The sequence below is a fragment of the Parasteatoda tepidariorum genome, chromosome 9 (genome assembly GCF_982258835.1).
Source record: "Parasteatoda tepidariorum strain Cologne lab strain chromosome 9, Ptep-v5.0, whole genome shotgun sequence".
Classification (NCBI taxonomy): domain Eukaryota; kingdom Metazoa; phylum Arthropoda; class Arachnida; order Araneae; family Theridiidae; genus Parasteatoda; species Parasteatoda tepidariorum.
In genome coordinates, this window is record NC_141763.1 from 78596306 (window position 1) to 78718201 (window position 121896).

At 30.1% G+C, this 121896-nt stretch overlaps 2 protein-coding genes across 4 annotated transcripts; both read right to left on the bottom strand.

Annotated features, from left to right (window-relative positions):
- Positions 1–2661: 2661 nt before the first annotated feature.
- On the bottom strand, positions 2662–94452 carry LOC107446216 (A.superbus venom factor 1). 3 transcript variants are annotated; one of them, XM_087152209.1, is made up of 41 exons: positions 94239–94452; positions 91439–91599; positions 87103–87309; positions 83697–83767; positions 81321–81464; positions 79306–79348; positions 79051–79135; positions 74569–74674; positions 70865–71107; positions 66466–66654; positions 65685–65807; positions 61988–62053; positions 60215–60409; positions 58385–58534; positions 56860–56986; positions 55012–55062; positions 52491–52685; positions 49987–50134; positions 48181–48409; positions 45993–46202; positions 43430–43529; positions 41995–42096; positions 37550–37738; positions 34981–35056; positions 32726–32882; positions 27514–27588; positions 26100–26268; positions 24272–24438; positions 22826–22984; positions 21641–21751; positions 20313–20442; positions 19007–19090; positions 17965–18046; positions 16519–16606; positions 15232–15306; positions 11127–11232; positions 10042–10131; positions 8019–8123; positions 5135–5221; positions 4864–5011; positions 2662–2873 (listed from the first exon to the last, which is right to left on the bottom strand). In XM_087152209.1, exons 1-41 carry the CDS (start codon positions 94298–94300, stop codon positions 2741–2743), a joined length of 5238 nt encoding a protein of 1745 aa, XP_087008335.1. In that variant the 5' UTR covers positions 94301–94452; the 3' UTR covers positions 2662–2740. The 3 variants fall into 3 exon arrangements, with proteins under 3 accessions (XP_087008335.1, XP_087008337.1, XP_087008336.1); XM_087152211.1 differs by lacking the exons at positions 2662–2873; positions 4864–5011; positions 5135–5221; ... (1 more) ...; positions 10042–10131; positions 11127–11232 and adding an exon at positions 11819–12083; XM_087152210.1 differs by lacking the exons at positions 2662–2873; positions 4864–5011; positions 5135–5221; ... (1 more) ...; positions 10042–10131; positions 11127–11232 and adding an exon at positions 12502–12690.
- A 4812-nt stretch (positions 94453–99264) lies between these two features.
- On the bottom strand, positions 99265–120719 carry Arf4 (ADP-ribosylation factor 2). The gene is made up of 6 exons (XM_016060814.4): positions 120327–120719; positions 119698–119778; positions 118381–118490; positions 116156–116227; positions 106463–106588; positions 99265–101790 (listed from the first exon to the last, which is right to left on the bottom strand). Exons 1-6 carry the CDS (start codon positions 120391–120393, stop codon positions 101701–101703), a joined length of 546 nt encoding a protein of 181 aa, XP_015916300.1. The 5' UTR covers positions 120394–120719; the 3' UTR covers positions 99265–101700.
- Between the last annotated feature and the right edge of the window lie 1177 nt (positions 120720–121896).

Consider the following 121896-nt stretch of genomic DNA (forward strand, 5'->3'; position numbering starts at 1 on the left):
TAACCAATATTTCTGGTAATCCATGCCTCACAAATATAGATTTCATATAATAAATAACAGCGAAAATGAATATAATATTCACTTGAAGTTACATATATATTCTGAATAGTAGTTTCACTTCTTTATTTCCTGATATAGGGAAGTGTTCAAAAAATAAATTTCACAACAAGGGGCCCAAACTTAGAACCGCTCTACTATCTAAATTATTAGAGGGACCGGAAAGTAATGCCGTTTCGGAGCATTAAATATTCGTTAGTTCATTTCAACTCAATACATTTTTTTCGATCCATTTCGATTCATTTTCGATCCGGCATTGAGTGGTTGTTTCTAAGGAGGGTGAATATCTTATTGATTAAAAATAAAATCTTGACAACAATTATCAAATGCACCAAAACGACATTACTTTCCGGTCCCCCTAATATTTGAAACACATTTTCCAGAGTGCCTCTATCTAGTCAAGAATCGTTATCCATCGAAAAAAAGGTATTTTTATTCAGAGGTAGTACGTTTTGTGTCTAATTTCGTAACCTTATATATCGCTTGCCCAAATTAACTATAATATTTCAGGTTTGGCCCCCCGAACCATTAAGATTGAGTCCTAGAACGGGAAAATTCGATAATTAGAGAAAAAGTTATTCAGAATGTTCACTTTTATTTTGCGCACTGTATGCATCATAAGAATAAAAAAATAAAATCATTTTCCTACTTTTACTCCTTGATGAAGACAAATTTAGTACTTTGCATTTACCACTTCACATGTAGATTATAATATCACAACTGCGATGAGATATTCACTCTTTATCTATAAATATATAGACAGGTAGTGAAAATAAGCATACTAATGTTGTTGCTATTTTCTGTTTATTTTGACAACGTTTAAAAAAATAAAATGTAACTCTTTTGTTATCTTACATTGGCGCCATTTGATACCAGTTCTATTTAAAAAGGCGTCGTATGGTGATGGCTTAAAAGGAAAGAATATCTAAGATCCTGTTTTCCTAAATAACATTTAAAAAATAGAGTTTTATTCCCCCTGACAATTCAACAATTTGTTCAATTTCAGTCGTGGTGGATAAGGGGATAGAGCGTTCGCCTTCTAATGAGGTGCACCGGGTTCAAATCCCAGTCATGGATTCTCAATATGAATTCAGCAACCGGCTCGCACTGACCGCAGTGCTGACGCAAAATATCATTAGGGGTAATTGGATCATGGGATAGAACCCTTTTACCTGAAAACCTGATCTTACCTGAAAATGCGTGGTATTCAAATTGAATAACTGAAAGTGTCTGACACAAGAATTTTTGAATTTAAATGCTGAAATTTTAAATTTACATGTATGTGTTCATTCACTGATAGTATAACACTTTTTGTTCTCTTAGAATTGACTTTATTTAAAATTTTATAATTTTGAGATAATAAATTTTAAATATAACATATTGTTAGCGTTCACTTTATCTGTTTTCCTTATTCATTTATTTATTTGATCTCAGCATTTTAATCTTTATATTGAATCTATTTTCTTATATTATTTCAGTTTTTTTTTGTATTTAATTAGTTTTAGAGTGCTGTAAAGGGCAATTAATGATTTTTGATGTGTACCATAACGTGAATTATGTAATTGTAAATTTCGATTTTTTTTTTCTCAAGTTTGTTTGGTACTGTAGAGAGAGTTGTAATCGATAATGCCAATCTTCATCTGTCAAAGGGTACCACAAAATAGAATCGAGTCGAGCGATCAAGTCTTAGTGAATTGATTTTTAATAATCATAGTGGGAGTTACGCTACAATACTTCCCCACCAGAATTTCCTCTGGGATTGAATTCAATGAACGCATACCACTAGTTGATTTAATGCAGTTTTTGCGAAAGACAGGGAAAGCTGTAATAAGTTCACCGGATTTTAATGCTTGTGGTGAGAGTTGTATTAAGTTCACAGGATTTTAAGAGGTAGTGGTGAGAGCTGCATTAAGCTCACCACGCTTTTGAGCGTTTGTCGTGAGAGCTGTATTAAGTTCACGGTTGTGCGTGTGCCCTCTCCTGCGTTGTTATTAGCAGTCGAGTGTGTGCAGAATTCCGGTTGTGTGTAAATGAGATGCAACAATGTGAGGAGGAAGATAAAGCAGTCACTAACAACAAGTAAACTTATCATTGTGTACCATCCATCGAATTAGGCGTGTTCATATCACGTCCGGGTCACCAATGCCATCCTTCATCTATCCAATGGTACCTCAATATAGAATCGAGTTAGCATGTTTTAGATACTAGTTAATTGTGGTTTAATAATCGTAGTGGTAGTTACACCACAATGCAATAAGTCAAACCATCGTTAGCAAGCGAATTGTGAAAATAAATTTTAGAAAAAGGAATATATTGACTTTTAGCATGTTAACATATAAACATAGCAAATTCACCTTTGTCGTTTATACGTTAATTACACTGGCAAAGGAGAACTTGCAACAACAAGAAATTTCTTTTCTGATGGAAAATTATTTCACATATGTGATTTCCTTTTGACAGTCAGAAACAACGTGTGATTCTAATTCAATCTTGTGCTCAGCAGTTTAGTAAATATTTAAGTGGTAAAAATTTTAATCTCCTATATTGTTTCCTGTACTGTATTGAATTCAACTGTACTACAGAATGTCAAAGACTGAGCAGATAAAAGTTTTAGATAACATTTATTTCTTAAAAGAACATGTTTACAAAAATGGATTAAAAGTAGCACAAAACTGTAAAAAATTCACTGAGCACATCCTTCGGATTTTAATTTCCTCACAACATGGTTCAACGCGCGCTGCAAAGGCTTATCTTTGGCTTCTTTAATTAATGTCCACAAATGAATGGCACTTTTCTTGTCCAATAAGTACCTATGCCTGCACGAAAAGAAAATAATATTTCTTAATATACTTTACAGGAAACTAAAAAAATCTAAGCTAATTTTAAATCACAGTGTAAAATTTAACTTTCTGAAATAAGATTTACAATAGGCCCAATGTAAATAAAACCCAAATAGCAGTGTAAGATTGATTTCAATGTCAACAACAGCTTTTGTCGTAAAGCTCAACAATGTTTATAAATGATTACTAAATAAGCAATGCAAGCTTGAGATAATGTGCTAGTTTACGCACCATTAGGTTCGCATTAGGCTTGCTGAAACAACCCGTTTATATCGATGTTGAATCAGCCTTTACTAAACAAGGCTAGAAAAAACTGAAATCGTGGAGAAATAATTATTCGCATATTAAGAGTAGAAAGTGTTCTCAAACCGAAGATAAATTAACCTTCTCAAGGTTTATTTTAGATTTTATGATTATCATTGAAACAAGGTTTATTTTCGCAGACTTTTGCATACTTTCTGTTACACCTTAAAGGTGAATTTATCTCTGATTGGTGATTAAAGATGAATTTATCTTGTATTTAATAAGTTTTCAATTCAAACAAAATGTTGCACTACTTTTTATTCCAGCTTGGGCAAAGCTAGAATGAAAAACAAGGCAAAATCAAGGTTTACTGTTGAGGCTAAAATGTGACATCTTTTGTAAATTTTTTTGCTTGCCTTTTTCAAGCTTCAAGGAAACAAGCTTGGCATACTAATATTTCTACTAAGTTCAAAAATGAAGACACGTTTGCCGTTAAGTTACCGGTTGTCTGAAAATTTATTAAAAATATAAAGTTTCACGAAAAGGATGGTTCAAATGAAAAAAAGTCCCGCAGTGGACTGATCGATAAGACACGGTTCCCAGCAGATCACCGAAGTCAAGCATCACTGGCTGCGGTCAGTGTGCGGGTGGGTGACCACTTGGTTCAGTCTGCGTAGGGACCGAGGGTGGGCTGTATTGGTCCTCGTTAAACTGTGCTACCGTAAAGTGCTCGACTTCGCGCGAAGGTCGTCGGGCTACCGAAGCGGGGGTGCCATCCCCTCCGCAGAGGATCAAAATTGTGATGGCATGTCTTCGGATCATCCTCCGGGATGCTTCCCAGACCGTCGCCAATAGCCCATTGTGCAGCTCCAGTGCGACGTAAATTAACAACAACAACAAAGTGAAAAATTTGCTTTTTTTTAATTTTATAAATAGTTAATATTATGAAAAAATATTTAAAAAATTATAAAAATAAATTATAATAAACAATATATTATAAAAAAGCAATATATTATGAAAAAAAAATATATTATTAAAAAAAATATTGCATAATTTATCAAGTAGAGAATCAAAAATGAGCATAATTAAACAATTGGTGATTTAAGAGTGACTATAATTAAACAAATTAAAAATAAATAATAGGCATAATTAATTAATTAATGAGCATTATTAGATTTAGATTTCGGATGATTAAAAATAACGTGTTCAAAATAGAAGTGTACTGTCAAAACTGTTGTATGCTATGTTTAATGCAGTTACGTTACAAGAAAAGTTTATAGAACCTCAGTTTCTCAGTTTTCAGCAAAATGGATTTTAAAAAATAACCTCTAAGGAATATGGGTTTACAAACGTTATTTGAAGAAGCTTGAGAGGTTGACAAATTATGTAAAATAGAAGAATACTAAACAAAAATCAGTAAAGATCATTTTACTTATGCTCTATTTATACGTATGTGAACACAATTTTAAACATTGCTTTTACAGGAGAGTCAAGCAGGTCTCAAACACGCCTATCAAAACGCGATACGTTGACACCACAAGCGTCCTCTAGCGGTTCCGGAAAGCATTAGTCTTTCCATGTTCATATGTGATTTTTTATTCCTTTTGTATGCTTGTTCTAAGTTTTCTCTTTGACTACGTTATTTTGTGTTATTTCAATAAAAATATGATTATATATTTTTGAAATATGGTTATGCTGAGAAATAAAAATAAATCTTTCGAACCAAATTTGTCCATGTTCATTTTTATATTTCTGCCCATCCATTCCCATTATTAAATATGTCTGTTGAGGGAAAAGTTTAGCAGAATCACACACATCCCTAGACAAGAAAGATCGAATGTCTCCTTCAATCAACTCAGCTTTTTCAATCCCTATAAGTAAAGTAAACAAAAAATAGGTACCATGGAAGAAAACAGTATACAAATTTAAAATTCTTCTATAAAAATACGATACGTTAATGATATGAAGTTTTTCATTACTTAAATAATACCCACCTTCTTTAATTACTTCTTCGACAACAAAAGATATGTTTAGAAAGCCATTTTCTTTCTTGATTTCGCCATCTAACTTTCCCTTCCACACTAAAAAATAAATTAAGCATTACAAATATACACTAATAACTTTTAAACGCATTTTAATTTTACATAAAAAAACATAACACATTTACGTAAGAAATACGAATACCCATATTTATTTAGTTTACAAAAAATAATTATCCCTCTTGTTCTCAAGTTTAGTTTTCTGGCTCGCATGGAAACATAAATTTTGACTACAACAATAATTAATAACTACAGTCAAGACGGATTTATCGCTTATTTGGTGAAACAATGGCGTAACTGATATATTATAGAAACTATCAGTAACGTCATTGTTTCACCAAATGAGCGATATATACAGTAAAAAAAGTATGTTTAGAAGTGGTAGAATGTAGTAAAATTTACCGCGTTTCTCTCTCTATAAGAGGAACACCGAAAAACTCGGCAATTTTTAGCGAAACGCTTTGGTAATGATTTTTGCAAAATTAATGATAACACATGGTTTCAAAATGTGGGATAAAATTTGGTAGATGTAGCAAAATTTAGTTATTTCATCATGATGCCTTAGAGCATAGCATTAAAAACCATTTATTCGGTTAATTTATTTTTTGTATCTTTTACTAAATGTGTGGTAATAAGAACTACAAGTTTGAAGACCAGATTTCCCGGTAGTCATTGCCATATGAACGGAAAAAATTACTTAGGTAATGGTTTAATTGCCCTATATTTTGGTTTTATTCAATTAATCATTTTTTTTCTTCTTTTTTTTACCAAAGTGTTATTACCATATAATAAAGTAATTTTATCAGATTTTTTTTTCGTGTAATAATTTGAATCCATGGCTGATACAACTCTGCGAATCACAAATAAATAAATAAAGTAAATATGTGCAATGTGTTCTGTAAAGAACTTATTTGTTTGTAATTCGAAACTTGAAAATTTTATGCTTTTTGTTTTCCTTCATTTGAAAGAAGGATTTTAAAAATGTATATTAGCAGAGGTATTTACGGAACATCCTGTAAAACTCTTCAAATAATAAATTAAGGGGTCCAAACCTTTGACCTCTCTCCTGAAGGAATTATTGGGATCATATTTCACTGATTTCGGCTATCCCCCATATTTTGGAAGTCAGAATTCCAAATTTGTCGAAAAAAGGTATGCTTATTCAAAGAAAGGACGTTTTTGTGTCTGATTTCGCAGCTTAAAATTTCGTCTGCTCTAATTAATTAGCATATTTGAAGTTACTCTTTTGAACCATTGAGATTGAGTTCTAGAACGTGAAGATCCGATCATTAAATTAAAAGTTATTTAGGGTGGATCGTTTCTTTTTTTTTTCTTTTCTTTGCACCCAGTACCTCTAGTGAAAATTCTGGAAATTTTTCAGTCTCTCTCTAAAAACAGCAATAATGAACAGTTTGATTTAAAAATCTCACCTTTTCAAGAAAAAAAAAATTGGTTTAGCCCTGTTGCTTAGCTTCATTAGTCTATAAAGTTTTTGAAACACAGCAGCGATTATTTTTAAAGTTAAGCGAAATAATAAGATATCAGCTTACGTAATTTGCGAAAAAAAACAATATGGTACTAAAATCATACTTCTATTTAAATTAAATAATTAGTTATAAATTATTTAGTCATTTTAATTTAAAAGTTAACTGCTTTAATCATTTATACAATTAAATTTTGAAAGACTAGATGTAATTATAAGTTTTTTTCCATCATATTTATGTTTTAAACAGACTAATTTAAAATAATAGATAAAAATCTAAATCAGTGAGAAAATATTTGTTACCATACTTATATTTTTATTAAATTAAATAACCATCTAAAATTATAGCAAAAATTTAAACGAAAATTTATGTAAGCGCGGAAAAAAAACGGACCACCCTGAATAACTTTTGATCTAATTATCGTATTTTCACGTTCTTGGACTCAAATCTTAATGGTTTGAGGGGGTGATTTGAAAAAGGCAAATTAATAAGTGTAGACGATATCTAGGTTATGATATCAGAGACAAATACGTACTTTCTCGGAGTAAACATACCTTTTTTCGACGAAATCGATTTTTGACTCTCAAAATATAGGGGGTAGTCGCAATCTGGAAAATGAGCTCCCAAAATTTAAGTCAGGAGAGCGCTCCAAAGTTTGTACCCCTTGATGTTAATTTTACTTTTTGCGTATTTTGCTATATCTCGAAAACTTTTTAAGCAAACTTAAATTGTTTTTTCGAACTGAGATGATGCATTTATAAAATTCACTCATCCAAAGATAATTCCATGCAAAAATTGATTTTTGGTAAACATTTATTATTTTTTATTATTTTATTTAATAATGGTCGAAAAAGTTTTGAATTGTAAGGTATACAGTTTTTTGCATCAGTTAAAAGAATGTAATTTTACACTGCAAATACAAAATTTGAGCAAAATCGGTCGAATAGTTCCTGAAAAATCGAATTTTAACATCTGATTTTTTTTAAAATTTAATAATTAATTGAAAAATGGGAGATGTTTTCAGGGATAGTACGTTTTTGTGTCTGATTTCATTGCTTAAAATATCGTTTACGCTTATTACTTAGTATATTTGAGGTCACCCCCTTAAACAATTAAGATTGAGTCCTAGAACGTGAAGATCCGATCATTAAATCAAAAGTTATTCAGGGTAGTCCGTTTTCTTTTTTGCACACTGTACTTAAGTATTAAAAATGAAGTGTACTTATAAAATATGTACATCTATTAAAAACACTGAAACAGTCCTTTGAAGAAAAAAAACAATACAAAATCAATGCAAAAAAAATAAGTAAACATTAATAATTTTAGACGAAATAATTAGTGGTAACATATCTCACCATAATCGTAATTATCACAAGCTATATCCCTTAACTTATCCCGTATTTCAGATGGATCATTATATTTTTTTACCTCTTCAAATGGATGTTGAGGAGGACAACCACCTATAAATATTATTTACAAAACAAAATTTAATTAGTTTTTCTACGCCCTTAAAAACTACAAACATCATTCCACAACGGTATAATTTAGCAAAAACACAATAAAAAATGTTCAAATAATTTATTAAATTTTATTTAAAACATACAAATTAAATACTGAATCTTCTTTAAATAATAGAATTTAAACAAAAGTTATAAGTTTATCTTATTTATTTTTATTAAATATCCTACGACATGATTTCTTCAAAAAAAATTTATGTTTTTCATCAACTAGATAAAATCGTTCCGATATTTAAAAAAAAACTCATTTATGGAGGTGTCTGAAATTCAAAAAATTTATAACATTTATGTCTCATAAATTTAATTGTGGCGGAAATAAAATTTTCGAATCATACAAAAATCTATATCTATATATATCTGCAACAGCTCACATGAACTATACTTTTCTCGAAATGGCACTGATTGCTCGACTCTTCCTCACAGGCTCACCGTTTTGTGGCTCCCCAATTATTAATTTCATATAAATAGGTGCGGTGGCTTAGGGAATTGGGCATTTGCCTCCCAATGAGATGACCTAAGCTCAAATCTTACCGGCGGGTGATTTATATTAATTTCTCTCCCGGCTCGCATCAGCCACAGTGCTGATATAAAATATCCTTATTGGTAGAAGGATCATGAGTTAGAATCCTCTTGCCTTCGAAATAACCTTAAGATATTTCCGTGGTTTTCTTCTCCCTCTAACGAAAAAGCAGGTTAGTCCCCAAAAGTCTTCAACGAAAGCTAATTTGTCCCAATGCTTGATCCAGGAATTATCTTGTCTTTTGGGTTGGGTTCAAAATTACAAAGGTTCGAAAGTTGAGCATTGATAGGCGTGAACTCATAAATGGGTTGACTGTTCAACACTGATTATAAATCTAATACGAAACAAATGCATTATTTCAAAAAATAAGATGTTGTGTATTTACAGAACAAATCAGAGAGAACGATAACCGTGTTTAAACTTACCAATAGGATTAGCTAAAAATTAAATTAATCGATAAAATGGCGATAGAATATATTTACATCGATAAGAAAGACGATCAAAATTTGTATTTTATCCAAAGTACAGTTCCATTTACAATTAGAGTCAAAATTGGTAATATTTTAGATTGGGAATAAAATGACAATAAGTTCTACAGGTAGCAGTAAGAGAAACGATTAAAATTCAATTTTCATCTGGTACAGAATTCCAGCTAAAATTTAATAATTTAAGATGGTCGGAAAAGGGCGAACTATTAGATCTATTTGGAAATACATCAAGCTTTCAGCTGCTAAAAAAAAATAATATTTTGCATTGTTATCAGGCGTAGAGATCCAGTATAAATCTGAACTAACCAGATGGTCGGAAAATGGTCAAAATTTCGATTACAAACGAAAACTTTGTACTTCTTTACGAATTATCTCTTTGGTATATATATATTGAACAGCCCATGCAATTTTCAGTTTAGGCTACAAATGTTCAACTCCATAGCCTTGTATTTTAAACCCAATCCAGACGACTAGGGAACTCCTGGATGTATTGAGAGAAATTTTACTTCCACGGAGGACTTTTTTGGTGGAACTAACCCACATTTGCATTATATGGAGTGAAAAATCACGAAAACCTCCCACGATTAGCCTGACGGCAAGAGTAATTTAACCCTTGATCCGTTTACCACTGAGGACATTTTTCGTCAGCACTGTCGTCAGTGCAAGTCGGGTGCGAAATTCGTATCGATCAGCCATCACTAAGGTTCGAACCCGGGTCATCTGATTGGGAGACGAGCTCTTTATCCCCTAAGCCACCATGGCTCTAGCTTTTGCGTTTTTAAACAATTCTGAAAGAAACATCGAAAGCATTGAGAAAGTTGCTTGAAAATGAAAAACAAACAAAAAAAATTACCTTCAGCGCACTGGCAGACTCCACCATCACAAAGAGTATGTAACAAAGGACTGTTATTACCAGGACCATAAAACGCACTGCATGCTTCATCTGTTTAAAATAAACGGTTATAAACGGTAATCTTATAGTTTTCAAAACACAGAATAAATTATTAAATTAAAAACGAAAACCGTTAAATATCAGTATGCATTGAATTTCTCATAATACACTCCAAATAAGTCTGGATCAAATTACGGTAAGATCCATTTATACCATTAAGTTTTATGGAACAAAAAATCTGATATAACCTAATTTTTGCTGTAATATTTAAAGAAAATCACTGCAGTTAAACAAATATTACTGTGAAAACTACGGTCTGAAATATTATGGTAAAAATAGATTTTACGGTTAAATGTGTTTACGGATGCTGCCCTTAAAATGCCAGTATTTTTATCGTAATTTTATCCAGATTTTTTTACAGCGTTCTTTAAAAATACACTTAACACCGTTTATCATCATTTTTACCATTATTGTTACATCTATTTCTGGCAGAACTTTTAAAATTCACCAACATTCAAATTTAATGCAATATTTTGTTTTTCTGATATGACTTAAATATTAAATACTGAGTTGGCATTATTTTGATATCATGCACTAAACAAATATATAGAGAGTTTGTTAGCCACTTAAACGAATTAAAATATATAAATAAAAAATTCCTAAAATCGTTAAGCTTAGCAATTTTATAGTTTCATGCTAGTAAATGCAATTATTTTTTTCCATTCAACGCATATTTAGATGCTGACGTTAATATTATGAAATGTTAAGCTAATATTAAAAAAAATTTCTATAGGCCCACTGAAAGAAACAGGTCTTCTTCAGTGGACATCTTAAATTTTCTTCAGTCATTAATTTTAAGAACTGGAAAAAGTTTCTTTAAATGCTTTCGTGACAACAAATATTTCAACAGGAAGATATAAGTTACGGATCTCAGATCAATTGCACTGCGTTCTGTTTGAAGTCAATTTCGAAAGAAAAATAATTCAGATGCATGCATAGCTAAACAGTTAGCTTCTAATGTATATTTATGATAATTATTCACTCACCTGGATTATAATAATCATATACTTTTACAATGCTTGCTTGAGTTTTTCCAACCATATATTCTCTAGTCACATGAAAATCAAAGCAATAATTCTCTCTAGAAGGAACCTATGCAAAATAATTCTTGGATTATAATAATCATATACTTTTACAATGCTTGCTTGAGTTTTTCCAACAATATATTCTCTAGTCACATGAAAATCAAAGCAATAATTCTCTCTAGAGAGAACCTATTCAAAATAATTCCTAGATTATAATAATCATATACTTTTACAAGGTTGATTAAATTTTCATAACAATTAACTCTCTAAGTCACATGAAAATCAAAGCAATAATTATCCCTCGAAGGATCCCATGCAAAATAATTTCAGAAATATAATAATCGTATACTCTTACAACGTTGATTGAGTTTTTATAACAATTAACTCCCTAGGGGCATGAAAATCAAAGCAATAATTATCCTTCGAAGGAACCTATTCATAATAATTCTTGGATTATAATAATCATACACTTTTACAATGCTTGCTTGAGTTTTTCCAACAATTTTTTCCCTAGTCACATGAAAATCAAAGCAATAATTCTCCCTATAGAGAACCTATTCAAAATAATTCCTAGATTATAATAATCATATACTTTTACAAGGTTGATTGAGTTTTCATAACAATTAGCTCTCTAGTCACATGAAAATCAAAGCAATAATTATCCCTCGGAGGAATCTATGCAAAATAATTCCTGAATTATAATAATCGTATACTCTTGCAACGTTGATTGAATTTTCATAACAATTAACTCCCTAGGCACATGAAAATCAAAGCAATAATTATCCTTCGAAGGAACCTATTCATAATAATTCTTGGATTATAATAATCATATACTTTTACAATGCTTGCTTGAGTTTTTCCAACAATATATCCTCTAGTCACATGAAAATCAAAGCAATAATTCTCCCTAGAGAGAACCTATTCAAAATAATTCCTAGATTATAATAATCATATACTTTTACAAGGTTGATTGAGTTTTCATAACAATTAACTCCCTAGGCACATGAAAATCAAAGCAATAATTATCCCTCGAAGGAACCTATGCAAAATAATTCCTGAATTATAATAATCGTATACTCTTACAACGTTGATTGAATTTTCATAACAATTAACTCCCTAGGCGCATGAAAATCAAAGCAATAATTATCCTTCGAAGGAACCTATTAATAATAATTCTTGGATTATAATAATCATATACTTCTACAATGCTTGCTTGAGTTTTTCCAACAATTTTTTCCCTAGTCACATGAAAATCAAAGCAACAATTCTCCCTAGAGAGAACCTATTCAAAATAATTCCTAGATTATAATAATCATATACTTTTGCAAGGTTGATTGAGTTTTCATAACAATTAACTCCCTAGGCACATGAAAATCAAAGCAATAATTATCCTTCGAAGGAACCTATTCATAATAATTCTTGGATTATAATAATCATATACTTTTACAATGCTTGCTTGAGTTTTTCCAACAATTTTTTCCCTAGTCACATGAAAATCAAAGCAATAATTCTCCCAAGAAGGAACCTATTCAAAATAACTCCTAGATTATAATAATCATATACTTTTACAAGGTTGATTGAATTTTCATAACAATTAACTCTCTAGTCACATGAAAATCAAAGCAATAATTATTCCTCGAAGGAACCTATTCAAAATAATTTCTGAATTATAATAAGCATATACTTTTACGATGCTTGATTGAGTTTTCCCAACTTTTGTCCAGTCACATGACAACAACTCATGTGACTAGACACAACAACAACTGTCTAGTCACATGAAAATCAAAGTATTAATTCTCCCTCGAATTAACTTATTCAAAATGGTATTGCTTAAAAAAACTATTCATCAAATACTGAAATTAAATTTATAAGAATAGACTAATAAATAATTTTTAGACTTGTAAATTCTCACATACAAGTTTATACCTCATACTGTTAAAACTTAACCAGTTCTCGATCTTCTTGACGTAAAATTAGCAATTATTTTTGTTGTTAACTAGGAAACTCCGCTTATCAACCCCGAACTGTGGTAGCTTCTCATTTATCATTGCGTTTTTTTCTTAACAATAAATGTGAAAATTATAATTTTATCTAAGCACATTTTGTTAATATGTCAGTTATAATGAAATAAACGGATGCCTAGATTTAAAAAATAAACAACTGTACTTGAAAAAAAACATTTAAATTTAGAAATAAAGAATGTGCGATACAATACAAAGCACTAAATGAAAAGTAATTTTACTTGTTAACGAAATATAATGATAAACGATAGCCTTATATTACGTAACATTCAAATTGAAAACAGTTTTTACTTTTATTGAGTTATAAATTATAGATTCTATATTCGATACAAATTATAAGGTTCTATATTCGATACAACGTATCGAGTGTTAAAAACTGACAAAATCTAATCACTTTTGCTTGAGTTATTTTTCACTTCAACTTAGAATTATTTTACAACCAGGGAAATACTTCATTTTTTAAATTCAGTAGCAGAGTTTTCTGGCGTTAAAAAATACCACTAGCAAAATCAAGGTTCATACAAGCATTTTTTAAACTGTTACCGCAATACATTATGTGATTTAGAGAATTCAATACAATCATTGCTGTGTGACTTATTGAAATAAAACGATCGCTGAATGGCAAATATTAAATATTTATACTTGTATAAAAAGTGAAATACTCAAATGCGCGATTATGAATGCATCGATTATGATGTCTTATTTAAAATAAGAAGAAATTGCTGGGCAGGAAGTAAGGCAACTAGCTGTAACAACTGCCAAGAAAGCGATTAGAAAATGATGTTGATTTTCAACGGGATTATCGCGACATGAGCTGGTCAAAAAATGATTAGTCAAATTTGCAATTCCTGTATCGTAATAACATAATATTAAAATTGTCGTTATAAAAAAAAACATGAAAAAAGATCGTAAAATAGTCGGAAATTGAAGAAGATAAACGATCTAATGGTCGCGACTAAAGCATGGCAAAAAGTGATTACTCAAATTCGAACTTGGAGTGCCACAGTATCTTGATATTAAAAATACCGATATTTGACGAAACATGTAGATATCGTCGAAAAAATGATTAATAAATATCTAAAAACAATGGGGATTTACGTTGGAATCGTCGTTAATCGAAAGCGTCACGAAGTGATAACTCTAATTTAAAATTCGCGTGTCATGATAACACCGTATTAAAAATATCAGGATTCAAAAAATCACATGAAAAGAGACGGATAAACGATCGAAAATCCAGATCACAAGAAAATAGTATCAATTTTTGCTACTGTTTTTTTTCTGTTACTGGCAATTGACTTTTTAACCAGCAATTTGCTACTTGCTAGTAGACGAAATCGCAACTAAGCTTTACATATAACTGTACATCATAAAGATGAAAGGATTAAATAATTTAAAGCTGTTTTCGACTCTTAACAAAATTTTATAATTTATTAATTACAAAATGTACTCCCTCACAAATTTATTAACACCAAAAATTGATAAAATATATTTACGACCGTTTTAAGCTAAGAAAATTTAAATATAGAGAGAGTTACAAACCATTTGTTTTATTTTGTGAGAAAGGTTTTTAAATTATTGTGATTAATTACAATCAATTATTAAAATACTATAATCATTAAAATTAATTACGCATAATTGAATTAATTACTCATAATTATAATTAATTACAATCAATTATAATTAATGACAATTAATTATGAATTATTACAATTATTTACAATTAATTATGAATTATTACAATTATTTACAATTAATTATAATTAATTATATTTAATTATAACTAATTACAGTTAATTAAAATTAATTATAATTAATTATGAATTATTACAATTAATTATTATAAATTGCAATTGCTTATAATTAATTATAATTATTATGAATTATTACAATTAGTTATTATTAATTGCAATTGATTATAATTAATAATAATTTATTATAATCAAATATAATTAATTATTATTAATTAGATTAATAACAATTATTTTGACAAAAACAAACATAAAAACAAAATTTATCAATTAAGAAAATTAAAAACAATACTTAACCGTTTTCAAATAGAACACGACTCCTTTACTTGAAATTTCATATCTTTCAATCAAGTGATTAGGATCTTCTTGCAACTGAGAATGAATGATAAAAAAAAATGAATCACAAAATCAGAGATTAAAAAAAAAACAGTTGTCGTCATAATTTATGTGGGGAGAAGGATACATTTAATAATTATCGAATTGGAAAAAAATCCTTAAAAAGAATGTTACATAATAACCAACCTTAAAATATAGATTAAAAACTTCTTGTCATGGATGATATCACAAAATTATCTATATTAGGAGTCATGAATTAGTATTAAGGTGAGGAAGAAACAAAAACACTAACGAAATTGAACAAATCCTGTTTGCCATTGAAAACTGAGAGATATTGAAAGGCAATTATTAGAAACACCTATACGTTTCATCAGATAATCAAACTGGATTTGATGTTTCCCTGAGAAAAAGAGTATGGTGAAAAGTACCAGAATGTGGTAAAATATATAGAGTTTCTAGCTCTATGGGAGCAACAAAAAGCACGGTACTCTTTACCAAAGTGCTTTGATAATGATTTTGATAAAATTAATAATAAAATACGGCTTAATAAAATCTGATAAAATTTAGTAAATGTGGTAAAATTTGGTAATTTTATCATGATACTTTACTACGAGGTATAAAAATCATTTATTCGGTTAAATTTACCTTTTATTTATTTATTTTTTCCTGCATAAGTGGTAACAAGAACTATTATTTTAAAACCATAATTTCTAGTAAGCCACACCATGTGGACGGAAAAACTACCAAATGAATAGCTCAAATACCGTATATTTTTGTTTTATTAACCAGAATTACGGAGGTTCTTTCCTTTTTTTTTACCAAAACTGTCATTATCACACAACACGGTAATTTTACCGGAATTTTGTTTCTCTGTGTCTGTTCTCGAGAAATTCGACAGATAGCGTTTTTGTTCCTACAAAGCATAGCTATTATTTTACAAACCTTGATGTGCATACATTTTTTATTTATTCTTTGACAAAGATTCTCAAAATGTATATTAAGAGCAGTGATTACGGAACACTCTGTTTATAAAATATGAAGTTTAAAAGCACCATAAACGTTTTTTTTTGTTCCTAAATGTGATACTTTTGTTGCTTCTAATAAGATGTAACGTCTTGTAACAATGATGCAACGAACTTCAACAATGTAAATAATCACTGCTTATTTGTACCGTTATCACCTTTTGTGCTATTTTTAGATAACTACCCATCTTTATTATACCAAAAAATTCGTTAAAAGACAATTTACCTCTATCAAATCATCTCTGTTTGGTTGAAATCCAGAAAATATTCCAACATCAACGATACTCATCCCAACTGGATTTGATCCTAAATATCTGAAACATATATCATTGCTATAAAATAGGCTAATAATTTACCATGATGTGATTTAATGCTTAAAATTATGTTATTTACAGAAACATCTTTGATTTATTATACATACACACTCTTACACTGCAAAAATACTGTAAAAAAAAGTTCTCATTCCGTAAGCAAAAACAAATGAAATATCAGGCAAATGAGCTGTTGTCATAAGCAGGAAAGCTTAACCTAACAGTTTTCAAATTTCTGATTGAAAAATCTTTTTTCAGATGGACAACGAAAAATTGAAACGAACTGAGCTATAAGTTGGGAAGAATTGAAAGGTCAGAATCTTATTTTTCAGCTTGTTTCGTTAATTCTTGATTTAGCATTCATTTCATTATAAATAAATTAAAATTGCAATGAATGAAGTTGTTCATTTCATTATAAAATAAATGAAAAGTTTATTGTTGAGTATAAGCTATTTTATATTTGAAGCATATGTTATTGACTTAAATTTGAAATGCATTCATTGTTTTGATAAGGGTACTTTTTTTTCGGAAATTTTTCATAATAATTAAGAAATTCACTCTTGAATGGGAAAACTTATTAGTTTCAAAAATTATCAAAGTGAAATAATTGACATGCTTCGAGTGCTCAAAACAAAGCACTCATTCTCAAGACCCAGTATACCAGATATGAGAAAATGAAAAAAGAAACAAAGCAGTTTTGAAAGAAAAAAACGTAAAATTGCCAAAAAAATTAAATAAAAGTGAAAGAAGGAAAGAGGAACAAGAAATCGAACATTTTTTTCCACTTTTATTTCATTTTCTACTTTTTTGTTAGTAATTTTACGTTTTCTTTTTTCATATCTGTTTTCTTTTCCTTTTTTAATGATTTCAGGATCTTGTGAATGGGCGTCTAGTTTTGAGCACTCGAAACAAGTGGATTTTTTTCCCGCTTAATAATTTTTGAGACTTCTGAAGCTTTTATATTATCAATACTTTGTTTTAGTTTCTTGGAATTATCATTTCGACAAAAATTGTTATTCGAATTTCGTTATTTTTTTCTAATTTGTTCTTAAAAAAATGTTTGTTTTGTAAGTGAATAATGGTTTTTAACTAAATACATGAATATCGATTCCTTAAATTTTCTTTGATTGAGAAATCCAGTTGCGTGTAAAAAAACTTAATTCGGAATGGCATTTAAAGTAATAGTTTATTCTGTAATTATAAAAAAATTCCATCTGAATAATTCTCTTTAACTATCTTCGTATAAGTTTTTAAAATTAAATTAAAATTAAAAATTTATTTGTGAATTTTTTTTAAATTGTTTAATTTCTTTTTACTTTATAAAACATATTTTGCGAATTACTGATAAACATGAAACAAACCTGACGCAAATTAAAACTTTTAACATCAACTTGCTATTTTGAAGTTTATCCATCTGATTTTCTCTTTTATTTCTTACTTTTTCTGGAAAAAAAATAAATTTTGTAAGAATAACCAGTATACAAATCAACAATAATAACATGTGCCTCTTTAAGTCCGTAATCAATCTCTTAACTTTCGAACAGCTACAGTTGCAGTTAAAAAATGTCTGGGTGTAGTGAAATAATTTTTCGTTGCAAGATAGTTAAGAGGACGTCATATCACGGGTAAAACTTTTCGTCGCCAATTCTCCTTCTCCTTTTTGACCAATTTAAAATTTAAAGTGTAGAAAAAGTGAGTTCAGACAAACCTAGAGAAGGCCGTGAAATTTCATACACTGAAACAATTTTTTAAACTAAATTATGAAAATAAATTATAAGATGATAACTTATTAAGCAACAGAGAAGTTTTCCTCTAATAATTTGTTTGCATTTTAATATTTTAAAGTATTTTTTTCAGCATGACAAACTCTAGGTTTGCCTGAACTTACTTTTTTTTTCTTTTAAATTTCAAATTTTTCATAGATGTGAAAGAGAATTTGCAACGAAAATTTTCTTCCACGGTATGGCGTCCTTTTAAGACCGCTTTATCACGTGTTTATGAGGAACATCATGAACAAGCAAATGATGTTTTTTTCAGCGTTCTCTTCTTAGCATTAATGTCAACTCCGTGGTTATTCTGCATGAAATTGATGATATTCTACAATCTTTTAAATCCTTCTTTTTTACGAGTATAATACCACTTTTGAAACTAAAGCCTTAACTCTGCCCTTTTACACTAGGTTGCGCTATATGCAGTTCCATGTAGTCCGGTGCCTTGCTCCTTTACTACACTTCCACCACTTTTATCACAATAACTGCAAACATTTGAATGTTTAAAGAACGGTTACAGACTTGAGTGGACAATTTTTACTTAATCATAATTGTGTGAGCAAGAAATTAATAATCAGGTTTATTTTAATTAATTTAAAAAAATTATGAATTTGAGGAAGAAAAGAGTATTTACCTATCAAAGCTTCACGATCTCCAACTAAAGGTTGTTTTCTGTTTCTTGGATCAACGGCTATAACCGGTACGTCATCTTTGAGATCTGAAAAAATTAAGCAGTTGACAAAATTCAAAGCGTCAATCGTGTTTATAGTTTTCAATTCATATTATTTTAAATATTTTTATCACCATATCATTTTTTTTAAAAATTTATTCCCGGCTTTTTACTATAAATAAAATACACGCGGTTCTTAATTTTTAAATGATTATCAACAGAACGCATCAATTCTTATTACTTTAAATACGATTTTTTTTTCACCAATTAAATTTTTTCACCATTTCAACTTCAGTCTTTTAATGTAAAAATATACATGCGTTACTCATTCTTTGTAACAATTATCAACAAAATGCCCCATTGGTTTGATTTCCAATGCTAAACCATCATTATTAAAAATTCAAAATTTAGTAAGTTCTAAAAAAGACTTGCATGCCATGATATAAATATTGAATTTTGCTAAAAATTTGCTAAAAATTTAAATTATTTATCAATTTGAATGAGATACAGAGACAAACAATTTTGAGAATCTATTACAGGATATAAATACAGGGTATGCTGTATTCACTATCCTAAATATATATATTTTTAGAATCCAAGACAAATGTAATGTCAAAAAAGTATAAGGCTTCAATGGTTAGGTCTCTAATAGTTAAACCAATATTATTGAACATTTAAAGCTCTGTATATTTTAAAAATTACTTGCATGGTGCTACATAAATTTTGAATAGGCAAAAAATTCATTAGAACAATTTAAATTAATTTATCAATTGTCATGAATTACAGAAGCAATTAATCTTGAGAATTTATTACTGTATGTAGGATGTGCTGTCATCACTACCCTAAATATATATTTTTAGAATCCTAGACAAATGTGATATCAAAAAAAGTATGCACGGAAGAAAGCAAATATTTAATCGATGAAAAATCGAAAACGCTATCAACAGCTAAGAAATCACATGGGAGGAAAACAGATAAATCTATTTAGAATTTTTAATGAAATTTCGATGTTTTTCAAATAATCGTCATTTAAAGTACAAAAATTTCAAGAAATTTAAAAAAAACAAAAACGTTATCAAATGAAGTGATGCGTTAAAGTAATATTTTGTCCCTCATGCTAAGAAAAATTTTCTAAACTGTGAATATGTTTTAAAATCCCTTTCAGTAACAATAAATTATTCCTTTTTCTCCAAATGGAAATTTTTAGAACATTCTACTGGATTAATGCTTCGCCATTTTCAGTTGTAAAAAGGAAGAATAATATTCTTACCCAAAGCTTCTTGAACTCCTCTAATGAGATCAGGAGGAAAACGTTCAAACAAATCTTTTCCTTTAGGATTTAAAACTAATGGAACTCTCTTTTCTTTCTTAATTTCTGTAGCATTGACTGACACGTCAAACTGCAAATATAAATGATTTGATAGATTTTTATTATTTATTAAGATTATAGATAAATAGTTTGGTGAAGCAACAAAATTATATGAAATAACAAAGAAATGCTGTTTTAAAAGTTAGTAAAATGCACACAGGTTGCGTTCTGAAACTAGCTTGTGCACTGTTAATAGGTTTGAAGTGTGTTGAAAGTTAATATCATTTAAACTGTCCACAATCTTAACGAGATGCACCACTTTATTGTATTTCTTAACCTTGAATACAGTTCAATTTAAATAAATACATGGTTCAGCGCATTGTCTTATCAATGATGCTGTAAATTTGCACCATAATAAAGTTCAAAGTACTTAAATTATATTATGTATTAATGATCAATCGAATGTACAATCATGGGGAGATTACAGGTCTGGTATGGCCTTCGACCCAAAAGTTATATGAATTTCAATTTTTCAGGTAATTGAAGGATGCAAAGTTGTGCTTAACACTTGTGAGCAAAACCCATAAATTTTTGGTTTGGTCAGAAAAATTAGTTCAATATTAAATCACAATGTTTCATTGCCATGATCCAATACAGAAATCCACTGCAAACTTTTATATAATCTACGAGTACACAGACAAAAAAAGCCTGCTAAAATTACCGTAATGATATTTCTAGTAAAAAAAGCGTAACTTTGAGGATAATATGAACCAAAATATACGGTATTTAAACCATTCATTTGATAATTTTTTCTTTCATACTGAAAAATTTAAAGGAAATTCTGGTTTTCATAATTATGGCTCTTATTACCCCACATTTAGTGAAAATACCAGACTGAAAGGTCACCGAATATGTGTTTTTCATGTTACGCTGCAAAGGATTAGATCTGCCCAAAGGATTATATCTTTCTAAAGAGGTAACCAACAGGACGACCAAGAAATGCTCGTCAATGAGGAATCTCAAAAGCAGATTTCAAGAATGCATTCGTAAAGGAGGACGGCCTCTAAAGGACGTAATTTTTAAAAAATGATTAATTCCATCAATAATTTTAAAATGGTAAATTTTAAACTTCTAATTACTTTGAATAAAAGGTTTTACTTCCATCACTCTTGGTTTTACAGGATGGTTAAAAAGTTTCCGTTTTTTTTTGTGTGACCCTGTATTTAATTAAATAGCTTTATTTTTAGAAATTACGAACTACTGTGTATTAATGTATTAAGTATACTTGCTTTGCACATTTTTTCGGCAGAATGAAGAACATTATATCGTAATTTCACAGATAGTGATCCGATTCCATGTCCACCAGTATTTACAAACAGCATTCCTCCGATTTTATTAACCTAAAAAGTAACAAAATTAAATGTGTATAAATATCGGGATTAAATGGAAAAGTAAAAAACTAAATGAGCAAAACATGTATGGAAAAGTAACAAAATTGAATCTGAATAAATATTCAAAAAATAATAATAACAATAATAATAATAATAGTAATAATGAAAAAATTAGATAAGTTGCGTATTTTTTTTTCTTCAAAAGTTACTGTTAATATTATGCAGCCAATACTATATATTTTAATCTGACAAGATAATAAACATGGCTAAAGATTAATAAAAAAAAATATGAGTAAATATTATTTGGTTTAAAACAAAATACCAGATGCTTGTAAATTTTATTGAAAATCAGCTTTGCGCAATCGATAGCATTAAGTAATAAACACAATAAACAAAAAAGTAAAAATGTTAAGCAATAAAAAAAAACAATGAACCCTTTTTTACTCTTTAAAAGAAAGCTAAAGCACAAGATTAGCTTTTCTGAAGAAATTAGCTAATAGCGAAATCTAATAGTAAAAAAATAGCTTCTTTCTAAATTCCTCTGCCACCTTATGTGGGTGCATTCATAGTCAACTGTGGCTTAGACCGGAGTTCAATCCTCCATATTAAATAATGGGTCTCATCAAATTGAACTTCCTCAGATTGTGTATCAGTGGTACGAAATATACTCTAAAGTAAAGTCCACAGCGGTTTCATTACAGGAAAAGTTAACAATTGACTGGATGGGGAGCTTGGAGTAGAGGTCAGGTGATTACCACCACCATTTGTGCTCTTGTCGAAATTGCAGCATTGTGGAGTGCCTATGCACCAGTGTTGTCGTTGAACCATCATTAGCGATGAATCGTAAACCATCGCTAATAGTTCATTATTGAAGCTCTGGTGTGACATGCAAACCATACCTTAATTTTAATATTATAGCTTAACGAGAAACTATAAAAATCAGCAATGAATAAATAAAAAATGTAACTTTATACAATTATCAATCAAATTTACTGAAAGCTATGTTTGGAATAAAATTAAAAAATATAGTTTGATAAAGCCACAAAATTGAACAAGTTAAAAAAATATTGTTTTCAAACTTACTTTGATATCTTGCAAAATGTGCGCATTTTGTTCCGTAAAACTAAGAACTTTATGAAAGTTTCTGTCATTACTCGATGAAATGTTCGCTACAAGGTTGACTGATGGCAGTTGAGCTCTCATGGCATATTCTGATAAAGCTTGTAAGGCTACCACGGTATCCTAGCATTCAGGATAAGAAAAATATGTAAACAATATATAGTTACAATTTGCGAAATTGAAAAAGTATTGTGAATTTTGAATTAAATGTGGAAATAAATAAATAATTTGGTAGAATTTGTAAGTTATTTATATTCTAACAAAAAGTTTAAACAATCTAACGAAGATCAAGGGGAAAGAACAGTTTATGTTAGTTTTTGACAAATTACGATTGGATTGCTGCCAGTTGCGTTTCGATGATTACTTAGTTTTGACAAATCAATAACGTGGAAAATCGGTTCTCCCTGAGAGTTATTACGCAGTAAAGATGAGCCATGCTAAAGAAATGCGGTTCTTGTTCACGAGTACAAAAGACGAACAAATAAAAGTGTAGTGAAAAAGATGACGGAATACTAGTGAAGAAGAATTGATTGGATAGGAATTTTGGTGAAATAATGACTCTTTTCCAACTTTTCAAACTATATATTTTTTTCAGCATCAAAACTCTTAAATTTTGTTTGAAAATTCTAAAGTGGTGTAAATAAATGTTTGTGACATCCGTATTTGTTTTATTTTTACGATTTAAATCGAATGCTTACCCCTGAAAATTCTTAAACCTTGAAAATCGAGCTGTCTGCATTGGGAATAAAACATGTAACACTCGCACGATCACATAGCAAAACTTTTTACAATGAGATTGGATTGCACTTTCTTCAATCATGTTTTAGAGGATTGAATTTAGTGAAAAATTTGACATGATACTGACTCTTATTAAATCCCGTCGAGTCGATTTCAAAGTAAATATTTTTATAATGTGATCGGATTGCACTTTCTCCAAGCGTGTTTTAGAGTTTTAAATTTAGTGAAAAAATTTGCTTGACACTCTTAATAAATCACTTCGAATATTGTAAAACTTTTTAAAGTGCGATTGGATTGCACTTTCTCTGATCATGTTTCAGAAGATTAAATTTAGTGTAAATTTTTACATGAGACTCTTAATAAATCACTTAGACTATTGTAAAACTTTTTAAAGTGCGATCGGATTGCATTTTCTCCTATAGTATTTTTAGTGGCTTAAATTTAGTGAAACTATTTTACACGAGGCATCTGATATATGATTTGCAGTATATCCATATAAAAAATTTGCAGTGTAACTCTTTTAATGATGAACTTGATTACGTGCGTTTTTAAAAGAGCTAACAGAAGAACTCGTGTTTCTGGACTTATATATAAATTTACACAGTGCATGAATATTTATTATTATAGCAAGAAAACAAGTAACATAAAAAAGTAAGGAGTTGTTTTTCTTACTTGAGTTGATTTGAAAGATCCAGATTGTAACCGTTGAGTATTAAGCCAATTAACAATAGAATTGCCGCGAGTAAGATCATCAAAAAGTAGTAGATTCAGCAATGCATATGCAGTAGCTTCAATATTTTCAGCTGTTTCACCCGATCCCAGGTGCATCTCATTTTTATCTATTCAAAAATAGATAAATAAACACATGAAAAATGTTCAAAAATCTTCAAGCATTTTGACTTATATAATTGCAAAGTATTTACTAAACAATGTACCAATTGTGTTTTCTGTTTTGTTTCGAAATAATGATTAAATAAAGTTTTGAAATCTTTGTCAAAACATGCAATTTATGTTTCGACAGTGAGGAATATTTTCGTTTTTGGAGTCAACTCTATAACATTTACAAATCTTTGTATTTTTTAATAATCTTTAAAAATCCTTAAAAATTTTTGTGAAGAATATTTTTAAAATTTTATTTTACAATTCTTTGTAAAAGATGAAGCCTTACGATAGATATTAAGGGTCGAAAATTGATATTCAAGCAAGAAAAAAATACGTGTTTTAAATATCTTGAAACTAATTATTTAGTTAAGAAAAAAAGGGAGTTATTAAATAATCAAAACAAATATCAGTCTATTTCAATTGCGAAGTGGTTCACTCAATCATTAGAAAACAGCTTTTAGCTTAACTTTGAAGGAGCGGATTTAAGATTATTTTAATCCCTCTGTTGCATTTATTGATTTCACAATTTGGAAACGTTTTTTTTCTACCATACAGCAACATAATCTGTACCCTTAAAGTGCATAATTTTTTGGACAACATTCTATGCATAAACTGTAAAACTCTACAGGATGTTCAAAAAATATGAAAATGTTCAAATATCTCGAAAATATGCTACGGGAAAAAACTCTGAATACGTGTCATATATTTCAAACGATTCAATCAATGATACCTTCTTCAAATCCCCTAACATCAAACCTGGGAAATCATGGAGCAATTTCAAATTATTAAATAAGGCCAATTTGGCCAATAAGGCCAATTTTTGGCCAATTGCGATTTTTCAGAGAAAAAAAATCTCCAGTTTTAGTTACAGCTTGTTGCATTTTGGTTTGCAAACCTCGCAGTAATAGCAAAATAAGAACGATGTGCAAATTGTTTCAAATGAAAATATCTCGAGAAATGTAATAACACTAAACTTGATCTACCTAATGTACCTATCTAAATAAACTAAACTTGAACATTACTCCAAAACTCGCCATCTTAGCCACAGATGATCAAATACGCATATTTTTATTTATTTATTACTTTATTGTATTTAGCGCGTATTTCATTCGATTTATTCAATTTAAACAATTTGTAACCCATTTTAATTCTCGAACAACATAGTCTGCAAACCGAATTGCAGGCAATTTGTAAATCAAATTGGAGAGCTTTTTCAGGTAAATCCAAATTTGTCTTTAAGAATGGAGACTCCAATGAAAATTTTTGAAATTTTCCTCATGACCAGAAGAAAGTGGTTCGAATCAAATTTGGTTTCATTTTTTAAAAATATTTTTAGATTTTTCTGGTGATGTGCATTTTTCGGAACATTTGATTATTTCCATACTTTTTGGATAAATTTTAAATTATGTTTGGTCATTAAACCCACACCTAATACTTACTAGTAATAGTGTTATAAATTTATGCTCTGATATTGTGATAAATGAAAACTTTAGTAGTAATGTAATGGTTATAATAATTAATGCTTTAACCTATTGCTTTTTTTCCCTATTTCTTAAAGCCTGACAAGTTCATTAACATTCCTTTCTTCATGTTAAAATATAAAAATATTACAAGATACCTTCATTGTAGTTTGCTATGGATACCACTCTATCATAAGCAGCTTGTTTTAATGCACTTTCACCCAGTGTTAAGGCATAGGCAACTACAGCAATTGGAAGTGGATCGTTTACTTCTCCTAAATGATCTTCAAGATAAGCCACGGCTCTCTTCTTTGTTATAAGAAGATTCTAAATTGAAATTATATTTACACGTAAGAATGTCTAACTCATAATAAATGAACTACAAACATATTATGCTTCAAAATACACTATCTTGCCAAAAATACCCGAACACCATGTTGTTAAAGTGGTGGAAGTATAATGGAGTGGGGGTGTTTCTCGTGGTTTAGTCTATAGTTTGTCTAATTTAAGAACTCCTCCCGCCACAAAGTCCAAGGCCGTCTGGTGCTATAGAAGCAAGAATGGCGCATTTTAGGGAGAGTAGCTTCAATATAGGGCTAGCACAATAGACCGAAGAGATTCCCTTTCTCTCGCACACCCGAGCCAAAAACAGTGACCCCGCACCCCTACTTAAAATAATCATACCTCGTTACCATGGTCACCGCCACAGGTCCAGACGAATGTCTGGAGAAGTTCTTATTTTGGACAAACTATACATCCGTTAGTTCCTGTGGTTGGAAATATGAACTATGAGAAGTATGTGGACATTCTGGGCAATACCGAACTCCCAACAATATTTCGGGGAAGGCCCATTCCAGCAGGCTAACTGCTCCAATCACACATCGAGACTTTCAGAGACATAGTTTGACGAAATGGGGGTTCAAAAACTGGACTGGCCTTCTTAGAGCTCCGATATAAATCCCATAGAACACCTTTGAGACGAATTAGAGCGTAGATTAGGTAGCCAGATTACGTCAGCTGCGATGAAAGTCTAGAAGTCAATTCTTACGGCCACCTATCAAAAACTGGTGAAAAGTCTTCCCAGACGTGTACAGGCTGTCATCGAGATGCAAAAGGGAGACCAACATCATATTAATATGTGTCTCAGGACGCTCTAAGTTCATACCACTGGGTGTCCGGCTACATATGGCCAGATAGTGTATAAAGGCAGCATTTTCAAAAACTATGAAATCTTTAAATGCTTAACACATCCTCAATTCACCTCTTTTATTTTTTTGTAAATAAGAAAACTTTAAAAGATATAATGCTTAACATCAAAATAATTATTACATACATATCTTAAACAATAAGTTACATATTTTCAAGTATGTCAGTATGTCAGTGTATGTCAGTGTATGTCAAGTATGTCAGTGTATTACATTTATAAGGGTAGAATTCCTTTAATAACTAAGAAAACTCTAATTGTTTAACACATGCTCAAGTGCTCAATTGACCTCTGTTCTCTAAATATGCAAAATCTAAGAGGTATAATACTTAACATAAACAAAATGTTAAAATTTCAAGAACACTTACTCCAATATCACATTCGCATTCTTCGAGAGCAATGAGAACGAAAGCGGTCATCGGAATACTTCCTTGTACACCACCCTAAAAAGTAAAGTGGATTCGAAATGAAAATAAAAATAAGGTTTATGCATAATTTCACTATTAGCATTTCTTACTACAAGGCGAAACAATTCTGGTAAAACTACCACACTGTATGGTAATGACATTTCTGGTGAAGCATAAGAAAAAACATAATTCTGGTATTAAAAATCAAATTGTATTTAAGCCATTCATGTGGTAATTTTTTCATTCATTTGGTAATGGTTTACCGGAAATTCTGGTTTTCAAAATTTTAGCTCTTATTACCACATATTTAGTAAAAAATACAAAACTGAAAATCAAGTTTAAAATAATAAATGGTTTTTGCACCATACTCTAAACTATCATGAAAAATTGCTAAATTTTACCACATTTGTCAAATTTTGTCACATGTTACAAAAATAGTTAATTTTACCAAAATCATTAGCAAAGCAATTCGGTAAAAGTTTTCGAGTTTTTTCGTATTCTCATAGAGCTGGAAACACTGTAAGCTTTACCATATTCTGATAGTTTTGACCCTACTTTTTTTTTCTCAGTGTAATACAACTAATTTAGTTAACAATAATCAACTATTAAAAATCAACACTCCAACAATTTTAAAAATGTTAGTTATTTATGTAAGTTGGAAATATTAAAGTGCAAAATATTTCCTCAAACTTTCAAAATTGAAATTTTATTGAAGTTTAAAAAAAGATTAAGCTGTTCATTTTTTTAATTTCAAAATGAATATGTTTTTAAAGCAACCCCCTAGTTTTTAATATTACTACTTTTAACATTACTAAGCATATAATCGGAATAACTATAAATAAGTTTTTTTACATTTAAAATGCTACATTTGAAATCAAATCATAGCAGAGGCGTTGTAAGAACTGTTTTTGGGATTGATTGGATTGCCGAACTGCGTAAATTTGAATCACGTGGAGAAAACGATTCTGGTAAAAATACCGTACTGTATGGTTATGATATTGCACGCCAAAAAAAACATATTTCCGGTTAATAAAAACAAATTATACGGTATTTAAAGCATTCCCTCTATAATTTTACCGTTCATATGGTAAAGGCTTACCGGAACTTCTGGTTTTCAAAAATTATAGTTCATATTTTCAAACAATTAGTTAAAAAATACGAAACTGAAAGGTAAATTTAGCTGAATAAATAGTTTTTTCTGCCATACTCTAAGATCAGATTATCTTACCAAATTTCATCACAGGTTTTAAAGCCATACTTTATTATTGATTTTACCAAAATCATTGCCAAAGTGGTTCGGTAAAAATTATCGATCGTTGTGGTGTTCTCATGCAGCCAGAAACACTTAAGGCTTTGCCATATTTTGGAAGTTTTAAAAATGCTTTTTTACCAGTGTATATTTCTGTTCAATTTGAACCACAATATTGCGTAATAAAGTTTAAGAATTTGCGATACCACTGTTAATTTAACACCATAATAAGATTGCAATACATTTGAACGATAATATGGACAGCACGGTTTTACAGTTTATAACTTTCTGTGAAGGGCATAAAACCAGATTAATGAAAGAAGGACAAAAATAGTTTGAGAACGTCCAACCGAATAAAATGTTTTCATGCCATGCTCTAAAGGTATCATGATAAAATTACCAAATTTGTCGTATTTACCAAATTTTATCGTATATTTTAAAACCATATTTAATTGTTATTAACCGTATTTTATTTTATTGTTTCCAAAATCTATACCAAAGCGCTTTTTAAAAATCACGGCCCCATTTTTTGTTAGCAAACCTAAAATTTCTAGCTTGCTTGAAAGGCGCAGTAATTTTATCAAGCAACCGCTCCTGCAATAAAAAAATGTGTTTGGCAACTTATAAGATTTATAACATGTTTCTGAAAACTCTTTTTTTCTGGAAATATTATAATTTCGTTTAGTTTAAACAAATATTAATGCAATAAATTTATAGTTTATTCAGTAATTTTAATATCATAGCAATGACGCTAAAAACAATTTATCGTGTGAGATTTCGTTATTAGTGTATCCTTCCCCTAAATGGACAACTTTCGTAAACTGACATTTTTTTTTTAGTCTTAAGAAAGTCCGCTTAACCGAGGTTTCACTGTATATGTATCATTGACCTAAATATTTTACATGCAAAATATACACCACAAAATTTCTTTCTACTATTTGATATTAACTATAACAGTGTTTTTAAAATCTATGAAGTATGGTTTACCCTCCAAAAGAATCGAAGATAAGTCTGTAACTTGATAAAAGACTAGGGGGCTAAGCCCCCTGTTCACTACCCCTCTCCAATCCCGACGATTGATTCGTAATAATTATTGTTCCTTTGCATAAAACATTTTTTTAAGAAAGTAGAACTTTTTTACTCAAGAAATATGTATTAAAAATAATTCTATTTGCTTACCCTTGCGCCCCCACTTCCCAAGCCAAAATATTTATCTTCTGATTTTATTAAGATCTATTAATGAGCGTAAGTAATTTTTTAGGTATTTTTTTTAATAGCATTTAAAATTCAAAAATATATTGATGTAACAAATTTGGTAAATTCACAACTGTAATTTAATATTTTGACTAACCCAACTGACGTATAAATACAATTGGTGCATGCATCATATTGTACACGAAAGTGATTGTTAAGTTCTTAATTGTTTAACAAATCTTTTAACTTCAATTTTTATTAGTATATTAATGCACTGTTAGAAATTTCTCGGAAAAAACGATTAAATAACAATTTATTGAATGGTTATTTTACCATATTTAATCAAAATAGTAAAATAAACATAAATAAAATGGAAATCAAACTGTTAAGTTTGAGAAAAACTGTTTATTAACTGCTTTCACCTAATACGGTTAAACAACCAGAATTTTATCGCACCAACTAGAACCACCTAATGAAGCTACTTAGTTTTTTACAACTGAGTACATATCATAGCCGAATGGGCTTATCTGTCACTCTCATGTCCGGCAGAACTGGAATTCGAGTCCAAGTGTTGACACCACAATATTTCCACCACTCCTGAACACATAAAGAATTTCTAGTATCCGGCATTCTTCAATGCCCATTACATTACGAAAAGCCGAGCTCCTATGTCTAGTTAAATAATTAATTTTTTTTTATCGTTTTTGAAAAATACTAGCTGTAAATGGTTAGAAAACCGTTTAGTTTTGCATTCATGGTTTTAAAACCATACTTTTTGTAAATGGCTTCAAAACCATAAAAGAAAGAAAATGGTCTTTACCGTAAACTTTACGGTTAATCGGATGGGCAGACAGCTGCCAGTTATTTTACCATAATTTTAGAATGAAACTTTTAACAGTGTGTAATTTGCACAAAAAATTGCAAAACGGTTAATAAAATTAGACACCGATTTAAACTACTTGTCTTGAAATGTAGCGAGAATAACGTTATAATAATAATAATATAAAAAAACAAAACAAATCTCTTAATTATAAAATCGTAATTAAGAAAACAATCAAAATCAAAAACGTAATAATAATGGTACCGGTGCTTTTAGTTGAGGTACACAAAAATATTTGTAGGAATACGACACCTTATGACTTTTATTAGTTTTATGCTGATGACAACCAAAACAATATGAAAAATAATATGAGAAAACTGGATCCAACCATGTGATCCAGCCAATTTAAATACGACGACAACAATTAAAAGCTGTGTTAGACCATTATGTTTTTACTACGTTTATATTAACTTGGGTTCGTGTATGTCTGTTCGGGTGGAATTTTGTAATCGATTTTAAACTAACTTCCCGACTAGCTACAGACTTCAAATTTGGCACATAGTTCAGAATTCGATTGCAATGCATGAAAATGAAGAGAAAGAAGACATACAAAGTAAAATAAAATTAAAATAAAGAAAAAATAGTATTTTCGCGATTGCCTTTTGTTGTCGATTCGATTATTTCAAATTAGTGTCACATGTCATTTGAAAAGTTTTGTGTGCAGTCAGTTAAGAAATTGAGATTTTGGAAGTGAGTACAAAAAAGAAAAATAATAATAATAATATTTTTAAAAACCACGTTTTTGTAGTGGAGAATAATGATTAAAAAATAAAAACTTGGAAAACGAAAAACGTGGGGCGCATGAAATACATAACAGTACACATGCACATACATATACCCATTTTCTTACATTTTCTTACACATGCACAGTCACATACACATCCACATATGCATCTATATACACATGCATATACGCGAACATATTCCACATACACATCCACATTCAGATACAATTACAATTACACATGTACATACACATATTCTCATGAGCACACATACACACACTAATAAAACATTACTGTTATGAATTTTATGCGCCCCACATTTTTCGTTTTTCAAATTTTTATTGAAGTTATACTTCTTATGCGACTTCCAACAACGCTGCGTTAAACGTTTAACGCTACATTTTTATTGGCCGGGAAATCACGTGGTAGGATCCAGTTTTCTCTCATTCATTTCCATATTGTTTTGGTTCTCACTAGCATAAAAATAATAAAAGTCATGAAAGTATTGTTTTTCTATAAATATTTTTTTAGTACATACACATATAATTCAAAAGGATAGTATTTTTTATTTTCAAATTTAATGGACAACAATTGTAAAAAATGAGTGAAAGCAATCCCACGGACAATGCGACGGATTTAAGGTTATGTCAAGGTACGTCTCTTGTGAGTATCAATTGATTGTTAGGTTTTCTCTTTTGAAATTACATTATGACGCATTCAATTACATTATTAATACAAATACATTTTCCATGGCGAGACGATGAGGCAACCACAAGCGCTTCCACTGGTACAAGAGGTCCACGAGGTAAAAATGCACAATATTACCGTTATTACAGAGCACGGAAGCGAGCGGAGCAGGAAAAAGAGTCGTTGAATAGAACTAGTGATCCTTCTACGACTACTGATTCTTCTACTATTAACGTCGCAGGTTGCGAAGTTTAACTTATTCTGTGAGGAGGGACTCCACGCACTATTTTTTTTTAATTATTATTCTCCACTACAGAAACGTGGTTTTTAGAAATATTATTTTTTATTTTGATTTTCATGTTATACAGAAATACTATTTGTTATTTTGATTAGAATATGAGAAAAAAATTTAAATAATAACAAAAACTGTCAACTTACAGTCATTTCAATGTGATAGACAGGATTATTTTCTACAAATGAACCATCTGGTTGTTGCTGGTTTACCAACCATTTCACGCCACTGCATATAACATCTTCATCGATATGAACCATTTTATTAGCCTGACAGAAAACTTTCATAACAAAAGCTGTTAACCTGATAAAACAGTTTTTTTTAAAAAAAATTTCGTAACACGTCATAAAATGTTGGTCATTTCAATATTTTTCATGGTTTGTTTAGAAACGGTGCATTGTATTAAAAAAAAACAATGTTTTTTTTTAATGCGATGCAATCTGAGCCTCTCTTAGTTCATATTTTTGAAATCCTTGTCAAAAATGAATTTAGAAGAGTGTAAGCTATAGAAATAGCCAATTATTGTTTAAGCGAGAGAGAAAGAAATATATCGGAATTTAAGGAATCACTATTTAGAAAGGCATAACTCAAAGCATAAGAACCGGTGAAAATAGAGAAGTTGAAAAGCGATTATCAGAAGCACATCCAAGTTTCGTTAGGTTATCAAACTGGTTTCGGTTTGACGGTGAATGCGGAACATCCTATATTATTTGTAACCAAAATTAAAACGAATGATGCTAAACTGAACGATGATTGCTAAACTAAACGATTAAAAGAAAGCGCAAAGGTTTCAAAAACATATTATTGGGTTTCAAAACATATTATTAGGAACATATTATTGGGTTTTAAAACATATTATTGGGAACATATTATTGGGTTTAAGAACATATTAAATTTCAAAAACATAATATTGGGAGGCAAGCAAACAACAAGTAATGAAAAATCAGATGTAAGCCAATGCAAACATTTGTTCACTAAAACCTCCAAATTTAAAATAAAGCATTTTTAAAAAATTTTCGCTCGGAGAAAAAAAAAAATTCTGGTAAAATTACTGTACGCTATGATAATGACATTTCTTGTTTGGAAAAAAAACAACATATTTCTGGTAACACCCGTTAATATCACTGCACAGTCTACAACGACGTAAAAGCAATGCCAGGTGTTGTTTATGTCTGCTGAATCGGCGACAATGCTCCACATTTCCTCTCTTCCACACTGTAAAAAAATTCGATTCAAATTACGATATAAAATACCGGACTTCAGGTGCATCATCCGTAAAATCAATTTTACCGTAAAATTCATTTTTACCGTAAAATATTATACCGTGCTATTTACATTAAACTAAAACTAAACTCAGCGTCGCGACAGCCCATAGAGGACCAAGGTCTACTGTGCCCATCTCAGTTTTCTTGACCTTGGGCTCTGGGGTGCAGGAGCAGATGTTCCGATCAGGTGGTCAGCCGAACGCGGAACCCCCAGTGTTTAGTTCCCAAGCATGCTTGGTACTCATTTATCGACCCACTGAAGGGATGAAAGGCTGACTATTTACATTAATATTTATTAAATTGGATTGATTCAGCGATTTTTAGGTAATTATAACTGATAATTATGGTACGTCAGATTTTTTGTTCCGCAACATGTTCCGGTAAAAATTGATCTTTTCAGTAAATAATTCTGGCTCTTTGATTGAAGGTACTTTTACCGCAGCAGGATCAGGAATTTTTTTTTTTAAATGTAGATTCAGAGTCTGCATACGTTTTTTGCGCTTTTCACCTACTCAACGTGGTTTGCATCCCTTGTTCTAAGCTATGTTTTTATCCTTTTAATGCCTTTTATCTTTCTAATGCCTTTTATCTTTTTAATGCCTTTTCTCACCTATTAATTCCTATAGCTTAACACAATATTTTACAATACGGAGAAAACAAATCTGGGAACGGTTTGTCGAAAATTTTGGTTTCTAAAATTATAACTCGTATTACCACACATTTAATAAAAGATACAAAACTAAAAGTAAAACCGAATAAATGGTTTTTATGCCAGTAATCTTGGTAAAATTATCAAGTTTCACCATATTTACCAAATTTAATCACCTATTATAAAACCATATTATATTGTTAAGCTTACCATACTCATTATCAAAGCGCTTGAGTAAAAAATTATTGAGCTTTTTGGTATTCCCTTAAAACCAGGAACTCAGTAGATTTTACCATATTCTGATTGTTTTGTCCATGCTTTTTTCTCAGTGAATAACTAATAGTTTGTAAGTTTCAAAAGCATAAATTTATGCATATTGTTTAATCGATATTAAATGATCTGAAAAAAGGAATTTATTCAGAAATTTAAATTTTTAAGAATTAAATGGATAAATAAATTGGTAAATGAGAAGATTTAAATAAATTACCATGTACTTGTAGGTTTGCCATTCCAAGCTGAATAAGAGCCATCATCTTTCCTATACGATAACTGATTACCGTAACCTAGAAATAACACATAAATTATATAATTAATTAATTAAAAACTCATAATTAATGATTTTAAGATTAAAAACATCAAAAATATGGCTTAAGAAAACTGAATTTTCCGTGAACCGAAAATGCCAGTAAATTTCATGAAAAATATTGTTAAGTTTCTTTAAAATTTGAATTATTTTTTTCCTAGTTTCAGAACCAGAAAAACTTCAGCTAGTTACCTGAAATCTCAAAAATATAAATATATTTCCCAAATTAGCAATAAGTATCTTCGAAATTATCAGTAAGATAAATAAATAATCCCAAGACAACAAATGTTCTTTACAAACTTCATTAGCTACGCTACAAAAACATACAAATCTGAAATAACAGTCGACATGTTTCAAGCGCTCAAAAATAGACAGCTATTTTCAAGACTTGCCAGAGGTTAATGAAAAGAAACATTCATTCTTCATTATTGAAAATGGGCATTCTTGAACTGTTTCTTCTCATTGACGTCTAGCAAGTCTAGAAAAAAGGCACCTATTTTTGATCGCTTGAAGCTTGTCGATTGTTATTTCCGATTTGCATGTTTTTGAAGCAAATGATGTTTTTAAGCAAGTAAAATCAGAAAGTTACTTTAAAATTTCGGAATAAATAAAATTATTAAATTGATACAGAAATGAAACCTATGTTCTATACATAGTAACAGGGAATCGAACCCCGCTCTTCAGAACATGACAACGCTGTTCAGACAAAATATTGCACAGTTTTCAATTTCCACTTTCTTGCGATTTTTTGTAACATTGTACTAAAAGTGAGGAAATTTAATACAAATGTTCCTTTATCTTTTTAAGACAAATGTTCCTTTATCTTTTACTCACCATGTTTCTTTCAGCTTAACTGCTTATTTTTTTCCCACTTAAAAAAGCAGTATTTTTATAGTTCACAAAATTTAAGGTTATAAAACGTTAGAAACGAAATGTTTCTTAAGACGGTGTCATTATTATTATTCCTTTTTTCAGAAATCACTATGAAAGTGTTTCATTTATTTTTCTAAAACATCACATTATATTTGCCGTTTCAAACATTTTCAAATTCTGATTCAAATTTGAAAATGAATTTTAAAATATTTTCAAAAAATGACGTATTAAGTAATGTGTTTCTCTCTGTTTATGAAAAAGAAATTTATTCTGCTAAATTCTGAATAAAATTTATTGATGAAAGGTCAAAATTTTTTCTGCTCAACAAGATAATAATCACAATACATTAATAATGCTTATTATTATTATTATTATTATTATTATTATTACCGGCCAGTATGGTCTGGCTAGTCGGGCGTTGGGCCCATCTCAGAGAGGTCCTGAGTTCGAATAGCACCGGCTGAAAACTCACCATGTGTAAAATGGTAATCGCTACACACTAAATCTGATTCAAGAACACAAATCAATCGGGATCAGAGTTTGATTGCACTCAGATTCGGGTCAAAACTACAATCTGCGAATGGATAATTGGCGTGTGAATGAGTCCTCCCGGTAAAACGGGCTGTGATGTATGTGTTTGATAAAAGACGAATTCTTGTCCATAGATGACACCACTGGAAAAGCGCACCTCTCTACCTCAAATAGGTTTGCTGTTATTGGCAAGTGGCGTAAGACAGCAATAACATTATTATTACCACTCTTCCAATGCTCACAAACATATCAACCGTGAATCGAACCTCACTCTTCAGAACTTGACAACGCTGTTCAGGTAAAATATTGCTCCAGATAATATAATATTTTCATTTTCCGCTTCCTTAGGATTTTTTGTAATATTGTACTAAAAATACAGTATTGCAAAGATACATCAAGAATTAAGATACATTTTTCAAAGATTAAAAGTGTCGCAGAAATATACACTTAATCTGTTGTAATGTAATGTCTAAGTTTTCAATCTTTCTAAGTACTGTAACGTATCAAGCTATATTAAGAAACAGTTCTTTGTTTTATTTTTAAAAAAAACATTTATTTCACACCACAACAAATACAGTAACGACATTAAATTACCCGTAACGGGTTAATTATAATCTTTCAATAAAATATAGAAAATCCCGTAGCGGGTTAGAATAAATTTACGAATTCCAAAAAACCAAAAACTACTCCAAAATATCAACAACTCTCTGTTCTAATTTTATCGTCTGCTTTCATTTTTTTATTTATCTCTTTATGTGTTTAGTTTAGTTTATTCATGCTTTTGCTAGCTCGTTATTTCTTTAATATTTTTACTTTTATTAATGCTTTTGCTAACCAATTATTTTTTATTATTTTTAGACTCTTGTGCAGTCTACAAGTAAATAATTTTGTGAGTTATTAAACTTTATTTAATAAATCTTTAATACAGCAACAAAATATTTTCTTTTCTGAGAACTTAAAATTCATTTTGTTATTAACAGGCAAAATTTGTAGAATTCAGATATCAGTTCATTTCAGTATTACTAAAAATAAATGATAATAACAAAAATTAAATCAATTGAACATTTACCATCACGTATGAATGCGTATCCCTTTTCTTCAATTTCAGGAGTTATTTTTCCAACGCTTCTTAAATATTGCATTGTGTATAATGTTGGAGCTAAGAACATCATATTCTGCTCGCCACATCCTCTGGGTTTCGTCAACAGTGCATCAGGATTGTTAATTGCTGTTTCCACTGTAGGTCCGAATTGATCACCTAATCCAAGAAAAAATTACCCTTTCTTTAACCTTTTATTTCATGGATGAGCATATATGTGGATTTTTACGATGTAAAAAATGTGAATACTATTTATGAGTTAAATATTTTTTAATTAATCGTTTTTTCGGATTCATGTTTAAGAAGAGTCATGTTAAGGCTTTGGTTTATATTGATAATGTTAAAAAGCCTTAGGGGCCATTGATAAAATATTGCTGCATATTTTTTTAAACATTTTTGAATCTCGCCTCCCTTTTATCAAAACAGCGTATTCACAACGCTTCGCTTGTCACATGCCATGCCATATTACGTGATCATAGTAAAAAAAAAAAGCAGTAGGGGAGAGTGGGGTCAATTGTAACAGGGTACGATTGTAACAGAGAAAAAATTTCGAGTGTCGGGCTCTAGATTTGGTTCCTAGGTGGCGCACGAGGTGTATTTTATAAATCTACATGTACACCCCTGCTGGCAACCATTTTTATGTACTTTTGAAAGAGTTACATCACAAAAGATATTTTCACGCTACGTAAGTACTTTTTTTGGTATTAGAATATTATATTGCAACAAAGTAATTTTGTTTAAACAAATAAAAATTATTAACCGAATATGTAAGTGGAAACCTTTATTAACATTTCAAAAAAAAAGATTAGTTTTGTTAATTAACTAGCATTATTTTCAATAAATGAAGCTGAAATGGCGTCTTAGGGACGATTGTAACAATAAGTAAAGGGACGATTGTAACAGCTGAAAATAAATAATCTTATGTTTACAAACCATTGCTTAACTCTTTAAGAACCACCAATAGTTTCCCATATCATTTATATTATGTTGCGTGTGCATTATTTTATTTGTCACCTTTCACAGCATAAATTAAAATTTTTAACCCCTTAAAGTTAAAAGTTTAACCCTTTAGGTCTCTGCTCATTATTTTTTTTTACTACTGAAATATCACTACTATTTTGATCAATAAAAAAAATCTATCACAACTATGATAATATGTGTAATTAACTATGTTTTAGTTGAATTTATGAACTATTACCATTGACCCCGTAAGTGGGGACAATTGTAGCAAGTGCACGACTGTCAAAAATTGTTAATAACTAATATAATAACATTTTAAATAAGATATTTATTTATTTTTTTTTTGCTAGTAGAGGATAGTCTACTTTACTCGTCTGTCAATTACTACTACACTGGTTATCATAAATTAAGGAAAAATCACAAAAATAGCGATAACTCTTTCAAAAGTAAGCCAAACCGTGCAAAATTTGCATATGTTGTCCACTAAGAGTAGCTGAGTAAAATTGCAATATGCAAATTAGTGGCGCTGCACTCGGCTTACGTCATCTGCCTGGAGCATAAAAGTCCAAGTTTGAGAGAAAGCACACAAATTTTACTGTGATTGCGACATTGAAAATCTGAGATAGCCAATTCGTAATAATGACCTCTAGGCATCATTTGCCTGAAGAACTACGATGGAGAGCCATCGGGAGACTAGAGGCAGGGCAGAGTCAATCAGAAGTGGCCAGATGGCTAAATGTGAGTCCATCTGTGGTTCATAGACTTTGGAGGCAATTTCAAACCACAGATTCGGCATCTAGGAGGTTCAGTCAAGGACGGCCAACTGTTACGACCAGTGCCGATGACCGATATTTGACATTAAGTGCACGCAGGAATAGAACCGCTACTCCGACACATCTTAGATCCTCTCTTGCTGCAGCCACCGGAAGGTTGGTGTCAACGTCAACTGTGCGCAGAAGGCTCCACGAAGGTGGTCTGTATGCGAGACGACCAGCCATTTGCGTGCCGCTCACATCACGCCATAGGAGAGACCGTTTGCAGTGGGCCCGACAACATGTCCACTGGACGTCAGATCAATGGAGGCCTGTTCTCTTTACGGATGAGTCCAGGTTTAGTCTAGAAAGTGACAGTAGACGTTATTTGATATGGAGAGAACCTGGGACCCGTTATCATCCATCAAACATCCGTGAAAGAGATGCATACGGAAGAGGCAGTGTCTGTGTTTGGGGAGGCATATCCTTAGGAGGGCGCACATACCTCCATGTCTTTCCAAGGGGAACCGTGAATGCTCAGGTTTATCGAGACAACATCCTTGATGCTTATGTGCGCCCATATGCCGGGGCAATTGGTGATTGCTTCCTGTTACAGGACGATAATGCAAGACCACACAGAGCTCGCATTGTTGATGATTATCTTCAACAGGAAACAATTACTCGCATGGAGTGGCCAGCTCGATCCCCGGACTTGAATCCTATCGAGCACGTTTGGGATGCTCTAGGGAGGCGTGTATCTGCCATCAATCCGCCCCCTCAGACCCTTGCCACGCTTGCAACTGCTTTACAAGAGCAATGGCTCTCACTTCCTATTGAACTGATAGACCGCATAATTGAAAGCATCACACATCGCTGTTTGTGCTGTATTGCTTCTAGAGGCAATCATATTCCATATTAAAGGTACTTTTTCTACTGCAAACCGATACTTCCAATTTGTTTATTTTATACATGTGCTAATTTCTATACTACTATTAATGTCTGATAATTTCTTTTTATGTTGTTTAATACCTTACTATGTGTTGTATATTGTGGGTAAGTTTCATAAAATTCCATGTGTAATTTCTTGAGTTATCGCGATTTTTGTGAATTTTCCTTAATTTATGATAACCAGTGTAATAATATATTGGATTTTTTGTTAGTTAAAAATAGTTAAGTAGAAAATGTTACAATTGACCCCGCTCTCCCCTACGTTAAAAAGATCTTATTTCAAATATTATTTTTAAAATTTTGACTGTGTGTTTTCATGGCATTTGCGAGCATAAGACTAAAAAGTTTTGCATGTGTACTTATTTTTCCGATTTTAAATGTTTTATTCCAATCAAAATGTGGGCTGTTACACTTCTTGTCAGCCCTCCATCTTGTTAGAAATTATCACAATTTCACGAGAATTATCACAATTTTGCATTACCCCATCTGTTAAAAAAAACGTGATATGGGAACAGTCCCTAACCTTTTTACGTTTAACTACTTATGTAAAATATTTACCAATGTATATTTTTAATTATTTTTTTAAAAAAAATATTCACTGAACAAAACTGTAAAAGTGCTGTATTGCGGTTCATTATCAATAGTTACAAAAAACACTCCAAAGCATTACTCTGGGGAGCATTTTTTTATCTTGTTTTCTAACAGTCGAAGAATTTTTAACAGATTTTAGATACTTCGCTAATTTCAAGTCTGCAATCGGTTTCTCTCCCCAAACTACAGTTTTTTTTTCTTTTTTTAAAAAATACTTTAGTCAATTTTTGTCAAAACACGTAAGTTTAAAAACGTTATATATAACAGGAGGCTACGTAAGTGTTACAATACATTTCTAGAATGTTAAGACACATTATTAGGATTAAAATTGCATTGAAACGCAAGCTCAGAAATGTCGCCATAAGCGGCTAGAAGCGCCCTTCTATTATTTACTGTTCTTCTGAACAGGTTTTAATAGGGAAGCACTCCTAACCACGTATAATTTGTCTACGGTAAGAACTGCCCCCGCCACAAAGTTTGAGGCCGTCTGCTGCTATGGAAACAAGGATAACGCATTTCAGGGAGGGTAGCTTCTCTTCACTTTAAAGCTAACACAATAAATCGAAGAAAAAGATTCTTTCGCCGACCAGACCGAGTCAAAACCTGTCCTAAACAATGACCCTACTTGAAATAGTTATACCTCATTACCATATTCACTACCAAGGGTCCATACGAATGGCTAGGGGAGTTCTTACTTTAGACAAACTATGCAACTACATTTCTGGGCAATGATTTGTATGCTATTTCGACCTTAACGAGGTGTTCTAACTCCTCTATAGATGTTTGTCGCAACATTTAGGTCACCCCCTCTTACAAATAACGTTTTTAATATTTAACATTTCAACAAAAAATTAAATAAAAGTATCAGTTTAAAAAACGGAACAAAACTAATTTCATATTTGAAATTCTTATACCCGATTTAGGCAAGATCACATATTTGCAAAGATGCAACAAAAAATTTGTTCCTCAGTGTTATTTGGAAAAACTTCAGTATTTATGCAATACGAATTTCGTACTATTCATCATTGGTATGTGCTTATAACTTAAGTAAAAATATATATTAATAAAATTTATTAATGAAACAAAAAATTATTTAATACAAAGAATTACAGTTAAAGAAAAAAAATGTCTCTCAAATTAAATAAAAAATTCTCTATACTCAACCTAATGCAGTTATAGTGCAACTTTCTGTTCCAGGAACGAAATCTTTTGGAACGGGAAGTTTTATAGCAGTCACTTGTAGATTCTGAGACGTATCAATGGAATCTACAATAAAACAAATTTTATTTTTAGAAGACTGTATTATTTCTAAATCCAAATCTAAAATACATATGTATTTATATGTGCATTTAAATGTATCAATTTTGAAACTTTTGGTTCTAAACTTTATTTGATTACGAATTTACTAGAAAAAATAAATTTAATAACTAATATAAATGTATTTAATATCACCAATTTGCTAAACAATTGTTTATGAAGATTTTTGCAGTTTTCAGCGAAGATTCACTAACGGCAGTTGAGAATATTTGAAGACAATTGTGAAACTTTTATTTGTGCTTCTTTTTACTAAGCATTAGTTGTAATAAATTGGTTTGCTTACAGACGTAATTAGTTGTAAAAAAATTAAAGATAGTTCATTTTTAGATTTCAAATTAATTGGTTTCGTGACTTACTCAGAATAAGTAAACAATAGTTCATAGTTTAACATTAATTTTCAAATTAATTGTTCTTGTGACTAATTCTTAAATTTTCAGTTCACTTTTAGCAATAGATTACACATTTTTTATTAATTAACAAAAATTAATTGAAATTTCGAAAATAAAAATTTTAATACAAAAATATATTTTTGGACCACAAAGAGCATTTAATGATTAAAGTGTGTTTTCTAAACAGGCAAATCTACTTAAACACATTGTAAAAAATTCCGCATCAAATTACGGTACAAAATACCGACACTTTGGGTGCATCATCCGCAAAATCCCTTTTACCATAAAATCCATTTTTACCATAAAATCTATTTTAACCGTTAAATATTTTACTGTAATTTTTACAATAGCACTTATTTAATTAGAATGATTCAGTGATTTTACGGTAGTTATTATTGTAAAAATTTGATCAAATTTTTCGTTCCGTAACATGTTTCTAAAAATGGAATTTACGGTAAAAAGTATCGGCGAGCTGAGTGCAGTAATTATTGTAAAATATCCTCGAAAACATAATTTATTCATTTGGCGTTTAATAAAATAAATGCTGATTGTTTTGTTAAATATTTTTTTAATACTAACGAATTAAAATTAAAACATTTTAAGACTATAATGACGCTCTTAAAGTTGTTTCTAATAATCGATAAGGAATTTTCACAGTTGAAAAATTTAGCAAAAGTTCCACACGTATACCATGAGTAAAATAAAATCTAATAATAACACGTATGCTGAGTATAACATGTTTATAAACAGAAATTTTCACCCACAATCACTATGCTATTTTGTAACTTCTGTCACTAATGTCCTGATTTTTTTTAGATAGATAGGTTTATCTTGGAATGGTAAGATAGTAAAATAAGTAAAATATTTATAAATATCTGTTACAAAGAATACACCAGAAAAGAGATCATTTGTAATATGTCTTTTGGCTCTTCGTTGCTGATTTGTTGGATCTAGTTTGATTGGAATATCGACTTCAACAAGGTAACCTTCAGGCTAAAATAAAAAAATTAAAAAAACATAATGTTATTCCAAATAGTCTTTTCTGTCATACGATCTAAGTTTTAAACTTTATTTTAAAAAAAATATAAATGATTATTTTTGTAAAGTATTAAAATATTATTTTGAAGAAAACATTCCATATGTCACGGCAGTTCCATATTTCATTTCTCTGCAATAACATCGGTTAATAAAACCCATATTGAGGCTGTTTTTCGAAGGCTAGGCAATCATATGAACTTACACTTTTTGGTAAATAATAGGCTATTTGACAAAGCCCAGAGGTTCGTTGAATTGGAGATGAATATAACAGTCTTAAGACTTTAAAATTTTCATTATTCGTCCCTTCTAGAAACTATTTGCACCACACAATTAGAGCTCAAATTACTGCATAATACAGCAAAACACAGGCTTCAAAGCCTCAAAACTCAGACGGTTCAATGAGTTAACTCATTAGAGACTCGCAGGTCTGAAAATTATTGCAATCACAATTAGACTAGACCAGGGCTGTCCAACTGCAAAGTAGCCCACGGGCCAGAATTCCGGTCACTGATCAACTGGCGGGCGGTAGTTTGAAAAAGTTGAACAATAACCTCTTTACCTCTTATACAATTACAATTAATAGTTGAATTATTAATTACAAAACAATGGTACAGAAGGATTATAAAACAATTTTCTTACATTTTAATGGGAAAACTGAGGCCGATCAGCCTGAATAAGAAGTTGGCGGGCCGCCAGTTGGACAGCCCTGGACTAGACTATTCGTATGGAATTAATTAATTAAATACGGAGTGCCGAGCTTAAAGCTCGATTCCAATCCTAATAAAATTATAAATTGAATTAGAATTTTTAACATACTAGAATTTTCATTAAATCTTATAAACATATAAAGAGAATTATGTTTCATTACGTTAAATTAATGTTTTAAATTGGTTCATCATATAGTACTTTAAAAATTGCTTAATCTAAAAACTTTTGTTTAGAAAGTTTCTGAAATATGGAAAAATGATTTTCTTCCAATATCAAGGGTGCCAGAAAAATACACAAAGTGTTCCGTAATCATTGTCATTAGTTTAACATTTAGAATCTTTATCAAAAATGAAGTAAAAGAAATATACGCATTAGGGTTGAAAATCAATAATTAAGCAAAAACAAAACAAAGAAGCTACGAAAATCTCTCGAATAAATAGTGTAAGATGTGGAATGAAATAAAGAACCCTTTTGATTACCTAAAGAAACTTCTAATAATTGCCTTTCAAATCCTCTCTGTTTTTTCAAGCAGTAAAACAGGTTTCGGGGTCTTCAACGTCGCTTTAGTCACAAGTGATTCAATAAATTTCAATAGCCTTTTTTTTACTAGTTTTAATATTTGTTTCTGGACTGTAATGATTAAACAACTTTTTTATTTTACTTTTTCAAGAGTTTCTAAAAATGAATATGAAGAATAATCGCTATGGAATCGCGCAATTTATTTTCTACTTTGAGTTAGTCAAATTAACGAAAGTATAAATTAAAGGCAGACGTGGTGGCTCTGGGGATAGAACACTTGCTTCCCATTGAGGTGACGTAGGTTCAAATTCCAATGATATTTGATCGATTTGAATTTCTCTCCCAACTCGCACCGAAAAAAGGCCTGACGTAAAATATCCCCAGTGGTGGACAGATCATGGGTTAGATTTCTATTGCCGTCGGGCTAACAGTAGGAGGTTTTTGTGGTGTTTCTCTGTATGTCACGCAAATATGAATTAAATCTCTCAAAAAAGGCAAGTTTTTCCCGATGGATAAAAAAGTACGGAGTTGAACATTGGGAGCCACAAACCAGAAAATGGGACGGATATTCAAGCAAGTTATAAAATGAAACAAAAATTTATTAAAAGATTTAATAAAAACTTCTTTTTTCAAACAGTTAGATTATAACAATGATATGTTTTTAACAATAAACAACCTATTTAAACAATTTAGATAACATTCAATGCTTTCAATTTGACATCACTGCCTTCAGAACTCAAGGCAAAACATCTATTTCCGAAGAAGATTGCAAGAATAACATGTTGTTGTTAATAAATAATTTATTTTAACATCTTACGATAACGTTCAATATCTTCTAATTAACATTACTGGATTCAGGACTCAAGGCAAAACTGAATAAGAAGATTATAACAATAATATGCTGATTAAAATAATAAACAACCTATTTAAACAATTTAGATAACATTCAATGTTTTCAAATTTGCATCATTGCCTTTAGAACTCAAGGCGAAACGTCTATTTCTGAATAAGAAGATTGCAACAATAATATGTTGTTAATAATAAACAACTTATTTAAACATGTTTCGATAACATTCAGTGTTTTCAAATTGACAACACTGGCTCCAGGACACAAAGGAAAACTTCTGTTTCTGAATAAGAAGATTATAACAACAATATGATGTTAATAATAAACAACCTATTTAAACTTACGATAACATTCAGTGTTTTTAAAATAACATCACTGCCTTCAGGACTCAAGGCAACAACTTTTAAATTGAACATTCCTTCTTTGAGGGGAATCACTGGAAATGTTGTAGTCATTGCTGATTGTGGATCAACAATCAATCTTTTGCGCTCACTTTTTTCTCCTTCATTGGCCCCGCTGCATACATCCTTCACTCCATACATGTAAACAACAGCCTACAATAAACAATTCGAAAAATTATATTTTTTTAAAAACAGCAAAATAGTTTAACTCGTGAGAAAAAATATGATTTCGAAGCAATATTATTTTTATTAAAACGAAAAACATAGTATAAAAATACAAAATCTAATTATTATATTGTAGCAGTGCAGTATGCCGAGTGTTCTTTAATTACAACCCTTAATGTATAATTTTAGAATCCTCGTCAAAAAAGTTTACACTTTACGAATCTTAACACAATAATTAAGAGAGAAAAAAATACGCTGTAGAAAACTAAGGAATCAATAACAGGTGAGAGTGAAAATTCGAAACATGTTTGATTGCTGGAGAAAACAGAAAAGAGTTAAAAGGTATTTAAAGATAGAAACAGCTCCACGCTTCATCTGGCAATTAAACTGGTTTCAATATTGTTCATGCTTACTTTTCTCATTATGTTTTTCGCTTATAATATTATTTTACGAAATCGTATTTACATTTCCTACTTAATAAAAATACACTTAGAGTGATCATTAAAGAACACCCAAAATAATTTGATATAGAAGTTGTATAGAATTTTTTAAAAAAAAAAACTGTAGAATTAAGAATCATTTGGATATTTGCATTGAAAAATAACTTAAGAATTAAAAAAATATTGTAATAGACGAAAATAAGTTTATTTGTAAAGGAAAGTGACTAAACCTCGAGCTTTCCTAGAACTTTAATATAGCTTTTATGTTTTTGTCATGTTTATAAAGCATAAAATATTTTGCTTAAGTGATTTACTGACAATCAAAATTTTAGTAAAGCTAAAGCTCCTGGACAAAATTATTCATGACACATATATGAATCTTTAATCCCAAAACGTTTTCAAAGAAGCGATATTTTTCAATTTTATGTCATTGAAATATCAGAAATAATTCATAAGAATTTTGTTTTGTTTTGACGCGATTATAAACAATGAAAATTTGCATAGCTCACTGCAGAATATTTTTATTGCGGATAGTGTCCTGGCTTGTTCATTTTATGTGAATTAAGCAACAAAGCTGTCAAAACAAAATTCTAAATTGCAGCGAATTCGCTTATCTGTAAACTCATAAAAACTAAATAGAAAACGGATGAAGGACTTATGAATCCCACGAAAATAGGAATTTTACTTCATATTTTTTGTACCCCAAAAGTTCAAATTTTGAGTCACATAGCATTCTATACTTCTTTTTTCCTAAATGGATTTGACCAGAAAATTCATATACTTAAATAACTGACTATCAATCATGAAATAAGATCTTATTGAGATGGTTATCAGTGAGAACGAGGTTTTATCTCATACGATTGTCAGACAGGAGGTATCCTTTTTTTTTTGGTACTGAACAAAACATAAAGTTATTGTTTCTCTCTTATATACTTCTATTCTACCTTAATAACTACTGACTATCAATCATGAGATAAGATCTCATTGAGATGGTTATCAGTGAGGACGAGATCTCATCTCGTGATTGTCAAATAGTAGATATCCATTTTTGGGCACTTTACAAAACAATGAGTTTTGTTTTCCTTTTTTATACTGTTATTCAAATACTTAAATAACTACTGTCTATCAATCATGAGATAAGATTTCATTGAGCTGGTTATCAGTCAGGAAGTTACGACGATGTCTCATCTCCTGTTATAGTCAGACAGCAAATATCCTTTTTATTAAAGTACGAAACATAGGGTTATGTTTCCCTCGTATTGAAATACCTAAATAACTACTGACAATCAATCAGGAGATGTGATCTCGTTTAGATGTTTATCAGTGAGGACGAGGTCTCGTCTCATGATTATCAGATAGTAGACATCCTCTCTTTTTTCAATAAAATATACCTCTTGAATGTTTTGATAAAAAAATATAATTTTCATTTGACACAACTTACACGTTTCAATATGTTTTTATATACATAAAATAAAAAAAAATTTTGTCCTGACCTGATATTTCGTAATTTATATAAATCTACTTACTGCCAATTTCTTTGTACCATAATTAAACAGAGTTGCCTGCACTTCGGTTTGTTCATTTCTCACAACAGAATACGGGAGATTCAACTGTAGAAATACTTTCTTCGTAGAAACTATTTTCTGTGGTTCGGCCACACATATTCCATAGTTGGGTGAAACAGACACCGCTTGTATGACCCAAGTTGTGATACTATGCGGCAAGCTCACGTCAAACACTTCTTGATTATCTGGTCTAAGAAATACAACATTGTAAACATTTAGTAACTCTCGAGCACTTTCATTGAATTTTTAAAAATAAGAGAGTAAAGCATGCCAAGTTTATAGACCTTAAAATATATTTTTCGAGCCTCCCAGAAAAAATCTGTACACTAAGGGTCAAAAATGAGAAAAAAAATCAAAAATGGTTTCAAAATTTAGGGACTCATTTAAAGACTAGAGCAAAATTGCAAACAACACAGTCTGTGTAATCGACGGAAGAATCTGGGAGCAGCTAAAATACATTTCATAAACATCTTCATATTTCATCGAGAATTAAAAATGCTTTTTATGCTATTAATCTCTTCAATAGAAATTCATTTTTAATGCCTTTTCGCTTAAATAAAATGCATAAAATGTTGCTATTTTATAATAATGAAAAATAAATAGCTCTCTCTCTTACACTACTAACCCCTTAACGATCGGTTAATTTTCAAGAAAACGGTCATAAAAGTGCCTATTTCTTTTTATCCCTGAAAATAATATAAAAGTATGTGTATGAACAATATATATATATTCATTTTTAATTTTTCATTTGTTTTTAGCTTGAAATTTTAAAAAATTACATTTTCAGGAAAAGTCAACATTCTATGACTTAATGTTGGTTTTCCAGCAAGCAAGGAAAATTTAAAAAAATTGTGGTTTAAACATTAAAAAAGAATTTTAGTAAACTTACGTATAATATAAATAAAGATTAGAAATTTTTTCTACAGTGATAACTTTCAAAGCATAAGATACAGAGGCCAACGCCACAATCTGGACAGTATATAGTACCGAGTTTCATTCCTATATCTCTAACTACCTCTCTCTATCTACAATTACATTAGGAATATCCTGGTACTGCCATTTGGTGGGTAAAATGAGAAATAAAATATTTTCCGGCCAAAAGAAATGAATTAGTTTTATTCTTATTGGAGCAGTATTACAGAACACTCCAGCCCGGAAATATCCCGGGAGCGAGAAATAGAGGGAGAAACCTCACCCCGTCATTTTCACGGGAGCGAGAACGAAGGGGCTAAGCAAAGTTTGATGGACCTAACACGAATATTATTGTTCTATGTGTATGAGTTTTGAATAAGTCTGCACTGTAAAATATTCTGAATCAAATTAAAGTTTAAAAAAAATCCGGCACTCAGGGGGCTGGTGCTTTTTACCGTAACAAATTACGGAACTAAAAATCTGATATACCTTAAAAAATAATGGTAGAACATTTCACGGTAAAAATAGATTTTACGGATCGTGAACACAAAGTGCTGATACTTTTCACCGTAATTTTTTACAGTGTAACATTTTTAGACTCATAAATTTGAATATTGAATACTTATTAGAAATTATTAACTAAAACGCTAAATGCATTTTACACTCTTTTAACTGAATTGTATCGTTAGGAGGAAGATAAACATCGTTTGGAATGAAATAATAAACTAAATTGAATTTCTAAAGTTGAACAGACAGTATGCATTCTTTTTTTTCTAAAAAATACCATCTAAGATTTTATAATAGATGCTTAATACTTCATGTCTCATATAGAATTTACAAAAAAAAATTGTTTACCCAATAATAATATCTTCCGCAAACCAAGTTTCTCTAAAATCGCTCCTGACCATTAATCCTTTCTCGAAGAACTCTTCTTCGTCTAGAGACACAAAGTTTGGCTCATCTATTCCTATTGCACCCATTCTAGCTAAATGCATTCCAGCTTCTAATAAAACAATTCTGACAGTTTAAAAATGTTCTACATTGATGGATATATCGCAGACTAGTTAAAAATATACACTATTAAACAATTCTGACTGTTTAAAAATGTTTTACATTAATGAATATATCTCAGACTAGTTAAAAATATACACTATTCAACAATTCTGACTGTTTAAAAATGTTTTACATTGATGGATATATCGCAGATTAGTTAGAAATATACACTATTAAACAATTCTGACAGTTTAAAAATGTTTTACATTGATGGATATATCGCAGATTAGTTAGAAATATACACTATTAAACAATTCTGACTGTTTAAAAATGTTTTACATTGATGGACATATCGCAGACTAGTTAAAATATACACTATTAAACAATTCTAACTGTTTAAAAATGTGTTATATTAATGGATATATCGCAAACTATTTAGAAATATACACTAACATAACGATTCCAACTGTTTAAAAATGTGTTATATTGATGGATATATCGCAAACTAGTTAGAAATATACACTAACATAACGATTCCAACTGTTTAAAAATGTGTTATATTGATGGATATATCGCAAACCAGTTGGAAATATGCACTTACAAAACGATTTCGACAAGAAACCAGGAAAGTCTCTAGCATTTTATAAACAGTCTAGCAGCTTTTATGTTTATTACAATGATCTTATATACTTTTAAATTAATAAGACAATATATAATTCTTCGCCCCATTAGCCTTATTTATTCCATGCTGTTTGTAATGAGTCTATGAAAATACTTCTCCAAGTTTCCATGACAAAAATATATTTCTGGAGTACTGAATTGGAGATTGATCGTTCACTGATTCAGGTCAAAATTACGATCTGTGTATGAATGAATGGATTCGCCCTGCAAAACGGGTGTGACGTGTGTGTGCGTGTGGCTGAAATCATATTCTTGAGCACATATGGTGTCTTTGAAAAACAAGAAACTCACCCTCTGCCTCAAGTTCGCTTAGTTTCCCAAGTAGGCTTGCTGGAAATTGTAAGTAGGTAACAGAAACAAGAACATATGATTTTCAAATAGAAAAAGTGCGATTGATAGATTTATTGCATACTTTGGAAAAACAGTTACATAAATTATGAATGACCATAAATTATGACCACTTAGGACTTAGGATAAGAATTTAAGGGTAATGTCTTTCTTGGCTGTTTCCAAGGGATCTCAATGTGTTTTACATTTATTGAGGGGTAACATCAAAGCAAATAATGGATTAAATAATTCCTTTGAATCCTTTTCTAAATCAAAATGACTAAATTTTAGTCGCTATGTATAATGGAATAAGCTGTTCAGTTAGAGAGTTCTAATAGACAATAAAATAACATTGCGTCTATAGAATAGCAAACGGGACCTTATACAATGATTGTTAAAATGGAAGGGTCGCTGTAACGGGGAATCATACAAGAAAGCCTCGACTATATTATCAGTACTTAGATAATACACGTAGTTTAGGATTTTTTTAAATTTGAAAAAGCTTTGTAGAATATTTTTGTACAATAGATGAAGTTTCTCAAAAAAAAAAAAAAACACTTTAAAAGAGCTACAAATTTAAAAAAAAGACAGAATCCCTTTCTCTTCGTTAATAGCAGACTTGAAGTGATTTAAAATAAAATAAAATTATTAAACATCTTTCAAACTTCCAACAAAAGAACTAGTACTTACTAGTACGTAACGTACAGTTACTAGTAAAATTAATCTACTTCTAACTTTCAAGAATCTATACAGAATCTTGAAAACTATCACATTATTTAGGAGCAGTAATATCGTTAACAATAAAAAAAAATGTTCTAAATACTTATTTTCTAGAACAATTCTAAAATTAAGCATTAGTTGCTTGATTTTGAAATAAGTTTTGAAATAAGAGTATGAATAGTGCGGAAATAACAATGTAACCATATTGATTCTCGTATAATACTGCAATTTTTTTTTTTTTAATTTAGGGACTGAACACTAAGCTTATTATTACTTCATGGAATAATACGTCTGAAATTTTAATCATTTCCCATAGCATAATCACCTAAAGAAGCTTTTATTTTAAATGTAACACTTCTAGGTACAAGTTGCTTCGAATCGCATGATAAATTGCTCGTCGAAAGTGGTGGTCAATTTATTGCAAAGACAGTTAATGTCTTAGAAATTTATTAATTTATGCTACATTTATTAGTAAATAAGTGTTAAAAAAATTATGAAATATCCACTTGAGTTAACTTTAAATGTTTTACCATCTTTTAGGGATACAATAGTTAAACATTATATACCTCGTTCGTAGTACTAAATGTGTCAAGAATATTACAATCTTTATTCGTGAAATATGAAAAGATAATTTTTACTCATTGCTTTCATTTCTGTGAATCCTCTTTCTTTTGCTTTCTGACAGCATTCCAAAAAGGCTCTAGAACAATTTGAATGTTCCCCTTTCAATTGTCGCACAACTATGTTAGTTCTAGTTTCACAATCTCTATTTTGGGAATCATGACTCATTCCAAGAGAGCAGCATTCTTTAGCCAGCCCAGAATAGTCACTCACTAAAAGAAACATGAATTAAAAATTATGCATAACAATGAACTCGTAAAATTTCGCGTTTTCAGTGAGTTGCATGTGCAACAAGTACCAAAATTGTTAGGGAAGCAACACGTTTGCGCAGTGAGTTGCAGTATAACCAAAGTCCTTTAGGGTCTCAATCAACATCTCCTGTAAAAGAGAAAGCCTTCGCATGGGTTACCACAAGCGAGAAATCCAATTCTTTAATTGTCCGACAATTGTAACATCTTAATTCAATTTCGCAAAGTTTAATGTTCCTTTCTTCGGACTACTAAAATTACCCGTGCGAAGGCCTTCTCTCTCCTAGGAGGTGTTGACTCAACACGTTTATCCAACAAGTGGAGGCAATATCGAAATCAGTTAGGAACGCAACACATTTGCACTATGAGGTACTATATTACCGAAATTCGTTCGGGACACAACACGTTTGTGCAGTGAGTTGCAGTAGTACAGAAATCGATAAGGAAAGTAACATGTTTGCGCAATGAGTTGCAGCTTTACCGAAGTTGATTAAAGACGCAATATGTTTAAGAATGAGTTGCAGCTTTACCGAACTCGATTAATGATGCAACACGTTTGCGCAGTGAGTTGCAAAACCGAAATCTGTTAGGGCGCATATTTAGGATGCAATGAGGTTCCCCTTGGGCTGAAGCAATTGACTCATAAGGGAGACATTAATATCACACTTTGGAACTCAGACCATCAGCACCCAAAAAAATTTATACTTAGTACAGCAAATCTTTTCCATGGCCGTTTCCAATTAAAACCAAACTTCCAACAAAACGAAACAGAATAGCTTTATTTATTCTGCGAAATTTTGTTTAGACTTTTATTCAATATTAAAATATTACTAGATTTAATAATAGCAATATTTAATGGTTTTTTCTTCTCTACTAAAAACAAGACACGTTTTTTTTCGGCATCAATTTTTAAAAAAAGCTACTATAACAGAAAGATGCATTTTTTATAAATTTACCGGAAATAAAACTTCCATCTATAATGAATATCTAAAGCACCATATATGAAAATATGCGGTTTATACCTTTGTTTCAATCTGCATTTGATTAGTGGGATAACTCTATTAGCAGCTCATTTAAGGCACTGAGCCATAAATGAGCCGTATTAACCATAAAGCCTTGATGGGGGTAGTGTTTTTCTATCTTGTCTGCTTCAAGTGTAAGGCACTTAAACTATGGCTTTTTTATTTTCCTTGGCTACAGAGCTTCGAAAAACAGCGTTAAGTTATTACTAAAATTCAATACATGTAGAACTTTGACAATATTGAAGACGTCTCTTAAAAATAATCAAAATTTGAATCAAAGTACTTCCGTGCGTACAACAGCTAGAATTCGGTTAATTTGTTATTTAAAATTAATTAAAGTGTAAGAATTGAAAGAGGAATTGGAAGAATTAGATCATTTAAATAAAGTTGTGCCGTATATTCGGCTTGGTTACCATTAAAGATTACACAGACGAGCAGGCTCAGGTGTTTTCTCCAGATTTTTCCAACTCAAAAAGCCACTCAGTTCAAACTCTGACAATTTCGATGGAGAAATGTTCGCAATATACCCGGCTCTCCAAAATATATTAGAAAGACCTGAAAATAGATTTGTCCTCCTCATCGACTGCCAGGCCGCAATTCACACTGTTTCAAAATATGTTCTTCTTCCTACAGCCATTGAATTCAATTGTAAAAAACATTATTAATGCTCTTCTGTCTAGTGGAAAGGAGATAACTCTCCAATGGATCCCCAGCCATTGTGACTTATGGAGTAATGAAAAGGCTGATAACCTTGCCGAAGAGGCATCTCTGTTGGATCTCCCTGTGTCACCGACAAATTTGAGAAATGTTAAACAAATTGTGAAACTAAAGCTTCGAACTCTCCGAGTTTCTTCCAACAGAGAGCAAGTTTCTGGAACGCGTTGGGAGAGCCTTCTGGCATCCTGTCTTCCGAAAAATCTCCCTAGAGCTATCTGTGTTTCATCTTTCCAATTGTTGACAGGGCACGATTACTTACAGGTGCACTTACACCGTGTTAGTCTTTCTGACTCTCCTAACTGTAAGTGCAAATAGGGCCCATATGAATGGCGGGCATCTACGGAACTGCTCTGCCCTCCAGGAAGCCCGTAATTCTTCTAGTTTCAAGACGCTCTCCGCCCCTGGAGATATTTCTTTGTTATATTGGACTGCAAGACTTCTCATTCTCGAGAGAGCAAATGATGGACGTAATTAATAAAAAAAAAAAGATTACACAGAGTACGAGATAATTTTGTCAATGGTAGCTGACATCAAGTAAAATTAGTACTTACATATTTCAGATCCAATTTCTCTTTTCCTTCTTTTAATAGCAACACAAGAAGCTATAAAAAGGAAGATGTAAATTAAACTAGATAAAATGAGCGGGTAAAGGAATCGATGCTACATTCAGATTAAACTCTTAACAAACAACTCTGAACAATTAAATGATCACATAAGAGAAGCTATTATAAAAAGTAAAAACTTGCCTTCATTTGTCTTGTAAGTTAATAAATGAAGGCAAGTTGCCTAGTAAGCTAACAGTGAATGAATGGAACAAAAAAAAGTGAACTTAGCTCCAAAAAAAGAAACGAACCATCATTTATAACCATTTGGTTGCTTTTAAGCGCTAAACTATTTTTTTAGTTTCATTCCTCCTAATTAATTTCTTTCATTGCATTATATTATTACAATAATGTATGTGAGCCATGAGATTTTCCTAACTCATTCATGTGGCCCTCTTAGCACATAAGGTTAAACATACCCTTAATTTAAAGAATCTTACCATTCCTCACTTTAATATTTTAGGAGGAAACTTTATTTTATTCAGCTGATTCCTAGCCCAACTAATTTTGTTTGCCGAAAAATAGTTTATTTACTCGATGCGTAAAAGTAATTACTTCAATCGTAACAAGATGAACGATTACGTGGATTTGAAAAATAATCAACTGTATTTAAAAGAAATAGTTAAACTTAAGAATATAGAATGCGTTTTACTATAAGAAGAAATAAATTAAGAGCAATTTCATTTGCTAACAATCTGTAGCGGAAATCTTAAATTGTATAACAGTTCAAAGTGCAAACAGTTTTTAACTTTCTTTAAACATTTATATTTTTAAAAATTTTGATATAATTTTTTTTCTTTATAACAGGCTACATCTAATAGCTTTCTCTTATTTCTTCTTTTTTTTTAATTATCCATTTTTTATAACATTGAACAACAAGTCACGTGGGAGCTAATAAAATTATGATTTCGCGAAAGATAAATTTTTCAACAACAATGGATAAATAATCGTTATTTTACGCAAAAAAAAACTGAAAAAATCATGAAAAAAACATTTGAAATTGCAAAAACTTTCAAACAAATTGAAATATTGAAAAAAACTTGAGTCAAGTTATTAATTTGAAATAATCATTTCAGCTTGTCAAATTTCAACCCTGTATTTGCATTTCAGGATGCCATAGATTTGACAACGCCTTTTATTGTTTACTTAAGTTTAACAGCTGATAATTCTCAAACTAATCATTGAATCTTACATTCTTTTATTCTATCGAATTCCTAGCATCAATTCATTTCAATGTATCCAACCTTCATAATTTTCAAGTTTTTAAATCTTATAGATTTTGTGCATCAAAACAAAATGTAACGTAAAGCGAAAAACAAATGATGAAAAACCTCATAAAAAGCTTTTAAAATTCCAATAACTTTGAAGTCAAATTGAATTTCAAAAACAAAAAGCTCTTGTTTAGTTTACAATTAAACATGGTTCTATCAGCAAGTCAAATTTTAATTCTGCAGTTGCATTCCTGCGACATGTAAACCAGTCCGCATTGTATTTTTGCTACAAGTTTAGTAGTTAATAATTATGGAACAAATCGAATTTTAGTTTTTTATTCCTTTGTACTCGTGTACATTTTCAACCTACTTTCATAATTTCAGGTTTCTAAGTTTTTGCCTAGAAAAACAGCTTTAAGATGAGTACCCAAAACAGCGATGGCAACGCGTTGACCTTACTATTTTTAAGTATAAAAAGAATTCCACCCTAATTTCTTTCATGTAATAATATGTAAACTGATAATTAAATTTTATAACATTAATAACTCAATCAAGCAGTGAAATGCTAGAATTATTATGAACTTACACGTTGTTGACGAGGGATTGTGAACATTGGATGCCATTATCAAACCAGCATTAGCCAAGACTTTGTCTGAGTCTATACCACCTCCCGGTCCACAACCTAAATCATGTTTAGCCAATTCTTTAAACACCTAAAAGAATATTTTTCAGAATAAAAGTGAACAATTTTATGAATGCACTAGAAAACACGAAATCCAAAGTGCTAAATAATCTACAGAGCATATCCATTTATGTTTTTGAAACATTTTAAATCTCCCAGAAAATATTCTAGTTGTACAAATGTTTAAAGATTTCAAAATTGTTTCATTGAGATAATCTTTAACACGTTGAATGCCATGGAGGTGACCGGCACTGAGTTTGCTCATAGCGCCACGGGGGTCACCGGGGACCGGTGAAGCCAAGATTATTAGAAACACATAATTCGAGAAAATTTTTAATGCTTTTAATTCTTTTAATATTATTATCGTTACAAAAATGGTTTGAAGAAATTAATGCAATACATACTGAGAAAATCATTTTGGTCAGACGGGCAAGCCATGTAAAATTAGCGTGGCATTCAGCGTGTTAAAGTATAACATCGTTTATGCATAAATTCTTAGGGTGTTTTGTTCAGAGCATATTTTTTTCTTAATTGCAAATGAAATCTCTTTAAAAACTTTTCCGAAGGTAAGTGAAGTTGATCTGGAAAAAAAAACTGTAGGAGTCTTTCATTTCATTTAAAAGACAGACTTCTGGAATAAGAGGATAGAAATAAGTATTTATTCATAAATAAAATTATCAGAATTCCTTTAGTGAAACAGAATTTAAAATTTCTTTCTCTGATATATCTGCAAGGAAAAAAAATTTTCTTAAAATTACAGTACTGTATGGTAATAACAATTCTGATGAAAAGAAAAAAAACATAATTCGGGTATTAAAAACCTGAATATGCAAATAAAAATTATTCATTTGATAATTTTTCCGTTCATATGGTAACGGCATATGAGAAATTGAGAAATTCTCGTTTTTAAAATTATAGTACTTATTACTACACATTTAGTTAAAAAAATACAAAACTGAACAGTAAATTCAACCAAATGAATGATTTTCAAGCCACTCTCTAAAGCATCACGATAAAATTATTACATTTTTATCAAATTTACAAAATTTTATTATATATTTTAAAACACGTATTTTAGTGCTATTTTTACCAAAATCATCACCGAAGAGCTTCGATAAAAGTTATCGATTTTTTTCAGTGTTATCATAAGGCCAGAAACAAGGTAAATATTCCCTAGTCTGTTAATTTTGACCATAGTTTCTTCAGCACATTCCGTATTTGCTTTCTCGGTGATTAATTTAATAAGTAATAACACTAGAAACTAATTAAAACATTTTTACAATATTTGTGAAATTGAAGAAAAATGAGGATATTTCTATGTTTCTGGGACATAGAATAAGTTATGTTGCTGCACAAAGATTATGTTGTGAAAATATTTCATAAAATACTTTTCGTATGTGAATGATTTAAATCCATCTAAAATAATTACCTTAGATCTAGTGAGAAGATCTTTCTTTGATAATGCGTAAACAGCTTCGTCGACTCCCAGAAGACCAACTAAAGTAGCTTTCGTTCCTCGGATCACTATCTTACCGTTATTACCAGGTTCCTTCACATCAAATTCTGGCACTATAGAGACCTTTAAAAAAATTTCCAAAACTTTCACTCTTTAAAACTATGCAATCATAACACAGGAAACTGCTTTTATAAACGAACTTAATTAATCTAAAATAATCACTGTTTAGTTCTATTTGAAACTTTTACTTAAAATAAGTATAAAGAAATCATTATTTAAAAAATTGATTTTGGAAAGAATTCTTATCACAATAGTAAAGAATCATTGTATTTTATTCATCAAATATGAGGATTCAACAAATGAAGTGCAAACACAAAATTGCAACATTTGACCGTAATCGGTAAAATAGTTCCTGAGAAATCGAATTTCAAATATACGACTTCTTTATGGTCTGCACTAATTAATTAACATATTTGAAGTCACCCCCTCGAACCATTTAGATTGAGTCCCAAAACGTGAAGATCTGATCATTTGATCAAAACTTATTCAGAGCGGTCTTCTTTTGGAACACTGTTCATCAATCTTCAGAGCATTCCAAATAATTATTTCTCATAAATTTATTGCCACTGTTGATAAAGTTGGTTTTAAGTAATTGAAGAGTTACGACTCGCAAGATTTGTGTAGCAAAAGAATGATTCGATTACTCTGTGTCATTTCAAATTTAATGTTTAAAAATGTTAATGTTTTAAAAATTTAATGTTTAAAATTGTATTGCTTCCAGTTTTTCACATCCTCAACTCGATTTTATATTCACTTAAAATGTTCTCATGTGATTAAATAGTGACGCTGCAGTGGCTGCAAAATTTCTGCCGCTATAACATATTTTCATTTGTGCAAGCATTGTTTATTATAAGGTAAGGTACCTAATTGATAAGGTAAATATATATAAACGCTATTAAGGAACTTTGCCTTTGTTCCCATTAAAACTAGTCTGATAACTGATAGTAACAGAAACAGAGAAGGATTCTTTTTGAAAATGTTATGTAAAGAAATTTAAATCTTTTTAAAAATATTAAAATAATTTAATTTTATTAAATTTTTATTTATTTATTTTTTTTAAAAAAATTCATATTTTTAAAATTTGAAAAAAAAATTTAATAATTTTGCAAATATTTTTTTTTGTAACTTTGTTTTTGATTAAATTTTTTTTTGTCCTTTTTTCAGTTTTTTTTTCTCTGGTTAATGAATTTTTATGAATGATAAACCAGAAATTACTTGAAAAAGTAAACATCCATTTGAAGACGGAAACAGATCAGTTGATATGCTGTCATCTTTTTGTTGTCAAGTTCTAATATGTGAAAAATGTAAGTTCTAATGTCCTCTTCTTATCTCTAAACAATCATTTAATTAAGATTTTTTTATTCATTCTTATTGGTCACTCGCCAGTTTTCCATATTGTACATGAGCAATCAGTAGATTAAATTGAATTAGATTGAATTAGATTTTAAGTTTCATGCATAGCAAGGCTTATTGGAAACCCCTTTGATTGCCTGACTTTGTTTCTATTATTTATCTTCACACTCCTCTAAGTCTTTTTTAATAGTCGAACTATTTCATTTATTCTGTTTAAATATTAATTTATGATTCCAGATGGGCATCCTTTTTTGCATTTCCTTTTGGACAAGAATTCTAAAAATATATATATACTATTAAAGACGATCATTACAGAACACCCTATATGTGACTGTCTGTGATATTTTATTTTAAATAAGTCAGTTTGGTTTTGAAAAATTTCTACATTACCTCAGCATTTTTATTGCAAGTATTTTCAACATCAATATTCAAAGAATCTACTAATAATTCGTCCTTGTAATGTGCGAAAACTGTAAGCCTAAAATTAGGTACCATATCTTGAGTAATTACAAATTCGACACGCTGCACTTTCACTTGGCCTTGCTGAAAAGGTTTCTGTAATATGATTTTGCCTTTCGCCGAAACCTTCAAAGAAATGAAAAATACAATTAAAAATTCAATTAGATAAAGAATTTTATTAGTTATAATTTTAAACCAGTTAGTTATAATTAAAATTCCTATGAATGGCTAAATGAATGTAAGCAATGACAAGCTTCCTAAAACCTTAAGAAATGTAGAAAACTTTCGGTGTATCCCTTAGCTTATGTTATGCTTACAGGGCGATGTGTGAACAAGCTTAATATTCTAGGAAGTTTTATTATTTTGATTTGTGTTTAAATTTAGGCGTAGTAATCATAAGAGTTTTCTGTAATTTATAATTTCTAACAGGTTCTGAGCCATAAAACAAATTTAAATAAATTAATATAGCAGTATAAATGAGGTTTAAGGTTTGCCAGCCGGGATATCCTGGTCGGTAGGGTGCCGGGCCCATGTTCGAAAGTTCATGGGTTCGAACTCCGCCGGCCGAAGATACTAAAGTGACTGATGCAAGTTAAATCTGTCAAGTCGCAAAAGTCCTCCATGTTCCCATAACAAATCAATATCGCCAATCCAGTACGCATTGGAGATCGATCGTTCTCTGATTCAGGTCAAAATTACGATCTGTTGATGAATGAACGGATGTATGAATAGGTCCGCCCTATAAAACAGGTGTGACGTTTGGTGTGGCAGAAGTCGTATTCTTGGTCATAGATGGCGCCACTGAGAAACAAGAAACGCACATTCTGCCTTAAATTTGCTCGGTTTCAGCAAGCAGGCTTGCTCGTGTGGCAAGTGGCATTAGAACCAGCCAACACAACCAAGGTTTGCCATGTTTTGAGTGTTATTCCTTATTTGACTATATTTGTGTAAAATAGCACAGTTTGTTATATTTTGGGTAGCCATCATAGCAAGCTTGCGGAGTCTTCCGAATTCATACGTTGTTTGTTTCGTTGAAAGTTAAATTGAAAGAACATGTTATATCAAAAATACTAAAGTATAATAATATTGCGAGATTAGGCATAAAAATCAGTTGGAAATAATAACCCGGAAGTCTTATTGCAAATTTAAACAAAGCATACATTGGCTTGGCGGTGATGTTTTGAAAATTGTATTATTATTATTAGGCATGTCGATCTACAAAACCGAATTTTATTTATTGCTTTTTTAAAAAATTTTAATGTTATTTGACTTTAAAAAAACTTTATTTTGATCAATCTACTTTTGAAAAAATGTTTAACATCTGAAATTAATGAGGTTAAAAATATAAATATTTTCTTGCAAAATCAATGTTTTTATGTTAATTAATAAACGATTAAAATGTAGCCATTTGTATTTTAAATTAAACAAAAGGTATTGGCTCAGTGAGAAAAAACGTGTGCCCAAATTAAGGTATTTTTCAATTGAAATTCATGAACAAAAGATCAGAGTTACCCTAATACTATTATTATTATTATTTTATACGCCATTATACCTTTTCAGAAAATAAATGTTTTAATATTACTTAAATAATCAATCATATATTTCAATTATTTTTAAAATTAAGATGTTTATCTATTAGAATTTACAAATAAGAGAAATAACCTGACAAACAAAATAAAAGAAAGTGCAAAAAAGAAAACTTACAGTATAATAGGTATTCTGAATTTCACCAGGCTCAAAATGAACAACTTTAACAAACATATCGTCAACCTATTAAAATTAACATCAAAACATTAAAATATTTTTGAGCCATTAAGACAAGAATTATATCCAGAAATTATAAAAAATAATAAATTAGTTAACGCTGTTCTCCATATATTATTATGATTGAAATTGAAATTAAAAATTAAGTAAATACAAACTAAAGAAATATAAAAATCAGTTTTTAAAATAATTTAGAATTATATAAATAATAAACAGGGAAATCTTACAGCATTATTCTATACACAAAGATGATAGAGAATCTTAAGAATTTTATATCATTATTCTATCAAAAATGATAATAGAGAAGTATACTAGAATATCTTAAAGATGTTAAAACATTTTAGCACCAATAAAGATAAAAAAAATCTTAAGAATTTCAAAGCATTTTTCTACTGATTAAAATACTTAAATTTCTTAAAGGTCTTAAAAAATTTTTGTATCCACCAAAACATTAAAAACATTTTTAATATCTTTAACCCCTTAACGATCGGTTAATTTTCAAGAAAACGATCATAAAAGTGCCTATTTTTTTATCCCTGAAAATTAGATAAAAATATGTGTATGAACAATATATCTTATTCATTTTTAATTTTTGATTTGTTTTTAGCTTGAAATTTTAAAAAATTAAATTTTTAGGAAAAGCCAACATTCAGGACTTAGTTGGTTTTCTATCAAGCAAGGAAAATTTAAAAAATCTGTGTTTTAAGCATTAAAACAGAATTTTATTAAATTTACGCATAATATAAATAGAGATTAGTAATTTTTTCTTGTGTGATAAATTTCAAAGCATGAGATACAGAGGCCAACGTCACAATCTGGACAGTAGTACCTAGAGCCCCTGAATTAGACAGGCCGACTCATCATCTATTTTTGCTCCAAAGAGCTAACATAAGCACAATACTAACATAACGTTAACTTGTGAACTTTTTTGCTCCAATATTGCTTGATAGGTCAGCTCTGCCAAGTTTCCTTCATCTCTTTTCTACAATTTCTACAATTGCCTTAAAAATATCCTGGTACTGCCATCTGGTGTGTAAAATGAGAAATAAAATTTTTCCGGGCAAAAGAAATTAATTAGTCTTTAAATTTATTAGTTTTTAAGTTTTATTAGTTTTTATTAGTTTTAAATTTTTAGTTTATTAATTCATTGGCGCGTCACTACTGAACACTCCAGCCCGGAAATTTCACGGGAGCGAGAAATAGAGGGCGAAACCTCACCCCGTCATTTTCACAGGAGCGAGAAGGAAGGGGTTAAATATTTCCGTCGGTAAAGATATTAGAAAATTAACAGAATTTTGAAACATTTTTCTATCTATGAAGATACTAGAAAATCTTTTTGATTTTAAGACATTTTTCCATCAAAAAAAAAAAAAACACTAGAAAACTTAAGGATGGTTTATAATTTTCTGGTGGTAAGGATACTATAAAATAAAGCTTCTGAAAATAGTTTTGCATCTTGAAAGGTATTAAAAAACAATTTTAAAGCAATTTTTTCAGATTAAAATATAAGAGAAACTTAATGATATTATAAAATTTTTCCATCGAAAAAGATACTAAAAACTTAGCTTAAGTATCTGACAACATTTTTATATCTATGAAGATACTAAAATATCTTATAGTTCCGAAGTCATTTTTGCATCCATGATGATACTAAAAAATTTTTAGGGACCTTAAAACATTTTTCCATCTATAACAGAGTCTCGATTGTGCGAATTTCCCATAAGTCCGAGCTAGTGAAAAAAAAAATCAGTCTTATTCCCATACAATGAGCAAAGCACACACACAACACGTGGAACGATTACTACGATTGGTCTCACGATGATTACTACAATTGCATGTTGAAAAACAAATGTGTGTGTTGAACACTGAAACATGCGAACAGTATGTTTAAACAAAAAACAAACAATTATTTTAAAGTACAATTAACCTGATGCAGCAATATAATGAAGATTGTGTTTTTGTATAATGCAGTTATTGCACTCTGATCTTCTAATGTAAATAAATTGTCCTTAAATTTAATAGATAATATAATTTAAATACTGAAATTTAAAAATTACTTTATTTCCATTTGTTTAAATATTCAATAAATTCTAAGTTTTCGATAATTCGAGCTTTCGAAAGTTCGAAGTAGGCTCGGTCCCATTAGCCTCGAATTATCGAGACTCTAATTGAGATACGAAAAACATTTTAAGGATCTTATAACATTTTCTTTCGAAAAAGATGCTAGCAAATTTTAAATACCGCCATGTGGGGCTACTTTGTGCAGCGGGGGCTACTTTGTGCAGCGGGGGCTACTTTGTGCAAATTCGAATTTGCCACTTTTCAAGTGCTGCTATTCAGTATTATATTTCTTTCACGTTAAAAATGGGTGGAATTTGAAGATAGAAGTCTCCTCTATTGCTACAAAAAAATTTTCGATTTTTAAAACAATCTCAGAGTGTGTTTTGTTTATCCAATGTCAACAACTTTCTGAGAACGACGGACGTCGAAAAGTGTGCGTGGAAACTTTAGCTGTGAAATGCAAAGACGTTGATAAAACAATTGTCGTAAGTGCAAAATTTTTTATTTATATATTAATAAACAATTATATCATGTTAGCGTTAAAAAAATTTTGAAAATTAATAGCAAATAAACGGAAAATTTAAAAAAAATTCACTGTGAGGCTACTTTGTGCAAAGTTTCATTCGTTTTTTTTTCGACAGAAAAACTGTTAGACGTTATAAAAAAAATACCTGGAACGAGAAACTACCGTGATTACACTTTAGAAAATCTGCAACAATGTTTGCAATCAGTTGCTGGTGGTATGTCGATTGCAGAAGCTTCTCGGAAGTACAAAATCCACAGAAATACTATCTCTAATAAAATTCACAAGAAACACGTGAAACGTGCTGGTAAACTATTATTTTTATTCTACAAAAATTTTTCTAATGAATTAATCAAACGATTTAACACATGAAAATATATTTTATAGGACATCAGGTGATTTTGACAGAAACTGAAGAGCAAGTTCTGTCATGTTAATTCAAGCATGTTATGTTCAAATTTATCAATATTATAAATGTTAATGAATATGTAATAATTATTATTTTTGAAATTATTATTCTTGTTTAAACTCAAATGTTTTGAAATAAGCATTCTTTTTAAGAAAAAATTCTTTATAAAAAATGTTTTTTAACGCTGAAAATTATTTTCAAACTAATATCTTTACATATCTTAATGTTTTTGTCATTAAAAATGTCAACAATTAACTTTTTTAACAATTTTACATCAATATTTTACTAAAAACATGATTATTAAACTTAATTCCTAGCGCTGCACAAAGTAGCCCCACTTGGGGGCTACTTTGTGCAAGGTATGTTTTGACTTATTATTTGTAAATATTACATACAAATAATGCCAATATTGATCAAATTCACTCGTCTGAGTCCAGTTATGAATATAATATTGATAGATTTTACTAAAGTTTGAATTAACATAGTTTTTTTTACATGTCAAAGCTCAAAAACTGCGAAATCCTGCACAAAGTAGCCCCATATGACGGTATCTAAAAATATTTTTGCATCTAACAGAAAAGATATATTGATATTATTCCAAGATACAAAATAAAAAAAATAACAACATGCTAGGACTAACATACCTTGAGTTTTTGAGAACTACTTCTTTCTATGGCAACATATGCTTCATTTGTTGATTTAAACTTATGTTGCTCAAAATGGCCGACAGCCTGGTTTCCAACGTATCGCGGATCATCTGTTTCAATCTGGAGTTTTTTTAAAAAAAATTAAAGTTAGATTTGTTCTTTAAACATTAGAAATTTATTTAGTTTTTATATTGATATAAACATCAGTCTTTAATTTCATTTATGCCTACTTGGGTTTAAGTTTCTAATGCATATAAAATCTATTTCGTTTTATTTATTACGAAACAAAATATAAAATGATGCATAGTTTAACATTTTAAGACAGAAAAATGTTAAAAATTAATGTGCAATAAAAAGTGAGATAAAAAGCTAGCAAGAACTTAAACTATTTTTTCTTTTAAAATATTAACGAAAAAATTCATTAAATTTTTTTAAAAAATATTTTTTTTCTTTCAGTTAACTTCGTTTTAAATAAAAAAGGATTCAAATGAAAAAATTTTAAATTCGGATTGAGTAATATAGCGAAAAGTCATATTTCTTCCAATAACGAACTGTTCCTTAGTAATGCTTCCAGATAGACATTATACATGTTTCCGAAATTTTCTTTAGATAATAACACAGCATGCAGGAACTTTTTTCATGCCTATATGGAAATCGTGGTATTTATCACCAAAACGCAGTAAATCAGCACTCTCCTGAACATATAAAAATGTGGCTGCTCGTTATATAATACACTGAATTTTGACACTGCGGAAATTAGGTCAGTAAAAAAACTCACCGTTATGGATACAGTCTCGTGATGAATTTCCGGTTGTAATTCGAAAGAAACTTTTCCTTCATCATCACTAACGGCATTTGTTTGAGTGACTTTCAACTCTTTTGAGTTGTCCTTATTACTTTTGGCAACAGCTCTCAAAATTGTGGGGACACCAACTGCAGGTCTTCCATCAACAAAATTTATATCTGCCTAAAAGATACAATTTGCAAAGAAGACAATTTAAAATTCAAGGCAAAAACATTATAAAGAATACATGTCTTAAACAAATCTATAAATTTTGGGCGAATTTAATCAATTAATAGAAAACAACACAGTGATAGCTCTTTGAAACGGAGTGAGAAAAATTATGTGAAGATAAAAAATTTAGGCTTTTATATCAAGCCTATAAAAAGTAACGACATTCCAAAAATTTAAAATTGTGTAAAGATAATGTGGAATGTAATATAATATATTTTTAAAAAAATTAAAAAAATATCTTAAGAAACTATAAATTAAAATTTATAGTTTAGATTTCTACATTTTGATAACAAATACAGGGCTAGTCGAAAAGTAGCCCTTTCGGAAAGTTCCCCCAAAATAATATCTATGATAATCTACAGTAAAAATAGTAACCTATGGAAACCATACCCTTAGGAAAATTTGCCATAGAGAAACCTATGGTAATCTATGGCAACCTATGGCTACCATAGAAATTTGTATGGCAAGATACCATACGCCTATGGTTACCATACAGATTTGTATGGCACAACCCCATACGCCTATGGTTACCATACAGATTTGTATGGCACAACCCCATAAGCCTATGGCTACCATAGAAATTTGTATGGCAAGATACCATAGGCCGATGGTAACCATAGAGACATGTATGGCATTTATATGGCACGTCACCATTCTCCTATGACAAACATAAAAATGTTTAGGGCAGTATACCATAGGCCAATGGTAACCATAAAGATTTGTATGGCAGTATACCATAGGCCAATGGTAACCATAGAAATTTGTATGGCAGTATACCATAGGCCAATGGTAACCATAAAGATTTGTATGGCTGTATACCATAAGGAAAAGCTGATCTAGATTCCCACCAACGAAACAACATCTTCTATGGAGTCCTCAAAAATATCTTCTAAAAGAAGGAAATATCAATTTTTTCACCCCGAAGTTAATTAAATTCAACATGCTATCCCACAAGGTATTCCTGGTGAGTCTTTTCCGGCCTCCGGGTGGCCAATTTTTCCATTTTTGAGTGTTTGAAATCCGATGTTCCACTGATTTAGGCTTAGAGCATCAGACAGCCATATTAACGTGTATTCCACCACTAATGGAATCTTTCGCTAACTTTGGCTACCTATTTTAATATTTTTTCGATCTCATTCTTGGTCTAAAACATTTTATTGCAAACGCATATGCGATTATCTATCTGATTTTATTAAGTTTTTAATTTCCGGCTGTCTGGTACTTTTATTATCGGTATCTTTTCAAAATATGTCGCAATTGGGTATAGGTTTTCGCTATGTTAAATTTTGCTATTTGTTAACGCTGACTCTGTACACTTTAATTAATATCTTGATATTTATATTTTTATCTAAAATTTTTATATTTCTTTCTCCCAACTGTTTCTGATTAAACAACATCTTTCTTTTTACTTTATCCCCTCCCTCTGATTTTATATAAATTTTTAAAGTCACATCACTTTTCCATTATTGATGGTGCTCTATTCCCATAGCAATTTGTAAACAATCTTCATGATGAAAAACGCAGTTAAGTTCTTATCATCAAGCCAGATCCATCATTTCTTTAATAATTAAAATTTTTTAATTCTTTTAACTTGTTCCGCGACAATTTCATTTTATTGCTGTCATATATCAATATCAAAGTCAGTGTTTACATTCTCATTAGATTTTGATTTTAATTCCAATTAGGTTCTTGCAATGCTTTTTTGCATTTTCTTACATATGTTAGGGTTTTATATTTTTATTTTGTGTTTAATTTTTGCTTGCCATTAAGTTGTTTTTTATCATGCCTCTGCGTTTTACTATCTTACAACTAATATTTCTTAAGTATCCACATATACTTGTACAATGTTCTGCTACATATTTATACATAGCTTAGGGTCATCACTTAACTAGATTTGCTGGATTACTGGTTGACAATTATTTTGCTTCAATATCATCAACTGGACAGTCCCTGGTAATATCATCTGCTGCTGTTACCAAATATGCTTTTAACAATTTATCCTTTCCTTAAGTTTACAACTTTTTCGTCCCTATACCTAATTAATTTTTATTTACTATCCCTGACCAAGTGTCAAGAGCATTTATTAATTTTACCAATTTTAATCATGTCTTAAACATGTTTTGTATTTACCATTGTTTCTATATTGCGTTCTCTTTTCTAACTGGGCTTAACACAACTCAACATAAATTTTCTGAGTTTTATATCCCTCACTAGTAGGGGATCAACTAATTTAGCCTGTTTTCTATTTTTAGCTTTTCATAGTCTAATCATCTTTTTTATAGATAAAAGTTTGGTCACTTGCCACCACTGGTTGCACCGTTACATATTCGGCTTTTGTCCCGTTTGGTCAATTTTAAGCTAATTTCACTTCGACCACCTCTTTATCTTTTAAGTTTTCATAGTATTTTATTGTTTTAGTAGTCTGTTTAATTTTAAGTTTAGTATCACATATCAAAATTTAAGAAATTTTCATACTCGCTCCGACCATTATTTAAATTCGGTTTCTTTTGGGTTCCTCTAATATCTGACGCTTATCTAACTAATTATGATGCCAATCAATCAAATTAAAGTTTTTTATACTCGCTCCGACCTCCAGACCCACTTTCTATTTTCTTGTTTTTTACAGTGTTAACAAATATTGGTTGCCTGTACTCAATATATTTTGTTCCTAATCAACATTAACCAATATTTTCCCCACTCACTCCGACCACCGGACCCATTTTCTAACGGTTAGTACTAACCATTTAAAATTTATTTGAATAAGAACAGCATTCAGAAAGGATTCTTTAAGTGAAACAGGGGAAGTTTATCAAAGAAATTTTTTAAAAAAGCTTTATGGATAAATAGTTATTCTGGAATTATTAAGTTTTGCATTTTTAATATCCATTGCGAAAGATTCTTGAAAGTAACTATTTTTTGATGTATGGTAAAATATCAACGAGAAATGTTGCCATAGCTGTATGGCAAAGGTGTACCATAGCCTATGGAAAAAGATTTCGTCATAAGCTGTAGCACAACTTAGTTTTATGGCAAAAATTTGCCATATAAAAAAATGCCATAGGATATTCCTATGGGGTTTTGCCAATGGCAAAATTTTGTCATACACTTTTGCCATATACGTATGGCAAAATTTTGCCATACATGTATGGCAAAAATTTGCCATAGGATATTCCTATGGGGTTTTGCCTATGGTAAAATTTTGCCATACAGTTTTGCCATATACGTATGGCAAAATTTTGCCATACATGTATGGCAAAAGTGTATGGCAAAATTTTGCCTTAGGCAAAACCCCATAGGAATATCCTATGGCATTTTTATGGCAAACCTATGGCAAATTTTCCTAAGGGTAGTAATTTTAATGGGTTCTGGCAAGACATAATAAACCAATGGTTTTCTAATGAAAATGTGAAAATGAGCCATGCCCTCATGGCAACACACCATACATTTATGGTTATCTTATGGGAACATCATTATATAGTTATTATGAAGTTTCTACATTTTGCTTACATTAATGGGGTTAGTCGAAAAGTAAACCCTTTGGATACTTCACCCAACATAATATCTATGGTAACCAATGGAAACCGTAGTAATTTGTATGGTATTTATATGGCAAGATACCATAAGCCAATGGGTCTCTTATGAAAATTTGAAAATGAGCCATACACTCATGGCAACACGCCGTACATTTATGGTTACCTTATGAGAAGTCCATGCATATTTAGCAAGTTAATGGAAACCCATCATATGTGTAAGTAATAAGTTTGTCTAGGTACGATAAAATACCGAAGGGAAAATTGTTGACGTGCTGTATGGCAGGTGTGCGACATAGGAAATGTTCACCATGCCAAAACTTTGTCAAAAGCATATGACAAAAGTGTATGGGAAAAATTTTCCAGTGGCAAAAACCCAAAGGGATATCCTAGAGGTTCTTTTATGACAAATATATGACGAAGTTTCCCAAGGAATTTCTTATGAGCAGAATACACACCTCAGTGCGTTTCCATCGATTGAGAACTTTGGAAGGAACAATCAGTTTACGTATGTCAGACTATTGCTACTTATGCAGAATAAAAAAAATAGATAAATTTAGGAGGGACATTTTATGCATTTTTTTCCATTATGATTATTTAAAACTATAAGAGTACGTAAAGCATCAATGTACCTCAAAAACTGATACAAGACCAGGTTTGAAATCTTGTAGGCATCTTTTGAAAGATATACTGAATGGGGATTTCGCAAATATTCCTCGAGAGTCTGTTGCAACTTCTTTGTTACCACTAGCATTATCCACTACGGTAGCTTCAACGACTAAATGGGAACCTTCTATTTCAGGGAACCATCCAATATCCTTATGGTGAGCTAAATTTTTAGTATCTAATCTCAATGTGTAGGAACCATCATCAAGCTGAAAAGGAATTTCTATCAAATGCAAGTTCTTTCATCAAAAATAATTTTAAAAAAAAAGAGAATAAAACTTGTACGAAATAATTTCCGATTAATAGAAAAGAATTTAGAAATGGCATGCTTAGTATTCAACACAATGTTTCAATAAAAGTCTAACCGAATACAGTCAATAAATAAGGAATCATAGATTATACATTTAACGAATTTCAATAGTACCATTACTCTTCGCTTTCAGAAATGGAAGGACTTGTGGGGGCGGAGATATCGACGATGCCAACCTTCATCTATCAAAAGGTACCTCGTGATTGAATCAAGTTAGCATGTCTTACATACCAGTGAATTGAAGTTTAATTTTCGTAGTGGTAGTTACGCCACATTGCTCCCCTACCAGAATTTTATCAGGGAGAGAATTCGATGAATTGATAACACTAGTTGCTGTACTTGTGAAAGACCGGGAGAGCTTTGTTGAGTGCTGAATGTGAGAGGTGTATTAACATCACGTCGTAGCGTTCGTTGTTGCTCTGTGTTGCATTCACAAGTAGCAAGTCAACTGTTCAATGTCGAAGTAGTCAATGTCGACTATCCGTCGAAGTAGGCGTTACTGTCATGATTTTTGCGAAGTGGGCGTTACTGCGTGTACAAATCACGTCCGGAGGTCACCAATGTGGGGGCGGAGTTATCGACGATGCCAACCTTCATCTATTAATAGGTACCTCGTTATTCAATCTCGAGGTACCTTTTGATAGACGAAGGTTGGCATGGTCGATAACTCCGCCCCCACAGACTGACAACTACTCTGACAGAATAATTCATTTCACTACACAAGCAGCAACATTTTCGTCTCATCTCGATTTTTTTAATTACATAGTTTAATGATCTCAAACTGATTATTTATTAAATGTCCTTATAAGCAAAATGATTAATAATTGCTCATGGTACATAAACGTTACACCATTTTCTAAAAGACATGCTTATAACTGTTAATTAAATTTTATTTATTAAGAAAAATCTTATACTTTTTTTGTGAACCTGATGAATAAAAAATTCAACATCTCTCTTTTTTATTTGTTTATTTATTTCTCGAGGCAACGGCAAACGTGTTAACTAAAGGTAAGAGCTAATGCTCTTCATTCCTATACGATTCTTTATTATACTACTACTTATATTGTTCTTTATTACATTACAATGAAAAAGAAGAATTTTTTTTAAAATTTAAAAGATATCAAAACAATTACGCAAACAAATAGGTAAATATTTTTATATTCATTCATTGCTTTATTTAGTGAGTCAGAACACTTTTAAAAAAATCAGTTCAAAGCTTAATCATAACATCGGTACTTTGAATCATAATGTGGCAGAAATGTGCTGCAACCTCAATTAAGATGTAAATTATTTTCTAGTTAAAACTGAGTTTACTTTCTAATTGAATCTTAATATCGTGTTAATTAACGAAACACTATAAAGTGATTCAACTTTGCGCCCTATTGAGATTACAACAAGGTTGAGCAATATTATGGTTCAACTTAGCTCCATATTAAGATTGCAGCAAAGCTGAACGATATTATGGGTCAACTTAGCACCACATCGATATTTCAGCAAAGCTGAAAGATATTATGGCTCAACTTAGCCTCATATTGAGATTGCATCAAAATTGAATCATAACGGTAAAACATCAATAACGCAAGAAATTAATACTAAATATCCGTTGCACTCTCCAGTAGATCCCAGCTCATGTTGGAATCAAGGGGAACGAATGCACAGGTGCCCTTGAAAAGGAAGCACGCGACGAAGATCAACCTCGAGCTGTCACCTGCGCAGATGCGAATGCTGTTGCCAGACGGAGGTTATACAACCAGCATTTTAGCAAGGCAACAATCCCCGATCTAAACTGCCCAAGAAACCTCTCCTCTACAATAGCTAGGCTACGTACTAGACATTTCAAGGGCATGAAGATCTCACGCACTCATATAAAATACTATCCCATCTGCAAGTACTGTCCTCATTTGCAACTAACACCAGACCATGTGCAACCAGACCTCATGACCAGACCTCATTTGCAACTAACTCCCTCTTTCAACTTGGAGCACCTCCCATCGAAATTCTCCATGGCCATCGGGCTCGCTCCAGAACTTGCAAATCTTGTTATCAAGACTTTTGGAGGACTATAATCTTTGCACTAGCATAGACACGACAACAACAACATCAAAATTGAATGATATTATGGATCAACTTAGCATCATATTGAGAATGCAGCAAAGCTGAACAATATTATGGTTCCTCATGCTCCAGGTTTCAAACAGTTTTAATTTGTAAAGTAAATGAATTCTATTTCCTTTATTTATTTATTTTTAAATAAAAGGTACTAGTAAAGGAAATACATACAAAACACATCCCTTCCACTCGCCCGTACTAGGGCAGAAGTCTCTTTTATTTTTTGCTTACAGTTGTGTATCATTATTATCACAACGGAACTTAAGTTAGATATGATGCTTATAAGCGAAGATCCTGTGTAAATTGCTCATACTGCAATATTTATTTTCTACAACAATTGCATAGTATCTGTTAAAAGTCGAAATTTTTATAAATGACAATTATACGAGGTGCATCCAGAAAGTAAGTTTCCCTATTTTTTTCACAATTTTAGGAACATATTTATTGGCAACAAGTACAGCAATGTTTCAGCTATTTTTCTACTTAGCCACCACCAGAATTGAGACACTTGTCGCATCGTGGGATCAACTTTTGTATCCCTCTGTCGTAGAACCCTGCCGCCTGTGACTGGAACCAGCGTGTGACAGACATCTTCAGCTTTTCATCTCTGCCAAAACGCTCACCGGAGGACAGGAATTTCTTGAGGTGCAAAAGAGCGTGAAAATCGCTAGGAGCAAGATCAGGGCTGTAGGGTAGATGATCAAACAACTCCTAGCCAAATTCCGTCGAAACACCTGCTGTGAGTCGAACCGTATGTGGACGAGTATTGTCATGGAGGAGCACAATAAGCATTTCAAGCTTCTTGTTTTGAATGCACGTCGCAGTTTCCGCAGTGTTTCACAGTAACGGTCAGCATTTACTGTTTTACCACGTGGTTCCCTTCACAGGGGGCAGAGTTCTACGACAGAGGGATACAAAAGTTGATCTCACGATATGACAAGTGTCTCAATTCTGGTGGTGGCTATGTTGAAAAATAGCTGAAACATTGCTGTACTTGTTCCCAATAAATATATTCCTGAAAGTGTGGGTTTTTTTTTTTAAAAAAAATAGGGAAACCTACTTTCTGGATGCCCCTCGTAGTTATGTTTAACCGTGCTAAGCGTGGAAAAAATAAGATGCCAATAGTTTAAACCAATAAATGAAAATAATTTTCGACACTCCATCTAAAAAAGTGAGGCTAGTCATAATCTGACACTTTAAAAAGTATTCGATAATAGTGCAAGTTTTGTTGCATAGAACTCTCTCACTCGCCTCTTTAGGACCAATTACAGCAAAGAAAACCTGTCTGGCAGCCATCATTTGTTTTACTCCAAGTCGAAATGTTACCAAACCATTCACTTTCTTTCCATACACAAATCTAAAAGAAAACAATACCACAGCATTAGTAGGGGGAAAAACATATTTTTTGCGTTATCCAATTTCCAAAGAATATACATAGAGGAAGAAGTCTAGCTTCCGTAGACATAATGTAAACCAATCCCCCAAGGCTAGGTGCTGTCACTGTACATAAAGAAAAAAAACCACAGTTACGGGCAAAACAGCAGAGATTCTTGATTGAAATGGGTTTGCACCCTCCTCTCCTCACAATCACTACTGGGGTTGGTTTTTTCTTACACTATTAATAAACAGTACTGCATTTATAAACTGTACTGTATTTATAAACAGTACTGTACTATTAATTAAGATATTTCTCTGAGTATACTTTTATATCATCCATGTTTATAAAATCTGCTAATAAATTGTGGTATGGAGAGAATAGAAAGACGAGAGGCAGCGTACCCAACCATACATGTAAAGTTGCCCAACAACCGGTTCACTGGTGACGTACCTCCTGACTGTCACTTTACTTCCTATGCTCATGCGCTGGATCTTAGTACATATCATATTCTGCTAAATCTGAGTATGCTGTTCATCCTATAAGTTGTTTTAATGGTGTAGCGTACCACCACACCAAGCAGTTGCCCGCGTTAGTTACGTATTCGAAGAGTTGGACTTCTTTCTATATTCTTTGCCTATTTCTAAGCTTACCAATAAACTTTTTCCAGCCCAGCTAACTTCTTTTATGAATTGATTTTAATCTTTTACGCAATATTTATTTCTGACTCAGCTGAGGATTTATAATATCCAGTGTCAAATACTTTTTTTTTGGTCTTCTGTTGCGTTAAATATGTTTAGCTTTAGAGTTTAAATCAAGACAGAAATAAGAGTCAGCTTTTTGTTTCTGAAACACAAACCTACCCAACCTTAGTCAAACATTCTCAGAAAAAAAAGCTCTATGAAACTTAAGCAATTTGATCGGAATATGTCGTGAAAAACATATTAGTATACTTAAATTGTATATCAATATACGACACTAATATTAAGTTGTCTTTAATTTACTGCGTAAACATGTTATTCAGCATTTGGGACAAATAAATAACTGCCTACCTTTAACTATTATTTCATTTACATGAATAAGTAGTCAAATGATAAATACAATATTATGGTAGTAGAATAATTTCCCATTATTAATTCCATCATTTTACCGAGAATTTTGATCAATAGCTATTTTATTAACTTCCCGCAATTACCGATAATTTTATAATAACCAATTAACAATCATATTCGATTTTTAGGCACAAAAGCTTCGATTATATTTTGCTTATTAAAACGAAACTGATATTATTTGTTTAAATAGCAGCATAAGTTATGGTCAATGGTCATTTTGGACAAACAAAACTGAGTTGATAAACTTTTGAGACCAACTCAAAATACAGAAATGTCTTGAGTAAAAATTAACAATAGTTTAAAAAGCATGGAAAACCAAACATTTTTAATAAATTACTTTCATAATAATATTGTATTACTACTTTAAATCTCAGAATTGGTATCATAACTTTTAGACACCTAAATTTTAAACTCATTAAGATATATAGTAAAGAAAATTAAGCAGTAGAAACTTTCGTAGAAAACGAATAGGCATTAATTATAATTAAATAAGCAATAATTATTAAAATATTAAAAATAATAATTGATATAAATAAAATAATTGTTACCACGTGTACCAAAACTTATTTGTTACAGTGAAAGTAATAAAAAATTAAGAAATGATTTAAAATGAGTACTTTTTACTCCTCTAAGTTGGCAGTATTCGCGTCCATACGAATAAAATAACAGCAGAAACATGAAATATACTTTACTAGGAGGCTTCGCCCCCTGATCGCTGGCGCTCACCAACCCCCGGAACTGCTTTCACAGTTCATTTCGGATTGCTTCGCAATCCAATGCTCGCTTTGCTCGCTCATTGGATACGTTCTTAACGTCTAGTTTTTGTATACTTTTTTAAATACTGAAGTTCCGAAAACTTTTCACTGTAGAAAATTCTGAACCTGTACATTTCAATATTAATTTGAAATTGCAAACAGTTCACATATTTTTCTTAATCACACTATTCTAAATTTCAGTTGTTGAGAAAAGTGACTGTTGTAAGTTTTGTTTTAAAGTCTTTCCCAACAGAGGGCTAAAGCCATGTGTTGTAAAACTATATGAAATAGTAGTCTGCCAATGAACGCCGGATGTAAAGCATCGGCTTTGATGAAGATAATTTTGTATTTTTAATTCTCTGAAGGGCGCCACCTTAATAATATGGAATTTGTAAAATAAATGTATATATTTTTGATTGTTGATGAAGCCCATCATTTTGTGTTTTCATCAGTGTTCAGAAGCAGAACAACTATAAGTTTTTATTTTATCACAAAAAAATAAAATGTATGAAAAACAAAGAAAAGAGTAAGAAAATGAGTATAGTCATAGAAAAAGTTAAAATTATAATATAGTATTTGTCAGTTAAAATAAAACTTTTTGTTTAAGTCTTTGCTAACAATTCAAATTTCTCCGAGGCAATTCTAAAGTATAAATTACGGTAGAATTGTTAAGTTGAAACACAATATTTTTAGTTTTGATGTCAACAATACAATTCAATTTTTCACAAAAAAGATTGTTTCCATTGTTAAGTTCATGTCAACAATTCAAATTTTTCTGAGGCAACTCTTAGCCTCTAAATATTATTTTTTTTATGTACATATTTCTAAATGTCAGTATTCAACCACAAAACAACTTAAAGTCCTCAAATTTAGCATGAAGTTGTAAAATGTAATTAAAGAGGGTCATAGCAATAATGAAAGTAGAAGTAAAGTTAGTACTGTGAAATTAAAACAATATTTTTAATCAATGGGCCAAGTTCTTCAAGAAGCAGTTGTAGAAGTAGGTTGTTTATTTAAAACTTTTTATACAATTTCTTTAAGAACACAATTGTTAATTTGGGCATTTGGCGATACAACACTTTTAGAATTGAAGGATTTGTTACGTCAAGCACTCAGGTATCATAATTTTGATCTAGTTGCTCTTCTATGTCATTTTGATTTATGTTGCTAAGTTAACTTTCAAAAAATTCTATGGCTGGCAACAGCATTTTTATTTTTTAAGTTGTTTATTTTTATTTCTTTTAGAATTCGTTATTTTTTTAGCGAAATGTTTTTTAACCTAACAGAATTCTTTGCCGACTGTTTTTTCTATGAATGAAGAAAATAAAGTAAATATTTAACTGTTGTGAAAAGAATCTTATTTAGTTGTACAAAGTACTTCAGTCAAAATTTGGGAGCCACGTAAGAGAATTATATATATTGGATCAGAAACACATCATTAAAAGGCAGAATGCTTTGGTGTTTTCAAAACAAAGCAAACGTTGCCACCGGCGGAAAAGAAATACAGTCAAAATCTGGGAGCCACGTAAGAGAACTATATATAATAGATGCTTGACTGATTTCTTGGCCAAGAAGGAACAACTATTGCCCAAGCATCTCGTTGATCCATCTCTCAGCACTCATTTAAATTGCTGGTTCGAAACCAATTCCGGAACATGTTCTCAGAGAATGTCCGTAAAAGCAATATACACAAAACCTGGTTCAACCATATTTTAACAATCCCAAATCAGCCCAGGTTTAAGGCAGTTGCTCTCTTTAGACTTGTAACGGGCCATGACTGTCTGGCCAAACACCTTTTTAGTGTAAACATTTTTGACTGCCCTAAATGCAAGCTCTGTCGCCTTGGAGAGGACATGGACCTTCCCCATATTTCCTGCGCTCACCTCATTACTCTGTGTGGACGATACTGGGAGGCTAGGGCCCGTACGGGCTAAGCATGTCACTATGCATTCTATTCTATTTATCTTTTTTTGCCTTGTTTTTCTTGTTATTTTATCCTTTTTGTTCTTTTAAATTGGCCTGCCTTTGGAAATAAAAAAAGAACTTTATGCTTGAAATATCTGCATTGTTTAAAAGTGTTGTGGAAAGATTCACATTGCTTCGCTATAACGTAAAAATAATCCACATTTGCGTATTCACTAATTAAGTTTTCGTTTGAATTTCTTACATGTTTCATGAATAGTGCAGAAACATTTCAAATGTTGCAACATGGAAAAATTGTGCTGCCATCTATTAATTAAAAATCTGAACAATCTATCAAAGATCAAACACAAAACAAAGCTATCCGTATATCAAGAAAAATACAATTAAATTTTGTTTCGCTTACAAAAATCAGCTCACAACTAAATAAATACGTCTGATCTCACGCCCTTTTTATGTTATTTTGCATCTGCTACATTAAGTTATAGAAAGTTCAACAATATAATAGTTACTATGTGATTTTTTACATAATTTTATGATCTCAATTTCAGTAATAAAACTCTCTTCATACTTAGCTTGGACTGAAGCAGTAATAGTTTCATCACTTTCAAGAATAACTTCAGGTGCTTTAAGATCCACAGTAAAAGTTGGCAAAACTACAAAAAAAAAAATAATAATAGTTGATAAAGGTTCCAATAACACTGATGTTTATTATTACAAATGGCATATCTCCAAAATTTCTTATATCTCTCAAAAGTTGGAGTAAAAAAAATAGTTAAGGGGGTGAAATAGGAAAAAAATATAATGATAGTAACTAAAAGCTTACCATATTCCTGCAACTCAAAATGCACAGTGGAATTTTGTTGCAACTAAAATAAAAATAAAAAAAACAATTTCACGTATATCCCATAAGTTTAAAAAAACTCTATATTAAATAGCTTAAAGTATGGAAAAGCTTGTAAGTCAAAGTAATTGGTTTAGTTCGGAAAAATTTTTCTTGCTATTTTCATTGCACTTTGCTTAACAACTCAAGAGAAATATAAAATAACATTACCAATAGTACTTAATAATTAGTTTTTTTGTGATAATGAAATAACTTGATTATAAAACTGTTTTCTAGCTAATTATGAAATGAAGAGAAATGTCAGATTTTAATTTGTATGAAACATTATAAATAATTTTCGATTAATTGAAATAATACACATTAAATTTAATTCATTGTTGGTATTCGACTTGAAAAATATCAGCGAAAGAAACAAAATACTTTACCACTCATAACGGCGAAAAAAATTCTGGTTAAATTGCCATTTTCGTATGTTAATGACTTTTCTAATTAAAAAAAACATAATTCTTGTAATCGAACCTAAATATACGATATAAAAACCATTCAATGGATAATTTTTACGTTCGTATGGTAATGATTTACCGGAAATTCAGGTTTTCAAAATTATAGTTCTTATTACCGAAAATTATAGTTCTTAGTACCATTTAGCGAAAATGCGAAAATGATAAAATTTCGAAATTTTACCACATTTACTACCAGCATGGCAATAACAACATATTTTTTTGTTCATTTTACCATAAGTAATTAACAAAGTGCTTCGGTAAAAATTATTGTACTTTTTGGTGTTTCCATAAAGTCATTTTCTAGTAGTTTCAAACGTACCATTTTTCTCAATGCAAAATTTCCGTAATTGTGGTTTGTGAAACTGCTCCCATTCTATTTGTTTATTGGTCTTAATACGAAATAAATATATTTATTGTAGAAATTTATCTAAAAGCTAAACTTTTAGAGTAAATTTTTATTCAATGCATTCTTACTTTGCAAAATATTTATGATATTAGGAGAATCATTTAAGCAATTGGGTACTTGCACTTCACGAAGAAGAAGATCATGGATACTCACACTTGTGGCCTATGACATCAGCGTCAGCTAATCATTTATAAGCAAAATGGCGTGTTAAAGTTGTGCTAAGTTTCTTCACATAAGTTAGAATGTTAATAACGTGAAATTAATTAAATACAGCACGTATTGAACATCGAATTTATTGAAATATAATTCTTCCTCGTCTACGTCTTTTACTTAGATTTATTATTTGTTTATGTATTTTATTGTTACCGTGATATAGTTTTGTTTTGCAATCCTGGCGACATCGATGCACAGTTAGTTTGTTTATATTCTACATGTTTTCGTGCCTGTCTTTGTGTTAAGTAAGAAACATATAGTGAAAAAATTGAAAACCTTGTGAATGAATCTTTGTGTAACAAATGTCACTTAAGAGAATTGATACTTGATTGGCTTAGCTTACTCGAAATAGAATGGAAAGAACATTTGCTAACGTAAACAAATGCCACGTTTCGACAACCAATCAAGATCGAGATACTCTCACTACGTCACTTGTCACTACGTCATATCCTATTGCATTAATGTTATAAATATTCAAAGACGAAATAATCTGTGAAATGCAATTGAAATAACATTGGATCTGAAATTTTGCCGAACTGACCTGTAAAATGTTCTAAGTGTGGAGTGCAGATTGATTCTAAAAGTGGTTACTTGATAAAAGGAGGGCTTAAGACAAATTTCTGATGCATATGCCAAATTATATATCAAAATATGCTTCTTTTTTTTGCACGAGTAAATAATAACATACTAGTAAAAGTTTTTAAAATAAGAAATAAACATGCATGCATTGGAATTAAGGAATGGCGCTATTGATAAATTTTTAGGGTGCAACTAAAACAAAAATACACGTAAAGCATTTATCATTCATCCATATTTATAAAAATTACATCTATAGCACCATTTTTAAAAACTAAACAAGTATAAAAAATGCTCACCTCATGGCCATAATTGACAGTAGCAGCCCACTCACCCAAAACAGGAAAAGTTGGAAATTTATAAATATGAGATATGAATACTTTCTGTGATCTTCTAGATTTTCTGTCAAAGAATGTTTCTTCTACAACAACATTTTGTGGATTCTAAAACATTAATAAAAGAGAAATTTTTAAAAAAATTTCTGCATTTTTATTAGAAATTGAATTTACATGGTCTAAAGTAATCACTGCCAGGAATCAGTTGCCATTCAAAAAACCATAAGCAAGAAGAGGAAATGCATAAATTTCCTCCCATATAAGTTCCAAACAGTCCAAAATGTGTTTAGATGAAGCCTGGTGTTTGTGGCACAAAGGTATGTTTTTAAACCCTCAGAAAAACGTAAACTCCTTAAGTGGCCACTGGCGAGGCTCGAGACGGTCGTACAGATTTTCCTATTACAAGAAAGGGTCAAGGCCTGGTCTACTACCCTGAGGAGGGGAGAAGTGCAGCTTCTGTTAGTCCTAAGACCGGAGCACCAATAGGTAGAAGACTGTCTTAGCTTCTTAACCTAAGGACGGATACCTGGATACATTACTGCCCTATATATATTTTTTTAAATCTTTGTCAAAAGCGTACATACATTAGGGATCTTAAACTAGTATTTTAGCGAGGAAGAAACAAAAGTGCTATCCAAATCTGATGAATCACTAGTGAAGAAGGTGGGCAAAAAATCTAAAACCAATCTATCGGCATCCTGAAAACTTAGAAGTGGTTTTCATAGCTATCCTTCAAGTCCTCTCAATATATCCACCGGCAATTAAATAGACATTTTTTTTCGCTTTTCTCACTACCAATTTGTTAAATTTTGAAGGGTTTTTTTCTTTTTTTTTTTTGCACGAACATTGTTTTCAACCTCTACCAAGCGTATTTTTTAACTTCAATTTTGATAATAGTCAGTAATTTTAAAGCAGAAACAAGCTCAATTCAACAACAACAAAATTTATAGCAATTGTTTTTTGACTGCTTTGGTAATGTCGCAATATGAATTAGCAAAGTTATCTCCACCAGAAAAGAAGATAACCAATTCCTAAATCGGAAAAAAAAGAGAGAAACGTGACTTGAAATAAGGTGATTTTGCGGGGTTTTTTTTTCAAATATCTCACAAACAACACTCTATATTGACAAAATGAAAATACAAAAGTTAGAGATGCGTAAATGCCGTATATAATGAGTAGAAATGTGACATGTATTTTGTTTTTAAAATGCTTACTTCATTATGAAAGTTAACCTAAATTGTCAACTTTTTAAATAAATTTAATTTTTTGCTGAAATTAGTGCTAGAATAAAGTACAGATGACAGAATGAATGACAAATGCTAAATTAATGCTAGACTGAACGGCAGATTACTTTATAAAGAAAGAGGCTTTCATTTTTAAATTTTGAAACGACCAGTCGGGTCGTGTTACATTAATATAGTGAAATCCCAATCATCCCAATTACGATACAATTATCCAAACGTTTGCTATAACAGGAGATTGCGTACAAAATGATTGTAAATATTTTTATATAACTATTTTGACATCATTTTAATGTGATTCTAAAAAAAGATATAGAAAACTGCAAGAATGGTTGGTTATTATACATGATTTTTCTTAATTATTTGAAATGGTGATTTCTAACAGCCTGCAAAATCACGTAAATACCACAGGTTTTAACTTGCAAATAAACTCCCCAAGAAGCTATGGATTTCACAAAAGTTGAGAATAAAGTTTGTAGACAAAATATGCATCCTACCAAAAAATGGATCCTAAAATGATTTTTAACTTTGGAACAAAGTTCAGATCTTAAATAATTTAAAAATAAATAAACCTAAATTAAGTTATGAAACTTAAAAAACCAAAAAGTTTATGACAAACCTGCGCAAGTCGTTTTCATAAAAAGACTGTTCAAATATGGTCTATGTTTTTAAATGTCTTACATAAGATATGTTGTTAATAAATAGTTATTCGTATTGTTTAATAACACGGTATTGTTTAACAACACATTTTTACTATAATATTACATGCAATAAACTGTGATACTACGTCCTTGAGTCAAGATTTCAAAATGATCTTATCGGAATGAGATTTTTCTCAATTTAAGGTGACGATGTGCTTGGTGTTCATAATAGATAAAATGAAAAATTCAATCAATTATTTAAACCATGTAAAATACACGTCCTTGAGTCAAGATTTTAAAATGATCTTATCGGAATGAGATTTTTCTCAATTTTTACTGTAAAGATGTGCTTTGTGTTCATAATGGATAAACTGAAAAATTCAATCAATTACTTAAACCATGTAAAATACATTAAAAATTGCAATTGGTGGTTTGCAAAAATACTCTGAAATACTTACTCTGATTTGCAACTTAAAAGGTTTGTTTGATGGCAATGCATCCTCATTAAGGGGAATGATTCGAATGTGTGCTAGAAGCAAACAAGTAAATAAGTAAATTTTTAAATAAAAAAAACATAGATTAACTTTACACTTTGTGTATTTCTTATTTTCACACAACATTCAAGTTATTAAATTAAAATACCAAAACTCTTCTATCAATGAGCACGGTCGAACTACCAGAATGTGGTAAAAGTTAGGGTGCCTTTGGCTCCATGGGAACACCAAAAAGCACGATAATTTTTATAGAAGCACTTTGGTAATGACTTTTGTTAAAATTAGCAGTAATATATGGTATTTTTTACAGTTTTGTAAATTTACTATTAGTGGTAAAAAAAAGCTATAAAATTGTAAACCAGAATCACCGGTAAACTGTTACCATACGCACGGAAAATTAACAGATGTATGGTTTAAACACTGCATATTTTGGTTTTATTGCCAGAATTATGAGTTTTTTACGAGAAATGTTATTACCATACAAGTACGGTAATTTTACCGTTTTACCGCTTCGTGTGGATTGTTGTTATCGGATGGTGTAATACGAATACAATTAAATATAATTAAGCGGCAAATATATATTTATTGCTGTTAAATGTTCAGGTAACGATAACTATTGCTTTTAAGCTATATTTTTATAAATTATAGTTCATTTCTACTGATATAAAAAAAGTGAAGCTTTCTTAATAATTTTAGTCAATACAAAACAATTTTACGTATTTCAAATATAATAAACTGTCTCTCAACCCTATGTGTTACAAAATTCAATTGGATACTTGCAAGTGACATCATCGTAGGTAAATCGTGACATTTGTCTGTGCAGAAGCCAATAAGCTTTGTCACACACGCGTGACGTCACTTACAGTTATCCAATTAAATCTGATTTAAATCACATGGTTAGGCTAGCTTCACTTCTCGAGTTGCAAGTATCCAATCCTATGAATGGGAATTTCATACTGTAAGAAACAGTAAAATGATATAAAATTAAAGTAAAGGAAAAATCAATAGGTAAGAAAAATAACGCTGTATTTACTTATTTTCTCAGAAAAAAATCAGCATCACTTAATGCATTTCTGAATCAAAGTATTTCCCTTTTGTTGAAATCAGGTAGATAAAACAAAATTGAATAGTTAAGCGGAAAAACAAGCTAAAGGATTTTTTTTAATATATTTAAAAAATAAGTGTCTATGCATACTGTAAAAAACGTTTCTCAAAATAGAGAAAAGTGTGTCACAGCTCCGAAACAAATATAGTCGAATTTGAAAACTCTAGCACTCATTATTGAGTACAGTGACATGTTCGAAACAGTATATACTTATTTCTGAAACCATGCCTATTCTCGTTTAAGCAACAAACTCAAAATAAGTATATGATGCATATCTTTTGAGATTATACATTTTGTTCAAAAATGAGAATATGCTTTTACCTCAAAAATGAGAATATGCATTTTCCTCAAAAATGAGAATATGTATTTTGCTCGAAAAAGAATATATGCATTTTGCTCAAAAATGAGAATATGTATTATTTTGCTCAACAAAGAATATATGTACTTTGCTCAAAAATAAAAATATGTATTTTGCTCAAAGAAGAATATATGCATCTTGCTCAAAAATGAGAATATGTATTTTGTTCAACAAAGAATATGTGCATTTTGCTCAAAAATGAAAATGCGTATTCTGCGCAAAAAAGGATATATGCATTTTGCTCAAAAGTGAGAATATGTATTTTGCTCAAAAAAGAATATATGCATTTCGCTCAAAAGGCGTAAATGTTCATGAATATGTATATGCTATGTACTCAATAATGGGTTCAATCATGGGGTTGGTCATTAATGGTAAATGTTCATGAATATGTATATGCTATATACTCAATCATGGGGTTTCAAATTTGACTGTATTTGAATCAAAGCTATTTTAACACATATTTGTTCAATTTTCAGAAACCCTTTAATATCATCAGCAGAACACCGGAAAGCTGTTTAAAAGGAATATTTGTCTTTGTAAACCCACTTATTTAAAGACTTGCGATGAAATAATATTCTATACTTATAACCAAAATATTTATATTAAATTTAAAAAAGCACTTAATTTTTGTAAAATACATTCTGTAGCATGAAAAATGACTTATTTTAAAATATTCACAAACATTTTCTTCCATTGAATTATTCATTTTTCTCTGTAAAAAAATTCTTTTCTTAGTTCAGTTATGGTTTTTAAATCTTTATCATAAACTTGCTACTTTAAATAATCCCGAAATTTTACTCGTATTATGGTATCTAATAGTATATTCAAATTTAAAATCATCAATGCAGTTGTTTAAAAAAAATTTGATTCATTTACAAATAAATCAAATAGAAAGTTGATAAAAAAATGCAATCTTTAAAATTGTGACTAATATATATACCTTTTTTAATAAACATCAACAAACAAGGAAAATATGCACAAATAAAAAGCATATCTTAAGGACTTCTCTGACACTTATTTATAAATGCTTATACGGAAAAACAAAATTCTGGTAAAATTACAGTACTGTGTGGTAATGAGATTTCTCTTTAAAAAGAAATCATAATTCTAGTAATAAAATAAAAATGCTTGGTATTTAATTTATTTTTTTGGTAGATTTTCCGATCATAAGGTAACGGTTTACCAGAAATTTTGTTCTTCAAAATTATAGTTATTATTACCATGCATTTAGTAAAAAATACAAAACTGGAAAGCAAATTTAACCTAATAAATAGTTTTTATGCCATGCTCTAAAGTATCATGAGAAAATTACCAAATTTTATCTCATGTTATAAAACTATATTTTTCTGTTAATTTTGCCGAAATCATTACCAAAGCTTCTTGGTAAAAATTACACAGATTTTTGGTTTTCCAATAGCGTTAATTTTACTATATTCACACATTAGGCATGGTTAATTTTATAATATTCACTATTAATAACAAATTTTGTTCAACCGTTCATAGTTATTATACTTGATAAAAGTTATTATAAATACCTTTCAGTTTATTGAATAAAATAACGAGTTTAATTACTTTAGTTCCACTTTTACTATAATTAACCTCTATAATTATTTGTCAGATTTCAATAATGTTTTTTTTCTGATAATGTGCGATTTTTTAATTTATTTTGATATTTTGCAATTTTTATAATTTTCTCAAAAAATTTAAAAAATTCTAAATTCATGGCTGTCATTACGCCACTTTCTACTAATTTTACTATTTATTTATGAAAATATTTTATAAATCTATTTTTAATACAAATTTTCAATTTTCAAAATATTAAATTCCAATTTTATGTACATATTTTAATATTAGACGGAAATTTTTTTCTTAAATAAACTAATCAGAATTTAATTATTTATATATACCTGTTTTTTGCTTTGGAGTATATATTGGTTTGTCGGTCTGAATGAATACATATCCAGCTTTATTAGTTATTGGAATCTGGATTTCTTTCTGAAACTGTTGACTGTTAACTATAAGGCTGACATATTTCTCAGATGTAGGATTCGTTTTAAAGAAATCAGCAGGAAAAGCAGCAGGATTCAAATTTATTTTAAAAATTTCAGGTCTTCCTAAAAAAAAATTAAATAAAAATAAATTAGTCAAACGTTTAAAGACTATTTTATTTTCGTTCACAAATAAACTTACGATTACAAATAATGGGAGAAAATACTTTAGATTCATTAAAGCTCTTTATTGCATTAAAATTAACTGCAGTAGCAATAAAGTGTAAAAACAGTTATTTGAAGTATTTTTTTACCCACAATATTTTTAATCTAAGGAGTTTTTCAAAATGGTTACTCACCCACCAAAATTATAGCAGTGATAGAATTCGATACATGGATATCTCTAGTTGCTGTATTTGTGACAGACCGGGAGAGCTGGATTAAGGTCACCGGGTTTTAAACATTAGTCATGCGAGCTGTATTAAGATCAAGCCGTAGTCACTCCTGTGTTGCCTTTAGCAGTCGGGTGTATGCAGGTTGACGTTGTGGTGTGTGATCGAGACGAGACTGAGTAGCAACAGTGCGAGGAGGTGGATAATATCGCAGTCACAAGTAGCAAGTCAACTGTTCAATGTGGACCATCTAACGAAGTAGGCGTGTTCAGATCGAAGTGGGCGTTACTGCCAAAATAGGCATGTTCACATCACGTCCGGGTCACCAATGTGGGGAATGAATTGTTATCGACTAAGTCAACTGTCATCTATGAAAAGGTACCCCGACATAAGTCGAGTTAACATGTCTTATATTAGTGAATTGTAGTTGTAATTTTGTAGTGGTAGATACGCTACACATACAATATTTAGTTCTAAGACACCTAAACCAAAAATATTAATTAATATGACAAAGTGATAGTAACTAAGGGAACGGGGGCCAGTGTGGATATTTTTACAAATTTATCAAAACACCATACTTAATATAATTTTTGACTCATGAAAATAATTCATAACAAAAATTTGGAAGCTTACCTGCATTCTGGTTTATATCCGGAATCAGAAAAATGTCTAGTTTTTCATAATATTTTGTTTTAAAAAAAAAGTTGTTTTTGTCCATCCCATAACACGGGGTTAGTATGAACAAGCTATGGGCCAGTGTTGAACAAACTTGATAGCTTGTTGCGTAGTCATCTATTACAACTCAGGTATGTCCAAAGCCAAAATTAAATTGGTTGTAATTTAAGCCTTCTTTTCGACGAAATATTGAGACATTTTGATTAAATTACTAATTTGTAGTAGAGCATTTCACTATGCAAGCTCAGACATTTAGGATACAAATCATTAATCATTTGTAAATCATTATTCAATTTGATTTGCTAGAGAAATGTTTTTAAAATATGTCATTTATTTTATCAAAAGATCTGGTTTATAAAATGTTTTATGAGATGCAATTCTAGTTGTCCTACTATGGAATTTAGAGAACTATTTCTTCTCCTCAAAACTGTTCCGTTCGTTACCGGATCGCGCGATATCGCGTTATAAAATTCTTTCCCACAGATTGTGTTGATAAATCACATTCAGTGGTAGCAAGATGCATCTTATCATCCAACTATTTCTGCAAAAATTATATTTTCTCGTGACAGCAACAGATCAATAATGTGACAATAACATAATATGACTTCGGGTTTATCCTTATATTACTGTACCCTCTAGTCTAAGGAGCAATCTGAAATTAACCCCAACCTATTAATATTTCTTTCTCATTCATTTCTTGATCCTCCCCAATTGCAAATTGACTCTTTATTTGAATTCGTATTTTAAAAAATAATTCAATTTATAGCAAATTTGTATCTTGATTTGAAAATTTTTTACAGGAAAAATTCAATTATAATTTTTTCAATTATTTTACACCTTCGTAAATTTCTGGGACTGAACCTGTCTAAATGATTCGGTGTTAAAAATTTTAATGACATCATTATTGTGCTAACTGGATCAAAATTAAAAATTTTAGCTTAACTTGCTCAGCTGCATTTTTTATTTCTTTCTTTCTTTCTTTATTTTATTTTTTTTTACTTTTAAAGCATTGAGAAATAAAATCAGTTCTCTACATAATTTAAAACCAATCAGACGTGATAGCCTAAATAATGCCAAACAGTGTAAATATTCATGATTAGTTTATATGTGAAAATGAAATTAAAAGGATGAAAATCTTATTTAGAATTTTCTTTTTCGACAGTTAAGTTTGAATGGGAGAGGAAGGGAATCTTGAAAGTATATACAGTGCACTGCCGATTATCCGGGTTAATCACCGGGACAGGTCGCACGGACAATCGAAAAACACGGATAATCCGAAAACTCCTTTTATTAAAGAAAAATTCAATATCAGTACAAAAAATTACTGACATTTGCATGCATAACATCAAACTAGAAATTTTTCTTATTAAAAAATGTGTAATGCGTCTTCGCCATATATCGATACACATATTTTACGAACAGCAGTAATGTCACTGTAATCAAATCCTCCCATATAATCTAATAAAGTTTCCACAGAGCAGCAGAATGAGAAATTGTATTTCCCTCATTTACTACATCTTCTGCATCAGTTACTATCATCACTATTTATTTAACAACATAACGATGTCTTCATCAGTCAAATACTGGAAGCCAGGCTCACGTGCATCACTTTGAAACCAATCTTCTAAATTTTCTTCATCAAGAATTTCGAAACCTTCGATTTCTTTTGTTTGTTCGAGAATACTGTTATCATATTTTTCTTGAACATCTGAAGAGGATTGTTCATCAAGCGGTATGATTTTTCTCCAAGATCGTGATAAAGTAGACGATTTTACCTTTGACCTTGCTGCTGATATTCCATATACTGCAATCCAATAACGAATATTGCTTCCAAAAATTTGGTAGTGTTATAACTTCATGAATCAAATATTTTTAATCTTGAAAATGTTTCTCTTTATATTTTTTGTGTGACTCCGGAATGAGCACGGATAATCCGCAAACCGGATAATCCGCGCACGGATAATCGAGAGTGTACTGTATTAAAAAATTTTGTGATCTCCTTGCGGCGATCACAGGCTACCCATTGGTAAAATGGTTGTCGTCTAATTTTTTTTTAAGCAGCTTTATTGTGTTTTCATCTTGGACATCTTTAACTGTTGATTCTGAACTGCTCGGTACATAATTTTGCAGACATATTTGAATGCACCTCACACATATTCTGTGCAAATTCTTTTGATGATTGAACAGGCATGGAACCAGCCAATCGAGATCAATATTAACATTTTCGGATTGGTACAATGGTGTTCGAAGAAGATTGTAAGCTTCATCATACACCCGTTTCAGATTCACAAGCTCATATATGAAATGGGATTTGAAAACTAGGCTTTATTTCCATTTTACATGAATAGTGAATAAATCATTTGTATTGTGTGGAAGACAGTTTACGGTCTTATGCAAGTCATTGGGTACGTTGAAAATGGATCCTTTTATCCCTAATTGGTGATCAACACCCAGTTCTCGTATTTGCATGAAAGGAGTTCAGAGAACCACCATTCGCTCTTCGGTAGGGTTCAATACTGTCAACCATTTTGGTACTTTTTTGAGGAACGGGCTTCATGCTTGCTTTTACAAACGGAATCCTTTCGTTTTTCCGTTTTTGTGTAACGCTTAAGGTATTCCCGTCTACGGTCTTTGGCTTTTTCAGCCTAGGTAAGTTTAGCAGCAATGATCGCCATAGCAACGCATGCAATGACGACACATGCGCTCTGTTTACTAATACTCTTGATCACAAGTGAAAAGTGTGATGACGTCCAAATAAGATGCGCACGCCATCAAACAAGTCTCATTTTGCCAATAGGTAATAAATAATTGTTAAGTTTGCCTTTGGCAAAGAATTTCTCAGATTGGCAGCGGATACTTTTGATATTTGGCTAAATTACTGGCTAATAATTTGAAGTCCTTAGAGCCGGCCTTATATATAGATACATAGCATTACATCTATGGTTGATTGCATATATATATATATATATATATATATATATATATATATATATATATATATATATATATATATATATATATATATATATATATATATATATATATATATATATATATATTTGTCATTTTATAATCATCTTATAATTACAAGAATATTAATACAGTAATTACATTGCCTACCCTTTTCCATGAACTAATGCTTTTGTTTTAAAAGTCCAATTTATAATGTAACAAAAACATTGTTATACCTGGCCAAACTTCCAAAACAGTTTGTGTTATATTTTTTATCTTCCCTGGAAAATCTTGGATGTAAACATTGACCAAGGCTCCATCTTTGCCTTCAACTGCAATAGCAATTGTTTCATCAGAATCCAATCGAAGAGTACTAGGAGTTGTCAAATAGAATGTCCTAAAAATAATTTCAAACATTAATCGCATTCGTCGGATAAAAAAAATTTGGGGATATTCATTGCTCATTTTAAGTTACTATAAGTTACTAAATTAGTTTATTAAAAATACATAGATTAATGAAAAAGTTTAAGAATCAATCTGCTTTTAAAACTTAAGTTTAAAAATTATAGTTCTTATTACCACTCATTTAGGGAAAAAAACTGAAAAGTAAATTCAACCAAAAAAATAGATTTCATATCATGCTCTAAAGCATTGGTCCCCAAACCACGGCTCCGTAAATCAAATGGTACTGAGTTGCTTAAAGAACATAAAATTATTTCCATTTTATATAGTGTGGTGCATTCCTCTCGAGTTTGCCTAAGGAACATTTAATTATTTCCACTTTATTTACTATGGTGCAATCCTCTCGAGTTTTCCTAAGGAACATTAAATTATTTCCATATCATTTACTGTGGGGTATTCCTCTCGAGTTTGCCTAAAGAACTGGGTTACCTAAGGAACATTAAATTACTTCCATTTTATTTACTGTGGTGTTTTACTCCCGGGTTTGTACGACTTTCCATGGACAAGAGGATGACTGTGAGATTTTACATAAATCCGCACCAATATCCCGAAAGCAAATGTGTGCTACTTTGTAGCAATTTTTAAATACAATTACATTAAAATTATTAAATCAAAACCATTTACGTCCACTCTTCCCTCAGAGAGCCGCGGAAAAATTATCAAACATTGATCGGTTCTTAGAGATAAAAAGGCCGAAAAGCATTATTATCACGATAAAATTACCAAATTTTATCACATATTATAAAACTATATTTTATTGTAATATTTTACCAAAATCTTTACAAAAGTGCTTCGGTAAAAATAAACGAGCTTTTTGGTAGTCCCGTAGAAGAAACTTGGTGAATTTGTCCGTATTCTAGACGTTGTGACCATGCGTTTTTTCATAGTGCCACAACTCTGTAACTACCAGGTACTTTATTTTATTTGTTTATTTACTTATTAATATTTTTTGACTTAGTTGTTTGCAGTATAATACCAGAGACGAAGAAGGAAAATCATTGCCGTCGAGTCAACAATGGTAGATTTTTGTGGTTTACCAGTCCATGTAGGGCTGGCAAGTTTTATTCTAAATATCCTACGTGGAGATGAACTAGCCCCGATAATTAGCTTAAGATTTAAATGTCTTCTGAGTCGGATCCAAAATTACAAATATCCGGGGAAGCACATTGATATCTCACGTATTCTATATATCTATACTCTAAAAAAATTGATTTAACGTTGAACAGTAACACGCTGTAAATTGATAATGCGTAACATTAAACCACAGTTCCATAAACGTTGAAATATAGCATTATGTAATCAAACTTAACAATACCACTTAGTATATATATTAATGCAACTTAGAACCATATAAAGGTTGCGGAAAACTTATATGATATTATGGTTCTATATGAGCCAAACTTTCTAAACTGTGTCACCAGAATTCCCATTGACAGTACAAAATAGGCATACAAATAAAATTTATATTAAATTTTTCCCTTCAAATCTTTTTTTCCTTTGGTGAAAACAGAAAAAAAAAACATATTGGAAAGTTTAACTGCGAAAAAAATTATTTGAAAGGAAGAAAAAAACTGTTTATAAACTCAATACAATTATAATTTCACTTTCAACAAGTTCATCTACTAGTATTTGAACCAGAACTTCACACTTCGTGGATAGAACATTTATTAATAGAGTAATAAGTTTAAAATAATAAAAATAAGTTTAGGATAAAAACCTGTGCTTTATTTTAATCTTTAAATCTTTTTTTTTTAAGTAAAAACTTAAAAACTCAACTAGAAAAAAAATTACTGGCAGTAAAGAAGAAAACTGTTTATAAACACAGTACAATTAGTTTTACATTCAAATAGTTCATTGGAAATATCAAGAAAAACTTAACTTTTTCACACTACGTAGATTGAGTATTCTTTGACGTTTGAAATTAAGATCTGTGCTTTTATTTAAATATTTTTTCTCTTAGTAAAAGCAGGAAAGAAAACATAATATTTAAGAAAATTCAACATGAAAAAAAATTCATGTGCAGTAAAGAAAAAAACTGTTAATAAACATGTTTCACATTCAAATAGTTCATAGCAGATATCAAGACAAAACGTAAGTATCTCACACTACGTAGATTGAAAATTCATTGATAGTATGAAATAAGTTTAAAATTAAAATCTTTGTTTAATTTTTTATCTTTAAATATTTTATATATTTTATCTTAGTAAAAGCAGAAACAAAACAATAAATTAGAAAATTTAAATGGGCAAAACATCACACGCAGGGAAGAAAACTACATATAAACACAATGCAATTAGTTTCACATTCAAATAGTTCGTAGCAGATATCAAGACAAAACTTACGAATCTCACACTACGTAGATTGAATATTCATCGACGTTTAAAGTTAAGATCTCTGTTTAATTTTTAGCTTTGACTCTTTTTTTTCTCTCAGTAAAAGCAGAAAAAAAAGCATAAAATATACTAGAAAATTTTAATGGGCAAAAAATAACTTATAGTAAAGAAGAAAACTATACATAGAAAACAGAATACAATTAGTTTCGAATTCTTTGGAGATATCAAGACAAAAACTTACTGCGCTTTGAGACAAGGTATAATCAATAGGCAAATTAGCACAATGAAAGATAATGAATTCATTGCGCCACAAGAAACCAATGAAGATCTTAAAAGTTAATGCATATGATTAAGGATGTTAAGTAGACTTCTGTTCCAAGAAATTCAAGTTCCGCTTACTTTCCATTGGTAGATCGTATAGATTTCCACTTCGTATTTTTCTAACCTTCAACCTCTGTCGAGATCTCCTATGCGATAAGTGGACGTCACTTGGAATTTACGTTATTGTTGGTATCTGTTTCGTATTTATCCGCTGGCAGTTCAGGTAAAGCGTTTAATTTTAAGAAAAATTGCTAAAAACGTGTATTACTGGGTTAAATAATTACTTAAATAGTTTATGTTAAGAGCATTGTTATTTAACGTACGTATATTATTTAAGTAATTATCTAATTGTGAAGAACTGAGAGAATTATCAAAAAGGATAATTTGGTGAAAATAATTTCCTGGTACTTTGGATTATAAAGTAGTTATTTTTTAACAATATAATTCTTAGTTTTTAACAATGTAAACTTTTCAGTTTTAATAAAATATTTTTTTTTCTTCAAATTTTCGTTTATTTTCAATTTACCTAAAAATTTTATTTGTGAACTTTTTTAGTTATTTACTATTATTTACATTGCTAATCAAGATTGTTAGGTAAAAATGCTTATTTAAATACTATTCATTTTAAGGAATTATAAATATCTACACAATGTAGTACATCAATATGTTTTTTAACTAATATAATCACCGTCTTATAGAATTTCTAATATTTATTTTATTTTCAATAACCAAAGCACAACATTACTGATTGTATAAACAAATCGGTAAGCAAATTATTGAATAAAATATGGAACAATTACCCAATGTTTTTACATCTTACAATAAAATAAAAAAAATAGATTTTTTCCTAATTCGTATTTTGAATCATTCAAATGCTTTTACAGTTCCATTTTAGTTTGAACTAAAAACATTCTAAGGTATTTAATAACGATTATACTTTTTTTTTTCTTTCTCTTATGCGTGGCAGAACATTTTCAGATTTGTTCAGGTAGTAATTCGCGTAAAACCAAAAACTTTAATATTTAATTCATAAACATAGTAACTAAAAGAAAAATCGGTACTTTTCCATTTCGTCAGAGCAGGTGATATAAAGTTGATTAATGTAAAATCAAAAAGTTCAAATTTTTCTTTCTTTCACTTTTTTCAATAAAAAAAAATTATAGCCGATAGCTATTTTCTTGAAAGATTAAGAAAATAGCTGAATTTACCTGCGCCAACGAGATAGAAAAGTACAGAAAAACCTAAAAAGGTAAAGAGAAATAAATCCCTAAACAATCATCTTCAAGGGGATTGCGATTCATTTCATTACTGAATCAAAAATATAATTTTCAATAAATAAAAAAAAAGTTTTTGTTATCCTGCTTGTGGATTGCATTAAAATAACTGTTCTTATGTACTAGAATATAAAATTAAGTATAATTTAATAAAATTGTTAAGTTTATATGAATAAAAAATGAACTTAATAATAAAAATGCATATTCGTATTGAATAACACCAGCTAATAAGGCCTTCAAAGATGACCAAGATGGCCTCGGGGCTCGCAGAGAGACAGACATCATCGAGATTATTGAACTTTTTGGTAGGGATTTTCAAACTAAGATGTCATTTTAAAGATCTTTAACAAATCGTTGGCAGTAAGATGGTTATCATGAAATTTATAGCATATCTCACGAAAACATCAGTTGTATTCACTCCCATATGAAGAGCATATTAAAAGAAATAATGACAATATAAAGAAAGTGGAAAAACGTGAAAATCATAACAACCGAAGAAATTACTGCGAAACTGACAAGAGATACATTAATTACTCTCAAAACAACCCGTTTTGTGTACAAAACATGGGTAACTTTAACGGCATCAGAGCTTTCTAAATGAATTTTTCTTTCGTTCTTATAAAAATGGATTATTATTTTTTATGTATATATAAATTTAGTTTAAACATAGTTGTTCTTTTTAAAATTATTTTTAGAAGCTAAAACAAATTTACTCTTATAATAAAGAATACGGAAAAATATCCTCTCCCGTTTTGGTTTTAAAATCATTTTTAGGCCTGTTAACAAAATCAAATTTAAGTCTCCAAGAGATCCTATAAGCTTTGATACGTGCAGGGGAATTAACCACAATCCTTGTCAGTGTGACATTGATTAAAATTTAAACTTAAAGTAATTCGATAGATATGCCCGTTATCGAGATTACGAAAAATAATAAATCGCTGCACATTGTTGGAATCTTGGGTATAAAATCAATTTTGACAATGCGAAAATTATTTCCACCCCAGGCACATCAGCTCCTGCCTTGGAGTCTTTTTTTATTCATATGAATGCTGATTCCCTTGTCAACGACATCAGTTACTCACCACCTTTCCATGGCACGTGGAAATGCACTTTACCCCGATTTGTCCCTTTCGGCCACTGTGAATTCTCTCTCTCTCGGCTACTGTGGTTTCTCTAGCTTTGTTTCACAACTTTATTTTTCCATTTTTCGTTGGAAACTTTACGTTTTATATTTCTAATCACTTTTCTTCTCATTCGATCACGTCTGGCGAGTCATGAAAATGGGAGCCTATTTTTGAGCGATTAAAACACGGCGACCGTTATTTCCTATTTATATATTTTTGAAGCGAATAAAGTCTTTAATCAGATAAATTTTAATCTATTGTCTTAAAACCAACTGAGTAACTTATATAGCTTATTTAAAAAAGTTCTGAAACTCTTTCTGGTTTGAATTCTCAGTAAACAAAATCTTTTAAGTTTTCAACAAGCAAAAACAAAATTAAGTTTGGATTTTGGTTACATTTCTGAATATTCTCACACATGCAGACATTACTTTTCCTGTTATTGACACCATTTTGTGTGGATCTCATCAAATAATAAAAGTCATCGCACTGCAAAGAACAATACTGAATTTATAGAATATCAAGAAACGAGCTGTGACATTATCTCTCGAAACAGAAAAATTATTAACAACAAACTTGATGCCAAATAAAAATAAAACTCTAAACATTGCTTAAGCTTCAGAATCAGTTACTTTAGCTTGAATTAAACATCAACCTTAAAAGAAGAATCATGTGTACACACTTTATTTAAAACATATCTCATGTAAATTTCTAAGTTAAGCAATTTATTTTCTTAGACCCAATTTTTATTCAGCAGATGCGCACCTAAATTCAGTTCCATTTCCTACTTAAAATAGTTATATTTTTTTGTATTATCGGACATTTCGAAAACAAAATTTAAAAAAAAAATGAATTAAAGATAAAACAAACACATTCGAACTACAAAATCGCTGATCAGGAGGAAAAAGTTCTATTGTTGTATGCCAAGTTGGCCTAGGTCACCCAATTCATACAGTTAAGGAAAAAGCTTAAAGAAATCCATTGCTGACCTGAGGCCCTGAAATCCGACATTTCCCTCCCCGAAACTAAAGTCAAAAGCAGAAGTACTGGGAGTTATGAACTTATCTCCAAGAAGCAAATGAAGGGAGGAGCTATGCTGGCTCAGAGAATAGAGCCCTCACCTCCAATCAGGTGACCCAGGTTCGAATTCCAGCAATGGCATGTCAATACTAATTCCACACCCACAGTGCTGAATCCGTATTGACAACAAAAACTTCCTCAGTGGTAATCCAATTATGGGTTAGAATCCCCTAGCTGCACGGGTAACAATGAGAGGATTTCATGGTTTTCTTCTCCGTGTAACGCAAATGCGGGTTAGTTCCATTACGAAGTACTCAAAGAATGTAAATTACTCCTAATACTTTATCCAGGACTTCCCCTTTCTTCTGGTTTGGGTTCAAAATTACAAAGCTAAGGTTCAAAATTGCATACCTTTATTAGAGCCTAAATATCAAATGAAGATAGAGAAGTAAAGAGACAAACATGAGTTAAATGGTTTAACAAATCAGGATAGAGGAACAAGTTTGAACAACGAGATAAGGGGAGGAAAGGAAACAAGGGAGAGGATTTGACAGGAACATCTGAATGTAACAGATTAAACTAAAATAGACTTTCAAATATTCGAAAGTTCATAAACTAAATTAGAATTTTTCAAAATGTAGAAAGAGTCTCAAAAATCAAGATGAAGAGCAGTGTTGAATGATTTTAGTAGAAGAAAACTCAAACATGTGATTTAGTGAAGAGTGATAAAAGATCAGTTAATACCCTGATTTTAGACACTTTTTGTGTTCTTTTAGTCGAAATTTAAGAATCCAACATATGCAAGACCATTTAGACACAAAACTTAATTAATATCCCAGGTCCCAATAATCAGCGATAGGGTCTTTAAGGTTGTAATTATGCTATTATGATTTAGATTATGGCTTATCACCAACTTAACTCCTTTGCGGCATTGTTTGATTAAACTACTAAAAAAAAATTTAAAAATTCAATGTAATACATGGTCAAATTGAAGAGTTATTATTAAAATCGTTACATTCAAAACCAAATTTTCTTAGCTAAGTTACAAAGTTAATTTTAAAAGAAAATTAATTTAATGTAGGATTTATTAGAATTCTCTAATTCATGACTAATCATTAAACAATCTTGTTTAAGATGTTTGAGTACAATATATGTTAGATATATTGAAATCTAGTTTTTGTTTTGTTTTTTAATATAAAATAACTGTGCACAGTTTCAATACTCTGTACAAATGCATTTTTTAAATAATTTATTTCTTCAACTGTAATGTTAAAAAAATTTAATATTAAATAAAGTACCTTCAATATCGTAATTTTTTTAATACAAGTTGAATAAATTTTGGAGTTAAAATCAAGCTCTCAAGAATGCAAACTTTACTGACTCAATGGATCTGGTAAAAATCTCAACTTAAAAAAAAAAAAAAAATTATTTAAATTAAATGCAGTAAACGTACGAAGACAACAATATTTAAATAAAATTAGCAATACAAAATTTTAAAAAATTAACAAAGCAAAAATAAGACCACAAAATATTTTCAAAATTTATTTTTATTTTACAATATGAACAGATATCAAAAAATTTTATGAAACTGAAGTCACATATGAAAAGAAAGATAGTATCTAATGTAAAAACTACAGCATATTGTTTATTAACTGCTTTAATAACATGTATTTTGCAGTCAAAAAATAAAAGAATAAAAAATAGTGTTCCCTCAAAACAAGAAATTGGAGGTTTCGCTATACTAATAACTAATATTTAATGCTCAATGAACTAGTAAATTATAAAAACACATAATTAGCATAAAACACTGAATTCAGAACATATAGTTTATAAACAATAAAAAAATCTTTTAGATGCCAGTTGATATTTTTGTATTAAAATATTGTTTAAAAATTAATAAATGAATCATTCATTCAAGCAATCACCAGAGGTACTTATTTTTTTCTTCATAAAATTCTGATTAAAAGCATGTAAAAATAAAATTAAATATTTTAATAAATTTAATATAATTTTTGACTTATATAAATGAAAAAACTTTTTACAGTTCAAAAATTTAAAAGGAAATTTACCAGTTATTTTATGTTATTTTCAAACAAATATAAAAATAATGATTGCATAGCATGATAAAAGTTCAATTAGAAAAAGTTCATGTTTTATTGTAAGTCTGATCAAAGAGAAAAATGCTTAAAAAATATGCTAGAAATTATCTACGAATGAGTAAGAAAATCAAAGTATACAAATCAATAAATACTTCTGTAAAAGGATCTAAATATAAACATGAAATAGCTTAATTTTTTACTCGAACCACACGAAAATGTGGATTTGAAAAGTTTGGTGAATGGTCCCATAGTTGAATAATTGTGCTTTTTAGGAGGTAATATCTGCTAACATGAAGCGAAAAATATCCAGTATAATTTATGAAAAATATTAAATTCATGCTAACATTCAAATAATATCAAGGATATTTTAGACTAAAGGAATTGTAGAAATTTTTGACACTAATAACTGTAAATTTTAATTAACCGTAACATCTTCAATTTATGATTGGCAAATACATTTTAATAAAAAAATATATATATCTTCTTATATTTTTGAATAATAACGAATAATGAATTCATTTTAGAATAACAAATTCTTCAATTACAAAATAAAGAGTTCTGAATTTTAAAAAAACAAAAACTGAAAAATTAAGAACATATTAAAATAAAAAAGCTTTATATAAATTACTATTATTGAGGCTTACTTATTTGTTATTTGTTCAGTGGTAGCTCTTATTCAAACAAAATAAATAGAGCAAAAATTTTACTTTTATAAGAATTTTTTTCCTTTTTTGCTATCACTTTTTAAAGTTTAAAGAATTTTCTAATATAAAATGAAGAAAAATCAGTAGAATTATTAAACCAATAAACCAAAAAAAAAATATTCAAAATCCATTATAGTTGGCAGCTACAGGAATTTGTGCTCACACAAACAGTGAACAAAAACATGGCAATCATGGCAGGCTGAAGTGGATTAATTTAATGCAGTCAATGTAAGGGGAGCATCAATTTAAACAGGAACATTTCAAACTGGAATCAACATTCGTTTCAGAGTAAGCAAATCATCAAAAGAGACACATAAAAAATGTCAGGGAAAATGTAGGGTGTGCTAGCAGTACACAAAAAGTTACCTGCTTTAGGACTGAAAAAGGAAGATATTTTTCAATATAGTGCAAACAATGTCAAAAATGACAAAGAAGCATGGCAATGATGTTTCCAAAAAAAATTGTGTAGCAGCTAATAGCCATCACTAAATTAGTTTTCAATGACAGTAAAAGCAATTAGCTTCTTTTATTTTATGAGATCGTCCTCCCAACTTTTCAAATATACCGTCTAAGTTCAATTATATCAGATACAAGCAATGAAAATATGAAATAAAACTTTTTGGTATAAAATGCATCCACGATATCTAATAAAAATATTTTTCAAAAACACCACAATGCCAACTGGAATAAATAGAATATTATCACACTAATTGTATTTTAATGAGAGAAAAAAAAATAGATAGTCCTACAGAAAATAAAAATGCAAATTCACAATCAAAACATAGAAAAAGCCTCCTCCAAAAACAAAACTTATTAACATATATTATAAAGTTTCATTCATAAATCATCACAATAGTGCAGTATACTTAAGACATAGTTTAAATATATAGATGAATTCTTAATTTCAAACTGGCCTAAGCAATAATCCTACCACCACAAATATTTAATACAATTAAAAATAAATCTAAAGAGGTCACAATTTGTAATGGTGCCAGAAAGAGCAAAGATGCAGAAAGAAAAATAAAGCAGACTTTTAGTAGGTAATGATTTAATCTATGGATATGCAAAAATAAATTCTGAAATTAAGACTATTATAAGAGGCACCAATCAAAAGTGCTATAACAATATACAATTCAATGGAGAGACTTGTTTAAACATGCTTGTTTAAGAATTTTTTGCAAGTTCACTAGATAACCAATCCAATCCTTCATAAAGGCCATCGCCTTGTGTAGCACAAGTTGCTTGAATGTACCACTAAGAAAAAAAAGAACACTCATTAAAAATACATTAAATTTAATTCATACATATATTTTTTCAATAAAATATTTTTCCCAAAAAATAATTAACATACTTAATAAAATAATAAATAAAAAACTTAATAAAAATATATTTAAATAATTTATAAATGAGACTTTTGGAAATACATCTATATGCCACATTTTTACCACGGGAGGCATTTCTACAAACTTTTCCATAGAATTGCTTCATAATTGATACATAATTTCCAGAAACCCAAGCATGATACATGAAAACATTATTGCCTGCATGAAAGTTGTGTTTTTTTCTGTAAATGCTTATAATTAACACTCTCCAGAATTATATGAAAATGTATCTAGCCATTATATTGATCTTATCTATTCGAATATGGAAGGATAAGTACTGTGCTTATATTTTGTGGTAATTGTTTAAACTTAAAATGGCATTAGGTATATGTTACTGTAAAATAATAAAATTAAACTAAACACTAATGAAATTAAACTTAAGGAAAACAATTAAAAGTCTTGCATAAAGAAAAAATTAGGAGTCAGATCTGCACCTCGGGTGAAATATGCCCTTTCAGAGTTTTAGTTCATTTACTTTTAAACTAACAAAAATTTCCAGCTAATCTGCATTTGTGGCGTAATGGTGAAGCCAACGTCTTCTACCAGAAAGGTTTGAAATTCAAATCCCAGCTGGAACTAAAAAAATTGATAATTATTTTATTCATTTTATTTTATACATTTTATTAACTTTATAAATTATTATTTTTAAATTCAAATATTTTTAAACTAGAAAAAAACAAAAAAAAAATAAAAACAAATAAATTTTAAAACAAAAAATTAATGGAGATTTAGTTTTTTTTTTTACTTAATATACATAGATTATTTTAGGAAAAAAAATCAACATTTTTAACCCTCTGACTGCTCCATTTTTGGACCGAAGCCGCTTTAAAAATTTGCTTTACACTACGCGCTTTCCGACCTTACGAAATCGCTTTACACTACGCGCTTTCAAATACGGCAATTTAGAGGACAACTAACGACATCTGTTGGTCAAAACGTAAAAAATTCCCGCTGAAACGGGGAATAAACGGGATGCGCTCATCAATAAAGGAAGAAAAACACATGCCCGCGGAAATCGCGACATGAGCAGATTTTGCTACAATTCAGTTGCCCGTGGAAATCGCGGGATAATCAGTCAGAGGGTTAATCAACTGAATTTATTTACTTATAATAAATAATTTAAGTTTTTAGTTATGAAAATATAACAAAAACATTATACTTATTGAAAAAAAGATAGAAGGGAGGAATAAATTTTAAAAAAATTATAAAATAAAAAAATAAAAAATTGCTTAACTATAAAATTTTTTTCTTTAGAAATTAATACATTTTACAAGTAAAAAAAAAAAGAAGATTGAGATAAAAGGTGTTCTATTAGGGCAATAAATAGCTTTTAAAAAATGATATACTTTCGTTTACATTTTCATAATTAAATTTAGTAAAACCTTAAATTATTAAACAGGGTGCGTAGCCAAATCTTTGAATCAAAAATAAGCACTTTTTAAAAACTTTTCAAGCACTTTACAAAAATTTTCAAGCACTAAAAAAAATTCATATTCAATCAATGATATTATTGAAAAACAAAAGCTTTTTATAAACAGTTTTAGCGTTAAAAAAAAAAACCCAAAAAGAAACAAGCGTAAATCGAAACAATCAGTACTTTCCCACATCACCGAGTGAATTCAACTTGACCCTGAACTCAGAACAAAAGTACCCTTACCCCCTACGTCAAAAAAAGTGTTAGAAGTAAATTAAATAAACAAGAACAAAATTAAAATAAATTAAAAAGAAAAGATTTCATAAGGATCTGACATTCTCTATCCGAATTGGAGCACTCGGGTTTCGGTTTCAAGTATGCGCGCATGCGCAAGTCATAACGTCGGTGCGACATGAAGTTAGAGTGAATTATTACATAGCAAACTCCCCATTTTTCGTTAAATGCATGCGATCCACCAGATATCACTGAAGGGAAGAAAAAATTATTCGAAAAAAAAAAGCACTTTTTAAAAAGGCCAACTGAAAAAAAGCACCTTTAAAAGCTTTTAAAAATGAAATCCCCAAAAAAGCACCTTTAAGTACTTTTAACAAACGCTACGCACCCTGTTAAAAAATGCAAATAAAATTCATTTATCACATTAAAAAATAAGAAACTACAAAATTTTTAAATAATCTATACATTTTAATTATCAATTAATTTACAAAATTAAACATTTTTTTCTTTATTTAAATATTTTCAAAAATTTTTATATAAATTAAAAAATAACAATCTATAAATTAAATAAACATGTTAAATAATTATCAACTTTTTTAGAAGAGAAAATTAGAGATAAAATTCAAATGTCCCAGCTAAGAATTAAACCCCCATACCTCTCTGGTAAAAGGCAGACAACCTAAATGTAACACAACAAATACACATTGACTGGAGAGTTTTGTTAGTTTAGAATAAAAAAAACTTAAATTTTAATGGGGCATATTTTACCACAAGGGCAGATCTGTTTGCTAACTTTTAGACAATCCAAGGTTTTCAATTATTCAATTTAATTTAAACTTAATTTCCTTTTATTAGGAATTTTACAGATGCACACTTCCCTTACTAGTTATTACTAGTAATTTAGAACTTCAGTGAATGATTTATTTACTTAATTATATTTGATACTTAATTATATTTGATAATATTTAATAATATTTGATATTATATTTGATTTGCTTAAAATTAAATGTATAGTTCTTTGTTTCAGAATTTTTACACCATAACAAAAACACATTAAAAATTCTTTTAATATTTTCAGAAAAGAAAAGTAACACTGCTTTCAAAATTGGACTTTTCCATTGGGTATTTGCGCTTAAAAAGAAGATTACTGATACAGACACGGATATGCAAAATGGTGTATTAAAGTTTCGCCAAGTCTCTGCACGTCAGTAAGAAGGTTAATTGACTTTAAGTTAACTAGATACAGTGCCGTATTGCACATTGAATTTATTGAAATATAATTCATTCTAGTCTAAGTCTTTTACTCAGCATATATTTATTATTGTTCATGTATTTAATTGTAACAGTGATATATTTTTGTTTTGTATACCTGACCACCTAAATGCATAATTTATGTTCTCCATGCTTGTCTTTGTGTTAAGTAAGAAATATATAGTGAAAGAATTTAAATCTTTGTGAAAGAATTTTCATGCAAAAATATTTTTTTCTAATAACGGCAGGCACTGAACTTTCGTTCTTCACCTTAGAAGATGACGGAAGTGTTGTTCATTTATCGTTACCCAGAGGGCACCTGTGAACCAAAGTCACGAAGGCGACCAACATTACCCACGTCATACTGCCACAAATACCCGTTCATAGGGTGGGCCACATTCATACATCAGAAGACAACACAGAGAGAGAGAAACATCCATGCCCAGAGCGGAATTCGAACCCGCAGCCATTGGATTCGCAGTCAGGCACGCTAACCACTCGGCCACCTGGGCAAAAAATATAGAATGTGTAACTTAAGAGAATTGATACTTGATGGGCCTGGCTTACTCAAAATAGAATAGAGATAAAATTTGCTAATGTAAACAAATGCTCTGTTTCTACAGCCAATTAGTATCGAGATACCCACACTACCTTACTTTCAGGTATCCCATTAGAAACTTGATATATGAATACATATATAGGCATAGAGTTGAACCAAGACGGACAATTTATGATAGATATTTGAAATCAACAACAGTCCACTTAATATACAAAAACCCTTTAGGACACATCCACAATAAATAGTTGAGTGTTCCAGCGGTTAATCACAGGAAAGAGTAACTAACAGAGAAAAAAAAATCTGAAACTGCTCCATTAGCTCACATTCAAATAAGCTACAAATCAAAGAATTCACTTTATGATAATGACTATGTATAAATACATTAATATGTATGATTGTAAATAAGGCTTAGTAAAGCACGAATTCCTAAGATAGAAATTTATTTTTTACACCACACTCTGAATTCTCATTTTATAATTATTCAATAATGTAGTACAAGAGGTAACTTTTACCACAATTTTTAATAAAATGATTAATCATTAATTTAACGATTAAAATAATTTTCCACCATTTTTAATAACTGTAAAAGTTACTGATTTAAAGAATAATTCATTGATCATCCTCCCTTGAAAAAAATTTCTTCCATTTATATAAATAATAATTGTTCAAGGAGAAATTAACTATTATGCCACTAGAGCTTAAAAAAATTATAATAGAATAAATAATAATAATAAAAATTATGAAGGCTTGTAGGCTTGCTATGTAAGCTATTTCAAGAATAAAACAAATTTTGTATAATTATATCACTCAAAAACTTTTAACATTTAATAAAGTTTATGGTATAAATAAAAAGTTTTACAATCGCAAAACAAAATATCTGAAATTATAACCATAAAATATGCAAGTAGTTATTAAGCCTCTTAAAAACAGCTTTCTGAAAAACAAATCAAAAATTAAATAGTTATTCTCTGATACAGTAAAATTAATTTTAAACAATATAACAGAAATAGATTCTGTATAAATATTTTTAACTAAAACAAAAAAGCAAGAGTCTTTGTTAAGTAAAAAAATAATTAAGAAGCTTACTCTTCGATTTCTAAGTGAATTAAGACCTAGTTTTTCAGTGAGTTCACCAGCAGACATTGCATTGGGTAAATCTTGTTTATTTGCGAAGATAAGTAACACAGCTTCAGAAAGTTCATCCTCTTTCAGCTATAGGTGGAAAATATGTGTACTTTAAATAATAATAATAAAACATTTCAAAATATAAAAAAATTAAATAAAAACATATGAACCTTATAGATCCAGGTATAATAATTTTTTGAAAATTTTAAAACAGAAAAAATATTTTTTTTAATTTGTTATTGTTAAAATAAAGAATTGAAATGAATTTTTTCTGTAAGTATTTCGATAGAATAAGTCATTTTGTAAGAAAAACTAAAATCATCTATACACACCGGAAAAAATCTTAAAATTAGGGGCAAGATTTGAAAAAGCTTCGCTTACTTTACTTCATTTCAAATATTTTGATTTTTATCAAGTATTCAGTGAAAGTTACAAATAAATATGCTGGGTTACCTCTGAAAACTTACTGGGTTATTTAGAACATCAAATGCAAGATTCTGTTACAAATTATACCTGAATATGCTGAGCATTAAATTTAATAATCAAACTAATTTGCACAAAAAAATTCATAAAATACAATGAGCAATTGTTATAGCTTTAAACTTTTGAATCTCTGATTTTTTCTCTTTTCTTTGTGCAATATAAAAATGTTTATTAAAGACTTTAAAAATATTAAAATTAGCCTATAGCTGCATAATTGTCTAAACAAAATCTCCTCAAAACAAAAGCACATAAATATGACTATAAAAATTTTAAATGTTTGGTTAAATCAGATAAAACCTATTTTGCTTTGATTAGTGGTTTGAACTTGAAAAAAATGCTGATACTTTTTATTTTATCACTTATTTTTGAAAAGAAGATTTAGCAAGTTCTTGTCTAACGTAGAACAATGGTGAAAATAAAAAGAGTGACTAATGATTTAACACTTCTTTCACAAAAAATCTTTCAACAAAAAATCCTTAATTTTATTAAGAACAAAGCAGAAACTGCTTCAGTGAAATATATAAACAAGTGAAAGGTAAAAAATTAATAAATAAATATAAAAATTAGAAACAGCAAAATTCAGATAAACATATTTTCAAGCATTATAAATTTAAAAAAACTTTTTATAACATTAACTATCTTGGGAATTAAAAAAATCTATTTCTGTCTTAATCAAAAAATTAAAACATATAAATAAAGTAAAACAATATTAACACAAATAATTATAACACATTTATAATTTAGAAATAACCAATGATGTGAAAATGTTTCTAAAACATACAAGCATGAAAAAAAATATTAATGAAAATATTTAAAAATAAAGTAAAGCTTTAGACAGCTAAAAATTTCATCATCTAACTTAAGTGGTATGTTTTAAATCATTAAACATAAATAGGTAATTTTTAGAATTATATATTTTTATATTGGTTATAAAACCAGCAAAAAATTCTATATTTACTACCTATATTTTCTACAAACTATAATCTTTTTGCTAATTTCTTAACTATTTAGGGTTGAGTAGTCTATTTATGACAACTGCCAGATTAACCCAACTTTTCCCTGTTTTGTGGTCCCCCTGGTTCCAGTTTAAAAAGTCAAAAATATGCTTTTACATAACTAAAACTTGCAGGTTCTTTTTCAAATTTTCATAATGTGAAATGATTTTCACACTAAACTTTTCTTGGCATAAAACGAATTTATTTAAACACCTACTATGCCACATCACAAACATAAAATTAAGTATATAGAAATATTTACAAATCACATCGTCAAAAAGCGCTTCGCTCCTTCCTCCCACATACTAATCCTTTTTACACTACACTCAAAGAAGAGAGATTCTTTTTTTTTAATTAATTCTTAAGTTTTGTTCATATCTCGCAGCGCCATCTAGTGGTGGCAAACCTTACACCTCCCACCAAGGGAAGCACATGCGTCATCTTCAATGACCAGGTGCTGAAAGAAAGAGGTTAGTCACACACTCACCGGAGTCCGGTTCCTGAAATGAATATCTAATTTCTAGTTGAAGAGTGCACTATTTGATATAGTAAATATAAATGACTAACCAAGATCTTTAGCATATACACACAAAATTGAAACAAATACAACAAATCAGATAAAATACATGATATACGATTATTAATGATTACATTTATTATAACTAGAAAGTTTTACTATACATATGCATAAATGTACTAAAATATGAAATGAAAATAAGTACTAAAAAAATTAACTAATCTTCAAAAGGTAAGCGAGAGAGGGTGTCTGCATTACCATGGTGAGCTCCCTTTCGATATATGATGCGTATATCATAACGTTGTAAGGCTAGAGCCCATCTAGCCAATTTTGTACCATGAGGTAATCCTTTAGTCAAAAATGTTAGTGGGTTGTGGTCAGAGACAACCTGTATCTGAGATCCAAAGATCCAACAATCAAACTTTTTCAATGCACTTAGCACAGCATAGGCTTCCCGCTCTATCGTGGACCAGTTTATTTGGCACGGTGTTAATTTTTTGCTGAAGAAAGCAATTGGATGTTCTGTGCCATTCTCGTCATTTTGTGCAAGACAAGCTCCAACGATAGTAGCTGAAGCATCGGTATACAGTTGAAATGGGCGATTCAGCACAGGGGTGTAGAGAGTAGGCATTTCAACTAAATTTTTCTTTAATAATTGAAAAGATTTTTCGGCGTTATTGTCCCAAGGAATCTTGTTAGCTACCTTCTTCTTAGTCAAGTTTGATATAAAATGAGCTTTGCCTATCTCGTATATTAAATCCATCGCATGTTTCATTGGATATGCATCAGGTATTGTATAACTGTTCAAGAGTCTGAAGTCTATGCACAACCTAATGCTTCCATCTTTCTTCGCAACACACACGAGAGGATGCGCCCAATCACTATCACTCGGTTCTATCAAGTCCATTTCCAATAACTCTTTAATCTGACGATCAACTTCTTTCTGGAGGGCAATTGGCACTCTATATGGTTGTAATCGCTTCGGTGAACAATCTGCAGTAACTTTAACAGAGTGTCCTCTCACTTTGGCTTTTCCAGGACGTTTACAAAATATATCTTTATATCGTTGTAGTAGACTTTTCAACTGGTATTCCTGTTGGTCATTCAAGGTATTAGTCATTCGTTTTAATTCAATGTCATTATTTTTATTCCATGTGCCTTCTTTGTCCGTTGGAGCATAATACAATTCCCCAAAATCACTATCTTGATCAAATATAATTCCAACTTGTTCAACTCTAGCTATATAAGGTCTCAATTTATTTACATGTAATTCTCTTGTACTACCATCCTCCATTTCTACTAAACAGGAGTGGGGTCTAGTGAGCTTTACTACTTTGGCTGGTCCTATCCAGGTATTAAGCAATTTGTGAGTTGAGGAAGGCATAAGAATCAGCACTTCATCGCCAACAGAAAAACTCTTTTCTCGGGATCTCATATTGTAGTGTGAAATCATACGTTCCTGATTTTTAGAACTATTTTCTGATGCTATTAAGTGGGCATCTTGCAGTTTCTGTTGCAATTGTTTCAAGTAATCTTCAACAGGACGAGCAGCATTAGTTGGAATTCCTCTTTCACCAGTCCAAAATTCTTTCAAAATGGCTAATGGTCCAGTTGGTAATCTTCCATAAACCAATTGATATGGTGACACTCCAGTGATTGCATGAGGTATTTCCCTATATGCAAAAAGTAAATAAGGAAGGTGAGCGTCCCATTCATTCCCATGTTCTTGGATGTTTTTGTTCAACATGTTTTTCAAAGTTCTGTTCCATCTTTCAACTGCTCCCATACTCTCAGGATGACCCGGAGTGGAAAATCTAGGAGAGACTCCCAATATGTCATGGAAAGCTTGAGTTAACTGGGCTGTAAAATTTGTACCTTGGTCCGTACATATAGTCTTGGGGAAACCAGTCTGACAGAAAATCTTCATCAACACATCGCAAGTAGTCTTTGCAGTAATATGTTTGACCGGTATGGCTCCCGCCCATCTTGAACACAAATCAATAGCGCATATGATGTACGAGTGTCCTCTTTTAGATCGGGGCTCTAAAGGTCCAATACAATCCACGCTCCAAACCTCAAATGGATTATTAGGCCTTGCAATTGGCTGTATAGGAATTCTATCTCTATATGTTGTAGTTCTTCGTAACTGACATGGCTTGCATGCTTCACAAAATGTTTTCACGTCACTTTTTACTGAAGTCCAGAAAAATGAATATTTAATGCGTTGCTTAGTTTTCTGTTCTCCCAAGTGTCCAGCTAAAGGAATTTCATGAGCCATCTGTAAAACTTCCTTTCTTTTGCAATTAGGCAGAACAACTTGTTTTACCTTCTCCCCACAAACAACATCATTATGCATCAGCAGACAATCTTCTATTTCGAACGATCTTTCTTTCTTAGTTGCTTTTTCCCATGCATCTTGTAACGTTACGTCCTCTTTCTGAAGTTTGATAAATTCCTTTCTCGTCTCACTGTCAAGATTAGAATCAACTTTGTTTTCTAGGTTGACCGGTTCTGCAAACAACTCTCTTTCTGAACAGGATTCAGGTGTTTGATCTTCATTGGCCTCGACATTTGCGACTTTGATTACTTGGGATTCATCATTAATGCCTTGCCTTGCGTTAATACTGTATAACTGTACATTTTCTAAGAGAGCCTCATATGCAGTTTGACAAATTAGCATATCATTCACTAGCTTTTTGGAAACGGCAAATGTAATTGGCACTGAATCATGCCATCCATCATCCATTTTTATATTGAATATTCTCAAGGGAACAATTTCACTATCACCAAAGGCTGATACTAATTGGATTTGTCCTTCTCCAGCACTTTCAATGTCTTTTACTAAGTCCGCTCGCACAACAGAGATTTGTGCTCCAGAGTCTACAGTTCCTTTGAAGACAACATCACCACATTTGACTTTTACAGTCTTCAATTCATCAATATTCTGTGCTAAGAAGTTACAGGTGGATTTGGGAGTAGACATCTGTACTGTCATAATATTTTTCGTATTATCCTCAGTCTGCACTGCATTACTTTGGGCTTTGACTGGTAGAAGTTTGTTTCTTTGAGAACTCTGTTTACTTATGTTCCTATCCATGCATTCTCGCGAATAATGACCTTCTTTGCCGCAAGAAAAACACGTAGGTACAAAACGTGATCGATTATATTGAGTTTCATGGCTGTTATTAGAATAAAAATTATTGTATTTGTGACTTGTCACTTTATCTTTATTTCCTATATTCATTTCTTCTTTATGGCGTGGTTGATTCCATTTATTCGAAGGAAAGGTCCTGTGAAAAGATTTCTCTTTACTGTTCAATGGCACAGCTGGTTTCTTGGTTTTCCGATGAATGTCCTCATATTCATCAAGTTTTTCCACAAGTACCTTTGGAGTTTTTATTTTAGACCAGTCATCTATGAAATGTTCACGTATCTCGGTGGGCACCTTCTTTTTCATTTGGTCCGTTATGAGAAGATCTTTAAGTTCATCAAAGGTTTGAATATTTAACCCATTAAGCCATTCCTCGCAAAAATTTCTAATTTCATAAAAGAAATCTTTCCAGGTTCCTTCGGGGTTCTTTTGATGTGTGACAAACATTTGGCGAAATTTTTCAGGGCTCATTTTAAATCTTTGAAGTAATAATTTTTTCACATATTCATAATCAGCCGCATCTTTTTCTGGTTCACGAGCAATAAGGCATACAATATCTGACGGTATAATACTCATAAGATGCGTCACCCAGCATTCCTTCGGTAAATTTAAGATTTTTGCTTGACGTTCGAACAAAACTAAGAATAAACTGATATCATCATTTTTTGAATCAAATTTTGGAATTAACTTATGTAAATCAATCTTGAATTGTCCAGATTCTTTGACCTCATTTTCATCTCCTGTTTTCATCTCGATTTGTTTCTTCCGAAGCTCGAATTCCATTTTATCCTTCCTTTTCTTTTCTTCAACTTCATCTTGCCTCTTTCGTTCCGCCATTTCAAATTCTTCTTTTCTTTTACGTTCTTCAATTTCAAGTTCTTCTTTTCTTATGCGCTCATTTACTTCGAGTGCTTCTTTTCCTTTACGTTCGTCTATAATAGTGTTCAACAGTTCTTTACAAAAATCTTCATCGAAATTTTCATTCTTCGAGATGAGCTCTTTCAACTCAAACACTTTTAGATTACTAACATTTTCAACCCCCATTTCCATTGCCATGAATTGCAAGTCTATTTTTAAGCCTTTTCCTAAAAACGCCATCTCGCACCTTATTATAATTAACTTAAACTAATTACTTTACCTTATGTAAAAAAAAATCTAAAAGTTTGATATGTAAAAGAAAAATAATAAAATATTTTAAACTTTATTTACATATATCTGATTAAATTTAAATTCAGCCATATGCTATTATAATAAAAAAAAATTAGTAATATCCTATTGTAATGTATACACGTAATACCACACAAAAAAAAATCTCTTCAAATGCAATAAAAAAAGGTCTTTTTAAATTAGAATTCTACTTAAAACAAACAACTTATTAAAATGCAATCCTAAAACAGAACTACAAAATTCTCGAAACATAAATCAAAATTTTATTAAAATGCAACCTTCTTAAGTTAAAATAATACCAAAGCACTTTGTAAAATAATAGCAAACTACTTCTTAAAATCAATTCAAAATCACTGGTGAGAACATAAAAAAAATCAAAAAGCATTAGACCTCAAGAACACAGTAATAGTAATAAATCACTAGATAATATTTCTAGCAACAGAATAAATGTATATCTTATATCAATAACAGAATGAAGTGAATACTTTTGACAAAATATTTCTCTTAATCACCACATCAAATTACTTTTCAAAACAAACTAATAAAATCTATCACTTTAAATATAAACATTCAATCGTATATTTATTATTCTTTTTCAGAGTCATCACTTTCCTTCTTTTTTTTTTTTTTTAAAGAATGAATAAGAATTCACCAAAACAAAACAGCATTTCACTTACTAGACTTCTTTTTTTTCATTAATCATAAAACAGAATGCCAAATATCAAATCAGAAAACATATAAACTTTACTGATATATAATTTAATATTCCATAAACCATAAGGAGAAGATTTCATTTAAACATCTACCATCATTAAAAGCAGTTATACAATATTTCAGAATTACTAATTCCAAAGTCATAAATAACTCTTATAAAGTATAAACATTTCTTCAACTAAGAAACGAATTAATCCATTACTTCCGCTTTCGGAAAATAAGTTTCACTTTGTATGCTTAACTTTCTTTTTTAAAATCTTTAAAAAGCAATAGATTTTAGAATAAACTGCAACTTTATGCTTTTATAGAGATATAAACACAGTAAATATATATTTTCGTTGATTAAAAAATAAGTTTTCTTAAGATTAGGATAATCTTTACACATTAAAACACAATAAAGTGATCAGGTTGATCAAAAGGTTTTGAAATGACCAGGACGGTCTCTGAACGAACGATAATATTAAACGTTTTAACCGGGATGGTTAAAATCTATATTTATTTATGATCAGGATTGATCAAATTTATATTTAGTAAACTAAATATAAAAACTACTTATCGTCTTGGATTGACGCATCTATTCTTTTTGTTTTGTTTTGAAAACAAAAGTTCCACCACATAAATTGAACTGATGTCAAAGAAACTATGAACTAAATATTAAATTCTTTATATTTTCGATGAAACATAAATACTCCTTTGAAAACTTTTGGAAACAATGATATATTTAGAACAAAGCGTTCTTTCTTCAAACCAAAACAAAAATGCGTTTTCTATGGCAGAAAACCTAAATGAAAATATGTTTTCTATGGCAGAAAACCTAAATGAAAATATGTTTTCTATGGCAGAAAACCAAAATTATTCCTTCTACAACGAATATTTAATACGATTCTGATGAATCAACCCAATAAGTTAAACTGTAACTTATTATTTTCATACAATTAATACCAATTATTCACAGTTCCAAAAGTAATCAAGGCTAATAATAATGCACTCTTACCATTATTTTAAATTTAACTAAAATTTTACTAGTGAGTGTGGACTCCTCTTACCTGGTTTCTAATGGAATCCTTCATTTCCTTCATTGGAAACCATATTTCGGTTTCAGCTAATTGCTAATTAATTAGCTAATTTCATCTAGAATTCCATTCTTGCACGACTACGCCACTAAAACTTGCAGGTTCTTTTTCAAATTTTCATAATGTGAAATGATTTTCACACTCAACTTTTCTTGGCATAAAACGAATTTATTTAAACACCTACTATGCCACATCACAAACATAAAATTAAGTATATAGAAATATTTACAAATCACATCGTCAAAAAGCGCTTCGCTCCTTCCTCCCACATACTAATCCTTTTTACACTACACTCAAAGAAGAGAGATTCTTTTTTTTTAATTAATTCTTAAGTTTTGTTCATATCTCGCAGCGCCATCTAGTGGTGGCAAACCTTACAACATATTATATATATAAGCTGCAAACGTCAACATAAAGTTTCTTTTTGACTTTTTAATAGCTCAGAGTTAATTTTCAACTAGCACATACGTTCAATTTGGCACTTAATGTAGAATAACTTTTTAGTTTCATAACTTATTTGAACCAGAAAATGTTCCATGAGCTAGGCATTTGGTGCAATTCATATTTGAGAGTTTTTCCAATTTCTATTTGAATAAGTAATTAGCAAGAACATTAGGATTTCTTATTGACATTCAGATAGAGTAATTATGATTACCACAAAACATTTAATTTTTGTTTTATTCAAATGCAAACTATAACAATCATAATTGTCCTACATAAATTCTTAGATAAAAATTATAACAAAAAGAAATTTTCATAGCTCTCCAACAGGGGGGTAAAAACTGTCCCAAATTTCCACTTTTTGTTGATTTTCTACATTCGTAGAGAGAGAAAAAATCATCCTAAAACATTAAAATCCTGCACTTAAGCTTTTTAAAAAGCCAAAAAAAAGGCTAAAATTAAATAAAAGTTGTTAGTCATACATACTCCAATTAAATCTAGCATTAGTCACATAAAATTACTGATAAAATTAATTAAGAGTTAAAGACAAAAGTGATTAATCTTTTTTAATCATTTTTTATTAATTTAATTTATTTTAAAAGTATAGATATCCACATTTGCCTATAATTTAGCTACTGAATTTAGTTATTTACTTGTAATTTATTTATCTTTTCTTAACTTATATTTCCACAAAATCTAGCTGTGAAAAAAAAAAGTTCTAAATAATTGACAAAATAATTTTGGGCAAAAGATAGTTTTCGACCAAAGAATTATGAAGAGGAAGCGAGTCCAAAACTTTACCAAGCCTAGCAAATATAAATAAATTCAAATGCATTATAATGATTAATACTTAAAAATAGGAATATGTATCACGCATCAATAAAAATTCATAAATACTTTACCCATCTGCAGCTTATGTAACCTTAATTACATTAGATAAGCACAAATGGAGCAATTCAAAAATGTCCATATACAAATCATAAATTTTAAATAAAACAAAATTTAAAATACACAGATAAATAAACTAATCTGATATTCAAAAAGCCTTTATAACTTTATAAAAAGAAATAAGATATAAATCACACAATTTAAAGATACAAATGGAAAAAATACCATTTTAGACAGTTCATCCTGTGCTTCAGCTATTCTGTCTCTATCATTACTATCCACAACAAATATTAGGCCCTAAAAATAAATTATAAAATATACATTAAAAATAAATTAATAGGACAAATAAATAAATTAATCAAAAATAATTTTAACATTAAAATTTTGCATAGTCAAATTCATTCACAGAAACTTACTAAAAATCTTACAATCTTAAAAAAATAGATATACTCCAAAAATAAATTATGTTTGTCAAAGATTAGAACAATATGATGTGGCAGACTGTATAGTTAGCTGAAAGCTATTTTTTAATAATTGCATGTAAGTTAATGAAAATTAAAATTTTGTTAAACTACTATTAACTTTACTGTAAAATAAGTTTATTTCATACAAATTCAAAATTCATTTTTAAATATGGGTATTGATAATAACTAACATGTTAACCATTTGTTGATCAATCACAAAGAGGTTACACAGGAAAGAAAGGAAAAAGGCAAGGTATCGACAAAAAAAATTCAGGTTCAATTGCTGTTGAAGAGAAAATAATTTGTTCGCAGATATTTTCATTATTCAAATGATCTTTTTACAACAATAGTTGAAAATAACAAGTTAAAGAAATACAAAAAAAAAGCAAAATTTATGATTTAATTAAGACTTAAATAAAATAAAAAATTTATAACTTGTAAAACCTAAACAAATAATAAAAACCTAAGCTCTAAAATAAGAAAACATAACAAATTTTACTTTTACTTTAAATTTATCAGTCACAATTGAACAAACTTACACAACAAAAATTACTCAAACATGCTATTTTTTTGGATATCATATTAAAGAAATTAAATTTTTATAGTATATCTTTAATTAAACACAGGGATGAGATTGGCCAAAAGGCAAAAAAGCGTAATTTCCACGTGAGTAAATTTTACGTGTGTACAATCGTTTAATAATAAATTCCTGACAATTTAAGATAACAAACAACAAAAATTGCTATTTTAGTTTGAAAAAATTACATGATAGTCAGCAACTGTTTAGATAATTATTTTTCATATGATAAGAATTTTGCATTTTATATCATAAATAACAGCAGCATTATTTCTTAAATTTCGGTGCTGAGTTAAAAAAACTCTTTTTCCACAAAAAATTGAATAATTTTTTAAGTGATTGCTTTTGTTTGCTATACATTTTTTTTTTTTTTGCTTAATTTGCTACAAACGCTTCATGTTTTACAAAACCAGTAAAAAATCTTTTAACAAGGTCAAATTTCTCATAATGCAGCTTGTGAATGAGGGGAAACAGATTGGTGATTAATTTAGTTGTTAGCCCATCTTCAAACATCTTTTCACAAATCCTATTTTTTCTTTCTTTACCTGCCTTTGTCACATTCTTCTTTGCAAGCACAGAATGTAAGTTTTAAATATGCCTATATATGCTAATAATCGTTGATAGAAAAACAGTCACATTTATAGTACCTAATTTTAAAAAAACCTACCTCTTACAAGAATCGCGATAATTGATTTTAAACTCGTGTGAATACGAATCGTTACATAGGTTTTTAAAAACGCGTAAATACAAATAGTGATATTGGATTTTTAAATCTCGTAAATAAGAATCATATTGTAGTATATTCAAATCGAGTGAATAAGAATCGAAATGTTAGCAAATTCTGGGCTTGAGACTTTTAAAAAGCTTGAAGTACGAACTATCTGGCGGGCGGGTAAAAATGAGGAAAATCGTATCTTCTGTGTGTAAAAGCGGCGAAAACAGCTAAAATGTAAAAATGTGGAAGAATTGACAGATATGTAGGTTGAATTTTCTGTTCATCTTTGAAAATCGGAAATAAATATAATTCTTTTATTTCAACGGCTAAATTTTTCGAAAAAGCAAAATCTTTATTTTAAAAAAAAAATTTAAAAAAAGAGAAACTTTTAGATAATCGTAGTTTTTGATAAAAAGGCGGATATTCGAGACACAAAAGTAAAAAAAGCGGAAATCCTCTAAAAAGCGGAAAAATATCATCCCTGTTAAACAAAGTTAGAATTTTTTTTCTGCTCGTAACTTTACATTTTTAATGATAAAAGATTAATGTATTTAGTGGAATAATTTGAATACTACATTGAAGTAAATAGCAAAAACTTCATTTCATCTAAGAAAATACTGATTGAACAAATCATAAGCAAAAATTGAATGCATTAATATAAAGACAACAGTTTAAATTCCAAATCAATACTTACCTCCGTATTCTGAAAATAATGTCTCCATAATGGTCTTATTTTATCTTGTCCACCAACATCCCAAACAGTGAAACAAATATTCTTATATTCAACAGTCTCCACATTAAACCCTAAATAAAATAAATACACATTAAAGTAGTTATAGAATATATAATAATAACACTAATAAACAACGATTCCACTTATAGGCAATAGAGCAGAAGTTCCCAAATGGTGTTCTGCGGAACCCTAGGGTTCTGTCGGAGAGTTAAAGGGGTTCTAAGACTATTTTCAAATAGTTTTTAAACCCTTTTGAAATCTGTAATTATATTATAATAACCAATAATGCATCATTTACTTACATCGATCATGTTTACAAAATTATTTAAAATAAAACGCCAACAATAAGGAAATGGCCTTTTGTTAAAATATCTATAGATATAATCATGGAAAGAACACATATTTATAAAAAAATGGAATAGTATATAACATTCCGCTCTTCAAATCAAAGTAAAACTGAATTCACTAATAAAGAAATATATTTCCAAAATAACCATTTTCCATATTATAGCACTTATTTTTATTTTTCATTTTATAACAGTACAAAAAAAAAAAATTTTGCTAGATTTAGCTCTAAGAAAAAAAATCCAACTGTTGAAAATAAAACACAATTTAAGATTATTAATGATAAAACGATTTCACAATTTCCTTCCTCTTTTTAAATATTAAAAATCTAAAAGTTTAAATAGAATTTTGACAGCTAATATATATTCAGATTTTTCTTCATTTACTTCAGTTCTTAAGTCAGGGTTCCACTGGAAAGTGGTTGCAGATCAATTCCACAACCAAAAAAAAATTGGGAACCGCTGCTATAGAGTTTCAAATACAGCACAAATCTAAAAAGGGACAAAAAATAACTTTTTCAATGCATAATTGTAACTAAACTTGAAATATGTGTAGTAAAAATTCTTTTCCTTCTTTATTAGTAGTAAAATGTGAAAATTTAAATAATTAAATCATTGTTTTTCCTTGAAGTTATTTGAGCTGTACTAATTAAAAGTCTTAATAGTTTAAATATCTCTTGTTTTGAAATTCTTTGCTTTCTCTATCAATAGATAGAATAATTATGAATGTGCATATTAACAGATGAATAAAGAGGTAACAAATTCATATTTTTAATAGCAAGGGACCTAGAAATTCAGGGTGCTAAGCACCAATAAATTTCTAAGTCTTGAGGATTCACTAAATGAAATTATATAGTTTTTAGGATAAAGATAATAAAGATTTTCATGCTTACCTATTGTAGGAATTGTTGTAAATAAAGATTTACATTCTTACCTATTGTAGGAATTGTTGTAACTATCTCTCCCAATTTCAACTTATACAAGATTGTTGTTTTGCCAGCTGCATCAAGACCAACTAAAAATAAAAAGAATTTTATATATATATAAAAAAAAAAATTTGAAATAAAAGAAAATTATAAACTAAGTTCGAATAAAAATATTTAAAAAAAATTTCAGTTAAAACAATTTTTAATAATTACCTAAAAGTTCTCCAAATTTAGCATAGTAAATATATTATTATATGTATTAACTGGAGTGTCAAAATCAGTCTTGGTATATTTTTTGTTATAAAATATTACTTGCGTCATTAAATTGGTAATTCAACAGAAAACTGGTTTGGAAAATCTGTTAGACATATTTATATGCTCTACCAATTATATTTAACCTGTTTATATTCTTTTCAATTCTAAGTAAAACGAAGTTTCCTAAGTACTCCTTATTTTTCCTGAGGAAGTTTGATGCGAATTAAAAGTCAAAGGTTACTTTTTTTAAATTTCAGCATATGTTAAAACATTTATAGCTTTTATTCCTTCATCTCTTTAATAACTCTCACAATTTTTTTTCCATGAACCGCCGCCCAAGAAATAAACATATCTTATATTAGCACCAAACATAGTTACTTACCCATCAAAATTCTGACTTGCTTTTTTCCAAAAAGGCGAGTAAAAATACTAGAAATTGTAAGTCCCATTTTATTATTATGTTAAATAAACCCTTAAAGTAAACAATATATCCTTTTCAAAAACTACAGAACATCACTGCCACGTCCTTTTAAAGTATATTTGTTTATCTGACGTCTCTGACAGTCTAGATCTGAAATAACTATAATAGTTTCAAAAGTTTATAAGCTAGAGGAAAAGTGAAAAATTACAAATATTTATTAAGAGTGAGAAAATGCGTTGTCAAAAAAACACAATTCGGCATTCATACAATCATTAAAAATTACGTATATTTTAGAAAGAAAAACTTCAGCCTACAGCATATCGATATCATCGAATCGAAATTCTAAAAAAACATATCATTGCCACTCAAAATTTCTAAATCTTAATGATACGCCAACAGCCACATTCAGCTATATGTCATGCTTCAGAATCATTTTCACTGAATGCAAAAGATTGCGTATGCGAATTCGGAGATGCGGGCGAGAGCGTGATTAGCAATTTTGTCGATTGATTTCATTGATTCAGTTTGGAAGCTTTCGGGGAAATTAAAGCTCAGTGGTCAGAGAATCAGGCTCCAATCAGGAGAGGCCGAGGTTCAGGCTTCGACTCCTCTAAAACTTAACGTGCACATCTGATATACGCACTCGTAAAATCTGTGGAATCATAAGTCCTATGGTCGATCGCTGTGCAGTATCATGAGTTCAGAGATCTAGAGAAATTTCTTCCCCCTTCAGATATGTATCTAAATTAATGAAGAACCATTTCGAATGAGATTCCCTCTGCAGAAAATCAAAATTGTGATGGTAAGTCTTCGAATCTTCCTAACGGGTGTGTTCCTGGTACCTACCTACATATTAGGAGCTTTTGGAGCTCACACTCTAGATTTTTTCAATTTTTGAGACGTATAACAATTAATTATTACAATTAGTTTATCATTTTTCTTTATTTAATAATAATTTTTTTATAATTTTTAATTTTTATCAGAAAATTAACTACAATAAAAATTTTAAATCTTATAGAATAATTAACTACAATTCACAATTTTTACAAATTTAGGTAACGTTCATAGTAAATGTGGTTTGATAGCCCAACTTAAAATGTATCAATCGAATTCTCAATTATTAAATGCATATTTTATATGAATTTTAATTTTGTCGAAGAAGTGACAAAATAAATATTATCGGAGCAGCGTTCGAAAACATTTAGCATTAAAATAAAAATTCTGTTTTTTAAACATTTATATTCTACACAAAATCGTTCACTTATAGCAAATAGAGAAGGAAGTAATTTCGCCACTCTCGAGAGCTGGGTTCTTCAAAAGTTCCGAGTGGTGGGATTGCCCAATTATTATCTGGTTCTCAATCACATCTCCACATTCGTTTACATAATTTTTTTGCGTAAAGGGTGATACTAGGCAGTTTGATAACTTTTGATTATTTTGCTTTTCTAAATTTCTTTAAAAAAAAAAAAGCTTTATCTAAAATAACAGCCGTCGAACATTTCAGTTTATATAGTAAAATTTTTTTTAAAAA

What these genes read in the sequence shown, in the direction of transcription:
- LOC107446216 (XM_087152209.1), bottom strand. Translation starts at nt 94,300, where the DNA reads ATGAATTCATTATCTTTCATTGTGCTAATTTGCCTATTGATTATACCT. An exon ending in AGATCGTGAAGCTTTGATAG is followed by an intron (nt 18,047 to 19,006) that starts GTAAATACTCTT and finishes TTTTTTTTCCAG; the next exon opens with AAAAAGTAAGAAATAAAAGA. An exon ending in ACAGAGATGATTTGATAGAG is followed by an intron (nt 15,307 to 16,518) that starts GTAAATTGTCTT and finishes ATTCATTCTCAG; the next exon opens with TTGCAAGAAGATCCTAATCA.
- Arf4 (XM_016060814.4), bottom strand. Translation starts at nt 120,393, where the DNA reads ATGGGACTTACAATTTCTAGTATTTTTACTCGCCTTTTTGGAAAAAAG. An exon ending in TACAACAATTCCTACAATAG is followed by an intron (nt 118,491 to 119,697) that starts GTAAGAATGTAA and finishes TATTTTATTTAG; the next exon opens with GGTTTAATGTGGAGACTGTT. An exon ending in ATTATTTTCAGAATACGGAG is followed by an intron (nt 116,228 to 118,380) that starts GTAAGTATTGAT and finishes ATTTATTTTTAG; the next exon opens with GGCCTAATATTTGTTGTGGA.